This window comes from Lithobates pipiens, unplaced genomic scaffold (assembly GCF_037356315.1).
Source record: "Lithobates pipiens isolate NorthernLeopardFrog02 unplaced genomic scaffold, aLitPip1_a1.2 Scaffold_10, whole genome shotgun sequence".
In the NCBI taxonomy this organism is placed as follows: domain Eukaryota; kingdom Metazoa; phylum Chordata; class Amphibia; order Anura; family Ranidae; genus Lithobates; species Lithobates pipiens.
The window spans coordinates 225958831-226103009 of NW_027507686.1; positions in this window are offsets into that span (position 1 = coordinate 225958831).

The window sequence follows — 144179 nt, forward strand, 5'->3', positions numbered from 1 at the left end:
AAAAACGAAAAATTGGAAAGAAAAAAATTCTGCAAGTAAGCATTTAAATATTTGATGTTTATGCACTTTTACCTGAAATGTTTATTACACTGGTGCCAGGGTTTCTTTAAGTAAAACCGGGGAGTCCTTCCCCACAATCCTTTCTTCGTTAAACACCTCTCAGCATAACTTTGCCCCATTAATTTCTGCACAGCTTCCTGTGCTTCCATGTGTTTCTTGTTAGTTATATTGGTGTGTTGGAAGGGGTACAGACATCGATTGAGAGGGGACTGAAACATGCCAGGCATAAGCTGGCACCGGTGAAGCTGTTTACAGGACTTGTCTCGCTGTTCCAATCTGTGCTTCTCTTGGTCTATTTACAGCATGCTGGGGCGCCATGTAGGATATTCAAGCTATTCACAAAGTCCAGACCAGGGCACAAGTTCCTAGAAAGTAGAAGCTCTAGAAAAAGATTTATATTCTAAATACAATGAGGATGGGTGTGTATGTAAGCAGGGGAGCTGAAAGTGGAGGTGTTAGAACAGATGATGTGTTAAAACGGGCCTATACCAAAATGTGAACATAAAGCTGGCCTGCTGGCATGGAATAATAAAGCGTAATTGAAGGGCTGAAATACTTGCCTTTCCTGGAGCAAATGCTGTTCTAGGTTCCCTTTAGTACAGCCAAAACTTTTTTTTTTTGTTTTGGATAGAGTATGGAAAGATTAGAACTCCTGTCAGGTTTTTGCTGCTATTTGGGGCTCCGTAAGGCCATGTTTACCCGCACAGGGATGCAAAGGTGTTCTATGCGTCCTCATACAAGCTCCTCTATGTGATGAAAAAAAGTTATGTAAGAAAAAAAAAAGTCGTAAAAAATTAAAGTTATATCCAAGTACATAAAATCTCCCCCCCCCCCCAAAAAAAATTTTGGGGACCCCCACGTATTGAGGCACCTACACATTAAAACGTCAGTTGCGATACACAAATTTCATATCACCGTGCAGAGAGAATTGAGTCTGTCCATGATACTTTTTTTATTTGCACTAACATACAATTTTTCAAGACAAGCTTTCAGGGTATGAATGAATGAATGAAATACTTATATAGCGCACAATGCGAACTGAATCGCCTCTAGGCCTCTAGGGTATGTCCCCTTCTGCATGGACACATAGGATAACACTGAGCTGCTTCTACTGGCAGGACAAAAAAAACGCAAAAACTCCTGAAGAATCAGAAATAAATATTGCTTTCAAAATATTTACTGGAAATTTTCACAAAGAAAATAACCAACATTAGTACAAAAGTATAATAATCAGTAAAACAAATAAGCATACCAAATGAGTTCAGAGGAGCAGCATCTCCAACAAGTCAATATCCAAAATAATAAACTAAACAACTCCTCGTTCAGGGATTGACATCCTTCCAGCCAATACCTTTGGCAAGATAAGTACATGCCCATTGGAGACTACCCAACCATCAATATACCGAGTATGTAAACTCAACATCATCAAACGTAGGGGTAGTCAAACACACAATAGAAGAAAAGAGATTGGAAAGAAAAGAAAAAAGGAAAAAAGCTAGAAGAGGTCCGAACCTGGATAACCAGAGACGTAGGAATCCTCACGAGGAAGAGGATCACGTTACCATGCTATAGAGACCTGCCTATAGGTATCAAGCAGCATTTTTTAAGCCCAGTATCTATGGACCCTAAAAAATCATGTGATGCTTGATGACCAAAAAGGAGCAGGTGTTCAAGTGAATGGGCTGCCCTATGCAGCACGCAGAATCACATTGAAATCACACTGTCAAGATCGCATAGTGGGAACGCTTGACAATAGCAGTGCTTATTCGATCCAGAATCCATCTTCTCCCCTTTTCATTTGCCATTTATTTATACAGTCTGAAGAGCATTGTTGTCTATCTAGCATATACCCCCCAAATCACCCTATTTACGTCTTGACTTGGGGCCTTGTGGATCTGGATATGTCCTACGGGCCGGCAGGCACACTCTAAGCCCTTGTACACACGGTCGGAGATTCCGACAACCAAATTCGTCTGAGTAATTCCGACGGATTAATTCCGGAAAAGGTCCGGAAGTGATGTTGCATACACACGGTCGGACTAAGTTGTCGGAAAATCCGATTGTACATAACGTGATGACGTTATTTCGTTACGACGGGACTACGTTCAGGCTAGTAGCCAATAGCTTTGGTCTAGGAATTTGATCTGAGCATGCGTGGCACTTTGTCTGTCAGAGTAGGCTACACATGATCGGAGTATGTCCGATAGGAGCATTTTGTCAGAAAATTTTACCGGCAAGTTGGAAAAGTTGGTCCGTCGGATATTCCGACGGAAACAGTCAGATGCAGACCACACACAGTCGGAATATCCGACAAAACGGTCCGATAGGAAACATTCCGACGGAATCTCCGACCGTGTGTACAAGGGCAAAGACAGACAACCTACACATATCATTTGTGTGTTTTTTATATATATTTTTAAGGCAGAGTTATTAATTATAAATTCTGTGTAATATGTATGGTCCCAGTGAAGCAGGTGACCCTGCGAAACGTGTAGACAAACCTATAATCGCATTGAGAGTCTCAGACACCGATATATATACTGTAACTCACAGAGTTTTTTTTCTTTTGTATATTTCAAAGAAGATTTGTACTAATTATTGTAATACTTTTTATCAATGTGTATGATAAAATTTGTTTTTTAAACAAAATACTGTGTAAGAGTGGTTCTCAGAGGCATATCTAAAGTCCCACCTCAAAAGAAGAATGCACAGAATCTGAGCAGGACCCCAAAGAGCATGTCTATCTCTGTAGTAACACCGACTACCACAATGATTGTAAGCTTCCCCTGTGGCCCCTTAGATTTGAAATATGTATACCTATGTAGCGCCACCCCCGAAGGAGCCGCTTGGTAAATTTGGGTTCTCTGATCTTCACCTCAATGCCAAGAATGACCTCAGCCCCTCTGGCATACCTGGTTAAATTAAATTACTGCAAACCCATTTAAAGACACATGTGGAAAATAATGTTATCCTGGTAGTGATAAATAAATTGAATATATTATCACGGTTTAAAGCATATGGAAGCTTACAATACTCTTAAACCTTTCTGCAAATAATTAATACATTAGAAAAGACAACCTTCAATACTTAGCAACTGTAAATTTAGAAAAGGGCAGTAATCTATATCCATAACACAGACACTAAGAGGGAGGAGAGAAGATCTACCAACTTCTCAGCACCTTCTGGGCCACAAACACCATTGAAAGTAACAATACAAAAAGAAGAAATGGGTTAACAGGTAGTAGGCACAGTTCTGTAACGTTACAAGTCCTGAGTTGAAGGGTACTAGTGTCTTCTGCTAGTAAACATTGGGGCCCTTTGTAAAGAGAGTAGGTTTAACCACTTACCCACCGGCTCATGTAGATATACGTCGGCAGTTTGAAGATGGATATCTCGGTAAAGAGGTATCCATCTTTAGAGCCAGAGCTTTAGTAACCAGAGTCAGTGGTTCCGTTTATGATAATGGTGGTCTCTTCGGCGGATCACCGTTATCGGCGGCGGGAGAGGTGCCACCCCCTCCCACCGCTCTCCCACACCCTCCGCCGCTTAAGGGATGTTTACATTCCTTGTAATAGGAATAAAAGTGACCCAATTTCTTTTTTAAAAACAGTGAAAAAATAAATAGAATTAAGTAAAATAAATAAGAAAAAAACTTTTTTTTTTTAACGAGCCCCATCCCGATGAGCTCACGCGCAGAATCGAATGCATACGTGAGTAGCACCCACATATGAAAACGGTGGTCAAACCACACATGTGAGTTATCGCCATGATCGGTAGAGCAAGAGCAATAATTCTAGCCCTAGACCTCCTCTGTAAAGCAAAACATGCAACCTGTAGAATTTTTAAAACATCGCCTATGGCGATTTTTGAGGGTAAAAGTTTGACGCCATTCCACAAGCGGGCGCAATTTTGAAGCGTGATATGTTGGGTATCAATTTACTCAGCATAACATTATCTTTCACAATATAAAAAAAATTGGACTAACTGTACTGTTGTCTTATTTTTTTATTCAAAAAAAGTGAATTTTTTCCAAAAAAAGTGCGCTTGTAAGACCGCTGCGCAAATACGGTGTGAAAAAAAGTATTGCAATGACTTCCATTTTATTCTCTAGGGTGTTAGAAAAAACATATAATGTTTGGGGGTTCTAAGTAATTTTCTAGCAAAAAAAACTGTTTTAAACATGTAAACACCTAAATTCCAAAACGAGGCTAGTCCTTAAGTGGTTAATCAATAAAAAGTGAGACAGTAATCCTCTAGGAAATTCCATTAGGTAGTGATTTGTAAGAACGGAATGGCTAAAAGTGGCAGCTACAAACAAGCATCCTCTAACAGTAGAAAGGGGAGTAGGTGTCTGTATGCAGTGTCTGTACTGTGCTAAGAAAGATGTTGGGTTTTCACCCATTTACCAATCCTCTGGGTGATGACACAACAGAAGTCCCAAAAGGGGGTTCAGACTCCTGGCAATGTTGTAAGGCACTGGATCACCTCCTGTCGGCCAATCAGGATGGCTGGCAGCTGAACTGGCAGGGTGATGGGACAATGGCCAACAGGACCCCTGGATGGGTCTTGTGATCCCCGAAGCAGTGTGTGGGTTGTCTTCTCTGGGCTAGATGGCCCTGAGTTGCTGAGAAGGGTCCCTGGGATGAACGGTGGAGGACCACGTGGGTGACACTGTTCCTGGCTTCTTTATCCTCAGTGCCTTGGCAGCAGTCTTGGGAAAAGCATGGCTCCCTCTCTCTCAGATGCTGGTAGACAGTGTCGCTCTCTCTCTTAGGTGGAGTTCCACCGCACACTGTCCCATCACCTCACCACTCCTGTACCCTATTCCCCTCTCCTCACAGTAACTCTCCCCAGTAGTCTCAAGAGAAACGTGGCTTTCTCTCCCTGTTGGGTCACACAGTCCCCGATGTCTGCGTGTGTCTCTCCCCTCAATCAGATGCTGGTACTTCAGACCACTCTCCTCAGATCTTCTGTCAGCACGCACTCTGTAGTGCTGTATGGAAAACCTGCCTCTCTCTTTTCTCTCACCTCAGCACTTCCCTCTCTTTATTTACCTCAGTACTTACCTCAGTACTTTCTGAAACTCTTTTTCCCAGTGTACTTTGTGTCTCTTAGTTTTCTGGAAGGACAAGTGAGCATCTCTCTGTCTCCATCTTCTGGTCAAAAGGAGAAATTGCATTACAACATGCCTGCTACACTTACATTGTGTCATGTCGTAAGTATGCAATAAGGATCACACCAGTTCAGTTTTAAATTTGAAGTGGCCTAGCACCAGACATACAGTATATTTTTATGCTAGTATCATGTATGTTAAATAATGTTTAATAATAACACTTCCAGGAATGTATACCATCTCATAGAGGTGGTAGAATTCCCCAACAAAGCCGCTCTACAGTTATAGAAGGTCACACACCTTGTGACCTGCTACAAAATTTACAGTGTTTCAGTATGATCCTTGGAGGAGAGGAGACGAAATAAATGCATACTCCTGCCTGCAGCAGACTTATGACATTTTTATAGTAATAAATATGGAACGTATAAAAACATATTTACTATTTATAGTGGCACATCAAGAATTTATTTGTGCAGACTTCTAAAGTTCCAAAAGGTCCACTTTACAAAAAGTCAAATGCTTTTGTTAACCAAAATGTCAGTTTATTCTTACAACAGCTAAGTGGGACAAAGTCATATCCTTGATATTCAGATCACATAGGAAAAACACCCTCTCTGCTACAGTGCCAGGGGTACATATTAGCGTGTAGGAATAGTTTGTTTTGATTCTTCTGCTTTGAATAGGGTCGAGAAGCTAGCTAGGCAGCAACATCTAACTAATAATAGTGGCTATAGAGGCCTTGCATGTTATATACCAAAGTCTTCTCGACGGGGGCCAATAAATAATGGCTGACAAATTAAAGTAGCATCAACAGGCCCGAGCCTCCTGCATTATCGATGGCCCACAGAATTACAATAATAATGAAGATTACAATATCATACAAAATGAATTGCCGTCAATGTCCATCCAAAGTCACAAGCTGCCTTTATGCCGGGGCGATTCTTTGGATTCCTGAGGCGTGAGCCGAGGCGCAGTTGTCAACAAGGCCCTTTCACACAAGTGCAGGAGACTGACAGAAGCCTGTCTTTGTATGGCCGTGTGGTGTGGGCTGCAGGAATGTGAGGGGAATGCGAGGCCACCATGTCACCAACACAAAGAGAGGAGCTTTGTGAGAGAACACTGGAGCAGAATGACAATGACATCACTCCATATGACCTCATTTTCATCCGAAATATCATGATGTTCCAAGGCAGCAGTGATATGCTAAGTAGCAAATTCTCCCTCTCCCTCTCTGCCGTTTGTGCTTTGTGGAGGTATAAAGAAGACGGGACATCAAGAGGAGGGGGGCAATTCAAGTGGCGAGCACTTCGATTTCCAAGGTCATTGGCGCTATTGGGAAGGAGTTTTTATTCTCGTGCTGCAGCTGCCACCTACTTCAAAAGGGCCGAAGCCCGGCAAATCGGCCACCAGACATAATGATGGCAAAACCTTCTTTTCTTTTTACAGGGAAGAAAGAAGGCCAGGCAGCGTGCATTATGCCGTCTTAGGAACACGCCCGGCTAGATTTTCAGATTTGTACAGGCTCAAGACCGAGACTGTTTTTTTTATTTTTAAGAAAGGGAAATAAAGGAGTTTTCCAGTCAGGACAAAAGATAAGATTTAAGTTAGATCTAAACTCTAACTCACTGACATTTAGTTTGGTAAAGTGTATGTATAGCCAAAACTTTTTTTTTTTGCTTGGAATAGTTATTTATGTATTTGTTTGTTTGCTGTCTTCGTACCATTGTGGAAAGTTTCACTTCCTATACTACCTCAATTGGAAGTTGGAGGAAATCTCCCCAAAGTGCAGGAAACTTCCCTCTTAATGTCTCCGAAACAGGTGTCCCTCCTGGAAGATTTCCCCTTACCTCTTGTTCTGGGAACAACTAATATTTAGGATTTCTCCTAATTTTCTGTTTCAGTAGCAAAGGACATAAGTACAGTGGATGTATAGACAGCAATGAAAACTTGACAGAAGTTCTAGCTCTTCCTTACTTTATCCAAAACGAAATAAAAACAGTTTGGCTGTGCTGTCATTGTTTCTGAGGTCTGATGGGTGGCACAGAAGGGACAGATGCCGACAGCTGCGTTCATGGCATTGAGACCATAGGCAACTAGTAAGTACATTTTGTGCTGTGTGTGTTCAATTGGAGTGATTTTCCTTCATTATCTATCCTGGAGATGTAACAAGGAGTGAGACAAATCCTCTACAAGTGAGTTGAGTCCTCTTCTTAGACAATTCTTACCAAAACAGGTGTCCTTACCGGAGGATTTACAATCACCTTTTGTTTTGGTGACAAATTTTGGATTTCCCCTCACTTTCTCCCATTTGACAATGGTTACTAGGACAAACAGAGAGTATGACTCTACCTAGAGGGGACACAGACTGCAATAAAAACTTGACAGTGTTCTAACCTTTGAAGCGAAAAAAAAAAGTTTTGGTTACACATACGCTTTAACACCGTACTGCCATATATTGCAGATGGCCAATTTTGTTAAAAATTTTATTAATAATTTAAAGATGTCCACCCCGTGGTGATAATTCTCACTAAGAATTCTTCTGGATGTAGATGGAAGCCTGCCTTGACTAATAATAAATGTCAAGACCAGGTCGCGTTGAATTTGACCCCATGGCTCTAAATCCCTAGGTTTCATGCATGTGCTTGGCTTCCTCAGCCTTATATGGCATTACAGTGTATTAGTTGGGAGATCATGGGGATTAAGTAACATTAACAAAGAGGAAGATGTTAGCATGTTTGGGACTGGACTTGCCAGAACTGGCTGGGGGATCGCAGACACCTCCCATAGCTCTCCTATAACCCACCTTGTCATCTTGGCAGACAAGAGTTAAAGTCGATATAAGCCCTAACTGTTTGACATCGAGTTTTTTAAAGCACTGTGTATCATAAACAATCACCCTTTCATAAGAAAATACTTGTTTTCAACTTTTTTTTATGCTTTTTTATGCTTTGTTGCAGCTCAATGCTGCTAAAGTCATGTAGCCACTTTCTGCAGTAGTTTTACTTGACATGCACAAGACATTAGACTGTTATTCATTGATACTTGGTATTCCAGCAGGATCAGTTGTGCTAAGTGTGGGTAACCCAAGACAGTGAAAGATAAGCACAAGTGACAAGTTTTTCATCCTTACTTCACTTTTTTGACAACACAGCTGCACCTCAATAAAATGGAACATTATGCAAGTTTATGATGAATGGCAATCACAAGCCCAATTTTCTTTTTATTTGAGGTTTAAATGCTTTGTATTAAAGAAGCTTTTTAATTTGCTTACAAATTTATAATATAAGCCACTTGTGGGCATCTGACCTTCACATCTATATGTGCTTGCTGGACAACCCATTTCAAAGCCATTCTTAGTCGTTATAACAGCCTCCATTCTTCTGAGACGGTTTTTGTGGAATGAGACTGTGGCCTACTCAGCCAACAGAGCATTTGTAAGGTAATTTGGATGAGAAGACCTGGCTCACAATCTGCATTCCAATTTATCCCAAAAGTGTTTAGTGAGGTCGAGGTCAGTGTTCTTTGCAGGCCACTCTATTTCCTCATCAAACCATTATCTTTATGGAGCTGGCTTTCTCAAACTGTCACCATAAGGTTAAAAGCTTATAATTGTCAGCAATTTTTCTGCATGCATTAGCATTAACAGTAATCTTTACCGGATATACCTGAACTCAATAATTTGGAGGGTTGACTACCTAGTTTGGCAACAACAAAATACAAGCTAAAAACAAATGATATCTCACTGTGTAATATCCACTTTTAGACACCACCACTTTTAGCAGCTCCATTACTGTACACATGTATTTGTATTCTTTATTAGCCTTTACTGATCCTTTGGTAGTAGCAGCCTTTGGTTGGAGCAGAAGCTATAGGAATCCCATTTGCTGTGTGCAAAAAACTCCCCATCACCTGCACAACATGTGTAGACCAGTTTACCACCACACTTCAGCGTCTTGTGTCTTTTGGTGTCTGTACATCAAACCATTCTATAAGGTCTTCTCGCCTTTGTAACTTCCATTGTATAGAGGTTATGACCCCATATTAGGTCTCTAACCATTTTATGAGCATTCTCTGTAGAAGCCATCTCTCCACTAAAAAGGATGGCAATGTCCTGTTATAAAATGTGGCCTGCATACTTGCCTTTCATTAAATACACATCTTTTTTCCTAATGGCCTTGTTACCATGTCTAAATTCTGTTGAGTTCAGTCTATGCTTTGTATGCAGTGACTTTAAAGGGCACAGAGAAGCAATAATTACTGTCCTTTCAGACATGCTATTGTTATTCATAAATTGCATTGTATTTAAGTCATGTCAGAAACTCACGTAGTAGGACATGGCAACTTTGAGCCAGTGAAAGATTGGTGACATGGAAGAAAGGGCTTTAGTGGGCAGTGAAATTAGAAGCTTTTAATTCTGCAAGAACTGTGTTCTGAAAAAAATGCAAATTATTTAATTACTGTTTTAGAATTCCTAGTCTGTGTTTGTTAATCACAAAATGTATTTTTTAAATAAAAATGTATTACCTTGTGCAATAAAAAAACTTTAAAAAAGTGTAAAAGCAATCCGCGCAGTCACAAAACACACAAAATAGTAATCAATAATCGATAGTTGCCAGCTAAAACACCTATCATAGTGATTTCACTACACCCTGAAAATTAAATAAGGAAACATATATAAATGGTGTAGTGCAACTAACATATACAGGCAGTCCCCAACTTGCAAATATCCAACTTACATATGACTCATATTTACAAACGGAGGGAGGCAACAGGAAGTGAGAGGAAATCTATCCCTAGGAAGGGAAATTAACTCCTATAAGCGTGAAGAATATATATATATATATATATATATATATATATATATATATATATATATATATATAGAAAAAGGTGTCTCCACTGAAGCTTTATGACCAATCCTTGTTTCCATAAGAACCCAAATTTTTCTAAATCCAATTGTCACAGGTACAGAAAGTGAGGTGAAACAGGGGCACAGACAACAAAACAAATGCTACAGGGGTGTTAACCCTTCCCTAGGCTATCCAAAAGACTTAAAAGTAATTTGTTTTGGCTGGAGTTACACATACATGTACCTGTTCCAACTTACATACAAATTAAACTTAAGAACAAACCTACGAAACCCATCTTGTTTTTAACCCGGGGACTGCCTGTACAGTGATCCGATCCCAACATTAAATCTTAAAAGTCCAATAAAGTTCAAAGTGACCAGCGCTGTCAATCATCAATTGTGAAAAACTTGAAATCTCTTCTCCAGCTCAATATACTGTTGTACCTTAAGTGTATCCACCACCTAAAATAATTGAATGCTCACCTCCAGCTTAGTCCCTATAATGCCGTGTACACACGATTGGAATTCTTGTCGGAAGAAGCTCTGATGGTTTTCCCAACGGAATTTAGACGGAATTCCGCTCAAGTTGTCTTGACTACACACGGTCACACCAAATTCCGTTTGTTTAGAATGCGGTGACATACAATACGTACGACAGGACTAGAAAAAGGAAATTCAATAGCCAGTAGCCAATGGCTTCTGTCTCGTAGTTGAATCTGAGCATGCCTGATTTTTGGCGTTTCGGAATTGCATACACACGATCGGAATTTCCGATAGAAAGTTTTTCCCTCTGGAAAATTGAGAATATGATATGAATTTTTGGCTGGCGGAAATTCAGACAGCTAAATTCCGATGGAGTTTACACACGGTCGCATCTTCCGATGAAAAGCTCTCATCAGTCTTTTTATGGCCAGAATTCCGATCGTGTGTACGCGGCATAAGACATTTGGAGGTCTAAAAGTGCTCTATAACTTCTCTGGATTGTTGCAAGGATCTGGTTATCCAAGCTTCACTCCACTGCACACCACACACCATCTCATACAAAGTTAGAAACATAGAAAGTAAAAAAAAAAAGAATTATGCTGCGCACAGATGATCGTATTTTTTCCGTGGATTTATTTCCAATGGATGTTGGCTAAAACTCGTCTTGCATACACATGGTCGCACAAATGTTTTCAGAAATTCCAATCGGCTAGAACGCGGTGACGTACAGCACGTACAACAGGACTAGAAAAAGGAAGTTCAATAGCCAGTGCGCCACCCTTTGGGCTCCTTCTGCTAATCTCATGTTAGTAGAAGTTTGGTGAGAGACTATCCTTTTCAGCCTCATGCTTTTCCAATCGTTACTGCCCTTCAGTTTCTGCTTGTGGGTTCGGATCTAGTTTTCAGTGCGTGTAGTCAGTTTGCATCTGGTTTTCAGTGTGTGCTATTTCTAGTACATATCTGATTTTCAGTGCATTGTTGTCCGCTTGTTTCTGATTTTCAGCTTGTTATTCTCAGGTTCTTTCTGATTTTCAGTGCGTTCTGGTAGTTCGTTCTGACAGGCCGACCGTTTTGAAGCCATGTTGCGGTTACATACCCGTCATAGAGTTCGTTCTATGCGGGGGGCTTGGTGTTGGGGGTCTTACTTTAACCCAAGCCCAGTCCATGAACATGGGGAGGAGGAGTTCATGGATGAAGAATTGGTTGCTCCAACGTGACCAATTCTCGCACATGCCTTTGTTGTGGGAGATCCGTGAGAATAATCCTGATGATTTCAGGAATTATCTCCGGATGACGGACCCCATTTTTCACCATCTGTTGACTTTGCTGTCCCCTTATATTACCAAGCAGGACACCTGCATGCGGCAAGCCATCACTCCAGAACAAAGGCTAGTTGCCACCTTGCAGTACTTGGCGACAGGGAGAAGTCTGCAGGTCATTAAGTTCAAAATCATTATTCCAGAGACCTGTTCTGCCATCATTCAGGTCTTACAGAAGGACTATATTAGGATAAGTTTTCTCCTTTAACATCACATTCTATGTATTTAATGTTTGCTAATGTATTTATTTAATTATTCCATAATTACAGTGATTGTAATATTCTGTGAATGTCCCCTTTGTCCTCATGCATGCTTGAATTTTTTTATGATCCTTTTTGTCCTTCATTCATATTTGCCTTCACTAACCTCCCCAGCATGCTATTCTGGGTCCATACACACCTAGCCTAGTTACTTAACAGTGTCAGCTCCATAGTAGTGTTTTACCCTAAACACCCCCTAAAATGTGTACAAATGTTAATCTTGTCCTTAAATTCAGGCAGAGTGCAAGAGGCTTTTGGGGGGGGGGGGGCAAACTCATTTGGAACCCTCCCTCCCCCCAACCGCTAAGTTAGCCTATACCAATACTCTATCTGCTGACTTTGCCAAACCCATACACACTATAACTACCTCTTTTGTGTTCATATTTATGGATGAATTCACCAAAGCATGTAGTGAAAGGTCCTGCTATTTGCATTTGCTTTTGTCACACAACTGGGTGGGATCAGGGTGCAGTACTCTCCGCCCTGTGCCCACCCTTTTCTGAAGCCTATTACAACCTTTGGCTCCAGTCATATGGTTAAAAAAAAAAAACCTGATTGTAATCTATGCACCTGGCACCCTGCATGTAGATTGGGGGGCCGGACACATTGATGGGGGGGGCGGCACCCCTAATGGACAGGCTGCCACTGGTACACTCTGTATAATTTGTGAATATTACTACATAAAATTAGAAACACTGACATAATAAAAGCACTAAATATGCTAACACTAGCATTGATAGTGCTGCCAATCACCACTGTGCCAATCATGAAGAATATTATTCTAAAATGCAATAAACTGTTGTGCCGTGCATCCAGCCACCACATGTACCAATTTAATGCTCACCTCCTGCTCCAGCGCTCTGAATCTCCCTCAAGGCTATTGCAGGAACCAGGTTATCTCTATCCAACATTATTCCACTTCATATACCACTCAAACAGTAATGGGATATATGGAATGCACCGATAGTGCTCTCTTTATCATTAATTGATAAAAAACTAAACCAGTTAAAAAAGACTCACACAGTAAAAGTGCAAAATATGCTGACAATAGCACTCAGTGTGATCCTCTATGGCCGAAGCTTTTTGTTGGATGGAGGGAGAAAGGTTTAGATCACCTATCAAGTTTTTATTGAGGTCTGTATCTTTGTTGGGAAGATTGAGTGTTTATTATAATGGTGGCTTTAAAGCAGTAGTAAACCGCTGGCTTTTGTCTTTTTTGAAACCTGCATCGCATACTAGCATAAAATGTGAAACTTACCTTAGAATGAAGCCCTCCAGCGGCGTGCTGTCACCACTGATGGCACTTCCATCTTCACCCGGTCTTCCTTCCTGGTTCACGGACTCTGGCTGTGGGAGTGGCCAGGCCCGCAATTACATCACTCCCATACATGTGTGTGGGACTCACAGTTAATGTTACAGGACTCTGAAGGAGTATGGTATGGAGCATGAGTATGCTGTTCCTTTGGAGTGCATGCTCCGGTGATGTCATCAGTTGCATCTACATTAAATATCTCCTAAACGGCGCACGTTTAGGAGATATTTACAGTACCTATAGGCAAGCTTTATTATAGGCTGCATTCATGCATGGGACTTTACTCCCACTTTAAGTGTGGCCCTCAAGGGCCACATGATAGCAGAAGTGCATTGCATCAAGCTAGGCAGTCCATTTAAAATTAAGAGGCTGTAACGCAACTCAATGTTAGGGTACAATAAGCTCCATCATTATTGTCAGTGGTCGCTATCAAAATCCCCAGGGCTGTTGTCAGTGGGTGCAATAATTGGCGCAACACTGGTATCATCAGCTGCAATAATAACCCCTAGCACTGGTGTTGGCAGCTGCAAAAATAATCCCCAACACGGATGCCAGCGGCTGGAAAAGAAACCACCAGCATTGTTGCCAGTGACCGTAATAATAAACCCCAGCATTGATGTCCATGGCTGCAATAATAATCCCCAGTATTTGTGTCAGTAACCGCAAAAGTAACCCCCAGCATTGGTGTCAGAGAGTCAGAGACAGCCAAAATAACTTCAGCATCAGCTTTAAATGACTGGGCCTATGGCTGAGGTTATTCATATCCATAGTGTCCAGAGCTGAAAGAGTGAAGTCACCCCGTCACCCACCCTCTGTGAAAGGAGTCTATTCTTACCCTGATTATTTAAGGTCCTCACATCCTTCCTGACAGAATTACAGTGAAGAAGCCACACCATTGTTGCTTCTACAAGCATGCACAGTGTTATAGTAATTAGTGTTATTATTGTAACAAGTGGGTTAATCTGAGTTTATAGATCTATGACACATCTACATTCGTCTCACTGGAACACGATTTTGAACTCTGACTAGTTGGAATTCTTTCTTATTGTTCACATTTGATCCTCGCTATTGAGAAATGGCATTTGTATAATAATTATGAACACATATACTTTCATTGCATGGTTCAGAAAAAAGGACATCTTCCTTGATCAGCTTTGCCTACAAAGAATACATTAGAATTCTAAAACTCTAGCTGATCACTTGAAAACTCAAGCTGAGATTTAATCTGCCTCCCCTCTCCCCCTCACCCCATTCTATCAGATGTAGGATGAAGGCAATATTCAGGTAGTCAGACAACCATGAGTGCTAAGGCTGTCAGCATACAATAGCTCTTACAGGAGATTCCTCCATCTATGCTGTTTATTAGCATGCATGGGGTGATCCAATGATTTCTGTTGTTCAGCTCTCAGGGCTGAACAAGAGAAATCTAGCTGTGTATAGTCCCTTTTGAGGAAATCCTACCTCACTATTAACATAGGCGGCCATTATTATCGGAACAGATAGTGAGAGAAAATGACCAGATTTTCAGATGCCACCCAAACAGGAATAGTAGGCACATCTTCTAGTGGGGGGACTTGTTCGAGTGACAGCCATCAAAGGTTGGATCTCCCCTCATTTTGGAGAATATGTCCCCATATTCAATGTTGGTTCCCCAGGGACAGCAGTGCAGGGAAATCACACTGATGAAAATGCAATCAGCAATACCCGAAAGAGGTTCTGATCCTTTGCTGCACTATCCCACTGTCCAAAATACAAAAAGGATCTGCCCTTTCCTTTGTCAGAGCAGATGCTGCACAAACACATCATGGCTTAGGCTGGGCCACCATCTTTATGACAGATCTACTGACTGGACATAGTATGTGTTTTTAAATATGATGCCTAAAGGTCAGCTATAAAAGAATTTACACTTAGGCTGAAAGTCGGTATGACTTTACCAGGCAACTTTAAAGCAACTTTGAGGCAACTTCAGGGAATGTCTGGGTAATCTTCCTGTAATGTCAGATCCAAATCACATCAATTAAGATGAAGATCCGACTTGGAGGCAACTTCCATTAAAGTCTAAGGACACAAGTCAGATAGAAGTCACCTTGAAGTAGTACAGGAACTTTTCTAAGGTCGGAGCGACTTTAGTAGTGCTAATTACGACAGCTTTCATTGCCTAAAATGGGATTTCCCGTGTTACATCACGTGTCACAAGATATATAGAACGGAAGCTTAGTCCCCAACCAAGCTACCTAAGAGAACAGAGGCAATTGGACTATTGCGGTACAAGTCTTTCCCCATGTATATGTTGTATTGATATGATTTTATGTACTGTTGTTATTATCTGGTCAATTATTATGTTATTGATCATTTGTCAATCAAATTGCAGATATTCTCCTGATGAAGCGGCATTAGTCAGTGAAACTAGTTGAGACGCTATCCGTGATCAACTATCCCATTGTGATCTTCGCCTATTGGGGGCCATTATCTTGGTGATACCCATGGATTGTTACCATGCTTTTAATCTGTTTTTGGTTATATGCCATGTATTATTAAATATGTATTAATAAACTTTTATATATTTTTCTATAGAATATTTTATATCTAAACTGATTTCACTTGTATCGCAATAGTCTAATTGCATCTATTCTCTAAGGTAGCTTGGTTGGGGACTAAGCTTCCATTCTATATACTGTATTTATTGGCGTATAACACTCACCTTTTCACCCTGAAAATCGGGTGCAAATGGTGTGCGCATGTCATACGGCGATACTACAATTTGGGCTGCCTAGGTGGGAACAGGGAGGGGACAGGACAAGAGCCGTCAGATTACATACAGCGAGAATCTCCTGTTTACTCAGCGGCCTCTGTAATAGGAAGTCCTGTCTCCTGGGCCAGCATTGGACCAGTGTTCTGTCTATCATAGAACTTTGTATTAAAGAGGCTGCTGAGTAAACTGATTTGCACTGTATGTAATCTGATGGCACTCGTTCAGCCCCATCTCTGTCTCCTCCGAGGCAGCAGTAATCTAAGGTGAGGCTGCAGATGGGAACTGATCAGGCTGCATTTATGGCAAAGGTGAGGCTGCATATGGGCATTGATCAAGCTGCAATGATGGGCAATTGTGAGGCTGCAGATGGGCATTGATCAAGCTGCATTGATTGGCAATTGTGGGGCTGCAGCAGGGCATTGATCAAGCTGCATTTATGGGCAATTGTGAGGCTGCAGATCTGCATTGATCAAGCTGCATTGATGGGCAATTGTGAGGCTGCAGATGGCATTGATCAGGCTACAGATGGGCAATGGTGAGGCTGCACATGGGCACTGACCCTTATTTTGCTTCAAAGTTCCTCAATTCTCATTTAAAATTTAAGTTTTTTTTCCTGAAACTTCCCTCCTAAAATAAAGATGCGTGTTATACGTCTGTGCGTGTTATATGCCAATAAATAAAGTATTTCTAAATTGCTGGATGATGGTACAAATATCTATATAAAAATTCTTTATTAGTACTACTGTTTTAGAGGCTACATCTATTTTTCCATTGGAGTCTCACAAGTCAGATCCCAAGTCGCAGAACCGAGCCTTAAAGTTTAAGGATTTAAACTTTAATCCCTACTCCCCAGCACATTCTCACCTTTTCTTTAGCTCCCTTATCTGTATAGAGCAGTATGTGTCTCACTCCAAGGAAAAGCTCTGGTCTAAACAGTGATCATACATGGAGAGTACATATACCTGTGAAAGCTACAACACTTGTAGCTTAGAGAAGACCTTTTCTTTCTTCCCGATGGCTGAACAGAGAGGTCACTATAGGCTGGTGGGGAGGGTTATGATAAAGGGTAACTGTTGCTTTGTCTTGAATGGACAATGTACAAGTTCACTTTAAAAAGGAAAACAAACACAAGAAACATACAATGAATTTCGTACATTTTACATATTTGGTTTCTGAGTTATTTAAAAATATGAATTTCATTGATAAATTGCCAGGGAATAATGGGTTGCTAACACAGATGCAAAGTGAACTCTCATTTGAATGGCCCTACATACTGAAACGAAGAAACTAAAACGGATGGAGCTGATCCAGGATACCACTCTAGACTGTAAGCACCAGACTATTAGTGTGTGGGCTTCAAGTAAAAAGACCCTGGGAAAGAATCCATAAATTACTCTGCAAGGCTCAGCTTTATGTAAGGAAAAATACTGGAGAGTTTCTCCCATTCTGTCACTAATGTTCTCAAATGTTGAATGATAAAGGCTCTATTTACAGGGTTGCTCTGCTGATATTTTCAATATTTGTTGGGATTAGCAGAGTTAAGGAGAATCTGTCTATTTGCCCATTCAGGACATGTATGGTGAGTAGAAGTTAATTTGAACGGGCGTCTGGAAATTCTGAAAAATAATTTGTCAAAGCATTCGTTCTTGCCATCATTGAGTCAACTAATTTTGTTTTAAACCCCTTAACATTTCATGCAGATCTGCTACTTGCATTGAATCCAAAACATATTAAACAGGTCTCTTTTGTTCCTAGAATATGAGCATTACATTATGTATGATTTCTCCCGAAGAAAAATACATTTGCAGTTAGAATTTCATGTTTGGAGGAATATTTCTATCCTGCCCTTTCAAATTTTATCTCCATCATGGATAGAAAACAATTGTTGATTTGACCCCAATTACCATTAGAAAATCAAAGAAATGTTCCAAAGACAAAGGTTTTCCATCAAAATTTGACTGGTGTCTGGCCAGGGGAATCTATTTATACTCACCCACATTCCGTCACCACTTGTTGGGTTCCTTGCTAATAAATGTGTGCGAGGCAATAATTTTACAATTTTGTGTGCCACATCCAAAGTTATAGACCAGACTCTTGGAATACCCCTAATAGTGAACTTTTAAAGGCACGTACAGTAAATATCTATTTTTTTTTTAAAGATTCAAATGTTTTTTTTTATTGAATTTTTTTTTTAAAGAAAATACATAAAACAAGGAATGCATAAATACACTGGTAATCTGTACATATGAAAATTACTTGAAATACCCTACGCGTTTTGGAGAGACTAAATTCTCCTTCTTCAGGGGTTATGTACAATTGTAAGAAATAATATATTCAGAGCAGTGTGTTAAATAAACATTCCATCAAATTTGAGATTCAAAACATGACAGACAACCAAGGTGGATGTTGCCGGTGGTAGTTTTGCACCCTTGAGGCCTTCCAATGTAGTCACTCCAATAGAAAAGGCCAAAGGACCAGCAGGATGTAACAGATAGACCAAACCCCCAGCCCAAATGGGCAATTGGAGCTGAAAAAGCTCCCAAACCAGGAGAGACACTGGGGCAAAGCGAACGGTCCTCAATGAAACGTTATCAGAGTATCCACCCATCCGTCATGGCATCCAGCACTAGAATGTGATCCTTTTCTTACAATTGCACATATCCCCTGAAGAAGGAAAATGTAGTCTCTCCGAAACACGTAGAGTATTTCAAGTTATTCTCATATGTACAGATTACCAGTGTATTTATGCATTCCTTGTTTTATGTATTTTCTTTAAAAAAAAATTCAATAAAAAAAAAGTTTGAATCTTTAAAAAATTTTTATATTTACTGTACGTACCCTAAAAGTCCACTATTAGGGGTTTTCCAAGAGTCTGGTTCCTTGGTAATTAGCCAGTCCTTACAAATATGATGGAGCATGATGTCTCCTCTGAAGATGCAGTGGTTGGACCAGGCCAGTCAATCAACATGCCTTGCAGATAAGAAGGATGATGTTATTAACCCTGTGTGTGTGACAACATCTAACCCAGAGTTTACAGAGTTTGGAATTCCAGCTCTGATGAAGTAGTGGTGGGGCAAAGAAGGGAATGTTTTCTGTGAATGAGATGGGGGTTCTTTTTACAAGAGACTCTGCCACTTTACCCAAAATAGGGAATGTGAGCAAATCTATTTAAATAGGCATAATAATGGTATGAAATTTGCATATATGCACACTTGCCATGGTTATTATGATTATAACCAATATAGCTGTTAGACTTTAAATTATCATAGAGTGCAAATAATGCATCAGGAGCAACGGGAATAATTGAAGATAAAGATCAACTCCGGCCAAAACGTTTCATCTTAGGAAGAGTTAATACTTGTCAAGACTTTTTTTTCCGTTTGGAAGATTTCTCCCTCACTTCACATCTGTATGACAGTAGGATATGAAATTTATGCGACCCATACACGGTTCGAATTTTGAAAGAATTTTCTTTCGAAAATTGTATATCTAAGAATTTTCATACGAATTTCGCACCATTAGTGGGCTGCAGCAACAGCCAATTTTCGTGCGGAAATCAAATTTGAGGAATCGGACATGTTGGAAATTTTTTGAAATACTAACGATTTTCTAATCAATGATGGGAGAATCGTGCGAGAAATGTAATAAGTAAAGAAAATATACGGAGAGAAAAGAAGCTTCCCGGCCACGAAAAAAGATTTCTATAGCAACATTGTAATTGAAGGCTTGGACGGCCGAATTTCGAAAATCAATGGTGGCATCATCGGATCACAAAAAAAAACGAACTTTCTGATTTTGAAAAGAAATTTTTTTGAAATTCGACCATGTATGGCCTGCATAAGGGAGTTGTTGTCACTGGGATAGGAAAATGCAGACAGTAATAAAATCTGAAAGGAGGTTCTAACACTCTTCTGTTTTTCTGATAAAATGTTTTGTTGAAGTCTGTGTACCTCTGGCGAGGGATTTCCAATCACTTCCTGTCTGTATGGTAAATGTTGTTACTGTTCTTATTAAAGGATCAGTTAAACCAAAAGCAATATTTTAGTTTTAAGTAGAGCTTTTTCAGCTGCGTCAGCTCCTGGTTTCTTACTGTGCTCTAAGAGCAAGATCTCCTTGTCATGATTCCCAATCTGTTACAACCTGTATGATATAACAATAATCCATCAGGGAAAGTGAATGACTGCATCAGTTGTGTGAAGGGAATGTAGATTTTCTAGAGGTGTTTTTTAACCCCTTCATGTCTGTTAAAGTGTGATGTCCAATCACCCACACAGGCCTGGGAGATTAGCCCATTGAGACAATGACACAAAACAACAAAGTCTCTGCAAGCAAATCTAATCTTTATTCTTTGGTGCGAATATTATAAAGGGGGCTTTCAGAAAGTACCGCCCTTTGAATGTGTCATACAGATTATCCAATCATATACAAGTACAGCCTACAGTAAAAGTAAAACTAGTGATTCCTCAAAATCATGTGCTTTCCAAGAAATGAAACAACTGAAAGAAGATAACAGTAACATGAAAAACAAAACTAGATTAGCAAAACTTGAGCATGTCTATTTGTGAAGTGGATGTTAAAGAGACACAAAATGGAAACTAAATTTCTTAAAGAATGAAAGCGGTACGCTAAATATCCCTTCAGTGTGCAGACCTGGAAACTCAGCACAGAGATCTCAACAATGTTGAGTGCACCAATTATATAAGAAAAAACCCTCTCTGGCCCCACTAACCTAATCTAAGCCTGCCCAGTTGGTTACTTAGCATTTCCTAAACTATAGTTTACAACCTTATTCCCAAAATCTACTACAACATTGCCATGCAGTAACTCATTCATGCACAAACACCCCAAAAGAAGATTTTGGGTAGAAGTCTACAATGAAGCAAGTATCCATAAAAGGTAACTAAGCATCAGGATGGGAGGTTTAGGCTTAGATTGGGGGCTAGGAAAATGGTGTCTGAAAGGTTTTTCTGAAATTGTCCTTTAACTCACCAACATCAAACACTGACCCTGTAAGGTAAGAAACATAATCACAGAGAACCATGAATGCTTGCAGCTGAAGCTCTTGAAATCAGATAATGCCGGTGTGAAGTTCACATTTGATCCTTGCAGACACATTCATCTTTCTATATGTGTTTTCTCAATGCAGAGGTTAAAAGACATGAAAATCCAAAGCCTAAGGTCAGCAAAATGCACCCATAAAGCACTGGCCAGGCCAAGCCTAAAATGAGTGCTGGGAGTGTTTTTTTTTTTTTTTTTTAGTAAGACCAGCTCCTTTATGACTAGTGAATAGAGTTCAACTCACCATGACCTTCTCTTTAGTAAAAGGAAACCATACATTTCCTTTACAATCAGCAAGCTACAACAACAGGGATAATTCACAGCATTTCTTTTAGGATATACATTATAGCCGGGTAGCCAGGCTGCTGTTTAGTTTTAAAATGTCTGCTTGCTAGTTTTAACTGCTTGGTTCTAAAACGAAAGCTAGTAATACACAAACAGATTTATTGTGCTATTGATCATTGGATTCAATAGTTTTAATTAGATGTCTGAAATAATTGTTACACTGTTTCCTCCGTATTAGTCTGATCACTTTGAAGTCATCATTTCAGAATCTACCATTTTGCTTCTTACACTACAGGTTCTGTGGCCAACCTGCAGTCTGAGGACCGCATATGGGCTGCCCTTTGGTACTTGATATGTGGCCCTCAGCAGATCCCAGCAGCCAATATTGGAAGTGGGAGCATCAGTTTGTAAAGGGGCTAAATGGCAGTCTTATGTAACATGCTCACTGTCTCTAAATGTCTCATCCACCAGGTCCCCAGCCCACAACCCACATTTGTAGCATTTGTGCAGTCTCTGCCCATCTCCAATATTGTTCTCATTGTTGATTTATTCCTGCAAAGTTGGTTGAATGTCAGTGCAGAAGGTACAGTAATTGGTAATTGGACTCGATCAGAATATAGAAGGAATTGTTTCATCAGACAGAACAATACCCTTTCGTTCCATCATTAGACTGGGTTCACATTTTCACACCCCCTGCGTGCCATGTTTGCATGAGCAGAGCAGCCTATTCATCTGAATGGGCTGTTGTACCTGTGGGAAATGGTCCTCAAACTGTTTGCCAAAATGCACCTGCAGGACAGCTGCACAGAACTGCATGGTGCCGCGGCACCATGTGGTTTTGTGCACCCAAAAATGTGCTGCATTTTCAGATGCATGGGGTTACCATTAAGAATTAATGGCATCTCCACATATCTGCTGTGGAGCAACACATTTTGGCTGCTGGTGCCTGCGGTTGCACTTATGCATTCCTGCACCTGCAATAGTGTGAACCTAGCCTAAAGCTGGGTACACGCCCCTGCGTGGGCAATTTATATACCACTGAAAACTCAATAAAAATTATTGTTTAAAAAAAAAAAGCTGGGTACACATTTTTTCTTTTTTCATTTAACCAGTGAGTTGAACAAAAAAAAACAGACAGCTCTCTCCCACTGAGACATTGTATTCTGACAGGAGAACTTCCCTTCATACAGAATACACTGATCAGCGCTCATACTCACAGCCATTGGCTGCAAGCGCTGATTGAATGCTGGTTTTCTGGCATGACCTTTCGACAGAATGATCATGTCAGATGGTTAATGACTGACTTTTGTTGAACAGACTCCGGTACACACGGACCGAAGGAGGAACTGTCTGATTTTCGGCCTATGTGTATCGGACTTTAGACAGATCTTACATCTAAAGACAAAGTTAACAGCTGGTTGCATATACCTGAGGGATTTTTTTTAAAGATTCACTTGTAAATCATCCAAGTCTACATCCAGTTTTTAGAGCAAAATATACAAATGTGCTATAGGCTATGAATTGTTTCAATAGCCATGATTGATAACATTTCTAGTGTTTTAGATTTTTTTCCCAGTTTTGGTGTCATGAGGTTATCTTTTAAAGTCATGACATATGAAACAAAGGTGCCACAGCTGCTTGCATCAGACTGTCTTCTGTGTATGGATACCTTATATCATTCTAAGTTTCAAAGTATTAAGGGTCAGCATGACAAATGGAGAACTTACATTTTCAGAAGGACTTCAGTAATAGCAGCTTCCATATTTCTTTCATGACATTCCTTTAAAGTTGAACTTCAGACAGATATACTAAACACAAACTAACGCAGCTGTGTATTCCTTTAACCCTTTTGTTACCAGGGCCATTTTTTTTTTCATTTTGAACACACATGCTATAAGGCTAAGTTCACATTTGGAGAAAAAAATAATAGATGCAATTATTTTTGCAGAAAAAAAAAAGCTTGCAAAGCATTGTCCTTACACTCAGTGGATCATACAGGTGCAATGTCAGGCTCCTGCAGATATGTCCTACACCTTTCTGCCCACCCCTCTGTACAGGCTGTCAGTTTGAATGTCGCAAGGCTTGTGAATGCACTAGAAGCGCCCTCACAGTTCACTGAATAATACAAGCCTCAGTGTCAGACAGGACTCGTAGTTTTCTCATTCACAAATCGCTGTAAAAGAATGATGCACTGTGTGGGCAGAGCCACGCACAGCCACGCTGATTTTGAACTGTGGCAATGGGTGCGGGAAAAGGAACCCCTGCTTGCTGTCATAGGGTAGGGAGAGCGCCCAGGGGGTGGGGGGAAATTGGAGCATGTTACACCCTAAATATGGGTGTAATGTGTAACATGCTCCAAAGGTGAACTTATGCATTAGATGCTCATTTTGTACATGAAAATGCAATTAAAACTATTATTTCATAAAAAAATACACTTAAATTGTTTCTAAAACTCACAAACACCACAGAACCTCTACTTTTTCTGTAAGGCCGCGTACACACGCGCGGACTGTTCGCCCAACCTTGTTCGGCAAACAGTTTGTCAAACAGTCCGCTCAAAATTTGCATGAGCGGACTTGCCCACACACGAGCGGACTGTTTGACGAACAAGGTTGGGCAAACAGTTCGCTCAACTTTTGAAATGAACGGACTCGCCCACGTAAGGAGGAGGCAAATCCGCCCATTTCGAGCGCGTGTACAGGTAGGCGGGGCCCGCGAGGGAGACGTCGCGGGCTCCGCCGCCTGGAATGGGCTTAAAGGGGAACCCCAACGCCGAAAAAAATCGGCGTGGGGGTTCCCCCCAAGTCCACACCAGAACCTTGTCCGAGCACGCTACCCGGCCGGCCAGGAAAGGGGGGCGAGCGAGCGCGCCCCCCCCTCCTGAGCCGTACCAGGCCGCGTGCCCTCAACATGGGGGGGTGCCTTGGGGAAGGGGGGGCCGCGCGGCCCCCCCACCCCAAAGCACCTTGTCCCCATGTTGATGAGGACAAGGGCCTCTTCCCGACAACCCTGGCCGTTGGTTGTCGGGGTCTGCGGGCGGGGGGCTTATCGGAATCCGGGAGCCCCCTTTAAGAAGGGGGCCCCCGGATACCGGCCCCCCACCCTATGTGAATGAGTATGGGGTACAATGTACCCCTACCCATTCACCTGTGAAATAAAGTACAAATAAAAACACAACACAGGGGGAAAAAATATTTTATTGCACAGCCGGGGGTCTTCCGTCTTCGGGGGTCTTCTCGCCGGACTCCTCCGCTATGTGTGTGTAGCTCTTTTGCCAGCGGAGGAGTCCGGCTTTCTTCCTCCCCGCCGCCGGCCTCTTCTCCCGACTTCGGGGGTCTTGTCCCCCTCTTCGGTTCTTCTGCCGGGCCACCGCGCCTGGTCCGGTGGCCCGGTCTTCTGTCGCCGTCTTCCGTTCTTCTGTCGCCGCCTTCGGTTCTTCTGCCGGGCCACCGCGCCTTCTTGTAGCTCTTTTACAGGCGGTGGCCCGGTCTTCTGTCGCCGTCGCCGCCTTCCGTTCGTGTTCTTCTTCTTGTTCTTCTTGTTCTTCTCCAGGCAATGTTGACACGTCGCTCCCTCCGGCCGGAATGCCAGAGCCGCCCTGCGCTGTGACTTATATAGTGACAATGGGGCGGGGTCACATGGTATATGTCACATGGGTTGATGTCACATGGTGACCCCGCCCCCTTACGATGTCATAGTCCCCATGTGACATCAACCCATGTGACCAACCCATGTGACATATACCATGTGACCCCGCCCCATTGTCACTATATAAGTGACCGCACAGCGCGTCCCCGGCATTCCGGCCGGAGAGCTCGTCGAGTCAACATCGCCTGGAGAAGAACAAGAAGAACAAGAAGAAGAACAAGAACGGAAGGCGGCGACGGCGACAGAAGACCGGGCCACCGCCTGTAAAAGAGCTACAAGAAGGCGCGGTGGCCCGGCAGAAGAACCGAAGGCGGCGACAGAAGAACGGAAGACGGCGACAGAAGACCGGGCCACCGGACCAGGCGCGGTGGCCCGGCAGAAGAACCGAAGAGGGGGACAAGACCCCCGAAGTCGGGAGAAGAGGCCGGCGGCGGGGAGGAAGAAAGCCGGACTCCTCCGCTGGCAAAAGAGCTACACACACATAGCGGAGGAGTCCGGCGAGAAGACCCCCGAAGACGGAAGACCCCCGGCTGTGCAATAAAATATTTTTTCCCCCTGTGTTGTGTTTTTATTTGTACTTTATTTCACAGGTGAATGGGTAGGGGTACATTGTACCCCATACTCATTCACATAGGGTGGGGGGCCGGTATCCGGGGGCCCCCTTCTTAAAGGGGGCTCCCGGATTCCGATAAGCCCCCCGCCCGCAGACCCCGACAACCAACGGCCAGGGTTGTCGGGAAGAGGCCCTTGTCCTCATCAACATGGGGACAAGGTGCTTTGGGGTGGGGGGGCCGCGCGGCCCCCCCTTCCCCAAGGCACCCCCCATGTTGAGGGCACGCGGCCTGGTACGGCTCAGGAGGGGGGGCGCGCTCGCTCGCCCCCCTTTCCTGGCCGGCCGGGTAGCGTGCTCGGACAAGGGTCTGGTGTGGACTTGGGGGGAACCCCCACGCCGATTTTTTTCGGCGTTGGGGTTCCCCTTTAAGCCCATTCCAGGCGGCGGAGCCCGCGACGTCTCCTTCGCGGGCCCCGCCTACCTGTACACGCGCTCGAAATGGGCGGACTTTCCGAGCGGGAACAGTCCGCTCATTTCGAAAGTACAGCGGACAAGCCCACACACGGGCGGACTGTTCGCTCAAACACAGTTTCAGCGGACAGTTTTTCGGAATTTCCGAAAGACTTTGTCCGTCCAACTGTCCGCTGAAACTGTCCGCTGAAAGCCCACACACGAGCGGACTGTCCGCCCAAACACTGTTCAGCGGACAAGGTTGGGCGAACAGTCCGCCCGTGTGTACGCGGCCTAAGTAAAAAAGATGAGACAGAGTCAATGTCAGGAACCATGAATCAGACGGAGACAGAAAATGCAATAAAACATCTTTTAATCTCACATCTGAGTTGGGAAGGACATTGATGAATCCACGCTTTTCTAGTACCATTGAGGAGACAGAGAACATTACAGGTACTGAGAAAAAAGGTTCCCGTTCACCCTTAGTTACAACTTGTACACGTTTATAGGATTGCTTCAAGTTTGAGTCAACGTGCTGACTGCCATGATCTCTGGCTAGAGATCTGTTCAGCCTCGAAGCACCCAGATGCGAGTGGCTACTCTCTGGGTGGAATTAGAGACTTTGCTAGACCTGCAGTTCAAGGTGCCTGAGTTCTTCACCCGTGCCCTCTGTTCCCATGAGAGACTGTTCAATTGGATGTTATTACTGCAAAATAAAACCTTTTGAAAGGACTTTATTCGTGTCAGTGTTCAAGTTGTTGGGTATCAACCCTGGAAACCCCTAGACGTGGAACAGCAGGCCAAGAGAAGGTAACCGGTAAGCCCAATAAGTCAAGGCCGCCCTGCAATGGGTTACGGTCGCTACACCTTTAAATATACTTTAGGATCGTTTAGATTAATAGGTGCAAATTAGAAATAATTAAAATTCAATGCAGAAATGATTAAAATAAATTTTGCACAAAGATATGCTTTAAAATTATATGTGCCCACGTAATGCCAACATATTGTGATACCCAAAATTGTCTATAGACAACACTTTAAAAACCTTTATAACGCAACAGCTTACAGTTAACCACAAATACCGGGACTATAAACAAGCCAGCACACAAAATAATCCAACAAGATATATTTTATTGAAGAGTTAGGTCACCCATAAAACTAATATAGTTTACGCATTTCAGCCCAGAAGGGCCTTAGTTAGCCATTTTGTTATCCATGCAATTGTGGAAAACGGAAAATGAACAATCAGTTGTGCAAAAAAGAAACAAATTCCCCATATAAGAATCAATGAAACCTTGTAAAAACATATCAATAAAACTCATGGAAGAGTTGCATTAAATCCATCATGTAAATTCCAAGTATACACGCTGGGCAGCAGAATAAACCACATTAGGAGAACAGAAAAAAAATGTCCTTCCTGCCCTTATTTTAAGAGTTGACTAGGTTACATTCTTGATATGGATTTGGTTTAGAGAAGCACAAGCAGCAATTGACTGGAATGTGGGCTGCAGGAGCGAGTGTCCATCCTTTCATGCAACTACAAATTTTAGCCCAAGGCTTATTCTTCTGACTCCAGTGTGTGGTAATAACTAATATGGGTTGCACAGTCGTTATGTATGCATGCACAACCTATATGTGTGTTTGTGTTCATATGTGCTCTTAGACCCCTAATGCCTCCATTGTACATTCCTGTATGCACAATTGTGCATGGACTATACTCGATCTGCTTTTATTCTGGCTGCACCCACCTGGATCTGACAGCTCTGAACCTGGAAGTGCTCAGAGCTGAGCTTTCCCAGATCTTTCCTCACGGGAAAGTTCAAGAAACCATCCTGAAAGGTGGGGACATATGTTTATTTATGTCTGAAACTGATCAGGCTGCTGTAGAGCCTGAAATGGTGAAAATGACTGTGAAATACTGTACTTTACATACAAATAGCATAAGGCCTGAATTTGGGTACCAGTCTTCCTTGCATAGGAACATGTGCACTGGGAAAAGGAAGAGTAGCCCAGGAGCCAATCAGGCTTTTATGCATGCACATATGCTAGGGGAGAACATGCAGAAAGGAGGTGACTTAGCAGTGTTGGTGACTTATCAGTGTTACTGTTCCCTCGTTGTCCAGTCAGCAGACTGTGGGCAGGGAGGTGACACCACTGTATTTCTGAATTCCAGCATAAATATGGTGTCACCCTCCTGGCTGTGCTGTTTGGCAGAGGAGTATAATTCACTAAAGTACCTGGATATAAGTATATGTGTATCATTTTAACTTTAACCAATCCCTGTTTTAGTGTTCAAGGCACAGAATACTACTGTAGCATCCTTTTAGATAGGTACATTTATTTTAAGCTCACTGTATTCAGTGGAGCTGCGTTTCATCATCACAGAAATGTACTTCTGGCTCACTGTAATGTAGCTGTGTTTGATAGTTTTGCTGTCTTCTGTGTTTCAGTGGCTGCAGGATTGACTGCTTCCCCCTGGTTGTTCAGACTGTGATCTTCTCAGGAAAAAAGAATCCCATGCTCCCAGTCTCATGCCCCGTACACACGATTGAAAATTCCGCCAGCAAAAGTCAGATGAGAGCTTTTGGTCGGAAAATGTGATCATGTTTATGCTCCATCTGACTTTTGCTGGCGGAATTTCGGCCAGCAAAAGATTGAGAGCAGGTTCTCAATTTTTTGGGACATAAAAAGTTCCAATCAGAAATTCCGTTTGTACAAATTCCGACACGCAAAATTCCTACGCATGCTCGGAAACAATTTGGTGCATACTCAGAAGCATTGAACTTCATTTTCTCTGCTCGTCGTAGTGTTTGTGTGACCGTGTGCATGCATGCCAAGCTTGAGCGGAATTCTGCTTGTGTGTACGGGGCATTAGACTGGTTAATGAGTCTGAAGAGTGATTGGAATTGTGTGCCTGGCTATGAGCCAATTACTGGGAAAAGGATCCTGGGCATTTATCTAGCAGCTCCTATGGGGGTAGCACTCCACTACATTAGGTTTTAGCGATATTACAAGGGCATGCCATGGCTATATTTTTTTCTACACCTAATACAACCACTTTGAGAGAACATGGCGTGACTGTGGCTACTTGTTTAGCACTGTTGTATTGTAGCACTGGTTTGTGGATTCAGTGACTAAATAAAATGTGTATATTCCTCCCATTTATACAAATGCTTTCCTCATACAGTATATCTTAAAACATGTGGATAAATGAATTGGCTTCTTCCTAGTAGTTGGTATGCCTGTTGAAGGGTCATTCGATTATAAGCACTCCTTGGCGTTAAGGACTGATTTGAAAAGTCAACATACTATAAGACTCTGCAGAATTTGTTGGCATTTTATAAATGTATTAAAAAAATATGAGCTTTGACTCACTGTGTCTCTGGCGTTTCAATGATGATTTTGCTTTCTTAGCAGATTCCTTCTAAATGCATTTTCCTGTTTCTATAGTGAAACAGGAATAAATATATTCAGTCCTCGCTATTAAATATCCAGATACTGAAAGGGGTGAAACAAATGGTCAGTGTGTAATTCATTGAGCATTCGGTACCTCTGCTATTCCCATTTTGAAGCCCCTTGGCCTGAGTTTCATGAGAACATGGAGGACATGTGCAGAGTGCAGATGGGTGTCATGTGATCCTTGCATGATGAGCATCCAGGGAGGAAGTGAAGCCGTGTCAAAATTCTTAGTTCTGGGAGAGCGCCTAGCAACGCAATAAAACGGCAAACGACTGAAGATATCTGGGGAGAAATATATTGATAACCTCCAAAAAAAAATTTTTTTCACTGTATGACATTTTGAGTCGTTATTGTCTTTCTGGAACAGGGTGGAATTACAATTCAATGAATCTAAAGTCTGCTTTAAGACAGACAACATTCCATTACAAGTGTATCAGTACAGACAAACCTGGAGGAATAAAGTAGATGGAGGGGCTACATGGCTGGGGCGATGTATATTTTCAGAAATATGATGCAAGCGGATAGTGTAGAAATACGAGGTCTTTCCTGATGGATAAAGAATAGCCTGTATGGTCTGTGGTGCTGCCTGGAGTTCATTCAAGAAAGGTCTATGGAAAAGAGAAATCTCATCTCAGCCAACTGTTATTTAAAGCTCACCTGCCCTTTCACTTTAAATCAATTGAATACATTTTAGGTGCAGAACAAAAGGTGGGAAATGCCTTACAGTTGGTTAGCTTTAGAAAGCAATCACAGACCAAAAAGTAAATCCTGACCCCTGCCAGCCTGCTATAGAGAAAGTCCTCTAGCTATCTGTGTGGAAGCATTGGTCTACCTGCAGAGGTTTAATGCTCCCCTGCTTCCAGTACTACCTTCCCTCCCACCTCCCCCTATATCCTAATACTGCAACCTCCATAAGACTCCTCATTTGACATTTTAGGGCATATCATAAGCTTATGTTACCTGTGATGTATTGTGGTTCCATCTTTTGCCTCCTAGCTTGCTGCTGTAGCCTGTAGTAACATAGGGGTCGCAAGATGGAACCACGGTCCACCGTCCCCAGTGGGATCCATATGAACCTGTTACTCTGCTGAAGAGTATTGTAGACTTTAGTACTAGGATTTAGGGACGGTGGCAAGTTGTCTGAGAGGTGAGTATAATCATTCTATTGTAGGGGCCCTTTGTTTCAATCTTTTTTTTAACCCTGAACGGGCTACTTTAATGCTGTTAAACGATAGTCAAATAGTGTTATCTTGAATTTTTCAGAGGCAGTTAGGAGAAAGCATGACCAATGCACATGAGGAGAGGCATTAGGCACTATGTAGTAAAGGAAATAAATAATTTGGATCTAATAAGAATTAAAACTTGCAATACATTTGAAGTCTGGCGGGTTGGTGATTTATCATGTTCTTATCACTTCATGATCTATCCTCTGTTCAGGATAAGGAAATCCATTTCAGTCGCTAAACCAGCAATTGTAAGAATGTAGACTATTTACTTAGAAACTAATGACTTCCTGATGATGACATGTACAACACCTGTATAGTAGTGGAAAGGGCTGATATTCCAGAACTTGTACATTTCCTATCCAACGACGATCACAGTTTGTTAAAGATCCTTAGGATCCCATTTACAGTGCCTTAAAAAAGTTCTCATACCATAGGTGTGCGCAGCCTATTGTATATATACTAACGGTGTCAGCAGAGCAATGGATGGTGTTAGTAGGGAAGAGATTGCTTTCAGTAATTTTTTTTTACTTTATCTTAAAACATTTTTGAAGCCTTTAGGGGTCTTTGGTCAAATATTAGGGGTCTTAACAGGGGAAATCTGCACCACACAGGGTGATTCGGGTGTGCCCAGGCACAGCTGGCCCACCCCGTGCACAAGCCTATGATTCATTCATACATTTTCAACATTTTGTCATGTTACAACTAAAAACATAAATATATTTTATTGGGATTTTATGTGATAGACCAAAACAAAGTGGCACATAATTGTGAAATGGAAGAAAAATTATAAATTATTTTAAATTTTCTTTACAAATAAATATGTGAAAAGTGTGGCGTGCATTTGTATTCATCCCCCTGAGTCAATACTTTGTAGAACCACCTTTTGCTGCAATTACAGCCGCAAGTCATTTTGGGGATGTCTCTACCATCTTTTCACATCCAGAGAGTGACATTTTTGCCCATTCTTCTTTGTAAAATAGCTCAAGCTCTGTCAGATTGGATGGAGAGCGTCTGAACAGCAATTTTCAACTCTTGCCACAGATTCTCAATTTGATTTGTTCTGGAATTTAACTGGGCCATTCTAAGCCCTTGTACACACGGTCGGAAATTCCGACCACAAAATCTGTCTGATTTTTTCCGACGGATTTTGTCCGAAACTGGTATTGCATACACACGGTCGGAAAAAGTTGTCGGAAAATCCGATCGTTCGGAACGTGATGACGTTCGTTAGTTCCTACGGGACTACCTTCAGCCTAGTAGCCAATAGCTTTGCTCTCGTACTTTGATCTGAGCAGGCGTGCCACTTTGTCCGATCGGAATTCTCTACAAACGATCTGAAAAAGTCAGATCGTATTTTGTTGTCGGAAAATTTGTCAGATAGAGCCCACACATGATCGGATTTTCCGAAATATAATCCGATCGGACCTTTTCCGTCTGAATTTCCGACCGTGTGTACAAGGGCTAACACATGAATATGCTTTGATATAAACCAGTGGTCACCAACCCTGTCCACAGGGCCCACTAACAAGCTAGGTTTTATGTATTACCCTGGGAAGATGCAGACTAGAATACTGCAATCACTGAGCAGCAAATGATATCACCTGTGATGTATTTCAGTTATCTTGCAAACCTGGTCTGTTATTGGGTCCATGATGCTGCCATCAGGGGCATTGCTAGGTCTGCAAAAGATCTGGGGCTAGAGCCCATAGCAGCAGTCACCAACCTGGGGGAGGAGGACGCCGGGGGTAAGCAATTTTTTGCAGGCAAAAGAAGGCTAGTGTTGGCGTTTCAATCATCATGGAACCATGGATGATATTATGTCAGGGTGATCAAAGCGCATCGTTTCTATTGTTACATTGTAATATATAAAGAAGTGGTTCAACTACCATAATGCAGAATCAGTGGGAGCCCTGGGCGTGTCACTTGCCACCGTCGCCTGTCACCAGATGCAGCTTTTTAACTTGCCGCCATCACCTGCCACTAGATGTGTATTGTCACTTGACACGTCACTTGCCACCATTTGCAGATTGTCACATTACTTGCCACCATTTGCAGATTGTCACTTGCCACCATTTGCAGATTGTCACTTGCCAGGTCACTTGCCACCATTTGCAGATTGTCACTTGCCATGTCACTTGCCACCATTTGCAGATTGTCATGTAACTTGCCACCATTTGCAGATTGTCACTTGCCATGCCAGCCAGTGCCACTAAATGTGCATTGTTGATGCATTGGTGGCAGGCTAGCAGCACATGTCCATTTAGTGAGGGCAGGAGAGAGGAGAAGTGGACGGGCAGTGAGAGATGATGTGATCTCTCTGCTCCCCGCCGCGCATCACTCCCACGTTGAAGTGGCCCAGCTGTGAGGGTGGAAGAGTGGTGACGGGTGGGCGGAGAGAGGTGATGTCATCTCTGCTCGTCCTCCCGCTCGTGTCTCCTCCACCTCCAATGTCGCCTGCCGCAGCCGCGACCCACTGAGACTCAGGGCTATGGGCTCCACATTCGGGGGTCCAGTCTCGATAGCCACCGCCCTGACGACGCCTGTGGCTGCCACCACCATGTTTCACGGTGGGGATGGTATGTTCAGGGTCATGTGCAGTGTTAGTGTTCTGCAACACATAGTATTTTGCTTTTAGGCCAAAAAGTTTAATTTTGGTCTCATCTGACCAGAGCACCTTCTTCCACATGTTTGCGGTGTCCCCCACATGGCTTCTCGCAAACAGGACTTATGGCTTTCTTTCAACAAAGGCTTCCTTCTTGCCACTCTTCCATAAAGGCCAGATATGTGGAGTGCACAACTAATAGTTGTCCTGTCGACAGATTCTCCTACCTGAGCTGTGGATCTCTGCAGCTCCTCCAAAGTTACCATCTGACTGCTTCTCTGATTAATGCTCTCCTTGCCTGGCCTGTCAGTTTAGGTGGACAGCCATGTCTTGGTAGGTTTGCAGTTGTTATAGTAAAAAGATATTGTATATGGGCGATATATATCTATGCCCCTCCTCTGGCACCAATAATCATAAATATAAACAAGCACAAAAATAGAGGTAAAGTATCATGTAGAGAGAAATTGTATAATAGTCTGATACCAACAAGTGTGCTTCGTGACAAAAATATTATGCAAATAATAACATGCGTAAAACTCCTATAAGCATCCATATAAAGTGCAAAGTGACCCAGTAATATAAAAAGTGCATAAATTAATATTGTGCAAAAAGGTGCATGTATTAATGAACTATGCGCCCAGCTTGTGCAAATAAGCAAACACACTGCAAGAGCAGCCAAAAAAACACAAATGAATCAATCCAAATGTATACAGGTGAATATCAGTCCACATTCCAATATTAAAATCTTAAAACATAAATAAGTGTTCAGTTCATAAACAGTGCATAAAAAAGCTTCTTAAGTGCAAGTGCTTCACTGTGCAAATTGTGCAATTTCTGAAAGGTGACAGCAACCAGGTGTTTTACCACTCCGTGCAAACAGTAGGCAATGGCCCCTTACCTTGCGGTAAGGAGATAACCGCATGTAAATATAAGCCCACTGGATTTTTTCAGGCTCTTCTCCACAAATTCATAAGTATTACTTCTCCTTTTGTGTCTTTGTCTCTCAGTGGGAGCAAGGATAAATCAATAGAGGAGGAGTACCATAGTGTAGTAATTTAAAAGGATCATCGACTTTATTAAATAAATTGCTTATCTCCAAACGAGCAGCGAGCTTTCACTGTGTGCATCAGAATCAAGCGTCTTTCCCATCTCTACGCGTGACGTCACGCCCACGTGACTTCATCAGGGGATGTGTCAAAGCTTGGGATATGTTTTTTTATAACATCGCCCTGCTTTAAACTTCTCCAAAACTTTATTGGTGACCTGTCTGGTGTGTTCCCTGGCCTTCATGATGTGGTTTGTTCACTAAGGTTCTCCAATAAATCTAAAAGGGCTTCACAGAACAGATGTATTGATACTGAGATTTAAATTTCACACAGGTGGACTCTATTTACTAATTTAGTGACTTCTAAAGGTAATTGGTTATCAACGTAAAGGGGGCTGAATACAAATGCATGCCACACTTCTCACATATTTATTTGTAAAAAAAAATTGAAAACCATTTTTTCTTTTCCTTCCACTTCACAATTATGTGTCACTTTGTGTTGGTCTAACTCAAAAAATCCCAATAAAATACATTTACATTTTTGATTGTAACATGACAAAATGTGGAAAAAATATGGGGTTTGAATACTTTTTCAAGGTACTGTATGTTGTGTCACTGTTCGTTTTATTTAATTCTGTTAAAATAAAACTTAAAATATTGGGGCACTAATGGGACTCTTTTGGCAAAAGAGTAGGTCCAGTATAGTTGAAAGAAGCTGTTGCAACCTTAAGAAGCCAGTTAAAGCCAACTGTACCCAACAAAAGCATAGGCATTTAGTAAAGGCCTTGTAAAACCACACAGTGGATTTTCTTATTGGGCTTTTTCTACCTAGTAGGGTAGCCAAGTAACATGGGAGATCCTACCTGAAAAGAATGATGTGTCATTATTTTCATAGGCTGCCTGACAGTATTATTTTATATTTTAAGCCCTGTGATACAACTAGTCTGAATATTATAGTGTATATGAATGTCGAAATGTCACATAGACTTCAAAATACAAAAATGTATGATACTAATAAAAAACATGAATAGATAGATAGAATTAGATTATTGTATGTGTGTGACACTAGGAGTTTATTAGGAGTGTTATTTCATAAAAAGGCCTCGTGTGTGTTTTTTTTCTTAGCAAAGTTTTTAAGTGAAGCTGGTCTCATCAAGACAGAAACATCTACAGTATCTCACAAATGTGAGTACACCCAACACATTTTGTAAATATTTTATTCATGTGACAACACTGAAGAAATTACACTTTGCTACAATGTAAAGTAGTGAGTGTACAGCTTGTATAACAGTGTAGATTTGCTGTCCCCCAAAATAAGTCAACACACAGCCATTAATGTCTAAACCGCTGGCAACAAAAGTGAGTACATCCGTATGGGAAAATGTCCAAATTGAGGCCAAAGTGTTAATATTTTGTGTAGCCACCATTATTTTCCAGCACTGCCTTAACCCTTTTGGGCATGGAGTTCACCAGAGCTTCAAGGTTGCCAGTGGAGTCCTCTTCCACTCCTCCATTACACCATCACAGAGCTGGTGGATGTTAGAGACCTTGCGCTCCTCCACCTTCCATTTAAGGATGCCCCACAGATTCTCAATAGGGTTTAGGTCTGGAGACATGCTTGGCCAGTCCATCACTTTTACCCTCAGTGAGATACTTTATATTACAGGTTGTGTCAGAATTAATTCTCAGCATAGCTAGGACCTGGAGACATTCTCGTGTTATTGATAAAGGTCAGGTAGCTTCTGCTGTTTTTTTTTTTTACATGATTCCATGTTTCTATACTTGAAACTTCGTTCTCCTAGTCTATTAGTCTATGAATCCAGGCCTATGTGATGAATCCCCAATAGCAGTCTTCCACGGGAAGCCAAGCCATTCTCTCTGTCACGTTTACCACTAACACAGGTGGTCAGGTGCTATAGCTGGCTTCTGTGTTCTTAACCTATAAGCATAAGCGTAACAAGAAAATAATGGGTCCTATCAAGGTATAGCCACAAAAGTATATTAATTATAGTCACCCTTGGACCACTCTACACAGTCGGCTTTTGTGACCGTAGCCAAGCCAATCTAAGCATACAAAAAGGGACCCTGGTAGGAACTACCCGGGGGGAAAGCAGCTACTATGGCAACAAAGAGTCATAATAGGGACTGGTTATAAAGATACAAAATGCATTGAGTTAAAAAAATAACAGCTAGAAATATGCGCAGTGTGGAAAGCAATATTGTTAAAACTTCACATATACTTGTTCAGGAATTAAAGGATATCTAAAGCTTCATTTTTTTTCTTTTAAAATAACAAACATGTCATACTTATCTCCTCTGTGCAGTTGGTTTTGCACAGAGTGGCCCCGATCCTCCTCTTCTGGGGTCCCTTAGCGGTGCTCCTGGCTCCTCCTCTTCTCGAGTGCCCCATTGAAGAGCCGTTCTCCCTTGGGGCACTTGTGCGGACATGATCCCCTGTCCTGCTGCTGCATCCATTGACACAGACAGCAGGATTCATCCCCGCCCCCCGACTCCCTCGTCATTGGATTTGATTGACAGTAGCAGGAGTCAATAGCTGCGCTCCTATCAATCTATCCAAGTAGGACCAAGACACTGGCTGGAGCTGGTGTGCTCATCCCCGTCGCTGGAAAGACCAGGTTCAGGTAAGTAAAAGAGGGGCTCTCGGGCGCTGAAGCATCAGAGAGTTTTTCACCTTAATGTACCAAATGCATTAAGGTGAAAAACCTTGAGGGTTTACAACCCCTTTAAAACACTACAATAGTGAAGTGTGAAAGTAGACAAAAGACAAAAAAACTAAAAAGACGCACAAAAGATTACACATAAACAGAAATTCCAGACGCCAAATACCATTCACATAGAGATTGTCATGCGATAATTATCGTTTGATCGATATGAAGAAAGCGGTTGATATTTTCTGACAATCGGTATGTGCATGGCCCCCAGGGAAGTGGAGTCACTCATTGACCTAGCCCATACTGATTGAGTGCAGACTGACCAGTTCTAGATTAATTCCAGATGGAGGGTCGATGATTGTCGAATCATGTGGCAATAGTAATATCCTTATGTGGTGAGTGACTTATTGGAACACTGGATCCAATGGATGTGAAGTCAATAGGCAAGGGGGATATCCTTATCTTAGGAACTCTTAGGAACAGTGGATCCAAGGTGAAGATAATCCACTCACTACAGGTGTGTGGATCAAAGGAAGGATTGGACATCCTATGGCCATGGTTGGCCAGATATTGGAGAAAGCGTGAAGTAGATTGGCAGAGATAATCATTATTTTTACCTATAGCAGCCCCTTTGCAACAAGGTAAGCAGGCCTACCTGTAATCGGCTGCCCCCATACAGGATGCTATAGTGCTGGCTAACATGCCGGGGCAGGCGTCTACTGAGCACAGCAAACTGGCAATTGTTGTTGGCAGACAGGCAGAGTGATTTAATGACAGTCTAGGTACAAGGCAGGCAATATTCAGAATAGTCAGGCTCAAATCCATAGTCAAAAAGCAGGCAGAGTTCAGAAAGTAGTCAATAGCCAAACCAAGGTCATAAACAGGGAAATCCAATCAGCAGAGCAGACAAACAGGGAGCTTGGAGCACGTTACAAACACACTATCACAAGCATGAGACTGCAGGCTTGGCTGGCTTAAACCAGGTTTGATTTCCACCCAGAGACTAACTACATCAATCACCTTGCAGGTGGACAAACAGACAGGGAGAATGTATCACAGCCAAAACCAGGATGCTGAAATGAGACCAGCAGCTACCAAGGTTCAGGAGCGCTACACACTTCTGACACTCTCTTTGGGTAATCTGCAGTACTGAGCTGTCAGTATGGAGACAGCCAGGGCGTGAAGAGGCTTATACCCTTCCTCCCACACACCAATGTACCTGAGTAAGATGCCTTTTCTGCCTCTGCCTCATCCCAGGCCTGCTGACTGGTAACAAGAAGGCAGATAAGGGTGTCTAATGTTCTCTGATAGTAATGACATTCCACGTATTTCCTTCTTTACAATTATACTTTAAAACATGACCAGTTCAATCAGAAATATAGTCATCCACTCTAATTCAATGATGAGGTTATATTGTATTTAGATGCTTGGTTTACATTTGACTAATGAACTCTAATTTGTTGCTGTCACTGATACAATATCTGTTGGTGTATGTGACTCAACTATATGTATAGAAAAGTCTATATAAAAAAAATGTTTTGTCCTGCATGTACCTCTTACAGAAGCCATACCATAAGCCTTCCTTATTGTCTTATGTAGCACTGACCCCGAAGGAGCGGCTGGTTTTGCTGGGCTTACCGTTTACCTTCTTCACCTCGTTCTTGTCTAGGGGTTCCCGAGGTTGATGGCCCAATAAACTGCAGAGACCGACACTTGAATCCCTTTGGGAATTTTTATTTGCATGAAACGTTGAACAGAACACAGTCTCTCAGTTGGGAATAGAGGGTATGGGTAGCAAAGCTCAGGTACTCTTGGAATTGCTGACACTTGAAATTTCTCTCTCTAGATGATCCAGGGAATAGCCATTCGCAACTGGATATTTCAATTACCGGATAAATCCCTGTTTGTGGATTTAGCAGCCGACAGGTGATTTAAAGCGGAGGTCCACCCTTAAATGGAGCTTCCGTTCATTGGAACCCTCCCCCCCTCCGGCGCCACAATTGGCACCTTTCAGGGGGGAGGGGGGTGCAGATACCTGTACAGTACAGGTATTTGCACCCACTTCCAGCGTAGATTCTGCAGAAGCTACGCCCCTTTCCGCAGAATCTACGCCCCTTTCCGAAGGTCCCCCGATGCCTGCTGGGAAACACACGGATCCCAGAGACAGCGGGGACCATCCGTATTGCGCAGCGTGACTCGCGCATGCGCAGTAGGGAACCGGGAAATGAAGCCGCAAGGCTCCACTTCCTGATTCCCATACCCAAGATGGCGGCGGCAGCGCCCGAGAGACGATCGAGAGATCGGCTTCGGGTGCCGACATCGCGGGCGCGCTGGGCGGGTAAGTGTCATTATTTTAAAAGTCAGCGGCTGCAGTATTTGTAGCTGCTGGCTTTTAAAAAAAAAAAACGGCGGACTCCCGCTTTAAGCTTAGCAAAGTCTCTGCCACAGACTTGGTCGTAGAACTTTAAACAAGAAAAGTCTCTGCCACAGACTTGATTGCAGAACTTTAAATTAGCACAGGAACTTAGGTGTAACTGAAGGATGAATTTAGGAACTTTCTTACAGTACCAGTATCTTGCAGCCAGTCCGGCGATACCGTAAGAATGCAGATTTACTTGGTGTCCTTTCAGCTGAGCTTCCAGGCTCTTACCGAGCAGCCAGCCTCGTGCGTGGCCCTCTTCTGAAGAGTCCTCCCCTGGTTGCGTTTTGAGTTGCTGGGCCTCTCCAAACCCGAGACGACACTGGACCACCTTTAAATCCTCCTTCCAGTTACTGTGCCTCGGACTAGCCAGTCCCGAGACTCGGAAATGGATGGATCTACACCCCAGGCCATGAGGGCCTCTGGGGGCTGGTCAGGAGGACCAGGACCATGGAGTCAAAACACACTTCTGGACCAGAACCCAGAACCACGTGACCTCAGCACCTTAAGTACTCTCTCCCAGAATACACAGCGAGACAAAGCACCCACCGATTGGCTCCAAGAGAGAGATTGGTACCCAATGCGCCCAACCAGACTGCGTTCCAATGCCTGTCAAAGGTGATACCTACACCTATGACCAGGCAGAACATATTACAGCCCAGCCAAACTTATGGCAAGACCACAATTTACTGAAATTAACCCTAAGACCCAACTATGGTCTTAGAAAAAAATAATTAATTTACAAAACATAGCGCATGCTCTTCAGGAGCCTGTCGCTACACTTATCTTTTAGTTTAATTTTGAATAATGCTCTTATTATAAGAGTTACCATAACATACAATGTGCCCTTTCACTTCAGGGTCCTAATATTAATTTTGTAGTGCTGTAAATGCTGCATTGTGTATTGGCAGATTGTGTCTTGGCAGCTAACATCTCTTCTGAGCACCTGTCAATTTTCTTTCTCTCCCAGGCACCTGGTACTTGTCATTCATATTCACAAATACATATTTGCCCTTTCCCTCCTCTTTTTTTTTTTTTTTTTTTTACATAAAGAAACAGTTTTACATCTTCACTACAAACCACCTTTTTGCTACTACACCTAAAGGCCACTCTTTTGTACCAACTTCACCCCAGATTGACACTTCAGTTTTGTGCAGCTACTGACTGATTGAATCAGATGCTGGCTCTTGTATCTCTCCAGCTTCCAGTAGCAATATACCTTTGCCAGACTGCCCTGTAAGAAACTATAGGTACACTATTGGAGATGATTAGAGGATGCAGGTATGTTACACAATATGATCAGAGACTCCAGACACACTACAGGAGAGGGTCAGAGATTGCAGACATGGTACAGGTGATGGTCAGACATAATACCTAAGATGGTCATTGGCTGAGGACATACTAAAGGAGATGGTTAAAGACTGTGGACATACTATATAAGATCGTTAGAAATTGGGGACATACAACATTGGGATGGTTAGAGACTGCAAACATACTACAGGAGATGGTCAAGGACTGCAGACATACTAAAGAAGGTCAGAGATTGCAGACATACCATAGGAGATGGTCAGAAACTATAGACATGCCCTGGAGATGTTCAGAGACTGAAGACATACAACTGTTGTTGGAGACTGGAGACATGTTGTAGGAGACAGCCAGAGACTTGTAATGTATTATATGAGACTGCTATTGATTACAACCCCCTTTACAGTTGCACTACTGAGGTAGCACAATAAGTATCAAAGGGCCAGGTTTCGGTAACAGTGACTTATAGGATTGTGCCATCTTAGTTTAGAAAGTAGGTGATAATGCTGGATGCTGCCTGGACAAAGGTGACTTCTTCCTTATGCAGAAAAAAGCTGATGAAAAAATTGATAGGGAGAGTGTTCTTATAGCTGTATGTAATACATATCTGAATGTGCTACACTTACACATTACTTAGCATGCATATATATATATATATATATATATATATATATCCTTAAGCTCATTCTATCCAAAATTTAGCTCATAATATTTCCTCCCCCACCACACGGTTTCCCTGTGCCCCCTCTCCCTTACTCCTCTGTTGAGATCAATGGCACAACTATCATTCCCTCCTTACATGGCAGGGTGTTAGGTGTAATCCTGGACTCTGAATTCTCCTTTCCATCCCACATCCAACCATTGTCCAAATCTTGCTGCTTCAACCTCCGTAACATCTCCAAAAGATGTCCTTTCTTAACTAACGACACCACAAAAGTTACAAATACACTCCCTGGTTATCTCTCGTATCATATATTGCAACTCCCTCCTTGTTGGCCTATTTTTACATAGGCCATTCCCCCTTTTGGTCCATCATGAATGCTGCTGCCAGACTCATCCACCTTACCAACCATTCAGTGTCTGCTACCCCTCTTGCCAATCCCTGAATTGGCTTCTGCTCACATCGAATACAATTTAAAATACTAACAACAACCTACAAAGCAATCCACAGCTCTGCTCCCAGCTACATCACTAACCTCTCCTCTTAAAATACCAACTAAACTGTTCTATTTGCTCCCCCCCAAGACCTCATGTTCTCTAGTTCCCTTGTCATCCAGTCCCATGTTCACGTCCAGGACTTCTCCAAAACCTCTCTCATCCTCTGGAATTTCTTAACTCTATCTGTCCAATCATGCTTTCTAAATCTTTATTTCTAACCAGCTGGGCCCTTTGTTTCCTCTTATATTGAACTGTATGGTCACCCTCCATTTTGTAAAGCATTGTGCAAACTGTTGGCACTATATAAATCCTGTATTATTATAATAATAATAATTTAGAGAAACTTTGTCACTAGAGTGAACAAGTAGCACAGACAGACCAGGATCTCAAACAAACTCGTGTTTCTAATAGAAGCTCTCCAGGATTTGGGAGCCGTTCCCAACTTCCAGAGGAATCTTTGAAAAGATTCCATAATGTGTCAGAGGAAACCAGAGAGTCTCCCACACACTTGGAGCAGGAAGATAACACTGAGCTGTTATCCAGCCGCACTGCAAGCTCTGGATCAGTTTCATATGTTGCTTTCTAGCTAAAATAGTTTGTATGGAAAAGAAATGCATTTTCAAGGCAGCCTGGCTCAGTTTCAACGTTGTATTCTTTTTTTTGTGAGGCTCCGGCCTGCATCCTGTGCGCAGTTACCTCATTGAATATCTGCCGCCTACTCAAGGAAGGTTAACTTCTTCGTGCCTGTGCTGCGGCTATAACAGGACAGGATTATTAGCATGATCTGGACGTGCAATTGACTTTCCTTCCGTTTAGTGATTGTTCGCAGCTCTCTGTGATGTGGTTCGTCCACTGAACATCATACACGTTGTGAAGATGAACTCAAAGCAATCAGCTAAATACATAGATAAAATACATATAAAGGAGCTGTTTTTTCTGGCAAAAGATTGGTATTTCTGTTCATCCAGTTCTGAAATTTGCACAGCTTTGGCACAGTCCAGTATGACATGGTGGAAGACCAGATTTTCCTTTGCAGTTAAGGTTGAATTTATAGGTCTTGTCCGGCCCCCCAACCTGTGACTGGGCAGATCACGGATGAGCTCAGCTCTGTCACTCCACTTTTTCCTCCTATCAGCACATTCCTTGTTAGTACAAGAGTACTGCAGCATTACTGATTGGCTCCACGTGCTGCTTCTCCCTCTCCCACTTTAAATTCTTCTGCAAGAGGATGATGCCATGTCATTTCAGGTACTTATGCAGCTTTCCCTTAAAAAAATAATTAGACGGTACAGAGTTGCATTAATTTTGTTGTCTTTTGTATCTGTCTGGAGTTCAGCTACAACAAACCTCAAATTCAGAGAACATTGCAAAAAGCATGGCTGAGCCATATTTTCACAATCACGGAGTCTCATTTTTATTTCCCAGCTGTAATTTTCCAGTACAGATAAAAATGTGTTTTGTCGCTCTTCTTTACAGACAGTTCTTATTCTTTACAGACAGTTCTTATTTTTGGTAAGTTTATAAAATGTAATGGTGATGTTTTATTATGTTACAAAAACTATGACTTTTAGGTTTTTCCAGTATTTATGAAAGGCTGACATATGAACCAGCAGTACTTTAAAGAGTACATAGAAATGTTCACATAAATCTTGTTATCTGATGCACCTCATGATTGATTGTTACATTGGTGGTAAGTGTAGTGCCTCCTTACATTGGCAGCCAATATAGTGTCTAACTACACTGATGATCAGTTTACACAACCCTCACAATGGTAGCCAATCTGCGAAGGACACCTTTACAATGCTGACCAGATGGAGAAAAACTTGCTTGCATGATGACAAGTCAGAGAAGGATATCTATATATTGGTGATCAGAAGAAGAAAGAATCCCTTACATTGATAGCCAGTCAGAGAAGGACCCCTTTACATTAATGATCAGAATAAGAAAGACTCCCTTAGATTGGTGGACAGTCTGAGAAGGACCCCTTTATATTAATGATCAGAATAAGAAAGACTCCCTTAGATTGGTGGACAGTCTGAGAAGGACCCCTTTATATTAATGATCAGAATAAGAAAGACTCCCTTAGGCTGGGTTCACAGCTATGTATTTTTAGTGCTTTTTGCACTACAGACCATTTAACATTGTTTCCTATGGAACAAGTTCTGTAGTGCAAATCTGCAAAATGCAAAAAGCACTAAAAATGCCATAGGTGTGAATCCAGCCTTAGATTGGTGGACAGTCTGAGAAGGACCCGTTTACACTGATGCTCCCAACTGTCCCTGATTTCGAGGGACTGTCCCTGATTTGGAGCAAAGTCCCTCTGTCCCTAATTCCTCCTCATTTGTCCCTCATTTTGATCTTATCTATATAGTTGTATATAAAATGCACTTTTTATCTTTCAAAAAGTGTTTCTCACTGCTAAACTTTTCATCTAAATTCTAAATTTCTGCATTTGTAAATTTTAAAAGCCAATATAAAGGAATAGTAGTGGTAAAAAAAAGCACCTTTTGTTTTTGGATAATTCTCCAATAAGGCGTTCCCTCATTCCCATCTCAAAATGTTGGGAGGTATGGTCAATGTAGTGACAACTTACTTTGGTGGTCAGTCAGAGAGGGTACTTCTCACATTGGTGGAACACTCGGTTACATTAAAGCGGAGGTCCACCCTAAAGTGCATCTTCTGCTCATTGGAACCCTCCCCCCCTCCGGCGCCACAATTGGCACCTTTCAGGTGGGAGGGGGTGCAGGTACCTGTACAGTACAGGTATCTGCACCCACTTCCGGCGTAGATTCTGCAGAAAGGAACGCCCCTTTCTGCAGAATCTACGCCCCTTTCTGAAAGTCCCCCGCTGCCTGCTGGGAAACACATGGATCCCAGAGACAGCGGGGACCATCCTTATTGCGCAGCTCCACTTCCTGATTCCGATAACCAAGATGGCGGCAGCAGCACCCGAGAGACGATCGAGAGATTGGCTTCGGGTGCCGACATCGCGGGCGCGCTGGGCGGGTAAGTGTCATTATTTTAAAAGTCAGCAGCTGCAGTATTTGTAGCTGCTGGCTTTTAAAAAAAAAAAAACGGCGGACTCCCGCTTTAAAGAGTACATAGAAATGTTCACATAAATCTTGTTATCTGATGCACCTCATGATTTATTGTTACATTGGTGGTAAGTGTAGTGCCTCCTTACATTGGCAGCCAATATAGTGTCTAACTACACTGATGATCAGTTTACACAACCCACAATGGTAGCCAATCTGCGAAGGACACCTTTACAATGCTGACCAGACGGAGAAAGACTCGCTTGCATGATGACAAGTCAGAGAAGGATATCTATATATTGGTGATCAGAAGAAGAAAGAATCCCTTACATTGATAGCCAGTCAGAGAAGGGCACCTTTATATTGATGATCAGAAGAAGACAGACTCCCTTAAATTTGTGGTCAGCCTGAGAAGGACCCCTTTACATTAAAGCGGGGTTCCACCCTAAAGTGGAACTTCCGCTGATCGGAACCCTCCCCCCCTCCGGTGTCACAATTGGCACCTTTCAGGGGGGAGGGGGGTGCAGATACCTGTCAAAAACAGGTATTTACACCCACTTCCGGGCATAGACTCCCATGGGAGTCTATGCCATTTCCTGTCCTGCCGCTCTGTCTGCTGGGACACACACGGGTCCCAGAGACAGCGCGGACAATTCCTATTGCACTGCGCGACTCGCGCATGCGCAGTAGGGAACCGGGAAGTGAAGCCGATTCGCTTCACTTCCTGATTCCCTCACCCAGAATGGTGGCAGCAGCAGCCGAGAGCCAAGCGATCGATCGGCCTCGGCTGCCGGCATCGCTGGCCCCCGGGACAGGTGAGTGTCCATTTATTAAAAGTCAGCAGCTGTAGTATTTATAGCTGCTGGCTTTTAATATTATTTTCCGCAGTACAGTCCCGCTTTAATGATCAGAATAAGAAAGACTCCCTTAGATTGGTGGACAGTCTGAGAAGGACCCATTTACACTGATGCTCCCAACTGTCCCTGATTTCGAGGGACTGTCCCTGATTTGGAGCAAAGTCCCTCTTTCCTCCTCATTTGTCCCTCATTTTGATCTTATCTATATAGTTGTATATAAAATGCACTTTTTATCTTTCAAAAAGTGTTTCTCTTTGCTAAACTTTTCATCTAAATTCTAAATTGCTGAATTTGTAAATTTTAAAAGCCAATATAAAGGAATAGTAGTGGTAAAAAAAAGCACCTTTTGTTTTTGGATAATTCTCCAATGAGGGGGTGTGGCAGGGGGCGTGTCCTATGCCTACATACGTTTGCTAGTAGGTGTCCCTCATTCCCATCTCAAAATGCAAGGAGGTCTGGTCAATGTAGTGACAACTTACTTTGGTGGTCAGTCAGAGAGGGTACTTCTCACATTGGTGGAACACTCGGTTACATTAATAGTGAGTAGCAAGTTCAATATAGTACCCCCTAAACTGAGAGTCTGTGAGAAGAATGTCCCACCTTACAAATAGCTAAAAAGTTCATTTGTGTCAGTTGATTTTCATCTGAGAGACAAGAGATGAGAGGCTGGTCCCATGACATAAGCTCTGCCAAGTGACTTAAATGGCAGAACTATGCAGGCTTTGTCAAGCAGGAGATCAATCCATCACTACTCAAGCAACCTTTAACAACCTCTGGAATAACCCGGGTTGAGAAAGGCAGTCCTAAATCTTACTTAATAGTGTTTTTTTGGCCTGAGTATATTTCTATCAAACAAATCTTCTATTGAATTATTTTTGTTACAATATGTACATTAATAATATAACATAAAACAATGCACCAAGGAAGAAGCAAAGCGGGTGAACCTTTTGTGTGTGAAGATCCCTCACAAACTAATTTTAGGATGTTTTCCTTCCTTAATCCGGATTTGTCATGTTTGACCTCACATGCCTAACACAGCGACTGCATGTGACCCAAGAGAAATGTTTTCTGAGCACTGGAAGTCATGTCAAATATAATATTTAAAGAAACACACCCTAGAACAACTCATCTCTAGACTGCAGAAAGGAAACACTAATAGTCCTTTCACACCGAGCCCGCGGGGGGCATCGGCAGTAAATCGGAGCTATTTTAGCGCCGCTTTACTGACGTTTTATACGGCGGCAAGGCGGAGCTGCTGTGCAGGATCACGTACCTAATATATGGACCTCCACTTCCGGGTCTGGGGTGTGCGTGCACCACAGGTGGCCCACTCCTGCTATGATTAGACACAGCCGGAGCTGATCGGCAGGCACGGTGGACTCAATGTCCCACGGCACCCGCCGATGCTTCGGTACACAAGGCAAATCACTGTTCTGTCAGTACAGAAGGCATTGATCGTGTGTCTCTGCTAAGCAGAGGCACAGATTCATGCCTTCTCTCAGTACAAGCACGTCCCCCACAGTAGTAAAGCACTGGTCAGGCACACATTTAACCTTTGATTGACCCTGATGTTAACCCGTTTCCCGCAAGTGTCATTAGTACAGTGACAGTGTATATTTTCCCCCAAAAAATTCGAAAGTGTCAGTTAGTGTCCAAACGCCTGACCCCTAATTTACATGCAGAGCGCCCGATGCATGGATTCCAATGCAAGGGTTTTTTTTTTGTTGTTTTTTGTTTTTTTAGAAGCAAATGATTAAAAAGGGTGGGCTCGGGGCGCAGTGCCCAGTTGTTTGACAACAAAAAATTAATATTCGCTATGGTCTTCCTGCTTCTCCTCTCGGCCAATCCCGGGACCCGATTCGGTGAGAGGAGAAGCGATCCTATTGGCTGCCAGGGAGGTGGAGGGGGGACATGCAGGAGGAGCTGTGCCATTGTGAAGCCAAAAAAGAAAAAGACGCAGAGGCTCGTCGCCCACCGCTCGGTGGTAGTCTGTAGCCTAGATGGGGTAAGTGTGGGGACGGATCGACCAGGGGGGGTGCGAGAGATGGATTGCCGCCCCCCCCCCAAAAAAACTATACCACCAGCTGTCACTGGTCCCGCCTGTCTGCCGCAATATTGCAGTCCTTCTATAAGTCTCTGATCACTGCCATTACTAGTAAAATAAATAAATAAAAATATCCCATAGGTCGTAGATGCTGTAACTTTTGCAAAAACCAATCAATATACGCTTACTGGGATTTTTTTTACCAAAAATATGTAGCAGAATACATATTGGCCTAAATTGATGAAGAAATTAAATTTTTTACATATTTTTTATTGGATATGTTTCATAGCAGAAAGTAAAAATGTTTGTTTTTTTTGTTCAGAATTGTCAGTTTTTTTTTATATATATATCGCAAAAAAAAAAAAACCGCAGAGGTGATCAAATACCACCAAAAGAAATCTCTATTTGTGGGAGGAAAAAAGGCATACATTTTGTTTGGGTGCCGCGTTGTACAACCGCGCAATTGTCAGTTAAAATAACACAGTGCCTTATCGCAAAAAAATGCCCTGGTCATGAAGGGAGGTAAATCTTTGGGAGGTCAAGCGGTTTAAGTAGTGCAGTGCTGAATAGCAAAAAATGCTCTGGTCATGAAGGGGGGTAAAACCTTCTGGTGGTCTTATGGTTAACAGAAAGGTAGTCCAGGACATGGTTATGCAGTCTAAGCCCTTGTATACACGGTCGGACATTCCGATGGACAATGTCCGATAGGACCGTGTTGTCGGATAATCCGACTGTGCGTGGTCTCCATCGGACTGTTTACGTCAGAGTATCCGGCGGACCAAGTTTTCCAGCCAGGCTATAAAATTTTCTTACAACATGATCCGATCGGACTTTGTCCGATCATGTGTAGAGAATTCCGATCGGACAAAGTGCCACGCATGCTCAGATCAAATTCCTAGACCAAAGCTATTGGCTACTAGCCTGAACGTAGTCCCGTTCTAACGAAATAACGTCATCACGTTAAGTACGATCGGATTTTTGGACAACTTTGTCCGACTGTGTGTATGCAACAGTTTCGGACAAAATCCGTCAGGCAAAATCCGACGGATTTGGTTGTCGGAATGTCTGACCGTGTGTACAAGGGCTTACAGGGATGTCTACAGCTCAAGACTAGCTGAACAAAAGTAGAAATCTTTTGACCGGTAAGACAGTTCACATAATGTATAGTATATATTTCAGCTTTGTATGTGCTTGCCTTAATGTGAGCTGGGAATTATATTACATAAGTATGAACTGATAACTTATAGAGGGCATTGCATGTTTTTTAAGTAAACGGTTTGAAAAATGTCTATCAGCTGACTAGTCAAGCTAAACTTTTAAATGGTACAATTTAATTAGGTTTAAATGGATTCTGCAAAAACAGAAAAACATCCACCCTGTAGTAGAACGTGTGAATATTTAACTATATTTTCTGCAGAGCTGTAGTGTGTAGGCTATGAAACCTTGCTTCCAGGTTTGCAAATTACACATCTGGCCAGCATTTTACCCCCATTCACAGTTGGCTTGAGCATACCTAGGAAATTTAGGGGCTGTTTTGGAAAATTTGTATGCATGCCTTGTAGTACAGGAGCAGAATCACATGTTTTTGGCTCCGTAGACTTAAATGGGAGCGCCTGAAATACGCTCCTAAACATGCATTTTTTTAAAGTGTTGCTAAACCCAGTAATATGAAAATAGTTCATTCGCCCCATTACAGTGCCCATATATTATAAAACTTCTTTTTGCATTAAAATACTGCCACTAAATACCTTTTTGGATGATCTGTATACCACAGTCAGTGATAAAATGTACAGTTTCTCTAGTGCTGAGAGATCAGGAAGGAGGAGATTTTCACTGCAGCCTATATACACGCCCACACGTGTGATGCCAAATATCATGTGACCTGGCTATCTCCGAGAATAAATAATTATTCTCTCCAGTATAAAAAACACAACTGAGCATGTGCAGGTTGGCTACTCTGCCTGTGTTAGCTGGCCTTCCCCAGATAGACACTGTATACAGGATAAAGCAGGCTTTTTTACACAATGAGTCCTCTCTCTACCCTCAGCCTGCTGAGAGGAAAATGAAAGAGCAGAAGAAGACTGGTGAAGTGACCCCTCTGCACACTCTGCGCTCTGCTCCTATCAGCCTGTTCTTTGTCAACTTGTTTTAGAGCAGCACACCTGATTGGCTACTGGTCTTGTCCCTCCCTTTTCCAGTCTTGGTACCTGTATAGGGATATGTGTCAGGTCACCTGAGACCAGGTGACAGATGCACTCCGTAGGAGTCGGAAGTGCACCGCTAGGTAGTGGACCTTAGCACTGACTGCTGCGGATTGTACCCAGGGAGATTCAGGACACAGGTCTACAGGATCACTAACACAGATCCCAATGGAAGCTGGAGCATAGATTCCCCAGGGCACGGAGTCTAAGAGCCAGCGGGTGTTCGCCAGAGAGCCTGCAGTGGTGAGGATGGACTTCTCTGCAGTCTGGCTCCAGGTCGCGACCCCTAGGGTCTCACAGCTCACACTCACAGTAGACTACAGGAGAAGGAAGCAGCAGGCTGGAACGACAAGGATAGTAAGGGGATACAGTAGAGGTCAGGGCAACTAGCAGACAGGAACAACAGAGTACACGCCAAAGGTTCAGGGTCACAGGCAGACAGCGATGGTCAGGGACATGCAAAAGGTCAAGGTCACAAGCAGACAGGAATCGTTGAGAACATGCCAAGGTCGGTAACAGAGTCAAACATAGAGCATACGGCAAGCAGGAACCAGGAAGCCAAACACACAATGAATACACAAAGGTTGATCAGCACCGATGGCTTGCAGTGCACAGGTTAATATAGGGTTCCCTAAAAGGGCCTGGGGTGGAGCCATGCTTAGAAGAGAGGTTATAAAAACCACCAGGTGGAAGGGGCTGGCCTCTTAGTCTGAACACATGAGGGGAGGTAAGCAAACACAGGAAGATCACTGCATAACCATGACAATATGCAAGAGACTGATATCAAGTCAAAATGCAGATACCTACACTCCTTCCATTAAAAAAAATAATTGAATGATTTATTAATTAATATAAAGCTATATTCATGTGTGTGTGTTTTATAATTTGCAGTTCAGCTTTTAAATTAGGAATCCATGACATCACTATAAATGACTAATTGCCTCCTTTCTTTTTAGCGTTCTGTTGGAGATAACTCACCGATGGAAACCCTGAATTGCAAAGAGCCTGCGTGTCATTTGTCTTGACAGCAACCATACAAAAATTTAATATAGGTTTTGGCAGTATTAACTTTAGAAGGAGGGTATACAACATATAGCCGCACTCTTAGAACTTAATTGAGGTGAACATTTCTCACAACTATTTCTGAAAGTTAAAAAGTGAACATGGATTTTTTTGGTTAGCAACCATGCAAAACTTTAAGAAAAATCACTTTTGGGGTTAATTTGTATCTAGAGCCAAGATATGTACGGTAGTTTCGTTTTGGTTGTTGTTAAAAGCATTAGAACCTCTGTCAAATTTGTCTTGGTTAAAATTGTCATTGTGACAAAAAGTCATGTGAAATTTGAAAAATAAAGTGCATTATCCTGTGCTCCCTAATCTACTCCTTAATCCTAAATGTTGGTTGATTGGCTGCAAACCAAATTATTATGTTCCCACAACAAAAAAAGTGAATAAAGACTGTGAATTGGTTGCGCCTATCGATATAAAAAAATTATAAACTTTAACAATAAATATCCAACTATAAACATCCAGTGATATTATTCAAGTGTTCAATAAACATTCAAAATAAAGTGTACATTTCTTCTATGAAAAAGTTCATATGTCTGATTAGTCTTTCTTCTACATATATATTTTCTTATAGATGTGCTCCTTATTTTTCTTTTTCACCTTCACCCTTGTGAATCTTGTACGTGTTATATGCAGTGACTCCCACCACCATTCACCACTGCGCTCACCTCCAATATAGACCTGTTTCCAGGTCTAAAAAACACCTTCCCCTGCTGGGGTACATATCCAGGCTCCAGGAAGTCATGTGATCAAGACAATACGCATTGGCCGGAGTCGGGTGACGTAACACTGAGGAGTACGAGCAGAACGGGAGCTGCAGCCCCATTGGATACCTGTGTGGAAGTGCTATGTTGCTATTTTAAATACAAGTGTTTACTATCGTTAATAAAATCATTTAAATACTGCACCAAGGGAGTAAATCTGCTTTAAATGAGGAACGGTGGAGGAAAGAGGATTACAATACAGAGCACATACAAGTTCTGCCAATACAGCACAACCCAGGGAAGGGAAGAAGGATAGAAGGAGATCGGCTGAGGAACCTGGATTTGTACCCCAACAGGGAAAGGCATTTTTAGACCTGGAAACAGGTCTAAATTGGAGGGGAGCGCAGTGGTGAACAGTGGTGGGAGTCCCTGCATATAACATGTGAAAGATGCACAAGGGTGAAGGTGAAAGAAAGATGTAGACGAAAGAATAATCAGACATATATGATGAACTTTATTTCACAGAGGAAATGCACACTTTATTTTGAATGTTTATTGAACACTTGGAGAATAATATCACTGGATGTTTATATTTGGATATTTATTGTTGAAGTTTATAATTTATGTATATCAATAGGCCCAACCAATTCACAATCTTTATTCAAAAGAAAGAAGTGAAATCCTCCATTTGAAGCTTTATAGTCATGGTCAGGCGATACAAGACACCACTTTGGATCACCTCCCGTAAAGCATTTCACCCAAAACCTCTACAACTAAGCCCAGTTTGGGGTAAAATGAGCGACTATGGTTCTAACCGTTCAATACTTCATCCTTAGCCAAAAAAAGGCTTTGTTTTACGCTTAAAAAAGCTCACATTTTCTCTTCACATCTCTCAGTCACATGGTGGTACAGTCACATGTTGGTACAGTCACATGTTGGTACAGCCACATGTGAAAAGACACTGAATTCTAAAGAGTGAAGCGAGTGGTTGGGCAGAAGTTAAAAGAAAGATCATATTAACATCAAAGTTATCAAATAAAATTATACTACTTTAAACTACCTACCCTTTTTTCATGAATAAAAAACATTAGAGCAACACCAGGTCACTTACAGGCTAAGGGGAGATTATATTGTATGGTTCCTGACTACAAAATGCGTTGTGTGTTTTTTTTTTCATTAGAGACTGCAGCAATTCCATTGTTTTCGGACAAACAGACCATATTGTAAGACAATATGATCATCAGGAAGCAAAGCCTGCTTATATAATCAGCAAACACGGCTTCTACTATTTAAAGCGGACCTTGCACTTCAGGCAAGGTCTCCTTTTTCAGTGTGCCCCCCCCCCCACCACCTTTCCTTAAACGTTGCATGAAAGCAGGGCTGGACTGGGACAAAAATTTGGCCCTGGACTTCATCCAGACCGGCCCACTTTAGTTTTGCAAACACACAAAAAAACAGTATATAAACTGTACGCAATTGGGCAAAAAAGCCCCTAGAGATCCCCCCTTGCATCAGGGTCCACAGAGATCCCCTCCTTACATCTGGGTCCCCAGAGACCCCCCACTTACATCAGGGTCCCCAGAGAGCCTCCCCTTACATCAGGGTCCCCATATAGCCTTCCCTTTACATCAGGGTCCCCAGAGAGCCCCTCTTACATCAGAGTCCCCAGAGATCATCCGCCTTACATCAGGGTCCCTAGAGAGCAAACCCCTTACATCCGGGTCCCCGCAGAGCCCCCCCTTACATCCGAGTTCACAGAGAGCCTCTCTCTTACATCAGATTCCCCAGAGAGCCCCTCCTTACATCAGGGTCACCAGAAGGAGGGCAGGTAGTGGGCCGGGACCCTGTGGTTGGGGACTTCTGGACTGACTCGGGGCTATGGGCCCCAGATTCGGGGATATAGCCCCAAAAGTCCCCCCCCAGCGATGCTACTGGCTGTCACTGAAACTGGGCAACTGAGACATCGGCCCACCGGGAAACTCCCTATAGTCCCTATGGCCAGTACATGCCTACATGAAAGTATGATAAAGAACATGCGGGGGAAAAAAAATCTAGATAATAAACTTACCTTTCCCCAACTTTCATAGTGTAGTGGGTGATGTCATCCTTTTGCCAACAAGATCCCTAGGAATGCTGAGCAGCCAAAATCATGAAAGAACACACTGCAGCACAATGCAGGATAGTGTTCTTGCAAGATTTGGGATAATCAACATTCTCCGAGATCTAGCCAGAAGGAGGGACGGAGAGGGAGGCATGTTATATAAGTGGACCTTGTCACTAAAGAGCAAATTCTGCTTTAAAGTAAATGTAAATCTAATCACTTACATTTTTATAAAGCTTTAAAACATGTTAATTTTCAATATTTTTAAATAAGCAGAATTTACTAAAATGTATTTATTATTACTCGGTACAGGTATTTCTATAGACATTTTACACATAGAGCACCAAGACTTTGCATATTGCATATTCATCAAGGAGCTTACACTCTAAAGGTCCCTATTTCACATGCATATATACACACTCACTGGCCACTTTTAGGGTACATCTGTTCAATTGCTTGGTAACACAAATTGCTAATAAGCCAATCACATGGCAGCAACTCAGTGTATTTAGGCATCTAGACATGGTGAAGATGACTTTCTTAAGTTCAAACCGAGCGGAAGAAAGGGGATTTAAGTGACTTCGAATGTGGCATGGTTGTTGGTGCCAGACAGGCTGGTCTGAGTATTTAAAAAAACTGCTAATCTACTGGGATTTTCATGCGCAATCATCTCTCGGGTGAGTGGCAGTTGTGTGGACAAACATGCCTTGTTGAAGTCAGAGGTCAGAGGAGAAAGGGCAAACTGGTTCTAGATTATATAAAGGCAACAGTAACACAAATAACCACTTGTTACACCCAAGGTATGCAGAATACCATCTCTGAACACACAACACATCGAACCTTGAAGCAAATGGGCTACAGCAGCAGAAGACCACAGTGGGTGCCACCCCTGCCATCCAAGAACAAGGAAACTGAGGCTACAGTTTGCGCAGGCTCACCAAAATGGGACAAAAGAAGATTGGAAAAGCGTTGCTTGGTCTGACGAGTCTTGTTTTCAGCTGCGATATTAAGATGGAAGGGTCAAAATTTGGTGGAAACAACATGAAAGCATGGATCCATCCTGCTTTGTATCAACGATTCAGGCTGGTGGTGGTGTAATGGTGTGGGGGATATTTTCTTGGCACACTTTGGGCTCATCAGTACCAATTGAGCATCGTTTAAACGCCACGGCCTATCTGTGTATTGTTGCTGACCATGTCCGTCACTTGTACCCATCTTCTGATGGCTCCTTCTAGCAGCATAATGCACCATGTCACAGAGGTCAAATCATCTCACCGCTGGTTTCTTGAACATGACAATGAGGTTACTGTACTCCAATGGCCTCCACAGTCATCAGATCTCAATCCAATAGAGCACATTTGGGATGTGTTGGAATGGGAGATTTGCATCATGGATGTGCAGCCTACAAATCTGCAGCAACTGCGTAATGTTATCATGTCACTATGGACCAAAATCTCTGAAGAATGTTTCCAACACCTTGTTGAATTTATGCCATGAAGAATTAAGGCAGCTCTGAAGGCTAAAGGGGGTTCAACCTGGTACTAACAAGGTGTACCTAATAAAGTGGCCAGTGAGTGTATATATATATATATATATATATATATATATATATATATATATATATATATATATATATATATATGTCTGTCTATACTAGGGTCAATTTAGACAAGAGCCAATTAACCTACCAGCATGTCTTTGAAGTATGGGAGGAAACTGGAGTCGCTAGGGGAAACCCATGTGATAAACGGTAGAACATGCAAATGTCTTGCATAATCCCAGAAAGAGTTCCACTATTTTCACCAATGGCAGACCCTCCCTGGTGGCTGAAGTTTCAATTTAAAACAAAGTTAAAACATACATTTAAAAAAAAACTGTTTTAAAACAATTCAAAAGTGACTCAAAACCATTAGTTTCCTTTTCTTCCTGCCGCTTTGAATCGAAAGAGGCTTCTGCTTCAGTATATGTTATTCTGCCATACATAATCTTAGACACACCATAATAAAACTATGACAAACAATATAAATCCTTTTAGAAACATGTTATACATTTTTAAACTCTAAAATAGACTTAGGGTCAAAATAGCCTTTTTAAAAAAAAAACAAAAAAGTCATCTGTTTGATTGGTGGAGACATTACCCCGCTCAGTAAACTTATTAGATTTTGGAGATATGTTTTCTGTGGGTTTTATTGTGCTTTTTTTCCCAAAGCCAGCCTAGATGAGGTTAATCTGAGGGTGCTATTGAATTGAGCCAGTGTTTTGTGGACAAGCAGGCAGTGTTAGCTAGCCTGGGTTCCTAAAGGAAGCCTGCCTTGTGACCTCAGATGTATACATTATAAAACCAGCGGAAAGATACCTTATTATTTCCATCTTGCAATAAAGCAGAATCGTACAATTAATGACGTGGAATGCCCTTTTTTCCATGTGTTAAAACGAAATTGTATTTGAAAGCTGCAGGGAAACTTTTATAAGCTTGTGAAGTGCTTAATTCAAGCAGCATGCTCCAAAACTAGAAGAAATTCACTTGTGGTTTGGGGAGAGCAAGGACTTTCACAAGTACCAGATCCCTCTGCCTTAGCACAAGGCCTTTTATCTCATCAGTCGATGTTACAGCTCTGTCTGTGACTCACCAAGAACACCATGGAAGTAGACCAGGGCATGGAACGTTTCATCAATTGGCCAACAGATGGGGGATGAGACCATTTCTTTATCCTCTGAACAGGGCAGCCATCAGAAATTTTGGGGCCCCTTACAAAACTTTAGGCCTGGGCCCCCCCCGGGGCCTAAAAGCCAACATTCCCCTGGGCTTTCCCACTGGCCGTCCCACCGAATCCGCCCACATTGTGGAGACTGGAGGAATAGATAGATGGATGGTGCTGGGTGTGGATGTGGATAAATTGTAGAGACTGGAGAGATGCATGGATGGATGATGCTGTGCGTGGATGTGGATACTGGAGGGATGGATGGATGATGCTGTGCGTGGATGTGGATACTGGAGGGATGGATGGATTATGCTGGGTGTGGATGTGGATACTGGAGGAATGGATGGATGATGCTAGATGTGAATACATTGTGGAGAGGGATGGATGATGCTTAGCATATATAAGGGACCCCCTCAAAGTCTTGCCCATAGTGAAGCATATATTACAAAGGGACCCCAGTCAAAGTCTTGCCTACAGTGTAGCGTGCATTGCAAAGTGTACCTGTCACAGTCCGGTCTGGTTATGTTAGTTACAGGAAGGTGGGTTCTGGCGTATGTTAGGTACAGGGTTCAAGAGAACACTAGATACAGAGTCCATTCATCCATGTACATCCCAATACTGCACCTCTCCTCCCCTGCTACAACCTCTGTAATACACACACCTCTCCTCTGCCCTCATCTTCCCATCCCTAAAAGCTCCACCATCCTCCACATGATTACCTTTGTAAAATAACTTTTCTGTATACTGCTTTTCATCTTCTGAACTCCCTGACCAGATAGGAGAGAAGGATCATTGTGCAGAGCAAGGAGGCTGTTGAAGGAGCTGTGGGAGAGCTGCTCTACCTCCACTTTCAACTACTGCAGAAACTGAAAGCAGGAAAAACCCTGCCCTGGTGCCTTGGTACCTTTTCCCCAGCCAGCAATGTATGAATGCCTCTTCCCCTATACACTGGTTGCTTGACAAAGGGGGCGGGTATGAGTAGTAGTCACGCCCATACCCGACATCACAGCTCTGATCTGACAGGTGAAGTGTCTCATCAGGGCTGCACAGTGGACATCCAGCTGGCTTGCTCGTCCATCCCTGGATGTTATGATATCAGCAACAGGATATGTATGCTCCCTTCTTCCTCTCTGTAGCGGGCCCCGGAGGGGGGAAGGGGGGGCAGCCAGGCGGGCCCCTTGGGACGCTGGGGCCCCTTACAGGAGTACTGCCTGTACCCCCCCTGATGGCAGCCCTGCCTCTGGACCTTCCCTGGGGCTAATTTACCTATAGTATATCTGTATCCAAAAGTGTTTTTTTTTTAGTTTTGGTTAGGATGGGGAAAGGGTAGAACCCCTGTCAGATTTTAATGCTATCCAGGGCTCTTTTAACCACTTGCAGACCGGACCATTTTGCTGGTCAAAGACCAGACCACTTTTTGCGATTCGGCACTGCGTCGCTTTAACTGACAATTGCGCGGTCGTGCGACGTGGCTCCCAAACAAAATTAACGTCCTTTTTTTCCCTCAAATAGAGCTTTCTTTTGGTGGTATCTGATCACCCCTGCGGTTTTTATTTTTTGCGCTATAAACAAAAATAGAGCGACAATTTTGAAAAAAACGCATTATTTTTTACTTTTTGTTATAATAAATATCCCCCAAAAATATATAAAAAAACATTTTTTTCCCTCAGTTTAGGCCGATACGTATTCTTCTACATATTTTTGGTAAAAAAAATCGCAATAAGCGATTATTGATTGGTTTGCGCAAAAGTTATAGCGTTTACAAAATAGGGATAGTTTTATAGCATTTTTATTAATAATTTTTTATTATTTTTTTTACTAGTAATGGCGGCGATCAGCGATTTTTATTGTGACTGCGACATTGTGGGGGACCCATCGGACATTTTTGACACATTTTTGGGACCATTGTCATTTATACAGTAATCACTGCTATATAAATGCAGTGATTCCTGTGTAAATGACACTGGCAGTGAAAGGGTTAACCTGTGGGTGGCAGTGTAGGGGTTAAGTGTTCCTAGGGGTGTGTTACTAACTGGGGGGGGTTGGGCTTTCATTTAGTGAACACTGATCTCTGCTCCAATCACATGGAGCAGAGATCAGCGTCACTAGTTGCTAGGCAGAATGGAGAAATGTTGTTTACACGGCATTTCCTCCATTCGGCCGCTCCGTGAGACGAGCGCGGGGATGCCCGCGGCGATCGAGTCCGCGGGTCCCGTGACCGGACTCACGCGGGCCCCGACCAGCGCGGGAGTGCGCCGGCGGCGGCGCGCTCCCGATGGCAGAGCGGCATTGAATATTGGACGTACCTGTACGCCAATATGCCTGCCCGTGCCATTCTGTCGACGTACATCGTCGTGCGCTGGTCGGGAAGTGGTTAAAGAGTTTTCCCATCACTTTCTGTTCTGGGAACAATGTCCTATCGGACAGGAAGTGGGGGGAAAATCTGCTCCAGAGAAACAAACAACAATAAAAAGCTAGGTATGCTAGGTTTTCCAATATTACTATCCAATACTGTAAATAAATTGTCTATACAATCACTCTGGTGAAGCTGCCCATATCTTTCAAAAGCACCCAAGAAGAGCAGGGTCTTGAGAGAAGTCCAACTATGTAAGGAATAGCAACCACACCAACAGGTCAAGGAGCCCAAAATGGTATTTTATTACAAATTCCGTAGAATAAGAATGCCAAAGCGTTTGAAAAACAGTTCACCTTCCTCAGGACTTAAGCAGTGAAGTAACCTCAATCATGGCTGGACTCAACTGGATTGTAATGATAAATGTTGTATAGCAAGATCCTACCACCTGCAGCTCCACACAGCATAGACTGGCAAAAAGTATGGAATCACTATTCTTGGGAAATGTTTATTAACCACTTACAGACCGGACCATTTTGCTGGTCAAAGACCAGACCACTTTTTGCGATTCGGCACTGCGACGCTTTAACTGACAATTGCGCGGTCGTGCGACGTGGCTCCCAAACAAAATTGACGTCCTTTTTTTCCCACAAATAGAGCTTTCTTTTGGTGGTATTTGATCACCCCTGCGGTTTTTATTTTTTGCGCTATAAACAAAAATAGAGCGACAATTTTGAAAAAAATGCATTATTTTTTATTTTTTGTTATAATGAATATCCCCCAAAAATATATAAAAAAAATTATTTTTTCCCTCAGTTTAGGCCGATACGTATTCTTCTACATATTTTTGGTAAAAAAAATCGCAATAAGCGATTATTGATTGGTTTGCGCAAAAGTTATAGCGTTTACAAAATAGGGATAGTTTTATGGTATTTTTATTAATATTTTTTTTTTTTTTTTTTTACTAGTAATGGCGGCGATCAGCAATTTTTATTGTGACTGCAACATTGCGGCGGACACATCGGTAATTTTTGACACATTTTTGGGGCCATTGTCATTTATACAGTAATCACTGCTATATAAATACAGTGATTCCTGTGTAAATGACACTGGCAGTGAAAGGGTTAACCAGTGGGTGGCAGTGTAGGAGTTAAGTGTTCCTAGGGGCGTGTTACTAACTGTGGGTAGGTTGGGATTTCATTTAGTGAACACTGATCTCTGCTCCAATCACACGGAGCAGAGATCAGCGTCACTAGTTGCTAGGCAGAATGGTGAAATGCTGTTTACACGGCATTTCCTCCATTCAGCCACCCCATGAGACAATCGCGGGTATGCCCGCGGCGATCGAGTCCGCAGGACCCGCGACCGGACTCTCGGGGGTCCCAACCGGCATGCGAGCGTGCTGGCAGCGGTGCGCTCACGATGGCAGGGCGGCATTGAAGATTGGACGTACCTGTACGCTAATATGCCTGCCCGTGCCATTCTGCCGAGGTACATCGGCGTGCGCCGGTCGGGAACTGGTTAAATTGTTTAATTTGCGTGGAAAAAAAAATTACAGACATGGTTAAAAACTATTTTCAATTAGCATTCCAATCTTCTGGATTTAAGAAACAGTAAAAAAAAAAAAGGAAAAAAAGAAAAAAGAAAAAACTGTTGTCAGTTGCAGATCAAGCAATCACTTCTGAGGAAAATATTATGGAATCACCATCTACTTTGCAGGTCTAAAACAAACATCTGCATGAGATTACATCCTGAAAAATGATATCATCACCAAACATCCTTCAACTGATGGTTTAAGAAAAGTGTCCAAAATTTCAATATAAACTTGTGCATTTATTGAAGATTTAATGACATTCATCTCCTCTGTACCTTTACCTGACATGCAAACCCATATCATCAATGATTTTGGAAATTTGCATGTTTTCTTCAGGCAGTCATCTTCATATATTTCATTGAAACGGCACCAAACAAAAGTTCCAGCATCATAACCCTGCCCAATGCAGATTTCGCATTCATTGATGAATATCACTTTCATCCAGTCATCCACAGTCCATGATTGCTTTTCTTTAGCCCACTGTAACATTGTTTTTTTTTTCTGTTTAGGTATTATTGATGGTTTTTGGTAGTACAAATCAAATGGGAAGGTTGTTAAAGGGAAGCATACTGGTAGACCAAGGAAGACATCAAAGCATCAAGTTAGAAAACGTAACGCAATATCCCCTAAAAAATGCATGAAAATCAAAATGCACAACAAAACAAATGAGGAACAAATGGTCAGACACTGAAGTCAATGGTTGTGACCGAAGTGTAAGCCCTTGTACACACGGTCAGAGATTCCGTCGGAATGTGTCCGATCGGAGCGTTTTGTCGGATATTCCAACTGTGTGTGGTATTCATCAGACTGTTTCCGTCGGAATATCCGTCAGACCAATTTTTCCAACTTGCCGGAAATATTTTCCGACAAACTGCTCCGATAGGACATACCCCGATCATGTGTAGAGAATTTCAATTGGACAAAGTGCCACGCATGCTCAGATCAAATTCCTACATTAAAGCTATTGGCTACTAGCCTGAACATAGTCCCGTCGTAACGAAATTACGTCATCAAGTGAGAAAAGAACTGAAAATGGGTCAAATAATGGTGAAGTGGTCCAATCCCTATATACTTATCAAAAAAAGGCTTCCCCCTGAGTGGGTGGGATTTTAAATGACCATCAACTCCGGACACAAATGGACACAATAATATACAATTTTTATTCATAAATTACACAATGTACATAATATTACCAGGAAGTGCAAATGGGCTAAACAATGTCCTCCTGGTATATTAATAAATAAACAAACATATATACAGAACAAAATATGATTAAAACAATGCTTGTCCTATATCCACAGGGTGTGGGTGATATAGGACAAGCATTGCTTTAATCATATTTTGTTCTGTATATATGTTTGTTTATTTATTAATATACAAGGAGGACATTGTTTAGCCCATTTGCACTTCCTGGTAATATTATGTACATTGTGTAATGAATAAAAATTGTATATTATTGTGTCCATTTGTGTCCGGAGTTGATGGTCATTTAAAATCCCACCCACTCAGGGGGAAGCCTTTTTTTTTTTTTTGATAAATTACGTCATCACGTTCTGAAAGATCGGATTTTCCAACAACTTTGTCCGACCGTGTGTATGCAACAGTTTCGGACAAGATCCGTCGGACAAAATCCGACGGATTTGGTTGTCGGAATGTCCGACCGTGTGTACAAGGGCTAAGACATCGCCTAAAGGAAACGGGATTTACATACAGAAAAGCCAAATGAAAACCTGCACTGACAATAAAAAAAATGACCTGATAATGATGGGGTATTACAGGCTAGTACTCAAGTGGTTAAACAGCATACTTTTCTCCCTTCAAAAAAAATTGGAATAATATCTTTTCCCTTGTTTTACAGCTGATCTATAACTAAAATAATACTTTCGAGTGGAACAGTTATCTTTTAAACAGTTAAAAATCAGGTGACAATGTTGTGAAACCTCATTAGTTTGCAGATTAATTCCTTCCTTTTTTTTCAACCCACCAAAGTAATGGAGATGAGAAAAAAAAAAAAAAGAAGAAGAAGGAATCTATGGTCTCTAGTAGAGGAACAAAAATGTAAGTTTTTTCTTTCATCTATGAACAATATAAAATATGTATTTTTCTGTATAGAAAAGTTCTCCTTTTACTATATCCAATTGAACTCTTTGGGCGTACTATGCACGTCCAAAGTGTAGAGCTGGCGACCGGCTTCAAAGTGAAAGTGATGGGCCAACCACTTTTTACATAGCCACCTGCGCAGTGCCCCCCCCCCCCCCCCCCCCCGCTGGCGATCCAACCTCCTCCTGTGGTTCTCAGGCTGTCCTGCACTCTCCCAGGGCCTGGCAACACATCCACCGGTATTCTATCATATCACTGCTACCATCTCGGATGTTGCGACCAAAAAATACTTAATGCGAATGCGCAATGCGTTCCACCATACGTTTCACGGCGCAATGCATTCCACAATGCGATGCGTTCCACACACTTCATGATCTGACGGGTAGCAGTATTCTGATAGAACACCCAATGCGGACATCTTACTACACCCAGCTACATCTTGAATTATAATGTAATGTTAGCAATAAAGTGAGCGTATATAAATAAATATATTATATTGATATCTGTGATGGTGTTTGGATGTTTAATTTCGAAAGGCTAAAGGTTTAGCGCTGAGCAGTGCGGGGTGTACCAACATGGCCTCCGCCACCTTCCTACTACTTGCTTCCAGCTTCTTTCAAAATGTAACATAAAAACAGCACCACAGATATCAATATAGTATATTTCTTTATATACACTCACTTTATTGCTAAAATTATTCTGGAATTCAAGATGTAGCTAGGTATACTAAGATGTCTGCATTGGGTGTTCTATCAGAATACCGTTACCCTTCAGATCATAAAGTGTGTGAAACGCATCGCTCTGCGGAACACATGGTAGGATGCATAGCTCATGCGCAGTAAGTATTTTTTGGTCGGAAGGTCACTTCCGTTGCACAATCTGATGGATACCGGTAATCTGATAGAACACCTGCTGGGAGAGAGATTGCAGTGAGACTGAGGCAAATAAATGCCTCAATCTCACTTGCAAATAGTGAAATCGGAAGTGATGTCACTTCCGATTTCAGATGCACCCTTTCCTGGCCAGCACAGCCAGGGGACACTTCTAACCACGCCAATCTGTGCTTGGTTAGATGGTATGAAGGGCAGTGGAGACATTGGGGTCTATTAGACCCCTAATGTCTCCATAAAGAGTTCCTGTCATCTGCCTAATGCTATCACATAGGGGTTTATGAACCCCAGTGATAGCAATCAAGAAAAAAATATAAAAATAAAAGAAAAAAGTTAAACAAAAAATAAAATTATAATTAAATATGTATAAAAAAAAAATTGCTGAAAACCCCCATAGCATTTGCACAGGTGTGCTGGGCTAACGCAAGCTCAGGGTGTGCTTGCACATGTAAACTGTGATCGCAACAACACACGTGACATATCGCCGGGAATGTCAGAATGAGAGCAATAATTCTAGCACAAGAGCTAGTAGCTAACTCTAAATTGATGATCTATAAAGGCCACGTCGCACGATCGCGCAATTGTCAGTTAAAGCGACGCAGTGCCGAATCGCAAAAAGTGGTCTGGTCTTTGACCAGCAAAATGGTCCGGTCTGAAAGTGGTTAATTGTATTGCCAAAAATTACGATTTTTACGTTTATGCGAAAAATAAAAAAAATTGTTCTGGAGCCGAACTGGATATAGGTCATCAAAACATCTTTCTAAATATGTCATGTTCCATTTGATGTGACCTTAGTAAATTGCTTGTTATGTGTCTCAGATGTTCATAGAATAGCCATAATAGAATATATTGTATTTGCATTAAGGATAACGAGTATGAACTTATCAAGTTAGTGACACAATTTCACAAGAGCGGTAGAATAGGTTAATTACGACAACGTGATATATATTAAAAAGAACTGACTAATTTCTATTTGATTTTTTTTTTGCTTGAATCATGGATCAATTAATGCTCCAATCTATAATTTAGAGGGGGTCAGAAGAGGATTTCGGTTTGAGTGGCGGCAGCTTTGCCCAATTAACCAACAGAGCGGCAGCTGCTGCTAAGAGTCCCTGTCAATAAATGTGACAGAGACTGCTAAGTGGCATGTAAATCCAGGACAGAATTGATCAGCAGATTTTGGGCAATAGAAATCAGTCCCACTGACTATGGAATCAGTTCAGATGAGTGTGCGAAACAGCTTGAGGGCCCCTTAGAATTAGCAGATACACATTCGACACTGGGATCTTCAGTCAATAACTATTAAAGCAACATAAGATACTTTGCTTGTCAGCGCTAAGGGTTTTTGTCACTAACAGTAACAGATGTTTCATTTTGTTTTGTCTTACTGGAATATGTGAAGTAGGTAAAGCATTTTAAATTTTACAAACTTTCCAAAGGTGAAATAGGACACCGCCATAATACCAACTCACTTCCTATTCTAGAGCAACAATTCTGCTATTCTGCAGATGTTCTCTTTCTTCCCAAAAGCCTTTCTTCCTAAAATAAGCCTAAACATAAAACATAATTTCACTGCAAGCCCAGCTTCAGCCAAAACCATTTGGTTGGATAATGCTGGGACAGGTTAGAACCCCTGTCATGTTTTATGTGTAATTTAGGTACATACTGCTTGGCTATGTATTCCTGTTATGTGCCCTGCAACACCAGCATGGGGCGTTGGAGAGTACCCAGATATTGTGGGTTTATTTGCGGCTGTATATATATTTGTGCCTTTTGTGTGGTCTGGTTCAGGAGCATACCTAGGTTAGTTTTTTTATCTCCCTCCCTCCCTCCAGGTTGCCACCAAACCAACCCTTTCTCGATGCCACCCCATTTTTGCTACCCCCCCTTTGGTTGCTAGGACACAGGTACAGCAACCACTGACCTGGACGCGAGTGTCCTAGCAACTAATGACACTGGTTGCTAGGATGCAGGCGACTGGGACATACAGCAAAATAATACAGTGTTCCCATCCACCAATTTCCCAGCGACCAGCTTAGTAACACGCCCCTGTGTATCCAGGGCAATGTTAGTGAGCTGCAGTGAGGACGCAGTGTCCACTATGAACACTCCAGCCTCAGTGCAAGCCCCCACCAGGTGTTGCCTTAGGTAGTTGTCACAATTTGCTTCGGGGGCAGCACACCCCTGTCTGATATGTCCATCACCTTGACAAAGGTGTCTTACGTGGCCTAAAAATTGCAGTGGATAAGCTTTCTTTTTGCATTTACTCTATTGCACTTTATGCATTTAAACGTCATTCATTTTGTTGATGTTTGAGGTTCTCGCCTAGTGTGCTGGCTATTTTTTGACTGAGCTATAATATGATATCACCATTAGTCATGCACCCCTCAACAGAGCAGATAGGAATGGTGAAGGATGTATTGGACTGCTAGAGGTTTTTTTATTACTATATGTGTCACTATTGAAATGAAATCCTCTTTTGCTGTCCAGGTGACAACCATATAACCTTTCTCGTTCAGTTATCAGAAAAAAAAAATTGGCTAGAGTTATGCCCCGTACACACGACCAGACTTTTCAACATCAAAAGTCTGACGGAATGATTCCGGCAGACTATTCGAACGTGTGTGGGCTGCAGCGGACTTTTGATTTGCAAAAGTCTGACAGACTTTAGAAATGGAACATGTTTCAAATTTTTCCAACAGAACTCTGCCGGACCCAGTTCCTACTGAGAAATCCGCTCGTGTGTGTGCTAGTCCGACGGACAAAAACCGACACTAGGGCAGCTATTGGCTACTGGCTATGAACTTCCTTATTCTAGTCCAGTCGTACGTCATCACGTTCGAATCCGTCGGACTTTGGTGTGATTGTGTGTGGCCAAGTCCGTTCATTCGAAAAGTCCATCAGAACTCTGTCAGAACTCCGTGAGAACTCCATCGAAAGTCTGTCAGACTTAGTCCCTCGAAAAGTCTGGTCGTGTGTACGCGGCATTAGGCTTAGATTACATTATTTCATTGGTGTATTCTATGCCCCGTACACACAAGCGGAATTTCCGTCTGAAAAATTTCTTCTGCTTGGCTTGCATACACACGGCCACACAAAAGTTCTCGGAACTTTTGACCGTCAAGAACGCGGTGAAGTACAACACTACGAAGAGCCGAGAAAATGAAGTTCAATGCTTCCGAGCATGCGTTGAATTGTTTCCGAGCGTGTGTAGGAATTTTGTGCATCGGAATTGCTACAGACGATCGGAATTCCCGATCGGAACTTTTTCTGCTGGAAAAATAGAGAACCTGCTCTCAATCTTTTACTGGTGGAAATTCCGCCAGCATAAGTCCAATGGAGCATACTCACGGTTGAAATTTATGACCAAAATCTCACGTCGGACTTTTGCTGCCGGAATTTTCGATCGTGTGTATGGGGCATTACTCTCTGTTGGACATACTGTACATTAACCACTTCCCGACCGCCGCACGACGATGTACGTCGACAGAATGGCCCGGGCAGGCATAAGGGCTTACATGTATGTCCTTGCCTGCCCGCTCGGGCCCCCGCCCGGTGCCTGCGGCGGTTGGTATTCGTTCGGGAGCGATCCCGGATGAGGGGACGGCCATTCATTCATGGCCACCCCCTCGCGATCGCTCCCGACGAATGAAAATCCTCCGTGACATCACTTCCTCTCCTGTAATGTAAACACAGGAGAGGAAGTGATGTAATCTCTCCTCCGTGTCGGTATTTTTCGTTCCGACACCGAGGAGAGAGGATCGGTGAGTTGCACCAACACGACACTACACAGTAGAACATGCCAGGCACACTCACACCCCCCCGATCACCCCCCCAATTACCCCTGCCCCCCAGTCACAGTGACACCAATGTCATTTTTTTTTTTTGGTGTCATTTGTGACTGTAATAACTGTTAGGGCAGTTAGGGTTAGCCCCCTTTAGTTCTAATGTACCCCCCTAACCCCCCCAATAAAGGTTTAACCCCGTGATCACCCCCGTCGCCAGTGTCACTAAGGCTGGGTTCACATTGCAGCGGTTTATGAGAACGAATGTGATTCGCACCGCACTGCAGTGAAAATCACATCCGATCTCTGTGCGATTCGAGTTCAGCCATACAGATAGTATGGCTGAATTCGCATCGCACCCGCCGCACCTGCCGCAAATTCGCACGGGACCCTTTTTTTGGCCCGCAGCAGAATCGGATCGCATGGGTGTTCACACCATGCGATTCGAGTTTGCAGATCGCACTGCGATATGCGAACTGATCTGGGGGTGTCATTAACATTTCACTGACACTCCCAGCAGTTCGCATAGGGCAGTGTGAACTGCCGCCGGGAGGCATGCGATGCGGGAACCCGCCGCGGATTCGTGGCGTTCCCGCATCGCTCCAGTGTGAACCCAGCCTAATAAGCAATAGTTTTTCTGATCGCTGTATTAGTGTCACAGGTGACGCTAGTTAGGCAGGTAGGTATTTAGGTTCGCCGCAGCTTTTTATAGCACCAGGGACCCCCATATACTACCGCATAAAGCCCCCTGATTGCCCCCTAGTTAACCCTTTCACCAGTGATCACCATATAACTGTTACAGGTGACGCTGGTTGGTTAGTTATTTTTTTATAGTTTCAGGGCACCCGCCATTTTTTTACCTAATAAAGGTTTAACCCCCTGATCACCCGGCGGGTGTCATTTGTGACTGTAATAACTGTTAGGGCAGTTAGGGTTAGCCCCCTTTAGTTCTAAGGTACCCCCCTAACCCCCCCAATAAAGGTTTAACCCCGTGATCACCCCCCGTCGCCAGTGTCACTAAGGCTGGGTTCACATTGCAGCGGTTTATGAGAACGGATGTGATTCGCACCGCACTGCAGTGCAAATCACATCCGATCTCTGTGCGATTCGAGTTCAGCCATACAGATAGTATGGCTGAATTCGTGTCGCACCCGCCGCAAACTCGCACGGGACCCTTTTTTTGGTCCGCAGCAGAATCGGATCGCATGGGTGTTCACACCATGCGATCCGAGTTTGCAGATCGCACTGCGATATGCGAACTGGTCTGGGGGTGTCATTAACATTTCACTGACACTCCCAGCAGTTCGCATAGGGCAGTGTGAACTGCCGCCGGGAGGCATGTGATGCGGGAACCCGCCGCGGATTCGTGGCGTTCCCGCATCGCTCCAGTGTGAACCCAGCCTAATAAGCGATCGTTTTTCTGATCGCTGTATTAGTGTCACAGGTGACGCTAGTTAGGCAGATAGGTATTTAGGTTCGCCGCAGCTTTTTATAGTGCCAGGGACACCCCATATACTACCGCATAAAGCCTCCTGATGGCCCCCTAGTTAACCCTTTCACCAGTGATCACCATATAACTGTTACAGGTGACGCTGGTTGGTTAGTTATTTTTTTATAGTTTCAGGGCACCCGCCATTTATTACCTAGTCTCACTAGTGTACCCCTAAATTTAGGGGTGTCTACTTTCCAAAATGGGGTCATTTGGGGGGGGTTTGTGCCATCTTGGCATTTTATGGCCTTCAAAACTGTAACGCCCTTAGAAAGCCTGAAGGCGGTGCTTGGATTTCGGGGCCCCGTACGCGGCTAGGCTCCCAAAAAGTCCCACATATGTGGTATCCCCGTACTCAGGAGAAGCAGCAGAATTTATTTTGGGGTGTCATTTCACATATGCCCATGGCATGCGTGAGCAATATATCATTTAGTGACAACTTTGTGAAAAAAAAAAAGTTTGTAATTTTCCCACAACTTGTGGCAAAATATAAAATATTCCATGGACTCAACATGCCTCTCAGCAAATAGCTTGGGGTGTCTACTTTCTAAAATGGGGTCATTTGTGGGGGTTTTGTGCCATCTTGGCATTTTATGGCCTTCAAAACTGTAATAGGTAGTGAGGAGTGAAGTCAAATATTTACGCCCTTAGAAAACCTGAAGGCGGTTCTTGGTTTTCGGGGCCCTGTACGCGACTAGGCTCCCAAAAAGTCCCACATATGTGGTATCCCCGTACTCAGGAGAAGCAGCAGAATTTATTTTGGGGTGTCATTTCACATATGCCCATAGCATGTGTGAGCAATATATCATTTAGTGACAACTTTGTGAAAAAAAAATAAAAAAAAATTAAAGTTTGTAATTTTCCCGCAACTTGTGGCAAAATATAAAATATTCCATGGACTCAAAATGCCTCTCAGCAAATAGCTTGGGGTGTCTACTTTCTAAAATGGGGTCATTTGTGGGGGTTTTGTGCCATCTTGGCATTTTATGGCCTTCAAAACTGTAATAGGTAGTGAGAAGTGAAATCAAAAATTTACGCCCTTAGAAAGCCTGAAGGCGGTGCTTGGTTTCGGGGCCCCGTACGCGGCTAGGCTCCCAAAAAGTCCCACATATGTGGTATCCCCGTACTCAGGAGAAGCAGCAGAATTTATTTTGGGGTGTCATTTCACATATGCCCATAGCATGTGTGAGCAATATATCATTTAGTGACAACTTTGTGTAAAAAAAAAAAAGAAAATTTTTTTTTTGTCATTATTCAATCGCTTGAGGCAAAAAAATAAAATATTCAATGGGCTCAACATGCCACTTATCAATTTCCTTAGGGGGTCTACTTTCCAAAATGGGGTCATTTGGGGGGGTTTTGTACTGCCCTGCCATTTTAGCACCTCAAGAAATGAGATAGGCAGTCATAAACTAAAAGCTGCGTAATTTCCAGAAAACGTACCTTAGTTTGTAGATGTGACAACTTTTGCGCAAACCAATAAATATACAATTATTGACTTTTTTTTTACCAAAGACATGTGGCTGAATACATTTTGGCCTAAATGTATGACTAAAATTGAGTTTATTGGATTTTTCTAATAACAAAAATTTGAAAATATCATTTTTTTTCAAAATTTGCAGTCTTTTTACGTTTATATCGCAAAAAATAAAAATCGCAGAGGCAATCAAATACCATCAAAAGAAAGCTCTATTTGTGGGAAGAAAAGGACGCAAATTTTGTTTGGGTACAACATTGCATGACCGCGCAATTACCAGTTAAAGCAGTGCAGTGCCAAATTGTAAAAAGACCTCTGGTCATTTACCAGCAAAATGGTCCGGTCTGAAAGTGGTTAAAGGACCGTTTACAGAGCCCTCCTCAAGTCTGATACTTCCTGTCCCTGCTTCCTAAAAATGTAGCATAAAACAACCATTTCTTTATAGGTCTTCTGGCCAAATTCTACTTCTATGTTGTGCACATGGAAGCATTTCTTCATATTCCTTTGGCCATCCAATGCTGGAAACAGAAGAAAAGCAAAAAGTTTGCACAGTTTGTACGTTTTGATGCTTTGTGCTACCTCCTTCAACCTTGCTGCCCTAGACACTGGCCCATCAATGCCATTATGGTAAATACACCCCAGATGTGGTGAATATATGGTGTATGGGGCAGCACAGTGGCTAAGTGGTTAACACTTTTGCCTAGCAGCACTAAGGTTGTCAGTTTGTAGATTTTGTGGAAGCAGTGATGAATCATCAGACGAACCTTGTAAAGGACTTGTTTATTTCCAGCTAGCAGTGAGCCACCTGCAAACCTTTTTTTAGTTTCACTTCATAACTTCCTACTTCCTGTTCCCACCCCCAGGTCCTCATACATCTATGTAACTCTGCAACAAACACATATTCTACATATTTTCCCTTTTACAGAAAAAATATGCATATATTAATGAATTGTAATATAGAACCAACAAGGAGTGCAGCATAGCAAGGAACAATAACAAACTACAATATAAAATGCCAAAATGCTGAGTAAGCGTCAATGTGTGATAATGTCTTGGAACTTTGCATTGGGTTTACACACTCTTCCGGATCGAGTAGCAACTTGTGGGGCTTGCGAGTCTGAAACCTCTTGCCTGTCACCATCATGATTTTGTTGTGGTTGTGTGTTACATCCATTTTTTTGAAGTGTCATTTGGCACAGCAGCAGATGACTGTGCTCGAGGTCCTGAAGTGATCATAGGCACATGGGCAGCGGCAGTACAGTATGATTCAGATACCCGTAGGAGGTGACGGTGGTTCCTTACATAAGTCTTACCATCAGAATGGACAACATAGCTGTTTGGTTGGCAGGCCTTTCCATAAACTGTGGCCAGTTTGTCAAACCCACAGGTTGTCTCCATCCTTACCACCTGCCCAGGCTCCAGAGGAGAAAGTCATCTGGCCGATTTGTCACAGCTTATCTTTCCTTTTTGCCTGAGTGTAAGTAAAGCAGCCTGAACATTAGTCTCAACTCTTGGCAAGAGCTGGGATGGGACCATGGGAATCCGAGTCCTGGTTTGTCGTCATAGTAAACGTTCCAGAGAAAGCATGTCATCCCTAGGTGTGTTGCGGAGGTTGAGTAGAGCTACATAAATGTCAAAACCATCATGTGCACATTTCTCTAGGAGATGCTTGACCGATCTTACACTACGCACTGCAAGACCATTGAATCTAGAATAATTGGGACTGCTAGTGATGTGCTGAAAATCCCATTAGTGAGTAAAGTTCTTGAATTCTCTACTTGAAAATGATGTTGCATTGTCAGTCATCAATTGATAGGGAATTCCATGTGTGGAGAATATCTGCTTTATTGTCCTGATAACTTTGTTACTAGAAATGTTTGGGAGGACATCAAATTCCCAGCAGCCAGAGTACGACTCTACCAAGACCAAGACCAGGTAATCGTTGTTTGACCACTCAAATATGTCAGGTGCTGTGATAGACCATGGTCTGTCCAGTATTTGGTGAAGAGTTAAAGGTTCTTTCATCTGGTGCTGTCATAGGGGCACATCTGGAAACTTCTATGTCAGTGTATAAGGTGGGCCAAAACATGGTTTCACATGCCCTTCGCTTAGTGGGATGGATGTCAGGATGACCTTAATGGAGCTGTGTCAAGTAGTATTTCTGGAGAAAGTGAGGGATTACATATCTGACCACGCAGGATTAATCCATCATCCACTGTCAATTCATCCGTCATAGAGTAGAATGGTCGGATATCTTGTGGGATTTCCTTAAAGGAGCCAAGCCACCCATTAAAAATCATGTCCATGAGGCGCTGACAGGTGGCATCTGCCTGTGTTTCTTGCTTTAGTTCCTGAATCCTTCTGGATGACAACACCCCCTTCCAGAGCCAACACATCACAATCCTTAATAGCTCCAGAGTTATCAAAAGTGGGGAGGTGTGCACGTGAAAGAGCATCCACAACAAACAGTTCAGGGGCTCGTTTATAGATTACATTTAGGTGGTAGCGTTGAAGCTTTAGCATCATTTCGCTTGATGCACGCAGATGCTGTGTGCAGGTGTTTTCTCAGTATGGTTATGAGTGGCTGATGCTCCGTCTCCACAGTCACAGGGCAGCCATAGAATCATGGAATTTTACACAGGCAAATAGTAGTCCCAATAATTCCTTCTCAATTTGTGCATAGCATGTTTCAGTCTCAGTGAGGTTTCCTGATGCAAAAGCCACAGGCCTCCCATCTTGAAGACAGACTGCACTAAGGCCATGCTGGAAAGCATCAGCAGACGATACAATGAGCTTATGCACATCAAAATACTGTAGGATAGGTGGACTAGTTAATTGTGCTTTCAATGTATCCACAGCAACAGCATGTTGTTTAATTCACCACCAGTCAGAATCTTTAGTACAGAATCTGATGGAGTGGAGTGGAGATGTTATCTCACTGTAGTGATGAATGAACTTCGAGTGATTGTTGGTCATGCCAAGAAACCTTTGCAATCCATGTTTGTTCTCTGAAGCAGGCATTTGATGGATGACTTTGGTTTCTTTTGGGTCAGGCTTGACACCTTTATCTGTCAGAAGGTGTCCAACATATGGATCCTGAAGTGGCATGTGGTAGGGTTGAGCTGCATATTGATGGCTCTGACGCGGTTTAATAAACATTTAATTTTTCATGTTCCTCAATGGAGGATCCCCAAATCAAGAGATCATCCACGACTATTTCACATGGCTGTCCAGCAAAGAGCTGTTCCATACATCTCTGAATGACTTTGCTTCCAGTTGAAATTCCATATGGCATCTGTAAGCATTTCTATCTCCCAAATGGTATCATAAATGTTGTGCGTAATGATGGTTCCTCATCCAGAGGGATTTGCCAGAACCCACATTTTGCATCTAGAATGTTGAAGACTTTTGCCTGTTGCATATCAGCTTTTCTCTACAGTCTTTAATGGGTGGTAAGGCCTCGGGAGAGCATTATTGAGGTGCATGGGATCAATGCATATGTGGACAGTGCCATCTTTCTTGACAACTGCTGCCATGGCAGACACCCAAGGGGTAGCCTCCTGCACTGGTGTGATGATGCCCAGTCTAGTCATCCTGTCCAACTCTTGCAAGACTGTCTTTTATAACCAGTGGGATCCTTCGAGGGGCACAACAGTAGGCTGTACTGTTTCATCTAAGTGCATGTGATACATGACTGGAAGCTTACCAATAGTGTCCGTTTGACATAAGTCCTCATAATCGGTCATCTCAGAAGCCTGTTGTTGTACTGCATGTACTTCTGGTCTGAGTTGGATTCCATTTAAATGCATGCTGTCTGGTAAGCCTCGCAAGCTCTTAACATTTCTATCCACAATGTGGAATAGCAGCTTGTCCCCTGATAGATCCAGGGTAGAAGTGCCCAGTGTCTGAATTGTTTGACCGCCATAAGTTATCAGGTTTACTTTATTTGACTTATCAATTTCAGCTTTGGGGTCAATGCTGTGCAATGTGGATAAAGACATGACATTACATTTGACACCAGTGTAAATTTTCAACTTGACATGTTTGTTGCATGCTGCAGAGAGGGTGGTGAATATTTCTCCTTTATTTGCAATTAGGTCCACACTTTCACAAAGAAAACAATTTTGGTGATCATCACTTTCCACTTCATTAATTCTGTGCACATTTTGTCCATGCACCTCTATTTTGAGGCTTGGACCTACAACATTTTGCAAAATGATTCCGATTGTTTCATGAGTTACACCTTTTGTTAAGAGCCGGACACTTGTTGCGCTCAGTAGCGTGTTCACTACAACAGTTGCTACATTGTCTTTTGTTCTGTTGTACCACAAACACTTCTGCCTCTCTTTTTAGTTTCTTAGTGTCCCTTTCAGAATGTTCAAACAAACATACATATTCTGATGGCTAATTCCAGTGTCAAATCTTTCTCCTTTAACAACTGAGCACAAACTGCATCATTGTAGATACTACATATAATCCCGTTACGTATCAGTTCATCTGTGCACCAAAATCAAATTTTTTAGACAGCAGTCTCAGTGTGGTTACATAGGATTGTATTCCTTCATCATATTTCTGAGCCATCATGTTAAATGCATGTCTGTATATTATCACATTACGTTGTGGTAAGCATATCTCATCAAATTTCTTGATTAACCTTCCTGGCGGTATGATTATGTCTGATTTTTGAATGTCAAAGCGGTACATTGTTTTGCATGGAAATTTGTCATTTTATATTGTAGGCCTGTAATTCTTAGGAATAACTCACTTAAATCTCTCCAAACAAGAGTCTAGTAGACATCCCAGGTATGATAAAGTTTGAAACACAAAATCATAAATTATAACATAATAAATAACTGTAAATAATTCTAAAAAATAAAAATATAATACATTTTATTTAATAATGTAATCAAATCAAAAACACTGAAATCTGTCCAAACAAGGGTGCAATATTACTAGTCACTGTAATACTGGACACTACATATTGGTTTAATAAACATCCCGGGTATGAATATTTTTGAAACATGGAATTGCACAAAGTCAGACGTCTCAATCAGTACAATGGAAAACTTTCACCTATGTCAAAAGCGGTTTTAGACCAGCTAGAAAACAGCGATAGTGAATTAGATTCACTTTCAGACTTGAGCAATAGTAATTAGTAGGGAAATTTGATATCAAACACTGAAAGTGACGACAGCGACGATTCTGCGGCTGAGCTCAGTGCTGCGTGATCCGTACTACAGTCAATAGAGCACCAAGTTTGCAAATCACTGAGCTCAGTCGCAGAATCATCGATGTCGTCACTTCCAGTGTCTGATAACGAATTTCCCAAAGAATCACTATCGCTCATTTCTGCAAGTATTTCTAATTCACTACTGCTGTTTTCTAGCCACTTTTAACGTAGAGGGACACTTTTTGGATGCCATGGACATTGTTAAGTTTCCAGGCAGAAAGAATGGTAAAAGTGCATGCAGGGACTGGACAATGCACTAGGGACAAAACTGAGATGAAATTATTTGGTACAGTAATGTAATCTACAGATTACAATGTATTGTGTGTGTTATGTTTTTTGTACTTTTTTGAATTTGCCGGTGGGCTCCGTCCCCATGCGTTGCAGTGCTTGCAGGGAACGGAGCCTGGAACAGTGATACATCGGGCAGGGGATCCAGCCAGAGGATACAGCTGGAGGACATCGCAGGATCCTAGGGACAAGGTAAGTACCTGTACCTGGATACTGCAGTGTAATCCCAAGTGTGGCTCAGGGTTACCGTTTTTGGTACTGAAAATTAACTCAGAGATACACTCGGTATTACTGCTAGGGGAGGTTAAGACATCAGGATCCTCTTTGTCCTAATTTTCTTGAAAATTAAATGACTCATATTTATCTAGTGCATCTGAACCAGCAAAATTGAGAAGAGTGTAAGCTTGTATCTTTTTTGACTTGTCTGAAAGTCATGCTTTGCTGTACACGTCCCATTCCCTTTTGAATTTCAGACAGTTCTTAGCAATGTCATTATTAAAGATTAGGGGTTGTATGCCACATAGATTATGAGCCATGATGTTTCAGCGATCTCACTTCTGTCACCATGTAGATTTTATGGAAACAATGATGAATCATCAGACAGACCTTATAAAGAATTAATTTATTTTCAGCCAGCAGTGAGCCACGTGTAAGGCCCCTTTCACACGGGGCGGATCAGTGCTGATCCGCCCCGTGGATGTCCGCTTGCTCAGCGGGGATCGCCAGAGCGATCTCCGCTGAGCAGAAGATGATGGGTCCGTCTCTGCACACTGTGCAGGGACAGACCTGTCACAGCGCCGCTCTCCCCTATGGGACATCGGATGACGACGGACCGCAGTGTCCGTCGTCACCCGATCCGATGATGGATGGAAAAATAACTTTTTCCTCCGTCACACTTTTTCGGAGCGGGTCGGATGTCAGCGGACATGTCACCGCTGACATCCGACGCTCCATAGACTTCTGTGGAGCATCCATTCAGGTCCGCCTGAAAAACTGACAGGCGGGCCTGAATTGATCGTTCTTGTGAAAGGGGCCTTAACCTTTTTTAGTTTCACTGCATAACTTTCTACTTACTGTTCCCACCCCCAGGTCCTCACACATCTATGTAACGCCACAACACATCCATATTCTACACAGTTCAAATCTCAACCGCAGCAATACTACCTGCACAGAGTTTATATGTCCCTCCTGTGCCTGTGTAGGTTTCCTCGCACATTCCAATGACATGCTATTAGGTTAATTGTCTCCTATCCAAATTGGCCCTAGTGTATGTATGAATGCGAGTTAGGGACCAATTGTCAGAACAGAATAGTCTGCACTGCAAATTCTTTCAGCCACACTGTTTAGTGTGGATGGGGAAATTGGGTAGTTTCTTTTGTTCAGTCCATGTAGCTGAACAACAGAAATCTTAATGCTCATGGTCAACTTTAGTAAGCATAGATGTCTTTACTTATATAGGTACCTTAAGCCTAACTCCAACCAAAAGTTTTATTTTTTTTATTATAATAATTATACAGAATTTATATAGCACCAACAGTTTGTGCAGTGCTTTACAATACAAAGGGAAACAATACAGCAACAATAAAATTCAATACATGAGAGTTATGCCCCATACACACGGCCGGACATTCCGACCACAAAATACAGATTTTTTCCAACAGAGTTTGGCCGAAATTTGTCTTGCATACACACAGTCGCACAAAGTTGTCGGAAAATCCGATCATTCGGAATGAGTTGACGTTATACATGTACGACGGGACTACGTAGAGGCCAGTAGCCAATAGCTTTCTTCTCCAAATTTTTTCTGAGTATGCGTGACACTTTGTGCATCGGAATTCACTACACATGATCGGAAAAAGTCAGATCGTATTTTCTTGTAGGAAAATTTTAGATCCAGCTCTCAAACTTTTTCCATCTGAAATTCCAACAGAAAAAGTCAGATAGAGCCCACACATGATCAGATTTTCCAACAACATAATCTGATCAGACTTTTTCTGTCGTAATTTCCGACCGTATGTATGGGGCATTAGGAGGGCCCTGCTCCTGGGATCTTATAATCTAATAGGGAGGGACTGGTGGAACAAAAGGTAATAACTGTGATGGAGGAACTGATGGGAAAAACAAAAGATTAACAGAAGACAGGATAGGCTTCCCGAAGAGATGAGTTTTCAGGAATTCCCTAAAAGTAGACCAGAGTGACAGAGCATGGGAGAGAAGTCTTGAAGATGAGCTTGGGAGGAGGAGACAAGGGAGCTAGAGAGCAGGAGGTCTTGAGTGCAACGGAGGGGATGGTTTGGGTGATATTTGGAGACAATATTGGTGATATAGCGCTGGGAGCACAGTTTTAAATGGCATTGTATGTTATTGTTATACATTTTATGTGTTGGGCAATGGGGAGTCAGTGGAGGGATCGGCAAAGAGAGGTGGTGGACACTGAATGGTTGGTAAGGTGGATGAGTCTGGCAGCAGCATTCATAAAAAACTGAACACAGGATAGCCTGTGAAGAGGTAGGCCTATGAGGAGGGACTTACAATAGACAAGGCAAGCGATAACAAGGGAGTGAAAAGGTTGCTTTGTGGTTTCAACAGGTAAAAAGGAGCGTATTTTGGAGATGTTACAGAGCTGAAGTCTACAAGATTTGGACAGTGGTTGGATTTGGGGTTGATTTTGTCTTTGATAGGCTATGGAAGGGTTTAAAGCGGAAGTAACCCCATCGATCTAACAGTTTGAAAAAGCATGGCATGCCGGAAATGTTAACTGTCACATTGGTTGTGCTCTCAACCAAACTGTCAAACCATCCAATGGCTGGTAACATAACTGATCACATGTGCAGCTTCATGGCAGTTAAAGATTAAAGGGAGGCCAAAATGGCAGCTTCCTTGGCTGAAAACGATAGGAGGGTTTACTTCCACTTTAAGCCTCTATTAGGATTCAATTGTCATCTGCATTTCTGCTGAGGAGATTTCTTCTCACATCTTGACATGACAGAAATCAGTGGAAAATAACTCCGACAGGAACACAAATAAAAAACACATTTTAGTAGATATTTTTTGTTTTTTTGCCATCTGTGCTTTCTGGTTTTGGTGACAACCTCTTGCTCCTTTTATTATCTTGGTGTCAAAGGAACAGGAAGTAAAGGAAAATTTCCACCATGGGGCCAGGCAGGGAAAAACCTGAAAGGAATTTTGTTTTCCAAATCAATCTAAAAACCAAACAAGGGTCAGGCTTTAACTTGCACTAAAATTAATTCATTTAGAGGGTGCAAACTCCAATAAAAGTTCCATTCAAGCTAATGTTTGTTTGCCACGCAAAGGGTGGCCATTACAATGTTACGGCAATGCAATTTAGTGCACATCTCTGCAAGGCACATTGGCTTGTCTTGTACAAAAACATCCTCTCCCAGCACCAACTTGATTCAACCATATGACTCTCTTCAGACTGCTTTGCTTTTCAGCAAGCTCAAATCATCTTTCCCAACTCCCAAATATCCCCCTCAGGCTTCTCTCTTTCCTTTGAGACTGATTCAGCTAATTAGTCTCCCTCCCCTAAGTGATTACAAGCGTCCTTCCTGCGCCCTTCTGCGGGCTTCCAGAGAAAAACTCGATCTGCAACACGCTCCCTGGACGCCAGATAAAGCACCAAAATGTCCTCTGAATGCAAAGCCACCTTCATTGTTTCCTCTTGTGTCATCTACTCTGAGCCAACAGGGCACAAAGGCTTCAGAAATAGTGGCAAGGAAAGCAGTGACGCCTTTCCCAAACACTTAGTGAAGGGGAGGAAAAAAAAACATCAAAAACAAAAGGACGTGTGCTAGGGAAAGGCCAAAGAACTTCCTAATTATTTTTACTTTATTCCTAGAAGTTCCTTCACGGAAAAATGTAGATGGAACTTAAAGCTGAACACCCAGCAAACAGCTAAGCACACCATTGAAGCGGACAAAGGAATGCTTATACCTTTATTCTTGTACTCAAAGGATTTGATTTTCTGCCCAGATTTTTTTTTAAAGCCCTGCCAGTTACAACCACCAGGAACGTGACTTCTTTTCTTCTGCAGTTAAACAACTAGGTCACCTCCCCATCCTCAGCCTGCGATAGGGCAGTGAAGGAGCAGCAATGGTGTAATGATGTTATCTCTCTGCTCTCACGTCTCACCAGCATGTTCCGTGCTACCACATTAGCATGCAGCGGGGCTTCAATGGCCTGAAGTGCTGCCCCCTTTTACACAGTCTGAGTACTGCTGTGCTCGGGAATACTAAAGGACCTAACAACCTGAACATTAGGTCCTCCCATGACTCCCTTTGCAGTTTCTTGATAAACCATTTTGTCTGGACACATTTATAGCAGCAAGGGCATAACTTTTTCTTCTTCTTCTATCTTCTGTTGCCATATAACAGGGGTAGGGAACCCCCAAGGTCCCTAGCCCTGCCATATAAGGTACATTTAAATCCTAACTGAATGACTAGCATAGTCCTATATCCCTGTATCAACGACACATTATTGCGTTGGGCCAGCTTCTCGAAAGTGACAACTATCTAAATTCAAATCCAACAAAGTTTATACAGTGCCTTGAAAAAGTATTCATACCCCCTTGAAATTTTCCACATACAGTGGTGTGAAAAAGTGTTTGCCCCCTTCCTCATTTCCTGTTCCTTTGCATGTTTGTCACACTTAAGTGTTTCGGAACATCAAACCAATTTAAACAATAGTCAAGGACAACACAAGTAAACACAAAATGCAATTTGTAAATGAAGGTGTTTAATATTAAAGGTGAAAAAAAATCCAAACCATCATGGCCCTGTGTGAAAAAGTGATTGCCCCCCTTGTTAAAACATACTATAACTGTGGTTGTCCACACCTGAGTTCAATTTCTCTAGCCACACCCAAGCCTGATTATTGCCACACCTGTTCACAATCAAGGCATCACTTAAATAGGAGCTGCTTGACACAGTAAGGTCCACCAGAAGATCCTTAAAAGCTACACATCACAAAGAAATTCAGGAACAATTGAGAAAGAAAGTAATTGAGATCTATCAGTCTGGAAAGGGTTATAAAGCCATTTCCAAAGCTTTGGGAATCCAGCGAACCACAGTGAGAGCCATTATCCACAAATGGCGAAGACATGGAACAGTGGTGAACCTTCCCAGGAGTATCGTCACTTGGACATGTGACTTCATCATTCCCTGATGAAGTCACATGTCCAAGTGACGATACGCGTAGGATTGGACTAGGAGGATACCGGAAGTGACGGTCGTAGTACACACTACCTGCTCGTTCGTTTGATGCTGTCGCTTCGTGTAAAGTTTTGTCTGCATTTATGTTTTATGCTAAAATGTGAGTACCCTGGACTATGTCCTTTTAAAATAAAGTTTGGATTACATTACATACTTCACTATTAGCGTTTTCTCTTCTCCTATGGATGTATATGCTACCTGTGACTGAGGACCTAGAGAGGGGGGCACCCATTGCTGTTTACATCTACCACCTGCTTAAAAGGATATATGCTGTTACCTTACAGCAGTAAGGTAAGGTAGCCATTGCTACCAGTGTGTGGACACCTTGCACGTTATCACCTATGGAATAACGATTCACTCACGGGATTATCAGATATTTGCACACAGAGTGGATTTTTCTCAGTGCATGATTTAATACGGACTGTGGAATATACTTTATATAATTTTTTTTAATTTCTTATATATTTCTATTGCTTTTTTTGTTTCCCTGCTGCACCTTTGGACATTATATTATCAAGCGTTTAGTCACGCTGTAGATCCTGCTATCACTGCAATCTGTGCACTTTAGATTGAGATATATTATATACCTATACCTGCTGCACCTTTGGACATTATATTATCAAGCGTTTAGTTACGCTGTAGATCCTGCTGTCACTGCAATCTGTGCACTTTAGATTGAGATATATTATATACCTATCTTTGCACCTAAATGCACTTTATTTAATGCACTTTTTGGATGTTAAATTATGTGTTTATAGTTAAACGTTTGTAGGATTACTCACTTTTTAATTTTTGTACACTGTGTACTTCACATATTTATTGACATAGTTAATTAAGGAGCGCAACACCACTGTATACATTTAGATTTTACCACGTTTTGCATTGGCGTTTTTGCGCGTTTTTTAGCGTTAGCGTTAAGTAGCGTTTTTTAAGAAACACATCTCTTGGCTATAGCACTCAGAAAACAAAGAAAATATGTTGCGCGTTTATGTGCGTTTTTGCGCGTTTATGCGCGTTTTCCCACGATTCGCGTTTTTACAGCTCTAGCTCCACGCCACGGAACGCACTGGTCCTGGGTTTTTTTTACAGCTTAAAAACGCCTATGCCATTTGCAGCTCAAAAACGCCTAGGTGGGCATGAAGCCATAGACTAACATGGACAGCCGTTTTTAAGCTGCAAAAAAAGCTCAAAAAAGTGGCTGTAAAAACGTCCGTGTGCATGAGGCCTAAAGTGTGATAAACATGCAAAGGAACAGGAAATGAGGAAGGGGGCAAACACTTTTTCACACCACTGTACATACAACCAAACACATACATGCATTTTATTGGCATTTTATGTGATCGACCAACACAAAGTGGCACATAATTGTGAAGTGGAAGGAAAACTATAAATATCTGAAAAGTGTGACGTCCTTTTTTTTTTTTTTTTTTAAGCCCCCTTTACTCTGATACCCCTAACTAAAATCTAGTGGAACCAATTGCCCTCAGAAGTCACCTAATTAGTAAATAGAGTCCACCTGTGTGCAATTTATTTATTATTATTTATTTCAGTTACTTATATAGCGCCATCAATTTATGCAGCGCTTTACATATACATTGTACAATCACATCAGTCCCTACCCTCAAGGAGCTTACAATCTAAGGTCCCTAACTCCCATTCATACATACTAGGGACAATTTAGACAGGATCCAATTAAGCTACCAGCATGTCTTTGGAGTGTGGGAGGAAACCGGAGTACCCGGAGGAAACCCACGCAGCCACAGGGAGAACAGGCAAACTCCAGGCAGGTAGTGTCGTGGTTGGGATTCGAACCAGTGACCCTTCTTACTGCTAGGTGAAAGTGCTACCCACTACACCACTGTGCCACCCAATTTAATCTCAGTATAAATACAGCTGTTCTGTGAAGCCCTCAGGAGGTTTGTTAGAGAGCCTTAGTAAACAAGCAGCATCATGAAGGCCAAGGAACACACCAGAAAGTTCAGGGATAAAGTTGTGAAGACGTTTAAAGCAGGGCTAGGCTATAAAAAAACATCTCACGGAGCACTGTTCAATCCATCATCTGAAAATGGAAGGAGTAAGGCTGGGTTCACACCGCTGCGGGTGAGAGATCCGGATGTGATTCGCACCGCACTGCAGTGCAAATCACATCCGATCTGTCTGTGCGATGCGAGTTCAGCCATACAGATAGTATGGCTGAATTCGCATCGCACCCGCCGCAAACTTGCACAGGACCCTTTTTTTGGTCCGCAACAGAATCGGATCGCATGGGTGTTCACACCATGCGATCCGATTCCTGTCCTAGTTTGCAGATCGCACTGCGATATGCGGACTGGTCTGGGGGTGTCATTAAGATTTCATTGACACTCCCAGCAGTCCGCATAGGGCAGTGTGAACTGCCGGCGGGAGGCATGCGATGCGGGAAAACGCAGCGGATTCGCGGCGTTCCCGCATCGCTATGGTGTGAACCTAGCCTAAGGCACAACTGCAAACCTATCAAGACATGGCTTTCCACCTAAACTGAAAGGCCGGGCAAGGAGAGCATTGGCAAGACTTGAAAATTGCTGTTCACAGACTCTCTCCATCCAATCTGAGAGAGCTTGAGCTATTTTGCAAAGAAGAATGGGCAAATATGTTACTCTGTAGATGCAGGGCCGTTTTTAATATTGCCACCAACCCCCCCCCCCCCCCCCCATGCAATTTCACTCTCCACCTGCTCTGAGACATACGATAAATGCAATAAATAGCAGATAGGCTTAAAATCAGTTTACTGTATCAGATCAGGCAGCAATTGCGATTGGTTGCCAGCGGTTACAGCATATCATTACTGTTTAATGACTGGTTGCTAGAGGTTACAGCACACATTACGGCTCACTGATTAGTTGCTAGAGGTTACAGCAAATGATTTCTGCTTGTTAATTGGTTGCTAGAGATTACTGTACAGTATTACTGCTCACTGATTGGTTGCTAGAGGTTTCAGCACATCATCTCCTCACTGCAGGGGAGCATGATATACATTTGAATGCTACCTTTATTTACATATCAATGCTGCCAGACACAGCTATTTACTTAGTAATGCCTCCTCTGTTTGCATATGAATGCCGGTTATTTACATGTAAATACAGGGTCTGCAGGTGAGTCATCTGTACATAACAATAGAGCAGAGCTGGGCAGCATTAGTACCAGCACTTCACACTGAAATATCGGGACACAGCACAGGACTAAAACTTCAAGGGACAAGGGAATTTAAACTGGGATAGTTGTCAAGTATGAGGCAATCACTTTGGGCTCCATAACAATGACAGGGCCCAGGGCAGCTGCCCCTTTTGCCCTGCCTTAAAGATGGCCCTGTGTAGATGTGCAAAGCTGGTAGAGACATCCCCAAAAAGACTTGCAGCTGTGATTGCAGGGAAAAGTGGTTCTACAAAGTATTGACTCTGGGGGGATTAATTCAAATGCACACCACACTTTTCAAATATTTATTTGTAAAAAATGTTGAAAACCATTTACTTCCACTTCACAACTGTGTGCCACTTTATGTTGGCCTATCACATAAAATCCCAATAAAATACATTTACGTTTTTGGTTGCAACATGACAAAATGTGGAAAATGTCAAGGCACTGTATACAATATACAATGTGCTTACTCCTGAAGGAGCTGCTTAATGTGTTGAATCCCCCTGTTCCTGTGCCCAGGACCCTGTGAGCAGTGCCACACACTCTGACACACCTGGCTAGGAATTGCAGGTAGCTGTATATACATCCTAAAGACTCAAAATGAAGAGACACCAGGAATGACACGGCAACTGGTTGGGTAATAGCAAATAGTATATTGCAACCAGGTAAGCAAAAGAAGAAATATACTGCAGTGAACTAGAATTACACTACAATGTTTAAACTGTAAGATAAATGTACTACAACAATTAAGTAATAGGAATAATATGCTGGAGAAACAATAACTGTTATAAAACACAACCCCTCCTAAGGTCTATTTGGCAATCTTAACTAGGGAGATTATATATATATATATATATATATATATATATATATATATATATATATATATATATATACATACATACACACACATACACATATACATACATACATACACACACACACACACACGCACACACACACACACACACTATATTACAAAAAGTATTGGGACACCTGCTTTTACACACACATGAACTTTAATGGCATCAATATTGAGTTGGCCCACCCTTTGTAGCTATAACAGCTTCAATTCTTCTGGGAAGATTGTCCACAAGATTTAGGAGTGTATCTATGGGAATGTTTGGCCATTCTTCCAGAAGTACATTTGTGAGGTCAGGCACTGATGTTGCACGAGAAGGCCTGGCTCGCAGTCTCCGCTCTAATTCATCCCAAAGGTGTTCTATCGGATTAAGGTCAGAACTCTGTGCAGGCTAGTCAAGTTCCTCCACACAAAACTCATCCATGTCTTTATGGACCTTTCTTTGTGCACTGGTCCAAATCATTTGGTAGAGGGGGAATTAGGGCTTTTCAGGGTTTTGGGCTTAGCCCCTTAATTTCAGTGAAGGGAACTCTTAAGGTGTCAGCATACCAAGACATTTTGGACAATTTCATGCTCCCAACTTTGTGGGAACAGTTTGGGAATGGCCCTTCCTCTTTCAACATGACTGCGCACCAGTGCACAAAGCAGGGTCCATAGAGACATGGATGAGTTAGTTTGGGGTGGAGGAACTTGACTGGCCTGCACTCAACCCGACAGAACACCTTTGGGATGAATTTGAGCGGAGACTGCAAGCCAGGCCTTCTCAACCACATCAGTGCCTGACCTCACAAATGCACTTCTGGAAGAATGATCAATCATTCCCATAGACACACTCCTAAACATTGTGGACAGCCTTCCCAGAAGAGGTGAAGCTGTTATAGCTGCAAAGGGTGGGCCAACTCAATATTGAACCCTACGGAATAAGACTGGGATGCCATTAAAGTTAATGTGTGTGTAAAGGCAGGCATTGCAATACTTTTGGTAATATAGTGTATATACAGAGATGTGAAAAAGTATTTGCCCCCTTCCTGATTATTTTTTATTTTTTCATATTTCTCACACTTAAATGACTCATATCATCAAACAAATTTTATCATTACACAAAGATAACCCAAATAAATACAAAATGCAGTTTTTAAATGATGGTTTCATTTATTAAGGCAAAAAAGCTGTCCAAACCTGCCTGGCTTTATGTGAAAAAGTAATTGCCCCCTAAACCTAATAACTGGTTGTGCCACCCTTGGTGGAAACAATTGCAATCAAGCGTTTGCAATAACTGGCAATGAGTCTTTCACATTGCTGTGGAGCAATTTTGGCCCACTCTTCTTTGCAGAATTGTTTTAATTCAGCCACATTTGAGGTTTTTCCAGCATGAAGGTCATGATACAGCATCTCAATTGGATTTAAGTCCAGGCTTTGATTAGGCCATTCTAAAACCTACATTTTGCTTTGTTTGAACCATTTGGAGGTGGACTTGCTGTTGTGTTTCGGATAATTGTCCCGCTGCATTACCCAAGTGCACTGGAGCTTGAGGTCACAAACTGATGGCCAGACATTCTCCTTTAGGATTTTCTGGTAGAGCTCAGAATTCATGGTTCCATCAATTATGGTAAGTCGTCCATGTCCTAAAGCTGCAAAGCAGCCCCCAGATCATCACGCTACCACCACCATGTTCGACTGTTGGTATGATGTTCTTGCTATGAAATGCTGTATTATTTTTATGCCAGATGTAACAGAATGCACACCTTCCAAAAAGTAAAATTTTAGTCCCATCAGTCCACAGAATGTTTGCCTAAAAGTCTTGGGGATAATAAAGATGTTTTTGGTAAATGTCAGATGAGCCTTTGTGTTTTTTTTGGTCAGCAGTGGCTTTGGCCTTGGAACTTTCCCAGGGATGCCATTTTTGCCCAGTCTATTTCTCATTGCTGAATCATGAACACTGATCTTACCTGAGGCAAGTGAGGCCTGGAAGGACGCAATTACTTTTTTACATAGGGCCAGGCACGTTTCAACACCTTTTTTCCCTCGATAATCAAAATAATCATTTAAAAACTGCATCTTGGATTTACTCGGGTTATCTTTGTGTAATATTAAAATTTGTTTGATGATCTGAATCATTTAAGTGTGAGAAATATGCAAAAAAGATAAAAAATTCAGGAAGGGGGGCAAATACTTTTTCACATCACTGTATGTGTGTGTGTTTATATATATATATTATATATATACACTGTATACCACAGTAACAGTCAACAGTCAGTATAATGCTACTCTATTCCTTCCAATGACCTGCTCATTGGGGCCCTACTGTTATGGTACAGCGCTCAAGGTAGTGTCCCTTTAAGGACTAATACTGGCATGGTCTCTTGCAGACACCTCTGTCCCTCTTTTAGCAAGTTGCAATGTGGAGTTTGTCAGCGGCCTCTCACCACTCTCTGTTTACTGCAAAAGTATACCCTGGTCAGTGTCCTCAAAATGTCACCTTACATATTTTTCTGTAAATGTACCCTTTAAATTTTCTAGCAGTTCACACCCTCAGTTCGCCCCCCTAGATGATGGAGGGCAGTCTTAAAGTGGTTCTAAAGGCAATTTTGTTTTTGCATTCTATGCATTAAGATAAAAAAAACACCCTGGGTGCAGCTCTCCCCCCAGCCCTCTCTTATATTTACCTTAGCCCCATCTCATTCCAGCAATGTGCATGAGAGCAGCAGCTCACGGGTCTCTGTCTCCTCATTGGCTCACACCACAGTGGAAACCATTGGCTCCTGCTGCCAATCACAGCCAGTGGGCCAATGAGGAGAGAGCATGGGTGGGGGTCAAGCCACGCTCTGCATGTGAATTGACAATGTCCAGTGGCACAGAGTCTGTAGAAGACCTGAAGGCTCGGAAAAGCGTAATCACTGTCCTTATACTATACTTCCATGTAGTACAGCAGGTGTAGAAGGATCATAAGAGTACTATGCTACTTATTTTGTGGCAGATAAATACTTATCATGTAATTATTTCAGCTTTATTCTTAGCTTATAGGTCCAATTATGATGCCCATGCAATCTGATTGCCACATGCTCCAACTTTTAGATGGCGTTTATTTTACTTCACTTGTAAGATCTCACCTTTCCACTCTGGTGAACGCTTGTAGGGAATATTTTTCCGTTTTAAATATTTATTAAAAATACATCACTGCAGTCTTATTAATATAGCTGAACATGTGGATTATAATTTTTTACGGTCTTCTGCTCTATGGCAATATATATTTTAATAGAACCGCTATATGTACCTAGTGTTTTACACAGTTCACAAGTCTGCGGTTACAGCATACGGTATAAATATGAGTGCAGTCATAACTGAAGTATATTATTTTCTTTTTCTTTACATCTGCAGCATTCAAAATATGAGATATGAGAAAAATATGTCATACGGCACACATATGGATTGCATTGCACTATTTCCCTGGTGAGGAATCGCTTTGGGTTCTAAAAAGACACATGGCTAGAGGAAGGAGGATTTCAAAGAGAACCTGTGACTATGCTACTGAGAAGGAAAAGCCGCATCACTCACTGCGCCCATGGAATCCCATGCAAATAGTGAATTTCGCAAAGTCAGTATTTATGTAACCATATGCATGTAACACCTTTCCCACCACCACCAGTATGCAAATGATAGTGCTTACCTACCAATTGTTTGCTATGGCAAAGAGCATTATATTTTCAAATTCCAGATGTGGGTGCAAGCCTGTGTGAGTGTTAGAGACTTGGATTGGACAGCGTTTAGCACCAAGCTGTCCCAGCCCACTTCTTGTTGGATAGGGCACTCACATAACTGTCTTTTGAAGAACCTCTCCATCATCTTGGGTCTGTCATGTTGTGTCATCCTTTTCCCGTCCTGAAGCCCTCACAATACATCCCCATCCTTAGGCCATTGTATGTATATATGTATATATATATATATATATATATATATATATATACACATACATATACATACATACACACACACATGTTGGAAAATTGGGTCCAATGGATATTCAGACGGAATCAGTCCGATGCATACCACACACAGTCGGATTATCCGACGACACGGTCCGATAGGACACATTCCGACGGATTCTCCGACCGTGTGTACAAGGGCTAAGACCTACTAGCACCTGCCAAAAGGCCCACAACTAGGCGCTGAGAAAACTCAGTGGGCACAGTGGAGAAACTAAAAGTTAAAGCAGAGATATTGGTGCCAAATAATGCCAAGTCATTGTTATGCTTTGAAGGCAAATTACCCTGCTGTAGAGTTTAGGAGCCAATCAGATTCCAGCTGGTATATTTGTACCACAAAACAGGAAATAAAAGCCAATATCTGGCTGGTTCCTGTAGGCAAATCTTTCACATTTACCTTTACCCAGTTGGAAAAGCTTAACCCAAGTTAAGCAGTTCTAGATGGAAACCTTTGGCTGTGGGTCCTTCAGTTAAAGTAAATGTAAAGCTAAAACTTTGATGTTTGGGTACAGATTAAAACTCATGTCAGGTTTTTAGAAGAAAGCTGTGGCACTTTTAAAGCAGTAGACGTTCTCACTCAGGTCTTAAAGAGTAACTAAAGGCACAATTACTTATCATAGTTACAATGGTCAGACACCTATGAGATCCCTCGCTGGCACTGGCATCTCTTTCCCGGGTTCTACCAGCTATATTAATCCAAAACTGGAAAGAAATTTTTGCATGCTTTGGGCTTTTGGGGTAAAGCTAATGTTTTTACCAATATTTTCCATATAACTTGTTAACTTTACATACAGGAGCTTTCTACAAGCCACGTAACTTGAAAATAAGCCAGCAGTCAGCGCAATATAGATCTACTGGGTCTCATTTTGTTTTCCCATCACATCCGTTTCAATTTAACTGTGAGGTGTATTTCACATTGACTAGCTGTAGTGCTTTCTACCAAGGAAAATGTGACTTTTGTTTCTGGGCACCTGCAAATTTCAAAGGCAAAGCCAAGGCAGATTGTCTATAAGGGTCAAAACCAGTTGGAGGAATTACCTAGCAAACAATGTCAGGGTACACAGCAAGGCAAAGGTCAAATGGCTGTGGACCATATTGATGGTCGTAAATTCAGGAGAAGGCCAGAGGGCAGACAGTATTGAAGGTCAACGGTCAAAGCCAAGTTTAGCAAGTGAGGTCATTCTGGCACATGGCACACATAAGCATTGAGATATAGCTACTTTATTGATGAATGAATACTGAATAGTTAAAAGGGATTATCAAAACATAAAGTGATCAAAAGGTGAGATCATATTCATCCACTCACTTTTGGTTTGACTTCCTGTTCAGGAAATCTAGTATATAGAAACACTGTGAACAGACCTTTCGATACCTATTTTTGCCCAATGAGCATTCAACAAAGAGCATTAGGCCATATAAAACAGACATCCCATATATTTCAGATTTTGTGCATATATAAGTACTGTAAAAAAACATTGGTGTGAAAGTTCCTTTGAAGAACTTAGAAATTCTGTAACTTTTTTAGTTTAATAGTCAATTTTAGAGCCATTATGGAGCCATTTTTCATAACTAAAACACCCATGTATATCTTTATAAGTTCATTAACCTATACACAAGTTAATTTATTTATCAATTATATTTAACATTTACATTGCCTTGAAAAAGTATACCCCTTGAAATTTTCCACATTTTGTCATGTTACAACCAAAAACGTAAATGCATTTTATTGGGATTTTATGTGATAGAACAACAAAAAGTGGCACATAATTGTGAAGTGGAAGGAAAATTATAAATATTTTTCAAAAAATTGTACATATAAATATGTGAAAAATATGTGGCGTGCATTTGTATTCAGCCCCCTTTACTCCGATACCCCTAGCTAAAATCGAATGGAACCAATTGCCTTCAGAAGTCACTGAATTAGTAAAAAGAGTCCACCTGTGTGTAATTTAATCTCAGTATAAATGTGGCTGTTCTGTGAAGGCCTCAGGGGTTTGTTAGAGAACCTTAGTTAACAAAAAGCATCATGAAGGCCAGGGAACACACAAGACAGGTCAGGGATAAATATAAAAAAGCAATAGACTACCGAAAAGGAACCAACAGATTATATGCTAGTTTGCTGCAATCTAATATGAATGTCACCTTGTGAGTAAACAAATTCAAAGAATATGTATATAATATGGATTGCGCTAACTATCACCACTCTCTACCAGCTCATTAAATGTTGCTTTCACAGTGCCATATACAAATTTAAAGTGCTGTGCATATATTGAAATTTCCTCAATACACCCTTAATGAAGACATATATATTACATACCACTGTATAAAGTGCAATTCCTTATTATAAACAATACCAAAAAATAATACCAAAAAAATATAAAATAAAAAAGGACAGAAAAATGATTCCAGTGCAAATGAATGTCCTAAGTGAGTGATCACTTCAGTGCCAGTGTACTCCTCCTATATAAAGTGCTTATTTTATAAATATATATAAATAGCCATCATGGTGTAGTATGTAATCAAAATTTATTTAAAAAAGGTAAAAAAGCATAGTTAAACTCACATGCGCCTGTGCCGATATGCTGGCACCAAGCATATCCAGCCGAGTACGTGGGGATGGGGTTCAGATCTGTCACCGTATCTCTCCTATCCTCTCCAAGTAGCAGCATGCATTCCACAAACTCGTGTGCGTTCCGAGCCCCATTTTCGCTATACCGGGAATGGCGAAACGAAGTTCCCAGGCAGCCTCTACGCGTTTCGCAAAGTGTCTTGCGTCATCAGGAAGCTCAGGGATAAAGTTGTGGAGAAGTTTAAAGCAGGGTTAGGCTATAAAAAAAATATCCCAAGCTTTAAACATCTCTCGGAGCACTGTTCAATCCATTCATAACCCGAAATGAAAAGAGTATGGCACAACTGCAAACCTACCAAGACATGGCCGTCCACCTAAACTGACAGGCTGGGTAAGGAGAGCAATAATCAGAGAAGAGGCCAAGAAGCTCATGGTAACTCTGGAGGAGCTGCAGAGATCCACAGCTCAGATGGGAGAATCTGTCCACAGGGCAACTATTAGTCGTGCTCTCCACAAATCTGACCTTTATGGAAGAGTAGCAAGAAGAAAGCCATTGTTGAAAGAAAGACATAAGAAGTCCTGTTTGCTGTTTGCAAGAAGCCATGTGGGGGACACAGCAAACATGTTGAAGAAGTTGCTCTGGTCAGATGAGACCAAAATTGAACTTTATTGCCTAAAAGTGAAATGTTATGCGTGGCGAAAAACTAACACTGCAATGCAAAACATCACCCTGAACACACCATCCACACTGTGAAACATGGTGGTGGTGCATCATGTTGTGGGGATGCTTTACTTCAGCAGGGACAGGAAATATGGTCAGAGTTGATTGTAAGATGGATGGAGGCAAATAGAGGGCAATCTCAGACGAGAACCTGTTAGAGTGCAAAAGACTTGAGACTGGGGTGGAGGTTCACCTTCTAGCAGGACAACAACCTTAAACATGCAGCCAGAGCTACAATGGAATGGTTTAGATCAAAGCATAGTCATGTGTTAGAATGGCCCAGTCAAAGTCCAGACCTAAATCCAATTGAGAATCTGTAGCAAGCTGTTCCATCCAATTTGACAGAGCTTGAGCTATCTTGCAAAGAAGAATGGGCAAAAATGTCACTCTCTAGATGTGCAAATCTGGTAGAGACATCCCCAAAAAGACTTGTAGATGTAATTGCAGCGAAAGGTGGTTCTACAAAGTATTGACTCAGGAGGGCTGAATACAAACGTACTCCACACTTTTCACATATTTATTTGTAAAAAAAATTTGAAAACCATTTATCATTTCCACTTCACAGTTATGTGCCACTTTGTGTTGGTCTATCACATAAAATCCCAATAAAATACATTTACGTTTTTGGTTGCAACATGAAAAATGTGTAAAATGTCAAAGGGTATGAATACTTTTCAAAAGCACTGTATATAAATTCAGTAGAATTAATGGAAAGGATGTCAGCTATGTGCATGAGATATACTGTATATCACGGAAACCGTACCTAGGTCATGTTCAGTTGGGATAAGCTCCTGAAAGGTTAACATACAGTATATTATATATAAACGTTAAAATATGTGATATATGATGCTTATTCGCTTATTCCTTTCTGTACAAATATGGATATACTGTATGTGTATTGAAAGAACAAAAGAACACAGCTTCCCTGTGTAGAGATTTTCCCCACCTAAAGTTATTATTTAAGTAGTGTAAATAGGCCAGCCTATGCATAAATGGTCAGTCTTCAGCATTTACCTAGCCTTGGTAGGTTACCATATCTATTGACTGCAAATTTGCTTTCCAAAATCTGCTTTGTTGTCAAGGATTTTGTTTCCCAAAAATCAAGAGAACCGAACTTCTGATGCACACTTTGAAGCCTAAGTAAATTTGTTTTCAGCACAAGGGATGGTACTTACATTCAATCTAAAGTGCCCTTCTGCTGCTGGCTGCTCTCTTAAGCTGGCAATGGACAGTTTCGAATCTGATTTGAACCATGTATGGGTGGGCTGAATGTACCCAAGTTGATTGCAATGGATCGATCCACTTGGGTACAACCAGCCTGCCGGATTTTACATGCGATTGCCATTAACACTGTTATAGCTACTTGCAATAATGACTGCACGAGAGGGATTCCCCTGTCAACACTGTTTTTGTTGATGGGGGAATCAAGCTCATTTCTTTCCTGCAACCATGGGACACAGAAATTTGCTCCAGATATGGTCAGCCTTATACCCTGTACACACGGTCGGAAATTCAGACGGAAAAGGTCCGATCGGATTATATTGTCGGAAAATCTGATCGTGTGTGGGCTCTATCAGACTTTTTCCGTCTGAAATTCTGGATATGCCTCTTATAACAAGAACAAGGCTCTTATGCCGCGTACACACGGTCGAACTGTTTGAGGTACTTAGTCCGTTGAAACACATTTCAGCGGACAATCCGCTCGTGTGTGGGCTTCAGCTGACTTTTTCAGCGTGCAGTCCGGAGTACTAAGAATTTCGGTTTTTCCAAAAATCTTTCCGTCGTACTTTGGTTTCAGCGGACAATACGGTCGTCAGTATGCTAGTCCGACGGACTAAGAATGGCGCATGCCCAGAAAGGATTTACAGGGCTTTGCTGTGTCTTGGACTTCCTATTTCTAGTCCCGTCGTACGTGCTGTACGTCATCGCGCAAGCTTTCGTCGGACTGTTTGGGTATCCGTGTGTGGTCAAGTTCGTTCAGTGGAAAGTACGCCGGATTGTCCGTCGGATTGTATGACGGACTAAGTACGTCATACAGTTCGACCGTGTGTACGCGGCATTAGACTAACTATCTCCCGTAACCAACACTCCCCTGACCTGTTAATGTTTGGTTACTGTTATATGTTGATACTGACTCGGGGGCTCCCCTCTTTGATACCTGATATCTCAATTACCAGTGTATTACTGCTTCTCCTTGTTTAAAAATAGAGTTCGCTAGTAATGCGTATAAAGTTGTATTATTGTTGTATAAGTACTATGACTCTTGTACGGTGAGATGTTTATCGTACTCATAGATCTGATTACTTCTTGTTGTATCCTGTGATCTTTTGTTAACAACAACAAAAAGTTTTAAACCAAATGCTGCCACTGTGCCCCATTAAATGCTGCCATTATGCCCCATCAAATGCTGTCACTGTAACCCATCAAATCCTGCCACTGTGCCCCTTGCTGCACCCTTGCCGTCTCCTTGGCACTTACCTTGTCTCCATGGCAGGTCAGGCATGCGGGATATGGCGGTGAGCGGCGGGACCTTGCAGCAGGTCAGAGAGCGGCTTCTGTGTCCTCCATGCATTTCCTGCCCTCTTCCCGATAGGAATCCAATCGCAGCGCCTGTCCTTTCAGCTAATCAGGTGACGGGTAACACGGGTAGTGGCTGCTGTAGTGACTACCAGCTGGATGCTGTAAACATCAGATAAATGGACATATTTGCCAGCACACCAAGATTATCCAAAGGCTTTTATTGCAGAAAGATCAAGTGCTGCATTTCGGAGCCACGCAGAATCCCTTCATCAGGCAGATGCCATCAGATGTGGCTCCGAAGAGTTGCACTTGTTCTTGTTCAGGACTTACCATAGATAATGTCATCTGTCTGTAGGAAGAAGCATTGCCTAAGTCCCCTCTCTCCCAGGGATCAGAATTCAACATTGTAGATTTAGAGAAAGTCACAAGGTAAGAGGCCGCCACAGGCGTTTATCTGTGTCAGATGCTCACCCTGGTTGATGTATAAAATAAAGATGGCTCCATTCTTCTGGAGATAAAAGCAAATGAGGGCATTATCAGGGGAGTACATTGATCTGTGTGAGAAGTAATAAATAGCTGTAAGTGTTTTAGGTGCACATTATTTGGCATGCAAGAAACTGAACTTAAATAAATTTATCTGATGCTAGGTCCACTTTTTTGTATTATCATTTTAAATGAAGAATCTCAGTAAATTAAAAATAATTGCGCTCTGCCATCTGCTCCCTGTACACTTGTACAGCAACTGTAAGCATTCTCACTGCTTGATACATGTAAAATTGTGTAAGTGATAAACACAGTAATGGTAAAAAGGCAAAGAAAACATGCACGTAATTTAACCTTAATTTAGAAAAAACTTTTATTTCTTTGAAATGTTCATCATTTAATGAACGGAGCTGATCTTTGGAGATTATCACTTTGGAGACCTGACTTTATCTGTAATGTTAGCTATGAAGTTTTATTTTGTCTATATGTTTCTTTTAAACATCCTTTCACATTTACTCTTTGTTTGTGCAAAGTTTACTGTTATGTACTGTTCCGTAACGATAGCAAGTTTCTCTGTTTACATTCATCCAACCTTTGGCGTTTTTAAAGAAATCTTAAATTAAACAAGTAATCAGACAAAAAAAAAAAAAAAAAAAAAAGCCTTTTCTTTGCCCTTCTTTGTCTATTTTCTTTTTTATTTTCCCATTACCGTTAGCATGGACTTTACTTTGTCTGCAGGTGTAGAAAATACTCCAGTATCCAATCTAAGTGCAGCAATATGTCATTTTAATGCAAAATAAAACGTGTCCTTTTGGGCTGTACTGGTACACTCCTGCAACGGAGATGGCATCACTACTGGGTCCAAGGTGAGAAGGCGTGCTAGGCGTTCGGAGCATGCATGCTCCTTCCTCAAACCGATGTTTATATATAATCTCCCTTGTCGGAGTGTACTTATACAGCCTGATGGCGCTGCTTTTCTCTTGTTTATAGTTCACACCAGTGGGGTAAGTTCCAGCGCATTCCAGTTCCAGAAAAAAGTAGAACATGCTGCATTTTTTCTGCACTGAATTGTACTGGAACGTGGTAAAATGCGAAAAAAAAAAAAAAAAATGCCAGAACGCACCTAAATGCACCAAAAATACACTGAAACACACATATCCTTATTTAAGGTAAAGAAAAAAAGAGGGGGGAAAAAATACACTGGAACGCATAAAAAACATGTCAAAAACGTGCATGCAGAAAAGCATCTGGAACACATCCGGACTGCATTTGTATGGTGTGAATTGTCCCTAAAGGCAATTTTTGTTTTCATTTTAGAAGGTGTAAGAGGGTTATAACCCCTGTTATTTTTTTTGCCATCTGTTTCACAACAGGGGGTTTCTTTTCACTTCTTGCCCCATAACCAAAACAGGAAGTGAGAGGAAATCCCTACAAAGTGAGGAAAATGCTGGTTGTCACTAGCGACACCAGAACTAATGACCCCATTGTATGGCTTCCTCTCTATTCCTGTTCTAGCGACAACACAAAATGTAAGATTTTCCTTCACTTTAACTCTTGGAGATAACAGTAAACAAGACAAACTGAGTGGGTAAATCTCTCTACTATGGCCACAAATAGCAATACAAAACTGATAGTTGTTAATCACTCTCCACTTTACCTAAAAGAAAGGTTTTCTTTTAGTTATGCTTTAACATTAACCTTCCCTAAATTTAAAATTAACTCCTAAGTTTAAACTTTTAGGCAGGTCTCTAGCTTATTGGGATTTGTCGTTTTTTTTTTTTAAATCCATCGCCAAGCATTGGTTAAAGCAAAAATAGCAGCTTTTACTGCATGACTCCTTCTTTGGCGCTGTTCTCATAAATCCAGCATTGCTGGATTGAATGTAGGTCCACCCAGACTACTTCTGGCTTTCTATATGCTTAAGGCATAATGGCCACAGCAGGCGTGCAAACCCGGGAACTATATAGAAATATCATTTTTGGGTTGTCATTAAACCAAACTTTACACCAGGGTTTCTCAACTAGGGTTCCATGTAGACCTAGGGTTCCTCCAGAGGTTACTAGAGGTTCCTTGAGCAATGAGTAATTTCTGCCTCTCAGATAAGTTCCTAATGGCACCATTGATCTTTTAAACTATTTGTAAGGGGGAATTCTTCCCAATGACCACAAATGTAAGGAGCATTCTTCCCACACTAATGTTTCATGTGTTGTACATATAGTCATTTTCAACAGAACGTTTTTTCAAAGGTTCCTCTGTGCTGAAAAGCTTTGGAAAGGCTGCCTTACATTAAAACCCCTAAACCTAAAAGTGTAACCCTACTAAAAGCCTTTCATTAGCCTTCCCTTATGTAAATATAACCTGTCCTTCACAAGGATCCTCAGTGCGAACCAACTTCTCTGGAGCAAAAGATACCAAGGCCAGGGTGCCAGCACTGGAATGTACTGTTCTTGGCGCACAATCCTCAGTACAAACAGTCTTTCAATAAATATGATCAATCATTTTTTTTTTTTACAGTATATATAGGATCAATAATTTTAAGTGGACAAACTACAACAAAGAACTACTTATTATCATCTTCTCGTCATTGTGCACATTCAGTTTGTAGCTCTAGAGTCATTGGTTCACCCTTGCCTTATTGGCAAGTCTAGTTAGTGTTTAATTGGCTTATAAACATGTTTCTTCAAAATTGTGAGCTTGTTTTTCTAACAAAAAAAATAAATAATCCACGTCTTCAAACATTTTTAAGTTTCAGGACAGGCAACAAAGCAGCGGGAGCCAATTTGCATTTGAAGGATGACTTGGGGCAGGAAATTGACACAAGTACATTAAAGCCCGTCCACAGTAAGGGCCACTGCTGTTCATATTATTAGTAGTTAAGAATAGTAATTGAATCATTAACATCCCAGGTATCTGCACAAGATAGCAAAACGATTCCTATTGTTAAGGTCAGACCAGGGCCTGGAGTTAGTTTTCCTGGGGGGGGATATAACCTCACATAACAACAACCCATCTTTACAGCTATCCACTTTAACAATTTGCTAATTATAGTGCAATTAAACTGAGATCATTCCTTCTCCTTTCTCTGTCCACCTGGTAAAATGGATACTTGGTCAAGGATGTGCAAAGCAGTTCTGACATGCATATTTACACTTGTGCAGGTATAATGCGGCTTGCCATTTGTTGCAAGACAATCGGCTGAGCCTTCCCTGCTGGGCTTTGGTTTATATGTATCCTGCAAATCTACATCAACCTTTTGGAAGAGTCACATGCTGGCCAAGTCTAATTTAGCAACAAATAATTCTTATAATATCTTATGGACAAACTCAAATTTTAGGGACCAAACTCAAACCCTATTGGCTTGAATGTGAGGATACAGTTGGACGTGTATTTTCTGTAACCATCCCCATCCCTCAGTTGGCCATACATTCAAGACAGCAGTTAGATATTTGCTCATTACAATTGTGCATGTGTTGTTAAAGTGTATGTAAAACCCCAACAATGAACTTATCTTATTTAATTTCTTTTGATCTGGTAAACATGCAATTTAAAGTGATTTGTTATATGGTCATGCCATAATTTGAATTTTTCTTTTCTTTTTTGATCCTGCCATAAATTGAATCCCTCTCTTTTTGATCCTACCATAAATTGCATCTCCTCTGATTCTGCCATAATTTGAATTTTTCTTTTTTGATCCTGCCATAAATTGAATCCCGCTTTTTTTGATCCTGTCATAAATCTAATCTTTCTTTTTCTGATCGTGCCATAAACTTAATTTCTCTTTTTGACCCTGCCATAAATTTAATCCCTCTCTTTTTCACCCTGCCATGAATTGAATCCCCCCCGCCCTTTTTTTTTCCTCTATCTTGACTTTACTTTGTGGTGTTATCACAAAAAAAAAAAATTTGAACATAATGGCCATACACCATACACGGTTCGAATTTCGAAAGAATTTTCTTTCGAAAATTGTATCTAAGAATTTTCGTATGAATTTTGCACCATTAGTGGGCTGCAGCAACAGCCGATTTTCGTGCGGAAATAAAATTTGAGGACATGTTGGAAATTTTTTGAAAAACTAACGATTTTCTAATCAATCATGGGAGAATCGTGTGAGAAATGTAATAAGAAAAGAAAATTTACGGAGAGAAAAGAAGATTCCCGGCCAAGAAAATTCTTTTCTGTAGGAACATGAGGTAAAATTGAAGGCTTGGTCGGCCGAATTTCGAAAATCAATGGTGGCATCATCTGATCACAAAAAAAACAAATTTTCTGATTTTGAAAAGAAAATTTGTTCGAAAATTCGACCATGTATGGCCTGCATAAGTCTGCATTTTCATCTTCTTCTAAGAAATACATTTTTTTCCTTGAAGCAATAAGGTCTTAATATTTTATGTAGCATTTGTTCTACACACTTCTTCTTGGCTCAACAAATTAACTTTTTATATTGCCTTTTTTTTCTCTCCCCCTTCTCATGTTGGCTAAAAACAGGTGTAGTCACTAACCACTTGAATAATTGGTGGTATCAATTAAATATGCTAATTTTCTGTGACACTAACCTGATGGGCCAATGGAGTTTGCATATGTGTATGTGAGCATATATATATTTTTTGCCATATCTGTTTTAAACCAGCTACGACTAAGGCTATTGCTGAAACGCATCAGTTTTATTGTTTTACTGTCACTCTGATGTACCAATAAACGACACTTGAAGGATTACAGTGTTGCCGGCTCTTCTTACAACTGTTATATGGTTAATAAAAGCACAAAAACCATCTTAATCCTGCCAGAAATATTTTGAGCTGATAACTTCTTGTAGTCTCTGCCACTGCTAACTGGTAACACTTATCATTGTTTTCTGCTATCTCTGCGAACTGGACTACAAAACCTACAAAACAAAATCCCCCTATTATGTTATGATAAAGGTATTCCATTATATATAAATTGAAAAAAGACTGAAAAGTTTGATATAAAATTTTTTTTATATATATATATATCATATATTAACCACCTCTATAAAGGGCCCGTTCACCCCCTTCCTGTCCAAGCCATTTTTTCAGCTTTCAGTGCTGTGGCACTCTGAATAACAATTGAGCAGTCATGCAACACTGTACCCAAAATCATTTTTAATCATTTTCTTCACACAAATAGAGCTTTCTTTTGGTAGTATTTAATCACTGCTGGGTTTTTTATTTTTTACTAAAAAAAGACAGAAAATTCTGAAAAAAAAAAAAAGTTTTTCTTAGTTCCTGTCAGTAGATTTTGTAAATAAGTAATTTTTCTCTTTCACTGATGAGGTGGTACTGATGGGCACTGAGAGGCTACACTGATGGGCACTGATGAGGCAGCACTTATGGGCACTGATTAGGTGGCAATGATGAGGAGGCACTATTAGGCCCCCTAATGGGTAATGATAGGTGGCATTGATATACAGCACTGATGAGCACTGATAGGTGGCATTGGTGGGCACTGCTAGGCAGCACTGATGGGTGGCACTGATGGTCATTGATGGGCAGCACTGATGATCAGGCACTGGAAGGCACTAAAAGGCAGAACTGACTGACACCAGTAATGGGCATTGATTTGTGTCACTGATTTGTGTTACTGATGGGAACTCATGGGCACTGATTGGTGCCACTTTTGGCACTTTACTGTAATCAGGGCACTGATGATCAGTGCCCTGATTATGGAAAAATGAACAATTGTGTATCTATCACAGGGTGGTGTCTGTGGATACACTGATAGAAAAAATGCCGCGTCCTAATTATCACTTTGTGAATATAAATATTGACAGGGAAAAGGGGAAATGAGGGAAAAAATAAAAAAAGAAATGAAAGAACCTTCACACAAAAAGACCTCAAAAAAATGTGGGTTCAGTTGGACTTTTTAGGCATAAAGAAAGTTGTAAACACAACCGGTATGAAAAATAATTATTTCTATTTATTTAAAATAAAAAAAACAATTTAAAAAGAACAGGAAAAAGTTCAATTTCCCTTTTACACAAAAAAAGGGAAAAAGTTTCCTCCTTAAAATTGCACAATTAAGACCTAATTGACATCCTATCAAACATAATAACAACCTTTTCAAATTTCCAAAAAGGAAAAGAAAAAAACAAAGTATATATCTATACAAATGAGGGATCAAGGATATCAATCATACAGTCAATGGTTACATATATTTTTGGTGCTCTACATGTTTCGTGTCTACAATGACACTTCTTCAGGAGCTGATAATAATGTTCTGAATTATTCCTTCGTAAAAGGGTGTCCTAAATAGGGAGATCACCGTTTCCAAAGGAGGAAATTGGTACGATTGATTACACAAAACTCATAAAGATTAGATCTTCAGTGTGTTTAGTAAAAATTCTTGAGGCGTAAGTGAACACAGATAAATCCGTGATGGATACTCTTTGGTATCTCCTGAGCTCAAGTTGCAAAAAACGGATCAAATTCCCACTGGGTAAAGGAGGAAAGTAAAGGGGGAATCAAAGAGGCAGACTAATCGGCCCATTCACCCCTCTCATATTGTTTTTTGTGTGTAGATTACCTGCCCTGTTTTCCCCTGTGAGAAGATGCCGCTGATGGACACTCCTCGCCACAAATTCTGTCACTGTGAGGCGAGCAGAGCTTATTACCAGCACTACCGTATTTACATGTGACCGGCTGTGATTGGACACAGCCGATCACATAGTTAAAGAGCCGTGTCAGCGGCTCTTTGCAGAGATCTGGGCCACGCTGTGCCCTAGCAACATGGCGTGATTGAGCAGGCACGCCCGTTTGGTGCGTCATCATTTGACGTCCACCCAGAACGAGAGTCGCACCATTGCTCCGTCATTTGACGGTGGGCGGGTAGCAAGTGGTTAAATACATTTTTTTTTAAATATAAATTTAGGCCAAAAATGTATTCTGCTACATGTCCTTGGTAGAAAAAAAATCCCAATAAGTGTATATTAATTGGTTTGCATGAAAGTTATAGTGCCTACAAACATAGGTATACAGCAGGTAAAATGTGTGTTGAACACGTTACCATTTTTCTAGGTAAATATATTTCTAAAGGTGCTATTGACATGAAAAGTTTCACCATGCAATCCATACTCTATCATATCCATAATCCATATAAGTTATGTGAAATAAAATGGAATGTCCCAGGAAAAAAAAAGTATTGAACACGCTAACTTCGTACAAAATCCGTGGCTGGTAATGACAGCTTCAAGATGTCTCCTCTATGGAGAAACTAGTCACTTGCATTGCTCAGGTGTGATCTTGGCTCATTCTTCTACACAAACAGTCTTCAAATCTTGAAGGTTCAGTGGACCTCTTCTATGAACTCTGATCTTTAGTTCTTTCCATAGATTTTCTATTGGATTCTGTTGGCTTTATTTTCTTTCTTTGAAACCAATTGAGAATTCCCTTGGCTTTGTGTTTTGGGATCATTGTCTTGCTGAAATGCCCACCCTCGTTTCATCTTCATCATGATGAATGTCTTGGAAGATTTTTCCATTCATCCTTCCTTCAATGATATAAAATTTACCATTATTGTATGACGAAAAACAGCCCCACACCATGAAGATCCCACCTCCAAACCTCACTGTTGGTATGGGGGTGTTTTTGGGTTGATGTGCAGTTCCATTTGACCTCCAAAGATGTTGTGTATTATGGCATCCAAAGAGATCAATTTTGGTCTCATCTGACCAGACTATATTCTCCTAGTATTTCACAGTCTTGCCTAAATGTTGTGCAGCAAACTTTAAACAAGCTTCAACATGCTTTTCCTTCAGCAATGGCGTCTTGCATGGTGAGCGTGCATACAGGCCATGGTGGTTGAGTGCATTACTTATTGTTTTCTTTGAAACATTTCTACCTGCTAATTCCAGATCTTTCTGAAGCTCTCCACAAGTTGTCCTTGGCTCTTGGACAACTCCTCTGATAATGTTTTCCCTCCTCTGTCAGAACTCTTGTGAGGAGCACCTGGTCGTGGCTGGTTTATGGTGAAATGATGTTCTTTTCACTTTCGAATTATGGCCGCAACACTGGAAAATTCAGAAGTTCAGAAATCCTCCTGTAACCAATGCTTTTTGTATGTTTTACAACAATAGGGGTGAGAAGGTCTTGAGGAAGCTCTTTGCTTTTACTTATCATGAGATGTTTCTTGTGTGACACCTTGGTATTGAGCCACCGTTTTATAGGCCATCAGTCGAGACTGAACCAGCTGATATCAATTTACACTGACAAGGGGCAGGATTGCTTTCAAATTACTGATAGATTTCAGCTGTTGTCTTGGCTTTCCATGCCTTTCTGCACCCCCCTTTCCTCATGTGTGCAATACTTTTTCCCTGTGCCATTCCATTTTATTACACATAACTTAATTTCTGAACTTATTTGTTTTGTTTTTTTTGTATGTATGGATTGCACGGGTTGTTACCAACATGTGTTAAAAAATTTATGCCAATAGCATCTTTAGAAATATATTTACCTAGAAAAATGGTGACAGGTTCAATACTTATTTTGCCCGCTGTATATACTGGAATTTTTATTTATTTATTTTTTGTTATACTAGTAGTGATCAGCGACTTCTAGTGGGACTGTAATAGTGCAGCGGGCAATCTGACACTGACATCAGTAATTATACTAATACAGTGATCAGTACTAACAATATACTTTACACTGTTACTGTACTAATGACACTGGCTAGGACTGCGTTAATATCTAGGGGCAATCAAGGGGTTAATTGTGTGCCTAACAATGTGTAATGTGTGCTGCTTTTTACTACAGATCAAATTGTTTCTTTTCCCTCTTTTGCGGGGAAAATAAACAAAGCAGTTGTTCCCTCTGTATAGAGCCCTGTGTTGCTTGCCAGCACAAGGCTCTGGGCTGTGATTGGCTGTGTCCAATCAACAGGCTCTAGCCATGAATCATTGGCCAGGACCTGCTGACAGACTCCCGCTGTGTCAAAGGAGTGTAATTTACCACTGTGCATACGCCCACGTGTGTGACTCTATAGCCATGTGTATTGCACAGATAAGAATGAAGGGGAAGTGAAGAGCTTAGAAAGGAACAGAAACTGCAGCATGCTCTTTAGAGGTCACCAGCAGGTCTGCATAATCTCAGGCTGCAATGGGAACACATAGAAAATGGGAGGGACAGCTGAAGGCAGGATCATCCAGTTATATTTCACTCTACACATAATAAATGATTTAGTGACTTTGTGAGCATGTAATGAGAGTTTTTCATAGTCTGGGTTGAATGGCACTTTAAGGCTTTGGCTCCATCTAGCCTAATGCAAAATTATTGTTTAATCTAAGTAAAAAGATTTGAATTAGATTCAGCTGTACAGTTTAAGTAATAAAATATTTAGGCCTTTACTGGTGTGGCAGAAGGGGCTCTTGCTATAATGTGTACATGTAGAGCATACTTAAACATGACTGCAGACTTAAAGCAAAGCTCCACCCAAAAGGGAAAGCTCTGCTCATCTGCCTCCTCCTCCCCTCCGCTGCCACATTTGGCACCTTTTGGGGGGGGGAGCGGGTACCTGGTTTTACAGTTACTCATTCCCACTTCATCCGTCCCCCGCAGCCAGACCATTCCCAAAGCACAGCTCGCTTTGCACATGCACAGTAGGGAGCGTGGAGTGTGGAGCCAGCTTCCCTCAGCCGAGATGGCGGCGGCAGCACCCGAGAGCCAATTGAAATATCGGCTCAGGTGAGGACACCGCTGGATGCCTGGACAGCCCTAATAGTAAAAGTCAGCAGCTAGAATATTCATAGCTGCTGACTTAATTTTTTTCTGAAGAAGCCTGGAGCTCCTGGAGCCTTTTAACTCTAAGTTTGCCCTCCTCCAGAACTGACAGCTCTGTGATTCCCATTGCCTTACCATTGCCGATGCAGCCATCTTCTTCACCGATTCTTCTTTTTTGTTCACTTGGTGACCAGTGGTGATGTAACTTCAGTTCATGAACATTGGAGTTGCATTGTCCCAGCACCCAGTTCCACTCATGGCATTTTATAGATGGCTCAAAATGGACACAACGTGTACACTGACCTCTGAAAGAGGCAAAAAAACAAAAAACAAATAAAAACTTGCTAAGAGAAAGAAAAATCTCTACCTCCAATTTTATTTTCAAATATTAGCTCCACTTAAAGATTAGCAAGCATAGTCAAACTTACCTGAAAACTGGATGTATACTCAGAGAACTGTACAACTACATCAAAATATGTAGGGGCATGTATGCAATAATAATGTATGCAATAATACTCCTAATAATACACCTAAACTTTTGAAAAATGTTTGTATTTTTCTACAAAAACCAGTGATACATAATTATTTCAAATCTTGCTTCCCATAATAAGCTAAAAAACAATGTTTAGAAAACATCCATCCAGTCATAGATGTATTAGTAATTGCAGCAACATACGTGTCCTAGGGGCCTACAGCGACTTCAGTATAGCATGCAGGTTTAGGAATACTGTACTTGGTTCCTTCCGTCTCTTTGTCATTGTGGAAAAACCAGCATTGCTTGTTTATCAGCTATCAAAGTGTTTCTAATTCTGGAGCGCTGTGAAATTACATCTCTATGAGAAAACAGAACAGACAAGTTAACATTATCAATTACCCAGGTCATGCTAAATTAGAACTATGGCCTCCTATTGAAAAACAAAATATGTGCAGCTGTACTAAATTATAAGTGCATCTACCCTTACAGTTTTCTCTTAGTCACCCTGCAAAATTCCACAAATACCTGTTGATCCTGCCAGTGCAGTCCACCTAATGCAGCTTCCTGTCATAGGGTGGCAATGATACTGCACTGCTCTTGAATTCAGAGCATAATTTTCACTCTTAGGTAAAGAAGTGTGGAAAATAGGGTGCTCTGGATAACAAGGGGACTTTTAGACCCCTTACACACTGGTGCCGTGGGCGCATTCACAGTAAAGCATTGCCCGCTTTAGCGGCGATTTACCGCTGTTTAAGTGTCGCTTTTGCGTCGCTCTTCGGCGCTAGTGAGGCGCTTTTAACCCCCAAAAAAGGGGGCGTTTTCAAATCACTTTTAAGGCGCTTTGTAAGTACTGCCCGTTCATTCCAATGGGCAGGAGCATTTTGGGAGTGATGTATAAATCGCTCCCAACCCACCCCAAAGATGCTGCTTCCAAGAGTTTTTTCCCTGTACCGCAAGAGCTCTGCCCCAGTGTGAAAAGGCGAACTGGAATGAATGAGAGGCATTTTTCAGGCGCTTAGCAGAGGCTATTTATAGCACTAAAGTGCCTACCCCCCCCCAGTGTGAAAGGGATCTTACAAACAGTACATGACTGTCTCTTGAAATGTGATTAATGCACCACAGCAGCACTTCAGAAGAGGGAAGCGCACTCTATAGGAAAAACAAAGCAGAGAAGAAGGCGCTTCTAAGTGAAGTAATAAAACACTTTAATAAGGAAGGGTTAAAAACACTTACAAGATGGAAGTGAAAAACAGGCATATCAATGAATCCATAACGTCCATCAGGACGGCATGGCATGCTCCGAAACATGTCCGGCCAACTCTGACGTCACGTCCGGTTGCCTGGATTCCATGCTGGTCCTGACAGCACAGCTCTCCATCTTGGATCAAAGACACAGTGTTTGCCACCACTGGATGGCTAAAACTTGGCTAAAACTTCTACCTGTGGCTGTCTTTACTCCCAGGAGGCATCCCGATGGATATTATGGATTCATTGATATGCCTGTTTTTCACTTCTATCTTGTAAGTGTTTTTAGTCCTTGTCATTAACCACTACAATACAGGGCACTTTCACCCCCTTCCTTCCCAGCCCAATTTTCAGCTTTCAGCGCTCTCGCTCTTTCAGTGACAATTGCGCGGTCATGCTACACTGTACCCAAATGAAATTGTTATCATTTTTTTCGCACAAATAGAGCTTTATTTTGGTGTTATTTATTCACGACTCCGTTTTTTTTTTTTGCGATATAAGCGCAAAAATAGCGGAAATTTGGAAAAAAAACTATATTTTCTTTTTTCTATTTGAAAAGAAATCCAATAAAATCAAATTTTGTCATAAATTTAAGCCAAAATGTATTCTGCTACATGTTTTTGGTAAAAAAAATTCCGTTAAGTGTATAATAATTGGTTTGTGTGATCACGGACATATGTACGCAAATGATCATGTACATATGTGTGCAGGTGATCACGTACATATGTGTGCAGATAATCATTGGGACATGTGATTTTAGTGGGACATATGTGGGGGACATGTTTTTATTATTAGGGACATGTGTTTTTATTATTTGGGGACATGTATGTTTTGGGGACATGTGTGTTTTGGGGACATATGTGGGGACTGTGTTTGTACTGTGTGGTGTGTTGTGTGTGTACACTACACTGATGATCAGTGAGTAAAAAGCTGTAAAAAGCAGCCCATACTCACTGATCATCAGCCGGCTGCAGCCATCTGCTCTCTTCTCCTCAGCGGTGACTTCCGTGTGAGGAGAGGAGAGCCGATTGCCTAGCAACCGGCTGTTTGTTTACATCACATGACGGCCGTGATTGGACACGGCCGTCATGTGATCAGGAGGGCCAATCACAGAGCCCTCCTGCCGATCTGAGATGTGCCGTGTCCGGGTGACACGAGCACATCGGGATCGCGCCGCTGCGCGGGCGCGCGCGCGCGCGATCCCGCTGCTCCTGAATGACGTTCCCAAACGTCCTATCAGGAGCAGGCGGCTCCCACCCGGCCGTATATACGCATTGGCCGGGTGGGAAGTGGTTAAAGTGTTTTATTCTCTGCTTTGTTTACTTTCACTTTCAGGTAGGTTGTGCTTGCTGGCACTACGGTGGGATGAGATGATGCTGCAGGGAGTGTGGCTGCCAGCATTGTCACTGCTGATACACTAGCCTTTAGCTTGTCAGTTATTACCTGGACACACCTAGTCCTGCCCACTGCTTCCTGAAATCGCAGCACTGCCTCTGTCAACTGTCCCACTGTGAGCTGCAGGGTTTAGATGGGGGAGCATCTGAGACACATATGAAGGAATATTTGGCTTTGTCATGGAAGGAAAAGGAAGTTATTCATTTACTATATGGGGCTTATGCATCACATAATAACTGGATCTGGTACATGTTTAGACTGTCATATAAGAGCCTTTAGTCACCTGTAGACAAGACATCAGAATTGCTCATTTTCAACCTTGTGGTAACAGTTTGGGGAAGGTCCATGACTGTGGTGCTATGCACAAAGCCAATTGTTGAGTGTTGCAAAAGGCACATGAGTGGCATGCACAAGGTCCTGACCTCAACCCTATTGAAACCCTTTAGGATTTAGGTTTAATTGTAACACTGTGTTTTAGCTTAGCCTTTTCTGCCAAAATCAGTACCTCACCTCCCAAATTCTCTTTTGGCTAAATGGGCACAAATACCCAAATACACATTCCAAAATCTTGTAGAAATCCCTCCTAGAAGAGTGGAAGGTAGTGTAATGATAATGGAAATGATAAGGGAGGAGGGCAACTTAACATTAATTACCATGTGTTTGGAATGGGATACCCAACAAGCTTATAAACGGTGTAATGGCCAGGTGTTCACAAACATTTGGTCAAGACATTGACCATTTTGTTAAGAACCTTCTCTTTTATTGGTCCACCATTGGTCAAAATTCTATCAAAGAAGAGACAGCTGAATCATATTCTAAGCACTACTTAACCTAGAAATACCCAACAAGTCAGCTCAAAATGCAAACTCTAAGCCCTTGTACACACGGTCAGAGATTCTGACGGAATGTGTCCTATCGGACCGTTTTGTCGGATATTCCGACTGTGTGTGGCATGCATCGGACTGTTTACGTCGGAATATCCGTCGGATCCAATTTTCCAACTTGTTGGAAATATTTTCCGACAAACTGGTCCGATCGGACATACTCCGATCATGTGTAGAGAATTCCGATCGGACAAAGTACCACGCATGCTCAGATCAAATTCCTACACCAAAGCTATTGGCTACTAGCGTGAACGTAGTCCTGTCGTAACGAAATAACATCATCGCGTTCTGAACGATCGGATTTTCCGACAACTTGGTCCGACCGTGTGTATGCAACAGTTTCGGACACAATGTGTCGGACAACGGATTTGGTTGGCAGAATGTCCGACCGTGTGTACAAGGGCTAAAAAGACAAAGATCCCTTGAAAATGGCCGACTCACATATGCATTTAATATACAATATCAGGAAATATTACACAGTGCAATATGCAATTAAACAGTTATGTTAGCTCCAACATTACATGTTGTTGTTCAAAAAACGAAGGCAGCAAATGCTCACTAGTAAGTACATAACACCACTACTTTTTTTATTTTTTTATTCCCTTGGATGTATTTTAATTTATACAAGGGTCACTTCTCCATAGGTACTTCAATTACACCAACAGTAATGCACAAAGTCCATCGGTCTTTGGCAGCATAAGATGAAACCATTTCTACAGCCTGCTGTCTGCTCTTTGGATTTCCATTTAACATCATATGGCTGATATTCATTCAGAATTCTCTCTTCACCTAGCAAAATACTTCCCCCTCCAACTCACTGGGTTCAAAGGCAGACATTACTACTGCAAGCCTTTTTAAACATTTGACTCGTATATGGCACCTCAGTAAAAGGCCAAGTACTAACACTATCTGAGCAGATTCAATTCTTTTGATGTGGTACATCAACAAACTAAAGTCTAGTACACACAAGCCAAATGCCACGGGCCAAATGTTGCTGGCTGACCTTTGAAGGAAATAAGGAAAAGGAGGATTGGGGTGGACTTTAATGGTACCGTATGACAACAGAAGATATCGGTCTCAGATAAAAGTTTTAGACATTTTATTACAAAAATATATATAAATATACAAATATAATTAAAACCAGGCTTGATAATCAAGAAACATTGGCTCTACAGTCACATGAATGTGACATCTTATAACAGTATTACCATCTGTGTATTGCTTGCTCTACAATGTTTTGCGGATGAGGTCTACCGCTTCTTCAGGAGCTTTATAGTACATATACACATATGCAAGGCTTTATAGAGCGATTATAATATAACTACAAATAAAGAAAAACATACATTAATCATATAATACAGATCAAATTATATGTAGGATAGAGGTAGATCATATATCTGCTGTGGAAACCCTATGGGTGGATCATCTTACCAAAAAATGCAGCCATGCAGGTGGCACAAAGGAGGATGACCCATCCCGGAGGGCATGGGAACCCCTCACACAAACCAGAGCACCAGTAAAAGTCTAATTAAAAAATTAGGAATTTAATTAGAAAAATGTATTTAGCCATAATGATTAATCACGTAAGTTGTAGTAGATAGCGGTAGTCATTCATACCAAAATATTGGCTAAGTCAGGGGGACTCAAAGTCCAATAAGATGGATCTCTATAGAAAGTTATGAAATCTGGAAGGAAGCATATATAGATAAATAAATAAATAATAAACCTATAATGTCATAATTAGTAAATTAAAAAGGGCAGATATATATCCATATATGCTATACCTAATGCTATCAGTAGGTCTCACAAAGGTGCATCTACATGAACAGAGGTGTATAAAAAGTGCAGCGCTAGTGAAATATCAGTGGAATGAACAACAAACTGATATATCTACATACTGTGACAGTACAGTTCCCTGTCCTTGTAATTGTCGCCCAGGGTTCTCAAATAGGCAGGTTGAGGGGCTCCAGGAGTATTTAATGTGGAGAAATCTGTTTTATCAGTTTCCTCCAAAGTTTGTAAAATCCACTTTGGGACCTGGAGCCCGGAGATTCCATAGCGTTATGGGTGGGATGGAATCTTCAATCCTGGGACCGGGTTTTTGGAACAGCCAGGAGTCTGGCTGGTTGATTGAGCAGGTGGGTCCTGGGCTTAAAGCAAAGTTAGAATTAGGGTTCTGGACTCCACCCAGAGAGATAGGAGGTCTCCAGGAGTCCAGAGAGTGCAGGTGTGCACTAGAGAAAGCCATAGACCCAAGTCTGAGAATCAGAGCAGTGAGGGGCTGCTTGCTAGATAGACACTGTGTGTGTTAAAGCTGTGCGCATCTGAGACAAATGAGAGCCTGAAGTGGAAGGCCTGAGCAGCAAGGAAGCTGAAAAGAGGTACAGTAGTTGTGCGGGAACCCTGTTATAAGGCCAAGAGGGCTGAATTGTAAAGCCTAGGTGGCAGTGCTGCTGAAGAGAGCCAGGTGGCTTGGCATTTTTCATGTATTGTTTTTTTGGCAGAAGAACCCCTGTGTGGGCAACCAAGTGCATGTATGAACTTTATGTTGTTCCTTTTTAATAAAAGTGGGCTACCATGCCCTTAAACGAAAGTTCCTGTTCGCTGTGAACTTACTGAAAAGGCATCTGCCACTGAGTTAAACATCCCCCAATATTACAATACTCAGTACAATGACCTTATATGCATGTGAAACAAGTGTTGATAGCAAAATAAATCTACGTTCTATACTGGAAAGGTCACACAATCTCCACCTAGTCACATAGACAAAAGTGAACAAACAATGGTTTGAATAGTGAAATAAACTGTAAAGCAAAACATTAAATATATGGGCAATCATGAGTGGATATCAGAGTCCATAGACAGATATAGATGACATGCTGACTTGAAATAAAAACTTGGTGCAGACAGTTTGTCAGCAGATAATCCACCACCGATATATATAAGGCTTACCAGAAAGGTTGAACCCAAATAGGCATACGCCTAATGAATCAATAAAGCTTGTGGTGTAATACACCCAGGGAAATCTTTCATCGGCACATACAGCATCCAGGTTGAGCTAAAACTCGTATGGTCCTTCGCAGCACAGCTTCCAAAGGGATGCCCACCGGAGGGACCCCAGATGCTGTCTTATTAGACGAAACACGTCCGACTCTGCTGATGCCACCGCGTCACTTTCCATAGCGCTTTTTATCTTCACCAAATGTGAGTGTTCACTTTTTATATACAATAAATGTCTTTATATTGAAATGGAATCAGAGTATGTGGCCTATTCCTTCTTCTTCCTAAAAAATACACCATTTGGGAGAAATATTCTGACTCACCCTTTGGCCATCATCCCTCCAGTATGCATCCATTCGGAAGTTGTGCTGCGAAGGACCATACAAGTTTTATCTCCAACTGGATGCTGTATGTGCCAATGAAAGATTTCCCTGGGTGTATTACATCACAAGCTTTATTGGTTCATTAGGCGTATGCCTATTTGGGTTCAACCTTTCTGGTAAGCCTTATACATATCGGTGGTGGATTATCTACTGACAAAGTGTTTGCATTAAGTTTTTATTTCAAGTCACCATGCCGTCTTATATATCTGTCTATGGACTCTGATATTCACTCAGAGTCCATATATTTCAGTTTGTTGTTCATTCCACTGATATTTCACCGGTGCTGCACTTTTTCTACACATAGGGGGTTATTTACAAAAGGCAAATCCACTTTGCACTTGAAAGTACACCAAAAGTACACTTGGAAGTGCAGTTGCTCTAAATCTAAGGGGTAGATCTGAAATGAGTGGAAGCTCTGCTGATTTTATCATCAAATCATGTGCAAGCTAAAATGCTGTTATTTATATTCCTTGCATGTCCCCCTTGGATCTACAGGAACTTTACTTCCAAGTGCACTTGCAGTGAAAAGTGGATTTTCCTTTAGTAAATAACCTCCATAGTCCCTTAACCACTTTCAGACCGGACCATTTTGCTGGTAAATGACCAGAGGTCTTTTTACAATTTGGCACTGCGCTGCTTTAACTGGTAATTGCGCGGTCATGCAATGTTGTACCCAAACAAAATTTGCGTCCTTTTCTTCCCACAAATAGAGCTTTCTTTTGATGGTATTTGATTGCCTCTGCGATTTTTATATTTTGCGATATAAATGGAAAAAGACCGCAAATTTTGAAAAAAAATGATATTTTCTACTTTTTGTTATTAGAAAAATCCAATAAATTCAATTTTAGTCATACATTTAGGCCAAAATGTATTCAGCCACATGTCTTTGGTAAAAAAAAAGTCAATAACTGTATATTTATTGGTTTGCGCAAAAGTTGTCACATCTACAAACTAAGGTACGTTTTCTGGAATTTACGCAGCTTTTAGTTTACGACTGCCTATCTCATTTCTTGAGGTGCTAAAATGGCAGGGCAGTACAAACCCCCCCCCCCCCAAATGACCCCATTTTGGAAAGTAGACCCCCTAAGGAAATTGATAAGTGGCATGTTGAGCCCATCGAATATTTTATTTTTTTGCCTCAAGCGATTGAATAATGACAAAAAAATATATATTTTTTTTTTTTTACACAAAGTTGTCACTAAATGATATATTGCTCACACATGCTATGGGCATATGTGAAATGACACCCCAAAATAAATTCTGCTGCTTCTCCTGAGTACGGAGATACCACATGTGTGGGATTTTTTGGGAGCCTAGCCGCGTACGGGGCCCCGAAAGCCAAGAACCGCCTTCAGGTTTTCTAAGGGCGTAAATATTTGACTTCACTCCACACTACCTATTACAGTTTTGAAGGCCATAAAATGCCAAGATGGCACAAAACCCCCACAAATGACCCCATTTTAGAAAGTAGACACCCCAAGCTATTTGCTGAGAGGCATGTTGAGTCCATGGAATATTTTATATTTTGCCACAAGTTGCAGGAAAATTACAAACTTTTTTTTTTATTTATTTTTTTCACAAAGTTGTCACTAAATGATATATTGCTCACGCATGCCATGGGCATATGTGAAATGACACCCCAAAATAAATTCTGCTGCTTCTCCTGAGTACGGGGATACCACATATGTGGGACTTTTTGGGAGCCTAGCCGCGTACGGGGCCCCGAAAACCAAGCACCGCCTTCAGGCTTTCTAAGGGCGTTACAGTTTTGAAGGCCATAAAATGCCAAGATGGCACAAACCCCCCCCAAATGACCCCATTTTGGAAAGTAGACACCCCTAAATTTAGGGGTACACTAGTGAGACTAGGTAATAAATGGCGGGTGCCCTGAAACTATAAAAAAATAACTAAAAAAATAACTAACCAACCAGCGTCACCTGTAACAGTTATATGGTGATCACTGGTGAAAGGGTTAACTAGGGGGCAATCAGGGGGCTTTATGCGGTAGTATATGGGGGTCCCTGGCGCTATAAAAAGTTGCGGCGAACCTAAATACCTACCTGCCTAACTAGCGTCACCTGTGACACTAATACAGCGATCAGAAAAATGATCGCTTATTAGGCTGGGTTCACACTGGAGCGATGCGGGAACGCCACGAATCCGCGGCGGGTTCCCGCATCGCATGCCTCCCGGCGGCAGTTCACACTGCCCTATGCGAACTGCTGGGAGTGTCAGTGAAATGTTAATGACACCCCCAGATCAGTTCGCATATCGCAGTGCGATCTGCAAACTCGGATCGCATGGTGTGAACACCCATGCGGACCAAAAAAAGGGTCCCGTGCGAGTTTGCGGCAGGTGCGACACGAATTCAGCCATACTATCTGTATGGCTGAACTCGAATCGCACAGAGATCGGATGTGATTTGCACTGCAGTGCGGTGCGAATCACATCCGTTCTCAAACCGCTGCAATGTGAACCCAGCCTTAGTGACACTGGCGACGGGGGGTGATCACGGGGTTAAACCTTTATTGGGGGGGTTAGGGGGGTACCTTAGAACTAAAGAGGGCTAACCCTAACTGCCCTAACAGTTATTACAGTCACAAATGACACCAATGCAAAAAAAAAAGCAATTGGTGTCACTGTGACTGGGGGGGCAGGGGTAATTGGGGGGGTGATCGGGGGGTAAAGGGGGGGTGTGAGTGTGCCTGGCATGTTCTACTGTATGTGTGGTGTGTTGGTGCAACTCACCGAACCTCTCTCCTCGGTGCCGGAACGAAAAATACCGACACGGAGGAGAGAATACATCACTTCCTCTCCTGTGTTTACATTACAGGAAAGGAAGTGATGTCACGAAGGATTTCCATTCGTCGAGAGCGATCGCGAGGGGGTGGCCATGAATGAATGGCCGCCCCCTCATCCCGGATCGCTCTCGAAGGAATGCCGACCGCCGCAGGCACCGGGGGGGGGGGCCCGATCGGGCCCCCCACCCGCGGGCAGGCAGGGACTTATATATACGCCCATATGCCTGCCCGTGCCATTCTGCCGACGTATATCGTCGTGCGGCGGTCGGCAAGTGGTTAACTTTGCAAATTGTTTTTGTGCTGTGTCAGCGCGGTTCACCTGCTTTATGCATCTACATGAACAGGCACTGTATTCAAAAGTTTTCTAAAGCCCCATACACACTATCAGATTGTCTGTTGATTTTTTCCTTCAGGTTTACCAAAACCATGTAGTACAAGGGCCTGCCTGATTGCATACACATTGAAACCCCTAAGGTTTGACCTCATATTATATGGTTTTGGTAAATCTGATGGAAAAAATCAGCAGACAATCTGATAGTGTGTATGGGGCTTAAGGGAAATATCTAAAACCAGAAACGAAAAATATATATATATTAAGTATCAGACTGCAATGCCCACAATTGGCCCATGTGTATGGCAGCTGGTCCGAAGGCTCATGACCGGAAAAAGTCTGCCAACCAGCTCCCTATTTCCCATTGGCTCAGAATGGTAAATGGAGTGTTCTGACAGGGAGGCTGCCCCTCTATCAGAACACAATAACACAGCAGGGGAGATGTACTAACATTGGATTATTAGTACAGTGGCTTTGACCTGAGCTGTCAGTTTTTTTTTCATTCAACCTACTGGGGTTGAATGAAAAAAATACTAGTGCTGTGTACTAGGCTTAAATGGATATATGCCTGGGGTTTTCTTTAAAGTATATCTGAAACAAAACCTTTTTTTCCCCATTTGGACAGCATGTAGAAGATTAAAACTCCTATCTTGTTTATTATTGCTTTCTGTGTCCCCTCCCTATGTGTTCTGGTAACCACTGTCATTAGGAGAGAAAGTTATGGTTGTCGCAGGAAATGGAACAGAAGGAAACTCTTCAGCTGACAACTATCTACGATGGCCTTTCTTCTTACTTCCTGTTGTATCACCAGGATATGACGTAAGGGTAAATCCATCCAATGGGCCACAGGTAGCAAAGAAAAAAATCTGTCAAGGGTTTTAAGGTCCAGATAGAACTCTGAGTTTAAATTAGCTAAATTCTGGGTGCATCAAAGTTTGTGCAGTCTTACACTTTGTTTTAATAGAGTGTGCCCAGCTAGCATACTGTGAAGAAGGTCTCTGTGCACGTCTCTCTGCAGAGGTCCAATACGATCACTGCGGAGTCAGACTTATAGCTCTGCAATCCGTGAAGTTTATGATTCCTGCTTATTGGGAAAATCCACATCTTACTTAGCAGAGATGTGTCAAACCTTTGTAGGGTTCAGGGGGGTGTTCTCTTCAGCATGTCAAGGGGAAGACAAATTAAGACTTTGCACACCTTTTGCTTTGATGACCCCAGACTATATTTAGTTGGGCTTTCACCATTCCCTACTCTGTCCAAAACTAAAAGAAAAGGTTTTGGTCCCATATTTTCAGTTATTCTAAACAGTGACATCACTACACTCGAATTGTAGGCAATGCCATCACTAGTTCCCAGGTAATGACACAGTTTTTGAACATTTGCGCCATATGTGATGCTTTATGTTCCCTCTGAAGTGATCTCTTCTTGGTAAGTTAATTCTAACGTGTTTCCACTAAAAGGATATCGCACACCGCCTTGCAAGCAAAGTGTTTAAGCAGTTTATCTTCCTTTCTTTTCCTTTCTTGCCCAGAACACAAGGAGGCAGATGGTTAATGAACTTTCCCCCTTGCCCCTCCTTTCCACGTTCCAATTATTTAATCGTTATTTTTCTTCATTTAGGGAGCCAGCCTCATTTCTCCAACGTCTTTGTGGAGCCATGGGTAAATCTTAGAGATAATGTGGTACAATGCTTCATAAGGAAGCTTCAGGTTCTTTCCGCCTGACTTATTCTTCACATGTCTAAGGCAGTTAATGTTGCAGCGCTGCGGTCTGCGTGGTCCGGCTGAGGGCTAGCTGTGCCACTCTTTGTCTGTGTTTTTCCTCTCGTTAGTCTCCTTGGCCCTTTATTGTCTTCCTCCTGTGGTGTCAGGTCATGCTTAGTGTTGGTCTCCCTGCTCTAAAGACCTCTTCCCTTTCCAGGATCACGAAACAAGACAATCGCTGTACGCTTTTTTTTTTCCAAGATCTTTTGTGGAACCCCCCCGCAAGGCTGAGAAAGGTCTAATTCACTGAGAATCCTTTCTGGTCACTGAGAAAACTGTCTGTGTGTCCTTTTTAGCCAATGTCATAATCCTTGACTTTATTCAGAATATAAAAGGAAAAGCAGGACATCAAAAGCGTGGGGCATATATGGGGTGGACACGTTGCTTTTTGGTGTGATAATCAAAAAACACTATTGACGGCTGACCTTGCTGAAAAGGAGTAGGTACAAGGAGTAAATTCAAATTTTCACCAGGAATTCAGGACAATTCCTGGATGTTACATGACCAAACAGAAATACATTCCATAAGGTGAAGGCTTAAATTTCATAAACTAAACTCAGTCACCTTGGAGCTTACAACTGATTTGCTTTCTGTATTTATCTGAACACCAATTTCGGAGCCATGTGAATGTGCAGGCTGGTTGTTTGCAACCATGCCCATTGTGAGTTCCTTGCTATCTCTGAGAGAAGTAAAATCATATAAGCCTGCAGTTCAACCCATTATCACATATCAAAAGGTTTCTCAATTGTAAATTCGGAGGATGTTAACAGAAGTGCAAAAACAATAGCAGTTCAGTTATCGATTCCACTTGTTACTCTTGAAAAGGTGAAATTATTCTTAAACTAGTAAAAGAGCCCCTGTTCCTCCTAAAAGAGCAGGGTTGAGAGATCATACAAACAATGATGAAGAAGCGTTTTAGCGGGAAGCATGTGCAGGAGAGGAACACAGAGGGTAGGACAGTGGGCTGTACATGAAAGAAAGTTGTATGGAGAGTATTGAAGATTGTAGTAGGTGCAGGAAAGGAAGGTAGAGGTTATGATAATGAGCAGTATATGGAGAGGAGTGTGGAGGGCATGACAGTAGTGTATTGAGGTTTTGTGCTGCCCTAGGCCTGACTAAACTCGTGCACCGCCTAATTTAAATATGACCCACCCCTTCCTGTCAAGGCCACACCCCTGGCTGTTTAAGACCCACCCTGAAATTTTCGAGTGGGGACACTAGTTCCAGGAAGTGAAGGGAAATCTCTGAAATGGGACAGGGATGGTAAAAAATAAACTGAAAAGGGTTATAATCCTCTCTTACTCTATCCAAAATGAAAAAGAAAAGTGTTGCCTATAGTTCTATTTTAAACACAAATTTCTGATAATTTTATGGAGAGGACTGAGAAGATATAACCATGCCAATAGTGCAGCGGAAATCATATAGCACAGCGAGGAAGGTTTGTTGTCCAGGATGAGAGGACAGTCAAAATTGGAAGCGGTGCCCCCCCCCACCCCACAGTTGCGGAATGCCAGCTGCCCGCATACTGGAAGCAGTGAGGCCGCTTTATTGGGGCGCTAGACTAAGTTGCCTCTCAGTCTAGTCTGCCCCATAAGACTGGTGCTATACTAACATTGTAGCGCAAGCCAGCGGGGACTCTTTCCGTGCTGCCCCCCTGCAAAGTGCTGCCCTAGGCCTGGGCCTTGTCCGCCTAGGCCAGTATACAGCATTAGGGTATGACAGTAGACATTAGGTCTGGTAGAGGTGTGGTAGAGGAATGCAGAGGGTATGGCAGTGGGCAATACATACAAAAGAGGAGTGTGGAAGGTACGACAGTGACATTATGTGCAGAAGAGGGGTGTGGAGGGTATACAGCAGACAGAATTTGCAGGAAAGGAGCACAAGGGGTATGACAGTGGGCAATACATGTAGGAGAGGAGTGCAGAGGGTATGACAGCAGGCAGTACATGCAGAAGAAGGGTGTGGATGGCATAACAGTGAGCAGTATGCGCAGGAGAGGAATGTGGAGGGTATGACAGTGGGCAATACATGTAGGAGAGGAGGGCAGAGACCAGGGCTGATCAAAGTGCAGAGTCCTCCCCTCCCTACTCCTCCTCATGTGTACATCACACATACATGTCACGGAGCTTGGGTCTGAATTCTTCACCGGCTCCTACTGTGATCGACGGAACACAGACTGAGGGGCTGCATTGATGAGCGCAGACTGAGGGGCTGCATTGATGGGCACAGTGAGGCTGCATTTGATGGGTACTGATAAGCTGCATTTGGTGGGCCTGGTGAGGCTGCATTTGAAGGGCACTGGTAGGCTGCATTTGAAGGGCACTGGTAGGCTGCATTTGAAGGGCACTGGTCGGCTGCATTTGAAGGGCACTGGTAGGCTGCATTTGAGGGGCACTGGTGAGGCTGCATTTAATGGGCACAGTGAGACAGTATTGATGAGCACAGTGAGGTGGCATTGATGGGCTCTGTGGGGCTGCATTTGATGGGCAGTGATAAGTCTGCATTTGGTGGGCACTGAAAAAAAAAATATATATACCAAAAGCAGTCTTTATATAATTGTAATGCATCACGGCTCACGGTATAGGGCCGGTAGCAGCTGTGGGCTGGATCTGTTGTGCCCACAGTGCTGCTCTGTGTCAATTCCTGCACTCATCCAGCCATGCCATCCATACTCACAGCCATCCATACTCAGCCATCCATCCATGCTCAGCCATGCCATCCATACTCAGCCATGCCATCCACACTAATCCATTCATCCATGCTCAGCCATCCCATCCATACTAATTCATCCATCCATGCTCCGCCATCCCATCCATACTCAGCCATGCTATCTATACTCAACCATACCATTCATACTCATCCATACTCAGCCATGCCCTCCATACTCAGCCATGCCATCCATACTCAGCCATCCCAATGAAAACGCTCGGGTGTAAATTCAGCCTCAATGTAGCCAGACTGTGTAAAACTCTCACACATGTGGTATCGTTATACTCAGGAGGAGTAGCAGAATATATTTGTACATGCCTCATAGAATATACGTTGGGGTGTTATCTTTCCAAAATGGGCATTTCCATTGTCTTCGTGCTCTAGGGCCTTCAAAAGTGTAAGCCTTTGTACACACGGTCAGACATTCCGATGGACAATGTCCGATAGGACCGTGTTGTCGGATAATCCGACAGTGTGTGGGCTCCATCGGACTGTTTCCGTCGGAGTATCCGACTGACCAAGTTTTCCAGCTGGGCTATAAAATTTTCCGACAACATGATCCGATCGGACTTTGTCTAATCGTGTAGAGAATTCCGATCGGACAAAGTGCCACGCATGCTCAGATCAAATTCCTAGACCAAAGCTATTGGCTACTAGCCTGATCATAGTCCCATCCTAACGAAATAACGTCACCACATTAAGTACGATCGGATTTTCTGACAACTTTGTCCGACTGTGTGTATGCAACAGTTTCAGACAAAATCCGTCGGACAAAATCCGACGGATTTGGTTGTCGGAATGTCCGACCGTGTGTACAAGGGCTAAGAGGTAGTCAAGAAATTATATATGTGTAATTTATGTCCCTAGAATGCCTGATGGTGCTCCCTGCCTGTTGGGCCTCTGTATGCGGCCAGGCTGTATAAATGTCCCAAGCGTGGTATCACCATATTCAGAAGGAATAGTAGAATGTGTTTTGGGGTGTAATTTGTGGTATGCGTATGCTGTGTGTGAGAAATAACTTGTTAATATGACAATTTTGGGAAAAAAATAAAAAATATTAATTTTGCAAAGAATTGTGGGAAAAATGACAACTTCAAAAACTCACTATGCCTCTTATTAAATACCTTGGAATGTCTACTTTCCAAAAAGGAGTCCTTTTGTACTTTCTTGGCTTGTTAGGGTCTCAAGAAATTAGATAGGCCGTCAGTGCATCGGGTGTGATCAATTTTCAATGATTGGCACCATAGATTGTAGACTCTATATGATTCACAAAGACCAAATAATATACACTAATTTGGGTTATTTTTACCAAAGATATGTAACAGTATAAATTTTGGCCAAAATTTATGAAGAAAAGTTACCAATTTGCAAAATTTTATAACAGAAACAAAGAAAAATGCATTTTTTTAACCACATTTATAGCACAAAAAATAAAAAACCCAGAGGTGATCAAATACTACCAAAAGAAAGCTCTATTTGTGGGAAAAAGGACAAAAATTTCATATGGGTACAGTGTTGCATGACTGAGTATTTGTCATTCAAAATGTGAGAGCACCGAAAGCTGAAAAGTGGTCTGGTTAGGAAGGGGTAGGGCCCAGTGGGTAATTGGTTAATTCAATCCCCCTGTTCTACAGGGTAGTTTAGGATTAGTACATAACTCTATCTTTGGATCTTTCATATGCAGCAATTATCGCAAAAGATAACATCTACGTCATATTCTTAGTTTAAAGCTCCTTGCCAGGCATCAACTGCCCACATACTGTATACAGCAGGGAAGAGGGCAATACATGGAACCTGTTGCTAAGTCCTGCATTGGCTAAGCACAGGGTTGCTTTAAAATGATGGATAATATAGAAAAAATAATGGGTCAACTGGCCTGGCCTGCTCAAATGGGGCTATTTGTTTTGACCTGGCATTCCAAGCAGCATTACACAAAGAATACCAACAGAACAGAGGCCGCCTATCCATAAGGGGCGCAGGGGCACCGCCCCCCTAATTTCTATGTGCCCGGCCCCTATACTCCATGCAGGGTGCCGGACGCATAGAGTTCTATGTTTTAGTTTTTTTGTGAAACGCATGATCAGAGCCACATGCTCTAATTGTCTTCAAAAAGGGTGAGTATGGGGCGCAGAGCACCACACCCTGAGGCCACTTACTTTTGACAAAAGCGTATCAACATTCGCTATTGTCTTTCTGCTTCTCCTTCTGGCCAATCAGGACAGGAAGCGGGTCCTGTCTGGCCAGGACCCATTTCCTGTCCTGAATGGGGTAAGTGCGGGGCTGCCGATCAGGGCGGGGGGGGGGGTTTGTTTGCCGCCCTTCAGCCCCAACATAACAGAGTTCTGAAAGCTGTGTGCAATTAATGAAATCCAAGTCACCATCCAAGAGCAAAACAAGCAAACCTGACAATTTCATACACTGGATAAATACACTCCAGGTGCATCAAAATAAAAAGGTGTGTAAAGTCTTGCCATTTTTTTTTTTCTTTGGAAGCAGCCACAGTTTAAGTGAAAAAGCTTGTCCCCCGTTTGCTTGATATAGAGCAGGACCCTTGCTTTCTGGGGGGAAGCAGTGGTTTCTCTGCAGAGGTGTAACAAGCAGAGGTCTGATCTCTGTTTCCTCAGTAGAGATTTCCTAGAAAGTTCCACGTTCATTTCACTTTGCCGTTGACTGGACAACAGCATGCTGGGAAAAATATATTTTGCTCTCAACTCCTATCAGCATGTTCATTCAGTACTGCTGTACAGCTGAGGCGAATGATAGACACTAGTTTAATTTAAAAATACATTTTTATAATTTTTAATGAATGAATGCATTAATTGGTGATTTTCATATCTGCTTCAAGTTCAGCTTAAAGTGACATTAAAGTCAAATAAAATAAATAAATAAAATGTAAAAAAAAGATAATAGTTACCTGCTCTGTGTAACAATATTGCACAGAAATGTTGCTTTCCTCCTCTTCTCAAAGTCCCTGTTGGCGCTGTAGACCCTTCCTTTTTTTGGATGCCTCCTGTAACAAGCTGGGTGCTAAGGGGCTCCTGTTGGGTCCTGCATTGGGGATGTGTGCATTCATAGAAATGCGCAGTACCAGTAAACAGTTGTGTCCCCCACCCAGCAGTCACAATTTTTTTTTTAAAAGTCAATAATAAAAAAAAAAAATAGAAAAAAAATGACCTTTAAGTGCACTGTGTTCGGGCATTGGACACAGTGCACTATGGGAAGTGCCACATCTATGCAATCATGATATTGCAGATTAGGCACTTCATTTGCAGGCTTTTGAGTTGGCTTGTGGCGCAGTCCATCGTGCCAGACAACTTCCACCTGCCCGTAGTATCACTTAACTCGGAGGTGCTTTGTTCTCCAAGTGAAGACATCACATCCGGTTTCCCTGTGCCAGTGGTAAACTGGAAGTGACTTTAGAAGCTCTGTGGAATGCACGGCCCGAGCAGAGCTGGTAAGGCTCTAATAAGTAGCACAATAGGTGAACTGTGAGTGCCATGCTTGGATCTGTTACCTGTCACCTGATTGGCTAAAACGACAAGCACCGCTATTGGAAGCCTATCAGAAGGAGAGGAGGCAGGAGACATATGAAGGACCCCGCTCGTCGCTGTCACCCGCTGCCCCACAGACACAGGGTAAGTGCGGGGCAGACGACGAGCGGGCAGGGGGCACACTGGCAGCATTTAATGGGGGCATAATGGCGGCATTTGATGTGCACACTGTCAGCATATGATGGGCAGTTGGGCACACTGGCAGCATTTGATGAGCAGTTGGGCACACTGGTGTTTGATGGGCACAATGGCAGTATATGATGAGCAGTTGAGTCGGGTCGGTGTGGATCTTTACCCGGTTTGGGAATGACTATAATTGTCGCTTGTCGTAAGGTGTCTGGGAGGGATTCTGATTCAAAAAGGTAAGTATATAAATTTAGTAGCTCGGGGGCCAATACCTCAGAATAAGCCGTATAAAAATCTAACGGCAAACCATCGTGCCCTGGCGCCTTGGACGCTGCCAAGGACGAGAGCGCCAGCTCAATTTCCTCGAGTGTAATCGGAACCTCCAGATCTGCGATCTGGGCCACCGAAAGTTGGGGAAAAAGAACAGCCTGTAGAAAGTCCCGGGTCTCCTGTGGCGTGACCTCCACACGAGAGGTGTAGAGGTCAGCGTAGTAAGACCTGAACATCTCAGCAATGCTCTCCGGGTCAGAGATAATAGTTCCCCTCTCATCCAGTAGCGATACCACTACCGGCGGCCTCGTATCCTGGTGAGCGAGATACGCCAACAGTTTACCCGCTCTCTCACCCTGCTCAAATATCCGTTGTCGCGTAAAAAAATGTTTTCGCCTAGCCTGTTCGAAGTGCAATTGGTCAAAAACACGAGTTTGGAGCCTGAGAGCCGAGGCGTTCTCCGCACTAGGGTGCAGTACAAACTCCAAACGCTCTTCTGCCTGATTGAGTATAAGTTTAGAGGAGCTTTTCAATTTGTTGATTCGCCTGATGAGAGTGGAACGTGCATGAGTCTTAAATGCCTCCCAGACGCTGCCACCCGTTGCCGTTCCCCTATTAATCGCAAAGAAGTGATTCCACTCCTCCGACAGGTCATCCTGTTCCCCCAGCGCCTTTAGCCAAAAGGGATTGAGGCACCAGACCCGAGGTCCAGCCTGCTGTGCCAGCGTAAGGGTAGCCCAGCAGGGAGCGTGATCCGATAGTGATCTCGCATAGAACCCCGCGTCTTCCAAATAAGGAAGGAGAACGCTGGACGCCAAAATGTAATCTATGCGGGACATGGTAGAGTGCGTGGCCGAGAAGCATGAGAATGCCTGAGCCGTGGGGTACTTGTGTCGCCATACATCAGTCAGCGAAAACTCCCTAAGGGTGCGGCCTAATCTAGATCCTGTCTGGGCCGGAGGCGCGGAACCACTCGGCAGTCTATCCATGTGTGGGTTAAGGGCAACATTAAAATCCCCAAGCCATATGGCAGGGACATTCGGGTGCTGAGCCATATATGAGAGTCCCTCAGACACAATAGTGGCAGAGTAGGGAGGTGGTATATATAGAGCCATAAGTAGATAACGTCTGCCTTGTATAGTACAGTGTAGGAAGATAAACTGGCCCTGGGGATCTGTCCTCAAGTTGATCAGCTGAAATTGTAAAGTTTTCGCTATGAGCAAGGACACGCCCCGGAAATAGGAGGTGTGGGTCGCGTGGTACGCCCAGCCAACCCACGGCCTCCTAAGTGCCAGCTGGAGCCGGCCCGTAACATGAGTTTCCACAAGCACTATAACATCAGCTCTGTAAGATTTAAGGCAAGTGAAAACGGCCGTACGTTTAAGCTTATCCCTGACACCCCGGACGTTCCACGTCAGAAATTTAATCGGAGTCATAATATAGTAGCGTGTAGTCTAGGTAGCTGTCGGGGCAGATTGATTACCAAAGCGGGGTCCACTCCACTCCCTCCCCCTACCAACCACCAGCCCATCCGTAAAATATAGGAACATATTGCTCTGTACCATACATGCAAAAAACAACCAAAAAATAAACATAAACTCAAACCCCAAACACAACCCCCCTCCCCCCACCCAGCTCTCAGCCCCCCAACTGGGTTGGAGCATATATCCCCAACTCGCCAAACTTTCGCCCGTACCCCCTGCATCGAAGGCGTCCAGCGTAACCTCCTCCCCTAGCCTGGATTATTCGATTCCACAGGGGAACAGACTAGGCATGTAACTATACACGGGGCGGTCACTCGCTGCATAAGGCTCAGAGAGTAGGCCGCCGGGCTAAGCCGTAAATCAAGGGACACGGCCTCCGCCCCCGGTATCTATGTCAAAAAAAAGAAAATAATAAAGAAGGGAAAGAGGAAAAAACATACCAAGCAAAGCACGGTTAACAGCTATGTCCATAAGGAGGTTAAAAAAAAAAAAAAAAAAAAAAGTGGGAAAGATGGGAGAAGGAGAAAGGGAACAAAAAATAAGTAAAGGAAGAAAGGGAGAGCCTGTATCTGAACAAAATACACTCAAAACACAAGGTCTGCCGGCCGTTGGGAGGCAAGGAGATACAGCACCGAGACCGCTAGGCCCACACAGACAGTCCCAGAAGAAGGAAAGCGGGCAGACTCCAGAATATCCGATCGAGCTGGGACAGTCTCAGTTTATACAATGCGACCTGGTACACAAGGTAAGGCTGTATAAAGCAGTGGGTAAAGCCAAACAGGTCCGCAGGCATCAGCAGGTCAGTGTACAGCAACCAGTAGTGTAGCCCATTCAATAGTCGGTTAAGTCTTACTCCCAACGGTGAGGACACAGTCATGGGAAGGAAACCCCAGAAGCAGTGGCATAGGGTAGAACATCTTACCACCATGAGACAGTATGGCAAACTATCCACTAGGCTCGGCGATTCCTGTCAGCCTCTCTCCTCTCCAGCCATTCCATTGCCTGCGCCGGGTCATCAAAAAAGTGTGCTCGGTCTTCTCCCAGGACTCGAAGTCTTGCCAGGTACATCATCGCATATTTAAGGTGGTGAGTACGCAGCCGTCTCTTGACCTCGGTGAAGCGAGCTCGTTGTTTCTGGACTTCTGCGGAAAAGTCCGGGAAAGCCATAACGTGACTTGCCTGGTAGGGGGATGTTGCCCTTTTCTCTGCTCAGTCTCAAAACGACGTCTCTGTCCCGATAGTTGAGCAACTTGGCAATGAGTATGCGAGGCAGTGCGCCTTCCGGCGGGCGCCTCGCAGGCATACGATGTGCCCGCTCCACTATAAAGGCGGTAGAGAAGGCTTCCCGTCCGTAAGTTTTAATCAGGAGGCTCTTGATAAAAGTAGGTGCTCCGCACCCTCCGGCAGGCCTATAAAACGAATGTTTGACCTGCGTGATCTATTTTCAAGATCATCTTGTTTTTGGGCAAGAAGATGGAGTTGGCGCCTCACCTCCTCATGGGAATGCTGAAATGGGTGTAGCACATCCTCCGCCCGGCCGATCCTATCCTCCGTCTCCTTCACCCGGTCCTTAAGTTTAGACATATCCTGTCTAATGAGGGATATGTCGACTCTGACCTCCTCAATTTTGGTGGTAAGGGAGGACTGGCAGGCGGAAATAGCTTCCAGTACCTTGTCGGTATCATTTGCCGCTGGCTGAGTAGTGGAGGACAAGGAGGCGCCATCTTGAGCCGATTCCTTATCTTGCCTGCGGTACTTATCCAGAGAGGCCACCGCCGCGCCGTGCTTTTTCGTAGGAGACATGTCAGGATAGTGGACGGGGTCTCAATCCACCGATCCCCTTTAGTTTTAGGCTGTTACTGAAGCGTAGGATAGCTGTACAGGATAGACCGGGAGCGGAGCACACTTCACTTGCGACCTACTCCATCGCCGTCCAGGCCACGCCCCCCGGCCACGCCCCCCAGCGCAAGGTCTTTAACATCCTCCAACTCCATGATCATGGAGGAGTGGAAGAGGACTCCAGTGGCAACCTGTGAAGCTCTGGTGAACTCCATGCCCAAGAAGGTTAAGGCAGTGCTGGAAAATAATGGTGGCCACACAAAATATTGACACTTTGGGCCCAATTTGGACATTTAGGGGTGTACTCACTTTTGTTGCCAGCTGTTTAGACATTAATGGCTGTGTGTTGAGTTATTATGAGGGGACAGCAAATTTACACTGTTATACAAGCTGTACTCACTACTTTACATTGTAGCAAAGTGTAATTTCTTCAGTGTTGTCACACAAAAAGGTATAAGAAAATATTTACAAAAATGTGAGGGGTGTACTCACTTTTGTGAGATGCTGTAGTTGAGTCACTTAGCCTTGTTTCCACTTAGGAGATATGGCTCTTTGGCCTCAATTCTTCTATGAAAACTACTTCTGGTCAGACTTCACAAGACAGTAGATGGGTGTACCTGGGTCCCACTGGTTTTCTGCCAGTTCTGTGCTGATGGCACTGCTGGAAATCTTCAGATGTCGAAGGGGAATACGCATGATGTGTCTCTCATCTGCTGCAAGTTTCCTTGGCAGACCACTGCCTCTATTGCCAGTTTCTTTGTGCTTCTGCAAAAGAGCATGAACAGCCCATCTTGAAATCTCTGTCTGCACCTCCTTGGTATAATTACCGTATATACTCGAGTATAAGCCGAGATTTTCAGCCTCTTTTTTGAGGCTGAAAGTGCCCCCCTCGGCTTATACTCGAGTCATCGCTGTCTGCCCGCTCGATCAGCGTGTCGAGCAGACAGACAGCGGCCATTCTGATTCAAAAGCCGCGCCTCCGGCTCCGCCTTCGCCTGTGATAGGCGGAACACTGAATTTCCCAGCAGCCTGTGTTCCGCCTATCACGGGCATCCGCTCATCCTCGTACTACGGACGAGGATGATACGACGTCCGTGATAGGCGGAACACAGGCTGCTGGGAAATTCAGTGTTCCGCCTATCACAGGCGAAGGAGGAGGCGCGGCTTTTGAATTTTAAAATGGCCGCCGACGAAGAGGGCACGGGACGGAGGCAAGGCAAGGCACGGCACGGGACGGGACGGGACGGGACGGGACGAAGGCAAGGCACGACGGCAAGGCACGACACGGGACGGAGGCTCGGGACAAAGGCTCGGGACACAGGTAGGCTGGACACACACACACACACACACACACACACACACACACACGGAGACACACACACACACGGATGGATGGATGGATGGAGACACACACACACACAGGGATGGATGGATGGATGGATGGAGACACACACACACAGGGATGGATGGATGGATGGAGACACACACACACAGGGATGGATGGATGGATGGATGGAGACACACACACACAGGGATGGATGGATGGATGGACACACACACACAGGGATGGATGGACGGACACACAGGGATGGACGGACACACAGGGATGGACGGACACACAGGGATGGACGGACACACAGGGATGGACGGACACACACACAGGGATGGACAGGCATGTCTCACCCTCGGCTTATACACGAGTCAATAAGTTTGCCAGTTTTTTTGGGGGTAAATTGGGGGCCTCGGCTTATATTCGGGTCGGTCTATACTCGAGTATATACGGTAGTTAATCATACACCTGACTCCAATCCTACAAAATCCCTGATTTTGTGCAAGTGTATAAAGTGTGCAAGTGTAAAAATTTATACTGGTTTGAAGCCAAAGGGTAGTCACTCCAAATATTGATTTGATTTAGATTTTTCTTCTGTTTCCTTACTTTGATAAAAAAAACAATTAAAATATATATTTTTTAAAGTATTCCTACTGTACAACATTTCTTCACACCTGCCTAAACCTTTTGTACATGTAGCAAAGTCCCAGGCCTCCTTTAGTCTATTGAGAATCTCCAGAGCCAGAGACAGCTGACATCCTTCTGTATAGAGTGGGTTGCAAGGCAGAGTGGGTGTAATGTAAGGTAGATCCATGGGCGCCAGACACTTCTTTAATTCAAAAAGATTTATTTTGTCTTGAACAGAACTTTGGGAGGGAGAGTTTAGGGCCAGGACATACTTAGGTAGTTGCAATGTCAATAGGCAGACTCCGAGACTTCTACAGGTAGACAGCCATGGTAGACAGCCATGCAGGGAAAGGCATCCGGCAAGACACCACATCTGCATGTGTAGAAGCGCTGTCTCCTATGGCAACATACTTAGAACAGTTCCTAATCGAAATTGTAACAAACTACTTTACTTTTACACAATCAGCCCACTGAGCTCCCAGTCTCTCACTAGACTTGCCGATTCATTGATACTGAATCCCATGAGCTCTTCTAATTGTCTTACTTAAGTATCTTCCTCAAGCATCACCCCGCTTCCCTGCTGGGTCCCTGGCTTGGCACTCTAGATAATCCTCAAGCGTCACCCCACTGGCTGGGTCCCTGGCCTGGCACCTGCTAAAGTTTCCAGATTCCTCACCGTCCCCAGTTGGTGAGTAGCAGCCAGATGTGCCCGGGGATAGGCTCAAACTCCAGCCTAGCAGCCTGGGCAGCACAACACATGTCCACCCAGACAGCCGTCTAGGTGGCACAGAACCCCGATCACCTGACCTCACCAAAATAAATAGGCTCTCCCAGCAGGCCAAGGGATCCAAGAAGATCCCTGCCCATTGGCTAAGATACCCTATCTTTTCCTAATCTGTCCTTGCAATGCCCTTGTCTTATCTAATGTCACCAGATACCCAGGCATCTAGTGACAGAAGAGAGAGGTGCAGCAATTCCAGACTTAGGGTCAACTCAATTGATTACTAACAATTGGCCAAGTCCAATACACCTGGCAGGTAAATTTAGGAGCAACCCTACCTAGACATCAGGGTGCTACATACAATACTGTATAATTTTTTTTCAACAAAGTCTTGAGCCTTTGACATCCAAGTATTAACTGTACGTATATATCCTTAGCATGCAGTACAAAGGGCTTTAAAATTATCCCTTATTGTCTTATGTAGCTGCAGGCACTGTGGAGCAATGCAGTTCACAACAGGAGAATTGGCTCCTTCAGTAGCTCAACTCCACTGCTCCTCCTACCAGCAGTGACTCCGAAGTCCAGCTAACCCTGCTCACCTTGCAGTCATTCAGCAACCCTGCTCCCCTTCTCAGCTGTGACTTGGCAGCTGCATTCACTCTGCACCCTGCACAGAAGTGACTAATTTCTAATATAAAAATCACAGGAGTCCTGGGAGAGGATAATTGAGCTGCTAAGAACTTGAACCATAGTCTGGCCACAGGTTCACTTTAAGATCCTGTATGTCATGTTTCAGTATTTGCCCACAAAGTACAAAAACACAGAAAGGAAGGAGGGAAAAAAAGATTTACACACTACCAAAGAAAAATGGTGGTGGAGAACATCTGCAGATTACGTAAATAAACAAATATTTCTATCAAAAACAGGAAGAAGATCTGGACAGTCACAGTCAAAAAAAGTTTTTTTGCCTTTTATTCAAAAATTCTTGTGAACAAAAATATAAGCCACAGCAAGAACAGAAAGGAGCTAACGCGTTTCACACTTCAATGTATTGCTATGACTAAGCGCTACATTGAAGTGTGAAACGTGTTAGCTCCTGTCTGTTCCTGCTGTGGTTCGTATTTTTTGTTCACAAGAATTTTTGCATAAAAAGGCAAAAAAAATGTTTTTTTGAGTGCGGCTGTCCAGATCTTCTTCTTGTTTTTGATTGCTATATATACATGCATTGAAGGTTTTCTACTGTCGCTTGACCTACCTGGATCGGTGATATCTCTCTCTCTACCTTGATTTCTGCATTTCGCAAACAAATATTTCTAACAGAAAAATGGATACTAATAGCCAGAAGTGGAAACAGTGGCGTTGCTAGGGAGGGTGCGGGGGTATGATTCGCACTCGGATGCCACCCACTACAGGGGTGACACCATCCTGAGGGTGACAGAAGCCCTGGCTCCATTTTGCCTTTTTTTTTCAGCCTGGAAACCCTTTTCAGTGCGGGGGGGGGGGGGGGGGGTTATGTACTGAGAGAGAACTATATTTGGTTGAAGGGGGAGCTGTACTAATGGAGGGGGTCTATTTTAGTGGAGGGGGGCCTACTGAAGGAAGGGGGTCTGTACTAAGGGGTGACACCATGTTTTACCGCACCGGGTGACACCAACCCTAGTGACGCCACTGAGTGGAAATAGAGGGAAACAAACCAAAGTAGGAAAAACAAAAGGAAAACAATGATATGGATGAAATGTTGTACAGTGTTTATCCTGCATGATTCTCAAAAACAAACTCAAAAGTTGGTATTACATAGGAAACAAGCATTGCGGAGACATGACTTGGTGTACATCATACACCAGTCATAACAGCAATCACAACACATTAAATTCTTGCAAAGTTCTTATTTTTTTTTTAAAAGTGCCGCAGAGCGTTGCAATTGTTCTATATCTTACAATCGAGATCCGGATTCTTCTCAGTAGAGGGAAATTGTTGCCCTCTGACCATGAGAAACTTCAAGCTCTCTCTTCAGTTATCTGAGACTTCGACCTGTCTCATAACTGCAGCTAATGGTGATTATTAATAAGGGTTTCAAAATACATGGGAAAATGTAATCAGAGGAGACAATAGAGGATGGCCGGCACCCTGGGCCGTTCAGAGCAGAAGAGAAATTCCACTGAGAAATGAGAGTGACGGCTCAGGACGTATTCCGCTTACAGAGAAATCTCTGTGACGGGGATCGGTTTAGTGTTCCTCATAACAAAGCTTCCTAGAAGTGTATTCTGGCACATCGGCATTCACAGGACATAGAGTTTTCTGTCTGCAGAGCTGCCCTGCACAGGCCTGGTTCACACGGGTGCATTTGCCCCCCACATTGCGGCAAAACAGGGATGCTTGTCCTTTAAGGGCCAGTTCACATCAATGGTGAGGCCAAACTGCTACTCATCTATGTAAACAGCCACCCACGTACTTATCTGCATTTGTGACATGAGAACCAATTAGCGTTGTCTGGCCACAATTACATTTTTCCTAAGAACGTCAGGCAAATGCAAAATCTATTATATAATATAGTCTATCTATCTATCTATCTATCTATCTATCCATTTTGCTATTCATCTCTGTCCTTCTTGAATGTACATTCACTAAATGGCCAAACATTGGTAGACACCTGACCATCAAACCCATTTGGTCCCATTATGGAATCCCATTGCAAAACCATAAGCAAAAATATTAATTTCTTCCCCCTCCCTCCATTACCTCCTTTGCAGCTATACTAACCTCCATTCTTCTGGGAAGGTTTTTCACAAGATTTTGAAGTTATCTGGGAGAATTGTGCCCATTCAGCCAAAAAGTATTTTTGTAAGGTCAGGTACAGATGTTGGATGAGAAAACCAGGTTCCCAAACCATGTTCCAATTCATCCCCAATGGTGTGCAGTAGGGTTGAGGTCAGGGCTCTGTGCAGGCCACTTGAGTTCTTCTACACCAAACTGGTCAGACCATGTCTATATAGAGCTTGCTTTGTTAACAGAGGCACAGTCATGTTGGAACCGAAAAGGGCGTTTTCACAATCTTTTGTCACAATATTGAAAGCACCATTTGTATAAAATAACTTTGTATGCTGCAGTATTAAGAGTATTCTTCACTGTAAATACTTGAATTCAATCATTTAGTGGCCTAGCCAGTAGCCACATACTTTTGGCTATATAGTGTTTGAATTTATCTATCTGTCCCTCTATCTGAACCCCCTATTTATCTATCTTTCTTTTTCATGTCTTTGTTTGTTTATACAATGCATGGATCAGACAGGATTAGAGGTGCCCAAAAAAAAAAAAAAAAAAGGTGCCGACAATGGCACTGAAAAGGGGGCAGCCCATCCGGGTGCCACAAATTGCAGGGGTGTCATCCTGGTGGCTCAGTCAAAGTCCTCCCCTCCCACCTCCATGTCCTGCAGAGTGGCGATCTCCCGCTGTGTCACGGAGCTGAATTGTCCGGGCGGTCGAAGTAACAATGTCCCGCCTCCTGTGATAGATGGCACACTGATCTAGTGCTGGGAAATTGAATCAGTGAGACGTGTATCACAAGAGGCAGGACATTGTTACTGCGGCCCTCTGGCCTGGGAAATTCAAATCTAGCTTTGTGACACAGCGGGAGATCGCCGCTCTGATTCAGGCACTGGGGAGGCTGAATCTGACAGGCACTGGTGAGGCTGCATCTCACAGGCACTGGTGAGGCTGCATCTCACAGACACTGGTGAGGCTGCATCTCACAGACACTGGTGAGGCTGCATTTGATGGACACTGGTGAGGCTGCATTTATCTCTTGTATCATGTCTGCAGTCTCTGACCATCTCCTGTATGATGTCTGCTAGAGGTGTGTCAAATGGAAATTCTGCTAATACTATTAGCAGTTTGTTTAAAGCGGGGTTCCACCCAAAAGTGGAACTTCCGCTCATCGGAACCCTCCCCCCCCCTCTGGTGTCACAGTTGCCACCTTTCAGGGGAAAGGGGGGTGCAGATACCTGTCTAAGACAGGTATTTGCACCCACTTCCAGGCATAGACTCCCACAGGAGTCCATGCCTCTTCCTGTCCCACCGCGCTGTCTGCTGGGACACACGCGGGTCCAAGAGACAGCGTGGACCATTCTCATTGCGCTGCGCGACTCGTGCATGTGCAGTAGGGAACCGGGAAGTGAAGCCGCAATGCTTCACTTCCTAATTCTCTCGCCTAGAATGGCGGCGGCAGCAGCCGAGAGCCGAGCGAAGGAGAGCAAGGTCTCTAACATCCACCAGCTCTGTGATGTCATGGAGGAGTGGAAGAGGACTCCAGTGGCAACCTGTGAAGCTCTGGTGAACTCCATGCCCAAGAGGCTTAAAGCAGTGCTGGAAAATAATGGTGGCCACCCAAAATATTGACACTTTGGGCCCAATTTTGACATTTTCACTTAGGGGTGTACTCATTTTTGTTGCCAGCGGTTTAGACATTAATGGCTGTGTGTTGGGTTATTTTGAGGGGACAGCAAATTTACATTGTAATACAATCTGTACACTCACTACTTTACATTGTAACAAAGTGTAATTTCTTTAGTGTTGTCACATGAAAAGATAGAATAAAATATTTACAAAAATGTGAGGGGTATACTCACATGTGAGATACTGTGTATGTATAATTTTATATATATATATATATATATATATATATATATATATATATATACACACACCCTAATGCAATAGGTTGCGCACACCTATGCCCGGAGGGCTGAGACAGCTACTGGCTTTTTACAGCTCTTGGATATTTAAAAAGAGATTTACCATAATTCCTTTTCCACAATACAAAATATCCAACAGGCAGCGTGGGAGCCCCTGATAACGGGCACAGCATATGTGCAGACCTAGCAACTCAATGTAGAGACCTCACCTACCTACCTATTGTGCTATGTTTCAGCCAGTTAGTTATACATATTAGCTTAGCCTCTGCATAAGCCGTACACACCATTAGCACCACTATGTAGAAAGCGCTTGCTTTGGTATCTGACATTATCATTATCATATATGGATATGGGAATTTTGGTTTGGTGGGAGTCCAGCAAGGAGCCTTGATTAGACTACATAGTGGCCACAAACATGAAATAATGTGATATAATTCAAAAGAGAAAATTTATAATTAGCATTGCTAAATTAAAAGCAAGGTTACATAGCAGCGGAGTTGGATGCATCCACTGACATTGGCTAGAACTTCTGAACTTTCCAGAAACCCTACAAGATCCCTGATTGCTTTTTTCTGTTTTAGTTATATTTCATAATGCTGTATTGTAGCCTCTCACACATGAAATAGCTGTGATGGGAGAGGCTGCTGTGTGACTATTCCCATTGCATTCCTACTACGTGGGCTGATGATTCTCTGTTCTAAAACAAGTCTAGGGCTATGCTTCTCATTGTGTCTGGTTAATAGAAAAACATATTTTGGGAATGGAAGGATGTATTACCTTTGTGTGCAGCAGCCAATTAAAACTTTCAGTGCAGTATTGAAACAATAGGCTCTCATTCCATCTGCCACTTGAGACAAATGACCCACTGAAAAAAAAAGGGTTCATCCTTAAAGTGAACTTATGGCCAGTGTATGAACATTTAGTTATTTTAATATTTCTGAACATCAAGCCCTAACTGACCATTGTAACAGCATGCACTGTGGAGCAATTAAATCTTAAAATTCATAACAGAAGCACTAAGGTTGTTTCAGTCATTCTCTCAGCAGTCCAACTCACCTTGGTTCCCTCTCCAAACGGTGACGCGGCAGCTTATCAAATCTTGGTCTTCTTCCCAGCAGTTACTATGCAGCCTTCTAATCTTGAATGTGAACACAGAGCAGGTGTTGTGGAAGGGGGAGCAATGTGAGCTGAGCTGCCTGAGTGAACTGACTTGAAGAACGTATGTTTGAAGTAAATTTTGGGTATGAATTGCTCCACAGTTCCTACAGCTATGGGTCAATGAGTTTTAAAGCTCATTTAATACTTGTTAGGAACATTCAAACCATGTGTGTGCAGGGCCGGTGCTACCACTAGGCAAACTAGGCAGCTGCCTAGGGCACACTGCTGCCTGGGGGCGCCTGCCCACTGACTTCCCTCCGCGTCTGCATGGTCTGCAGGCTGCAGCATGTAACTAACTCAGTCTCAGGCAGCTGCCCCATCTTTCCGGTAGTGTGATTAGAGACGCAACCCAGCACTGGAGCCAGCGCTAGAGGAAGCAGAGTCCCTCCTGTATAGCGTCACCTCCTGTCACATCGGCAGGGTAAAGTGGGTGGAGTCAGGTGTGGAGCCAATGGGGGCGGCAAAATTAGGTTTCGTCTAGGGTGTCAAAAATCCTTGCACCAGCATAGATCACACTGTATACACACACACACACACATACATATATATATATATATATATATATATATATACACACATATATATATATATATATATATATATATATATATATATATATATATATATATATATATATATTATACACTGTATATACACACATACAATCTTCCTTGTGGCACTCTGCCCCACCAGCACATTATCTCACCATTATCTTCCACACGTCTCTGCACTTGGAAGTAAAGTCGCTGTAGATCCGAGGGGGACATGCAAGGAAAGTAAACAGCATTTTAGCTTCCACATGATTGGATGATAAAACCAGCAGAGCTTCCACTAATTTCAGATCTACCCCTTAGATTTTGGGGCGACTGTACTTCCAATTGCACTTTCAGTGCAAAGTGGATTCGCCTTTCATAAATAACCTCCATGATGTCACCACAGAGGCCACGCTGAAATTAAAGTGGGTGGTAACGCGTTTCAAAGCTTCCTCTTCTTGCTTCACTTAAATGCCCATAGCCATAGCCTCTTTTAAGAGAACCTGTCAAGATGACTGTTACCTGAGGCTTCAAGCCTGCACTGACACCTGCCATTGCATAACTTCAAGATGAAAATCCTTCCACTGCTCATATGGAAAGTTTTTGCAGAATTTGTTTTTCTATAGCGTAGTCACATCTAGGGAAATTCCAATAGGCACAACTGTGGGATCACAATCAATTTTACAGTCCGACTCCAAAGCAATAATTAGAGCATGATCAAACATATCGGGCAATCTAGTCAATATCAAGTTGATAGACAAAATGTAACTGCGTAAGTACAAAAAAAAAGTAAAAATTTTTATTTTTGTTTAGCTTTAATTGGACTACCAAAAAGATTGGTATTGGTAGACTGGAGCCTGTCTATCTGAAGGTAATACCCAATCAACACTCTCTAAGCCCTTGTACACATGGTCGGAGAATCCGTCGGAATGTGTCCTATCGGACCGTGTCGTCGGATAATCCGACTGTGTGTGGTATGCATCGGACTGATTCCATCCGAATATCCGTCTGACCCCATTTTCCAACATGTTGGAACTATTTCCCGACCAACTGGTTCGATCGGACATACTCCGATCATGTGTAGAGAATTTTGATCGGACCAAGTGCCACGCATGCTCAGATCAAATTCCTACATCAAAGCTATTGGCTACTAGCCTGAACGTAGTCCCGTCGTAACGAAATTACGTCATCACGTTCTGAATGATCGGATTTTTCGACAACTTAGTCCGACCGTGTGTATGCAACAGTTTCGGACAAGATCCGACGGACAAAATCCGACGGATTTGGTTGTCGAAATCTCTGACCGTGTGTACAAGGGCTAAGGATGTGAAATACTGAAAGGCAGACGCCCTGTGATCTTGCCTTGGATTGTTTCTAATAATGGCAAGACACAGGTACTTTGCTTACACAAAATAACAATGTGATTTGGTAATGCTGGCACTGCTCTGATTATTTATGCCAAGCGTGATTTTCCAATGACAAGTATTCATAAACTGCAATACTCAAGTACAGATCTCAAGGAATGAGTGACAGTTTAATTTCTAGCGCCTATGCTCTTATCTCAGGGTGTTGTGTATTATCAAGCTTGTAAAAAGAATAAATAGTGTATTAGCCTTAAGCCAGGGAGGAATCCATCCAAATTCACATATCTAGTCCTCAGCTTGCCTTCCTAAGGATAAACCTTAAAGGAGAAAGAGCTTTCATATTCATATTTACTGATTAGCTTCATAACGTTCCAACTCTGTTATGTTCTGTACATACTCTATATAGAATACTACTCATACAACAACATATCTGAATGCAACAACAGTATTAGGGTATAAGTAATCCCATTCAGTCTTATGTAAGCTGCAACAAGTTAACGGAGTTTCAAAAGTCACTAAAGCCGGCCACAGATTGAATGAATTTCAGCCAGTCCCTGCTAAACCTGCCGGGATTTGATCCATCTATGGGCAGGCTGGTTGTACTGAAGTTGATCCATCAATCAACTTCAGTACAACCAGCCTGTCAGATTTTTTTGCATGCAATCACTGCTGGTGGCTGTAGCTGCTGGCGGTGTTCTTTGTTTTCTGCTGGAGCGGGGAGCTGGCAGAACACAATAGTGCTGGTGGAGGGATTCCCTCATCAACACCGACTGTGTTGATGTGGAAATCAAGCAATATTCTTTCCTTCCACCACCGGAGAAAAATGATATAATCGATGGCAGGGGTAATGAATATAAATTCATGGAGGTACGATCAGTAACATTTTCTTCCAGGAAAGGTCAGAATCTCTTATTTGTTCTGTGAGCCTTCACATCACATCCCCCTTTTTCAGTCAGTGTCCTCGTTCCCCAAGTCCTCCTCTTTACATCAACATCCCCCCCCCCACATTTACATCACAGCCCCCTTTACATCACAGAGCCCTTCCTTTACTTCATAGCGGCCCGTATTTACATCACAGTCCCCCCTTTACAATGCAACTCCCATTTACATTGCAGTCATCTCCTTTAATACTGCAGTCCCCCCTTTTATATCACAGAGCCCCTTCACATCATACACCCCTTTGCACCACGGCCCCTCTCCCCCATTCGCACCACATGCTGCCCTTTTACATCACACTGCTCCTCTTCTGCTTCCTGATAACTAGCGGATGATTGGTTGCTAGGGCTGCTCTGTGTCAGAGCAACCAATCACTGCTAGTTAACATGATAAGTAGGGCTGCTCACTCCCTCTAATTAGACTGGCCAGCACTCCCATCCTCTGACTTGCTGCAGGGCAGAGGTCGGGAGTACTGGCAGGTCTGGACGGAGTCCATGAAAAAGGGAGGGGACAGAGGCAGCTGAATAGCACGGCCACGGCGGTCCAGACTGACTTGTCCTCCATTTAGTGATCCTTGATCTATGGCTTGCTTAACCGGTGGCAAGAATATCTTGGAATTAATTGTAAAGTATGTGAGCCAATTGTAATAGTAAAAATGCATTAATCTTAATTATAAAAAGTATGTGAACCCCTTGGAATGAATTGGTTTTCTGCAGTACTTTGCCACAAAATATGATCTGATCCTCATCTAAGTTGCAATAGACAAACACAATGTGGTTAAGCATTTAACACACAACCAATTCTAGTTTCTCAAGTCTTTACTGAACACACCCATTAAACATTTACTGTACTGGAGGAAAAAGTGAGCTCATAGACTAATTTCTTCAACAAAAGCTAATTGCTCGCCTTCAGGACTTCTCCGGAGCCTCTCCCATCCTCTGGAACTCCCTGTCCCAGTATATCCAATCAGCCCCTAACCTGTCCACCTTTAGGAGATCCCTGAAAACTCATTTATTCAGGGAAGGCTATCCCATACCCACCTAACAACTGTCCCCGAGCCACCCCCCCATCAAATCATTCCCTGCATCTATTACCTTTTGTACCATCACCCCCTTCCTTTAGAATGTAAGCTCTACGAGCACGGCCCTCCTGTCCCTTCTGTATTGAACTGTACTGTAATTGTGTTGTCCCCCTCTACATTATAAAGCACTGCGTAAACTATTGGCACTATATAAATTAAGAAGGAGAAGGAGAAGAAGAAGAAGAAGAATTAGTCAGAAGAAGAAGAAGAAGAAGAAGAATTAGTCAGAAGAAGAAGAAGAAGAAGAAGAAGAATTAGTCAGAAGAAGAAGAAGAAGAAGAAGAAGAAGAAGAAGAATTAGTCAAGAAGAAGAAGAAGAATTAGTCAAGAAGAAGAAGAGGAAGAGGAAGATGAAGAGGAAGAATTAGTCAGTAGTTTGGGTTCCAATTAATGAAATGAGCTTGGAGCTGTGGTTTAGAGCTACATTGATTGATAAGACACTCAAACATTTTAAGATTGCTGGTGATAAGAAGCATCAGCTGATGTGAACCATGCCTCACAAAAAGGAGCTCTCTGAAGCCATATGATCAAGAGTAGTTGATCTGCATGGGGCTGGAAAGTGACACAAAGCAATTTCAAAGTATTTAGGCATCCATCAGTTGACAGTTAGACAAATTATCAATAAATGGAAGCAGTTTAGTACTGTGGCTACTCTTCTTAGAAGTGGGCGCCCAGCCAAGATGACTCTCGCAGCACAATGCCGAATCCTCAGTGAGATATTGAAGAGCCCATGAGCAACAGCTAAAGGCTTGAAGACATTTCTGGAACTGACAAACATCCCTGTTCATGAGTCTACCATATGTAAGTCTTTGAACAGGCAGGATGTCCATGGCAGAACACCATGGATTTACTGCTCTTCGAAAAAAAACATTGCAGCTCGCCCGAAGATTGGCAAAAAGCACTTTGGCAAATCACAACACTAATTGGAAAATGTTTTGTGGACTGATGAAAGAAAAATTGTCCAGGAATAATATTCAGCACTATGTAAGACGTAAAAAGGATACAGCTAATCTACATCAAAACTTCATCCCAACTGTGAAGTTTGGTGAAGGGAACATCATGATTTTTTGGCTTGCTTCTCTGCCTCCGGGCCTGGAACACTTGCTATCATCGAGGGAAAAAATGAATTCCCAAGTTTACCAAAAATATCCTATAGGACAGTGATGGTGAACCTCGGCACCCCAGATGTTTTGGAACTACATTTCCCATGATGCTCATGCACTCTGCAGTGTAGTGGAGCATCATGGGAAATGTAGTTCCAAAACATCTGGGGTGCCAAGGTTCGCCATCACTGCTATAGGACAATGTCAGGGTGGTTGTCTGCCAGTTGAAGATTAGTAGAAGTTGGATGATGCAGCAGGACAAATGTCCCTAAGCATTGAAGTAAATCCCCCACAAACTGGCTTCAGAAAATAAAAATGTGTCTTTTTGGAGAGGCCCAGTCAGAGCTCAACCCCACAGGGATGACCTCAAGAGAGGCATTCATACCAAACCTCCTACAAATGTGTCTGAGCTGAAGCAGCATTGTACAGAGGAATAGTCAAACATTCCTCCTGAATGTTGTGCAGGTCTCATCAAGAGCTACTGAAAGTGCTTGTTTAAGTCATTGCTTTCAAAGAAGGTTCGACCAGCTATTAACGCTAAGGGTTCACTTACTTTTTCCTCCATCACTGTGAGAGCATATATAATCCATAAAGACACAAGAAATTCAAATTGTGTGTTAACAGCCCAAGCACAATTGGTTTGTCTATTGCTGTGACAAAGATGAGGATCGGAATAACATTTTATGGCAAATTACTGCAGAAAAACAGTTAATTCCAATAGGTGCACATACTTTTTCTTGCCACTGTACCATATTTTACATTTTGCAGATTTCATTAAAACAATACCTGGTGATCTTGTCATGTGGTCTTTATTGAGGCACTTCCTGTTATGGGGAACAATGTTCTGTCTCCCTCTCCCAATTGTATGCTTTTGATAATAATATAAAAATATTACACTACATACAGACACAGAACACGACCCCTGACCTCTGTAACCTTTACTGTGTATGAAATCATTCTGTCCGCTACACTCCTTATGTATATGTACATTACATACTCCTAACCACTGAACTCTGTAAGCTGTGCTGCTGTATAGTAAATATTCCCAACTGCTGAAATCTGTAAGTTATGCTGCTGTATATTACATACTCCCGACTACTGAACTCTGTAAGCTGTGCTGCTATACATTACATTCTTCTGAATGAATGAAATACTTGTATAGCGCACAATGCGAACTGAATCGCCTCTAGGCGCTGTGGCGAGCTTTGATCATCTGCTAAAAGAGGAAGGTCTTGAGTTTTTTCCTAAAAGCCAGGCGTATGTTGATTGGTAGAGCATTCCATAGCCGAGGCCCTTGGACAGCGAATCTCCGATCCCCCTTGGATTTATACCGGGCTTTGGGCACGAGGAGGAGGTTTTTGTTGGCTGATCGAAGACTGCGGTTTGGTGTGTAATGATTTATTTTCTCCATTAGGTATTGCGGAGCTTCTCTATGCACACATTTGTGGGTGAGGCAAAGGGTCTTGAACGTGATCCGATTTTTTACGGTTAGCCAATGTAAGCTCCTCAACGAAGGAGAGATGGATTCCCAGGTTTTTTTCCTGTTATCAGCCTTGCCGCCGTGTTTTGGATCAGTTGTAATCGCGCAAGTTGATATTGTGGTAATCCTATGTAAAGCGAGGTTGCGTAGTCCAGTCGTGAATTAAAGATTGTTCCAACTACCACTGCTTTGTCATTCTTTGGGATAAAAGGGATGAGTCTGCGAAGCATGCGCAGCAGATGGTGAGATCGACTGACTACAGATCCTATTTGCGCATCCATTGACATTTGTGCGTCTAAAATAACCCCGAGACTCTTCGCTTTGGTCTTTGGGGAGATAGTCTGCCCAAAGACGGTTGGTGGAGACCAGGAGGTTTTGGTTGCGGGCTTATGATTTGGGTGTAAGATAAGAAGCTCTGTCTTTGATTCATTCAGCTGGAGGGAGTTAGTGGTCATCCAGTCCTCTATTGATTTGAGGCAGTTTTCAAGTTGTTGTTGGTGATCTTTTTTTCCATTGATCCGGAATTAAAGTTGCGTGTCGTCAGCGTAAGAGTGGAAGCAGAGATCTGAGCATCTGATGATTTGAAGGAGTGGGCGAATGTAAATGTTGAAGAGAACGGGTGACAACGGAGAGCCTTGAGGGACTCCGCAGATGACTGCCCGAGTTTCGGAGAGGAATTTTCCTAGTTTCACTGTCTGTGACCGATTTCCTAGGAAGGATGCGAACCATTGGAGATCTATGTCTTGGACTCTGGCTACTTCTGTGAGGCGGACGAGTAGAGTATTGTGATCTACTGTATCAAACGCTGCACTTAGGTCTAACAGTACGAGGAGACACGGCTCTCCGTCATCTGCTGCTTCGAGGGCGTCATCCCAAATCTTGAGGAGAGCTGTTTCTGTTCCATGACCCGGGCGGAAGCCTGATTGCAGCGGGTCCAGGAGTTTCTGAGTATCCAGGTGAAGTTGTAGCTGATGTACTACAGCTTTCTCCATGATCTTAGAAATGGTGTTGAGGCTTGTAATTGGCCTACGGTTGTTTGGATCCTGAGGGTCCAGATTTGGTTTCTTGAGTAGAGGTTTGACGATGCCTTGTTTGAGGATGCTGGGAACAATCCCTTTGTGGAATGATCGGTTTATGAGGTGGGTTATGGTTGCAGCCACGATGTCGGAGCATTCTTTCAGTAGTTTTCAGTAGTTTTGTGGGGATGATGTCAATAGGTGAGGTACTGTCACGCAGTTTATTAATGATGTTTTTTGCGGTGTCTACGGTAATTGGGGATAGTGAAAATTTTGGCGGTTGCGGTATGTTGGTGCAGACATCCTCTTTATGTATATTCTTCTGAGCACTAAACCCTGTAAGTTGTGCTGCTGTACATTACATACTCCTGACTACTGAACTCTAAGCTGTGCTGCTGTACATTACATACTCCTGACTACTGAATTATGTAAGCTGTGCTGCTGTGCATTACATGCTCCTGATTGCTGTATTCTGCAAACTGTGTTGTTTATTACATACTCTTGACCAAGAGGTTTATTGTCTCATTAGTTCCTAGTTGCTAAGTATTCCTTGAGGCCGCGTACACAAGCGGGGACTGTTCGCTCAACTTTGTCCGTCAAACAGTTTCAGCGGACAGTCCGCTCAAAATTAGCATGGACGGACTTGCCCACACACGACGAACGAAC